The sequence below is a fragment of the Molothrus aeneus genome, chromosome 1 (genome assembly GCF_037042795.1).
Source record: "Molothrus aeneus isolate 106 chromosome 1, BPBGC_Maene_1.0, whole genome shotgun sequence".
Classification (NCBI taxonomy): domain Eukaryota; kingdom Metazoa; phylum Chordata; class Aves; order Passeriformes; family Icteridae; genus Molothrus; species Molothrus aeneus.
Genome location: NC_089646.1, coordinates 24,535,351 through 24,679,529, shown reverse-complemented (window position 1 = coordinate 24,679,529; position 144,179 = coordinate 24,535,351). Strand labels below are relative to the sequence as shown.

General features: G+C 39.6%; 4 protein-coding genes across 6 annotated transcripts; 2 read left to right on the top strand and 2 right to left on the bottom strand.

Annotated features, from left to right (window-relative positions):
- The first annotated feature begins 31,584 nt into the window (after positions 1–31,584).
- On the top strand, positions 31,585–36,908 carry BET1 (Bet1 golgi vesicular membrane trafficking protein). The gene is made up of 4 exons (XM_066553429.1): positions 31,585–31,758; positions 33,013–33,128; positions 35,053–35,109; positions 35,652–36,908. Exons 1-4 carry the CDS (start codon positions 31,740–31,742, stop codon positions 35,805–35,807), a joined length of 348 nt encoding a protein of 115 aa, XP_066409526.1. The 5' UTR covers positions 31,585–31,739; the 3' UTR covers positions 35,808–36,908.
- Positions 36,909–37,072: 164 nt separating this feature from the next.
- Positions 37,073–112,567, bottom strand: LOC136558744 (probable acyl-CoA dehydrogenase 6). Its single transcript, XM_066553418.1, has 9 exons — positions 112,445–112,567; positions 100,305–100,425; positions 66,695–66,824; positions 62,737–62,843; positions 56,427–56,594; positions 51,077–51,250; positions 45,040–45,201; positions 44,766–44,916; positions 37,073–37,850 (listed from the first exon to the last, which is right to left on the bottom strand). Exons 1-9 carry the CDS (start codon positions 112,565–112,567, stop codon positions 37,760–37,762), a joined length of 1,227 nt encoding a protein of 408 aa, XP_066409515.1. The 3' UTR covers positions 37,073–37,759.
- Positions 112,568–112,698: 131 nt separating this feature from the next.
- Positions 112,699–116,338, bottom strand: LOC136565314 (guanine nucleotide-binding protein G(I)/G(S)/G(O) subunit gamma-11). 2 transcript variants are annotated; one of them, XM_066563954.1, is made up of 3 exons: positions 116,221–116,338; positions 115,990–116,093; positions 112,699–113,137 (listed from the first exon to the last, which is right to left on the bottom strand). In XM_066563954.1, the coding sequence occupies exons 2-3, from the start codon at positions 116,083–116,085 to the stop codon at positions 113,012–113,014; spliced, it is 222 nt and encodes a 73-aa protein (XP_066420051.1). In that variant the 5' UTR covers positions 116,086–116,093; positions 116,221–116,338; the 3' UTR covers positions 112,699–113,011. The 2 variants fall into 2 exon arrangements, with proteins under 2 accessions (XP_066420051.1, XP_066419971.1); XM_066563874.1 differs by lacking the exon at positions 116,221–116,338 and having other exon boundaries at positions 115,990–116,203.
- A 3,198-nt stretch (positions 116,339–119,536) lies between these two features.
- TFPI2 (tissue factor pathway inhibitor 2) lies at positions 119,537–126,126 on the top strand. 2 transcript variants are annotated; one of them, XM_066563760.1, is made up of 5 exons: positions 119,537–119,802; positions 119,892–120,071; positions 120,555–120,734; positions 121,896–122,069; positions 124,528–126,126. In XM_066563760.1, the coding sequence occupies exons 1-5, from the start codon at positions 119,727–119,729 to the stop codon at positions 124,626–124,628; spliced, it is 711 nt and encodes a 236-aa protein (XP_066419857.1). In that variant the 5' UTR covers positions 119,537–119,726; the 3' UTR covers positions 124,629–126,126. The 2 variants fall into 2 exon arrangements, with proteins under 2 accessions (XP_066419857.1, XP_066419781.1); XM_066563684.1 differs by having other exon boundaries at positions 119,543–119,802; positions 124,525–126,126.
- The last annotated feature ends 18,053 nt before the right edge of the window (positions 126,127–144,179 follow it).

The window sequence follows — 144,179 nt, the reverse complement described above, 5'->3', positions numbered from 1 at the left end:
CCATGTGCCTTCCCCTTCTCTACAGCCATGCACACTCACATTATTTGTTGAGTAGACATCCTCAGCTCCATCTGAGTTCTCATAAACATCCAAATTTTCTCCCTGGGAGGTATTCAAAATACTTTGATTAATAATAATAAAAAAAAAATTCATAATAAAAAGAACCCCAAAGACAGGGTGGAAATTCTGATCTCAGTGTCTCATGAAGCAGAGAAAACCCTTAAATGGTTCTAAGAGCTGTTAAAAATGTTAAAATCAAAATAGACAAGGAGGTTCTTTCAGCTGTAAGAACAAACCCATGACTACTATGCAGTTCTGCACATTGAAAATATCAAAGACTCTACAGCCTGAAAAAGGGATGTCTTCCAAACATCTGAGCTGAATAAACTTTTATTCAAAGAATTCCTGCTGAAGAATGTCAGTGAATAATATGCAATTTACCTTGTTATATTGTATAGGTTTTTCTTTGCAAAAACTGCCATTTAAGATGACTGTGAATGTCATTCTGGCAATTTCCTGTTCTGTCCTCTAATGTATCTTGCTCTTTAATAGCCCAATTTTTTTAAAGTTAATTTTACATTTAATAATCAGTCTAATGTTAATATATTCCCGTAGCAATGCTGCAGCCATTATTGCAAAGTATATTTTAAAAAGAAAACCTATTTCCTAAATACATAATGATCTACCACCTTTTAAATGATTTATATTATTAGGCAGGCTTTGCCCTTATGATTTGTTTTACTCACCATGCTTTGCTTCCACTGCAACTTCTCAAGCAGTTGCCAGAGTTTTGTGAAAAGGTAAAACAAAAGTTTTTATTCCAAATCCCTACTGGTGAGGGATTTCTAACATTTTGTGCCTTGTAACTCTCAAAGCGGAAAGTTCTGGCAGTGTTTCTTTTTCCATGTCTCTTTTTTTGAGAATTGTACTGTGACTTTGTCTTACAGTACAAAGAGTATGAGGAAGTTAGGAATTCCAAACTCACTCCACACACCAGTTTTCATCCTGATCCAATTAAGTTACTGCTTAAAATTCAGCATATTTTTAAGCATTATTGCTGTACTGGGATGAATTTGACTATTCCCTCTGTACACCTGTGTAATACTTCACACACTTTTTAGGCCTTTTCGATTATTTTTTTTAATCTTCTCTCAGATAAAAGACAGTGGAAGTTTTCTCATAATGCCATAGAATCTTTTCTTTAAAGACAGTGAGAAAGAAGATTTAGTCACAAACATCTTGGTTCCTAAGTTAAAAGGTAATTAAAGAAACTATGTTGCTTGTTTTAAAGATTTCTTTTAGGAAAATTTTTTACTTTTCAAAAGTAGAATTTACTTCCAAGTTCTGACTTCAGCTCAGCCATTTAGCATGCAATTATTAATTACCTGCCTTATCACTTGAGCACTAGGTTATGCTTCCTTAGCTAGTTTTAAAAGCAGCAATTCTCAAAGTCATAATTCTTTCATATTCTATATTTATTTTGAATTGATGTCTATAAGTAGAGCTTGCTGCTCTGATTCTTTATCATTATTGGACCTGCTCCCAGACACCTGAATAGAGTCAGCTGTAACTTTGGCTTGCTGTCAGTCTTAAAAAAAAAGATGATTAACATTTATAAACTGAGGTATTAGTGAGATGCTGATGTTGAAAAATGCAAATATAGAGCATAATTAAAGTACATCCAAGTACAGTGGCTTTCAAATGCATGAATGTTCCTTGCTTCTAGCAGAAATTTGTGGGGTTATTTGCCACAATTAGCACTCAGTAACAGCAAAGTAGCACAGTGTACTCTGAGAGCTGATGTAAGGTCAGGAGTGACCCCATTGAAGCTGAAGAAAGCAAGGATTACACAATGTCCCTTTGAAGAAGGAGCAGGGTAAGATTCCATACACTCAGACTCTCGTATTTCTAAGTCACTTATGAGCAAATTGTAAGTCCCCATTCCTACTAGAAAGCCCAGTAGAAAAGGGTAAGTGGTTTGTTAGTCCAAGGCAACCCAGTTCAAGAATCATTACTGACTAATCCATTCATTAAAAGAAGTTTTCAGAGCACCTAGAAAAAGGTAGGTAGGTCACTTTTTAAAAGTGACAGTGTCAGGGGTTGTACACCTATCATAACAGAAAGCAATGATAATAGCTGCTGGTCTTTATTGCTGGCTATTTCTGTTTCCCAAGAGATTTTAGAAAAGCTAAAGACACTGATAATGCCTCCACTCCTCTGTGCATTAGGAAAAGAGGAGGGCTGGCTGGAATAAACAAGTCTGAGATTTCAGAAGAAAAAACAAGAGTTTTTCATCAGAAAGACTGTTGCAAACTCTCATTACAGAGTGAGGCTTGGAAAGATTAATTGCAGCCATTCAAAATGACAGTGACCTCCCTTTCCTGGAGACTGCTTTCAGTTTCCTCCCATATAGCCAAGAACACTTTCAGCCTTGGCAGTCTTGTTCAAATCCTCTTGGGCTGCCACTTCAGACCTTTTGCTTTGGGGAAGGGCTGTCTGGAATGCTAAGACTGGCTCTACACCGCATAGCAGCCTGCCCCCTGAACCCTCCCTGGGCTCCTGGGGAAAGTAAAAGGAAACATCATAATGCTGCAGAATATGCATAATTCAATAGAAAATAATTTAATTGGAATGTTCTTAATCAGCTTTAATTACAAATCCCTAGAGTAAATTACAACACAACGATAGAGCTAATTTTATTAAACCCTTGGTATTTCTGGGTGAAATGTACTATTACAAGGCTACACTAATTGAAGCTTAGGCAAAAGATCCTGGAACCACTACAGAAACATCCAGAGGAATATGTAATTCTTCTGTATGAAATGGGGTTTTAACCAGATTCTCACCTAATCCTGTGTTGGCTTTTACTACTGTACGAAAGCCACCTGTGAAAATAGAGGACAGTGACTTGTGAGATGTAATAGGAAGCCAAGTACTCTTCAAAGCAGATGGAATTCAACCCTTCTCTGAGATCTGGCCCAGTAGGAAGAGCAGATCTGTATTCTCTCTTTATCTCCAGTCATGTCCCCAGTTAGCCTTCACATTTCTTCTGCTTATAGAGGCCCCATGGTTTTGAAGAAATGCTAATTTTGTTCACTCTTCATAATTGCTTTGCTCCTGAGGAGCTTCATTCACAGTGATCTCCTGCTGCAGCATGCCCAGCAGTGAAACTTGAGCACATACTTTGCCATTTAGGACTCTTTTATTGCAGTGTGTCTCTGTGTGCACCTGTGCAGTAAAAATAGGCAAATAGGACCTGGTGATGCTTTAAAAAGCAGATATGGAAAGAGAAATGGGCACAAATTTCCACAGCATCAGATTCTGTAGATTTGCTCCTCACATTGTTATCCCTAGGTCTTCAGCTCAAACCAGTTGCTCTCTGCCCTTTTCACCCTACCTGTGGGCAATCAGCAATACTACTTTTGCAGAAAGAGGCATCTCTCAGTTTCCGTGAAAAGTATCCTAGGAAACAGCAGGATATCTCCCAGGGCATGAAAACTACCTTTTTTTATGTATTGGAAGTGGAGCCACAGTAATAGTGGTAAACATAGGAATCATTGGAAAGGCAGAATTCAGTTTATGCTGGAAAATGGAAAGAAAACTGATAAATTGGACTCTTCCAGTAAGTATTGTCAGAAAACTAACAATTGCAGCACATAAATGTGGAAATGAGATTTAACTGAATAGCCCCATGTTCTATGGAGGTGCTCAGCACCACATCTCCTTGCCAGATGTTCCAAACAAAACCCAAATCTTCAGCTAAAATAAGCATTTGAATGTAGAAAGACCAGGCATAAAGGAAAGTAGGAAACCCAGAACAAGTACAAAACCAGTTTATTGGCTGTCCAGAGGGAAAGAGCTTTTTTTTTCATATTGAATTGGGTTGGCTTCCTGCTGCTAGGTTAGGGGGTCATGCCTACTACGGAGAGATAGGGAACTAAACAGTAGATGCAATGCATGCTTTAAGTCTAGTTCTTCTAGACCTGCCTGAAGGCAGCCCTCTGTTCTCATTTTCAGTCTTTGGCTGCAGGTTTGTTTAGCCTCTGGGGAACAAAGAGATTGCATTAAATATAATTAAATGAAGTATAGCAGAGTCAGTACTGCAGCAAGGTCCTGATCCAGAGCTAATGAGAAACTAACTAAATTAAACCAAATAAGTTTGGAAACAATACTCATAATACAATTATTGCATTTTAAATATGAAAGGGAAAACTGCACCATGGGGAAGGGGTTATAGCAATGGTAGTGAATGCAATAAGATTTCAGGCAATGGCACCTGCTAAACTGTTGGATCTCGGATAACTGTTCACAACACCCATATTTGCAATACCACCACAAGGCAATATTTCACAAGATAGGCCAAGATCCAAAGGGGGACTGTTTTCAGGCAGCCTGTACACATGGAGAAAACATACATAGGTGTTTTGTTAATAAGAGAAAGAAGATGAAAGCATGATGTGGTCTCCTCATGTCATGTATCAGCATGGGCTGCTCCCTCTGTGGACCTGGTGACATCTCAGCTTTAAGAATGATAAATCTAGAATTTTTCTCCATCGCCCAGTGCTTTGTTAATGAGATTCTCTCTTTAACCATTTTCAGATAGAACAGACATAAAATTCTAATCAGCTGTACACTAAACCAAGTCAGTCTGTGTTATTGACCTTGATTTTACTTTACAGATAAGTTGCATGTGTTTTGTTCCAGCATTGAAGGGGTGGTGAAAGCATCATCTGTCAGCTACTGGAAAAGTCAAAACTTTGCTATATAAAGACCAGACTAAGACAGTTTGTGGTGCTATTAACAGCAAGGAAAAATCACACACTACCTTCAGTTTCCACTAAAAACTAGATTTTTCTCCTCAGCTGAACTTTAAATAAAAGCTGATGTCACACTTCACAAAGGCCTAAGTGGGAGGTTTTTCTTGCAGTTGAGATTATCAGTAGTAGAATTATGTTTTAAATGAAACTAAGTGCTGGAGGACAAAGATAAAAACCCAGAAAACCAGCCCAGTTATGCCCTATACATTATCATATAGTGCAAGTTTTGATGTCAAGGAAAACAATTCAATTCCAGCAGAGACATAATTCTAAATTCCACAGTGCTCAAATTATATCCACAGCAGATGTATCTCTGGCCAAAATATTAGAAGATTCATTGCAGTCTGCCTCCACCCACTCTCCAGCTAGATGTTTCTTTTGCAAAATGAAACAAAGACTGTAACATGGCAGAAGGAAATTATATTCCAGTGGGGAAGTTGTTACAGGTTTGTTTGGGATAGTTCAACTCAATGAACATCCAAGGAAATTAAGTGTCTAACATTCAAGATACATTTGACCACCGTACAAACTTATTTTGCTGCAGTTTATGTAACTACTTTTTAAACTACTGAACTGAACTTTTCTGAAAAGTGTTTTCTTGTTTTCTGTCAGAAGGGGGGCTCATTTCAAGACTTTCTCCACTGACATAAATCCCCCTTTTCTGCCTACATAGTCAACACTATTAACTTTTTCTTGTTCTGCTTGGAGGTTAGGAGTCAAGGAAATGAAATCAAACACAGGAACAATTCATTTTACTAGGATGCAAGATATGAAGTGCCAGTCTCCGGTATTCAAATGGTACTGGTGTGATGCATTAAAGCAAAGTTTTTGGGAGAGAGAGAGGAATTCTAGCCTCAAGTCCTCATGCACTTTCAAGCAGAAAATTCAGAGAGCAGTCCCCAGGTTTCTGGCATGCCTGGACACAAAGTGGGCTGCTGAGAATCCAGCAGCAGGCTCCTGGCTCACTCTGCCACCTCCAGACCTTCCAGCATATACATTTCTCTGATGTTCACATTCCAGCTGTGCACTGATTCGGGCCTGCTAGAACAATTTAGGACTTGATCTTGAATTGTTAAAAGCAAATGTTTTCCATTGGACAGAGGTTTCATTGGGCAGCAATGAAACATTAATATAAAAGTTAAAAATGATCCTTAGAACTTCGTGTGCTGTTAACTTCACTTGAGGCTGACTAACCTCAGGGGCAAATACAAACATCACTTAGGAAGCATGTTTAAAAGAAGTCACAATAACAAGTTAAATGCAGTGTCTAAAATATGAACAAGTTCAATTCAGATGTTTCTCTCCATTAAATCCATGCTATTTCAGCTTTCCAGTTAGCTACTTTTATATCTTGGCACCACAGAAAGGCCTGTATTTTTGTATTCCCTAGAGCTGCACAAAATCTGGATGGATAGAGCAAATGCTATGTGGTTCAAAATTACAAACTCATGCTTCCTAAGATAAATAGTATGAGACCACTGCAGGAATATAATCATTCACTTCTCTATGATTTATTGTAAGCTGTCAAAAATAGCATCTCAAAGCACAGAAGACTTATGCTTACTTCAAGTCTTCATACAAAAAATCATCTACCAAGTTTACTGGTAGGTTTCTTACTATTGTGAATGGACAAAAATTGCATTTCAGGGATCCTAGCATTTAGAATCATTAGACTAATTAGGCAACGGAAGAACCTGTCCTGTCAAAGACAGAAAAGTATCTGGAAGTTATCTTGTTTCAGAGCCAACAGGAGCTCCTTTCAGTGTTCCTCCTCTCTCCCATCCCAGGTAACATCAGACACTCCTCAGTGTCAGGGCCCCGGAACTAACTTTCCAAGAACCTCCTGAATAGCCCAGAAATCGGTTTACTTACCTAGGACTAATTCAAGTCACCAACATCCTTCAGCTACAGAATTAAATCTGTGTCTCCTACAAATGCCAAGTTGTTGGTGGTTACAAGTAGTAGGTTTTTGATCAAGCTTCTTAGAGGCTATATAAAGGGGGAAAAACTCTAATGTAATGATTACTACACTTTGAAACCTGATGTTGAGAGATTCCTAATTAAAATATAGCTGTTAATTACCTTTAAAGGCATTACATAATCATTTGATGCAGCGGTTCTTTAAGATAAATACTCTTGAAAATATTTCCAAGAATGTAAAGATTAACTGCTCCTGTTAAACACATCCAACATGCATATCACCAGGAGGGTGTAAAATAAAAAGCATTGTAAGATTTTTTTTATTCTGAGGCAGTTCACTCTGTTGGCTGTACAATGAAGCACCTGGGAAGGTGAAACATTGAAATAGAACCAGGTTCATAGGCCTGCATTATTTTTCTCTGTAGATGTCTTCTGGAAGGGAATGGTTTCTGCAGTGAGAACAGCTGTCCCTGTCTTGGAGAAGCACACCTTGGAATGCTCTAACACATGACAGAAGACAGCTTCCACATGTCTTTGTACTAACTAATTTCCCTCCAAATTCAGTTTTCCTAGAATAAGGCAGTGGAAGAGGCCAGAACAATTTCATACAGCTGAGGTTCTCTTTTATACTTTATTGCAGCGCAAAACAGCTCAATGTACTGGCACCAAGCCACAGTCCACATTCAAATTAAAGAGAATTTCTCTGCAAAACAAAAGTATCCCTTTTATGCTTTTATGCTACTAATTTCCATCAGCTCAACTTCTACAGAAACATTGCAACTCAAGATTGATGTGGAAGCATTAAAACTCAAGTACAGTTTCTGCAGTTTCTGCACATGTTTTGTAATGTTTTCTTCTTAGAGAATCTTATACTGAATCACAGGAAATGTTGTGAGAACAGAGCAATACACCACCATAAGGCACACTGGGCCCAGAGCTTTCTTAGAAACCTTACAAGCACAGGACTTAACACATGAAGAAAGGCAGAAATGTCACTAAGATGAGATAGAGGCAAGGAGAGGGAGATAGATCTGTATAGGCAACTATCAACAGAGACAACTGAACACTTTCAGGGCCTATCTGGCTTGGTTGAGTCTAAAGTTAGACAATTCATTAATCCGTAATAGTTTAATGTGAGATTAATTTGAGATTAGTTTTCCAACTACAGCAGACTTTCCTTTAAGGACAGGGGAGTTCATGACTCATCACAGAACCACAGGATCAGGGAATGGGTAAGGTTGGAAGTGACCACAGTGGGTATATGGCTCAATCTCTCTGCTCTAGCAGGGTCATGCTAGAACACAAGGCACAGGATTGTGTACAGATGGTTCTTGAATATCTCCAGTGAGGGAGACTCCACAATATTCCTGGACAACCTATTCCAGTGCGTGGTCACCTGTGCAGTAAAGTTCTTCCTCACATTCAGGTGGAACTTCCTGTGCATTAGTTTCTGCCTGTTGCCTCTTGTCCTCTTGCCTGGAACCAGAGAACAGAAAAGAAGAGCCTGGCCCATCCTCTTGACACCCTCCCTTCCAATACTGATAGACATGGATGAGGTCTCAGCTGTCTCTTGTCGAGGCTGAACAGACTCAGTTCCCTCAGCCTTTCCTCATAAAAGAAAGGCTCCTGTCCCTTAATCATCTTTGCTGCGCAATTACCCCCAGCAGCTCGATGTCCCCTTTCTACTGAGGAGCCCAGAACTGGACACAGCACTCCAGGTGTGGCCACGCTAGGGCTGAGTAGGGGGCAGGGATCACCTTCCTTGACCTGTTGTCAATGCTGTTCCTAGTGAACAACAGGATACCATTGGCCTCCTTGGCCACGAGGGTGCTGCTGGATCATGGACAGCTTCTTGTTCACCAGGACTCCCAGGCGCTTCTCCACAGAAGTACAACAATGTAACTCAGGTAATTATGCTCTTTGACTGAAGTAGATTTGGCCTATTATGAAAGAAGAGGTTTAAAAGCATGGGAGTTAGCAGCTACCGCTCACCATCAGATGTTTCCTTTATGCAACAGGAGAATCACCTGTTCCTTTAAGGTATGGTAGGCACCATACCTGCCCACTCCCCACTTTTCCCCTGCTCTGTATGTGTTATGACTTATTTGAGGGCTTGTTACTTTACTTGATTTCATTTGAAACTATGTGTTGAGAAGCACTAAAATTAATAAAGTTTTTTCTTCAAATGAGAGAACTTCACTACAGATCAACTTTGGATCAGTTTCATGACTAAGAGCATGTACTTTATTGGGTGCAAGGGCTGCATTCCATGGACTAGTCTTATTCCAGAGCATCTAGGCAGTCCATGTGTAATGGAATGCTACAGTAAGAGCTCCTCAAGCAAAATATGCATTGAAGCTCTCAATGGTCACAAGCAATAGTAGGCGGGAGAAGAGCATTTTTTAAAGTAGGACGACAATATAGCTCAGATCCAGGAGGGTAATACTGTCCTAAGTGGAGACAGAAGGTTTTTACAGGGACTCCCCAGTGCTTTGTAAAATCTGCGCCTCTGATTCTTCCTTTTGCCTTTCCTCTACTTCCTAATAAAAACTGAAAAAAACTTCTTTAGAAAAGCTGCTACAGAAAGTATTGAAAAATGGGAACTTCATTATCAAAACCAGGCAAATTGAATCAGACAGGCAAAAGTTGCAGAGAGTACCAAGAACTCAATAACATGAGCTGAATCAATCTCTTCCCATGAGCTGAGAGAAGAGCGAGGAAAGGCCCTTTGCAGAGGTTACACAAATATGCTTCTACACAAAAAGCATCTTACTCATGTAAGATGCGTGGTTTGGTAGATAACAAGACATTACCATACATAATTATCACTTGCATGCTCAAGTGCCTATTTCTTTAGGCAGTCATTACACACACAGAAATAATTTGCCTACATGCAACTGAAATCCAGTTATCTTTGCTCTTATTTGTGGAGCATTTAAGATATTTAATTGCCTAAATTTCTGTGAGGAATCCTAAACAAACATTCACTATTTTGTAAGAAGCATAAGATTAAAATACCAATTTTGTTTTGAATGATTTCCCTTAAGACTTTGAATGGCTTATAATTTCTAAGATGCCTCAGCTGATACATGTCAGAAAGCATTAAAAAAACACAAAACAAACAAAATAACAACCCCTTCCCCCTGATTCTGTCACCTGTAGCACATAACTGAAGGGATGAAGGATCATGACATTATTAACTGACCAGGAAATTACTACAAGAGCATGGAGTGGTAATTCACAAGCAGGAATGACTTTAAACTGAGAGAAGGTAGATTTAGAAAAGCAATTACTAAGAAATTCTTCACACTGAGGGTGGTATGATCATGGAACAAGTTGTCCAGGGAAGTTTTGGATCCTAAATTGCTGGAAGTATTCAAGGATATTTCGATGGGGCTTTGAGCGACCTGGTCTAATGAAATGTGAAATGCTCACCATTCTATGACAATTAAGAAAAAAACTTCTCCAATATGTGAGAAGTAGAGTATATGGAATTTTGGACTACAGCTGTCTAATTAATATGTTCTGTTGAGTTCTGCACAATAGTGCTCCAGTATAAAAACTACATCAGTTAGTCTTTAAATTTGGCCTCACAGCTATTTTGTGGTTCTACAGTGCAGCTAGGAAGAAAACAGCTATTTAAATTAAAGAAAGAGTTGAGCCAGTAAAGCAAGGCAAGTTAGACATCTTTTTAGTCACTAGCAGAGTGACACTCAATACTCTTCTAGTTCCTGATGGGATCAAAACTTCCACATGAGTACTCACTGCACTTGCACAAGGTCCACAGCTCATGCTGCTCTTAGCCACCTGACAATGGAAATTGGTATTTTTGTTTAGAGTAGCTAAAGAACATATTTTGCTCCTTAAGTGGCCTCTGCTAGCCTTGCTTACAACATTAGTATCTATATAAAGCAGTTCTAGAATTAGAAATACTGTAATGACTTTCATGGGCAATGAGCACCTAAGGTTTAAGAATTTGATGAGGAAACAGAGCACTGCTATCTGCTCACAGGTCTGGAGTATCTTTTCTTTATGGGGTATTAATTTTGCTGCATGATTGCACTGATCAGCTCTGTTTCTCATCCCCTTTTTGTCTTTTGATTGATCTATTAGATCTTGAGTATTTTTAAACTGTTTTGGAGAATCAAGTTTTGTGACTACCAAGACCTTCTCTTTAAGTCCCATACTTTGCAACCAATAGAACACATATTTAAATAATGTTGACTGAAAAAAGTAATTTTACCATAAAATGGTGCTTACTGATGCAAAGTAAGCCATCAGTGATTCTGCACTATGGGCCTGTCTTGCCCAGATGCTGAGCACCTTAATCTGTTAGCCATGCTTTCAGTGCCTTGCATATAAAAACCAAAATAGACCAGGTGTTTCTGCTCTAAATAGACACTAACAGCTTTTTTAGCCATCAATGAACCTCAAGGGTGCTTTATCCTGATGTTATTGGATTTTTCTCAATTGGCAGTAAAATTGAGGACTTTCTGGTGAAATAGACTTGAGCCATTTTTTTGAAAACTTATGGAAACAGACAGCCACAGGGGACTGTTTCCCAGAGACATTATAATTGTTTATCTTAAACAGTTCTGAGGAAACCATTAATCGCAGTAGCTTTTTTTCCACTGCTGGCTACAGTGTGATCAGGAACTCTGCAAACAGTCAGTTAAAACTGCCTTGCCAAAATATGTTTTGACATTTGAATTGCTTCATTGCTTGAACTTCTCTCTTCTTTGTCTCACAGGTGATAGAATGAGCCTGAGAGTGATCTCTGGGAAAGTGCAGAGCTGTTCCGATGAAACAGCTGCTGAGAGCACAATCAACCTAATACTTTCAGTCAAGGTTGAATTTGTTACAGAGTGGTGAGCACAATGAAAAAGCATTTCTTCATATAGGTTTCAAGCAAGGCACCTTTAGAAAGCTAGAAAAGCCAGATGATGACTTGCAGGAAGCCATGCTTCAGCATAGAAGAGGGAAGCACTGAAAAAAACCACACTGTATCAGAGCCCATGCTGATAAACAAGCAAGAAGGGATTACTCAAGTAGAGGGTTGTCTACAAGAGTGTTAGTGAGTAGTAGCTAAGTACAAGATGATGAAGTTGTGTTCTCAGAGGAGCCTGTAGGAAGTCTTCAATTTGGATTTGTAATTTCTGATACTGACTGCACTGAATTGGGAATTGCAGCTGTAACTGTGTTAACTGTAAAGCTCTTCATGGTGAGACTTTTCCATACTTGACAGATCACCAAATATTATGAAATTTTGTATCTTTTGAAGTAGGAACTCTTAAATTACAGTTTTCCATTGATGTGCGCTGAGAAGAAATTACAGCAGAAGAAACAGCAAAATTGTTTACACAAAGAGTTAAGTACTACTAAAAATTACTATGGAGATGCAAAACATTACTTCTTTCATATGAGCTCAGTAGGCCATACATAGCATTCTTCAGAAAAATTAAAACATTCCATTTATCAGCTCTGCAAGGTCAGCAACACACCATACTGTCCAATACTGGCACAAACCCTACAACTAATTTGGCACAAACCCTACAACAACCCTACAATTAATTTTCAGCACAGTACATAAATGAGCTGATCTGAGTACAAGCTGATTTCAAATATTCTAATCTGAACATTAACTGCTGTGATCCTCTGGATTTGAAGATAACATAGTGGTGTTTTGTTATGAACTCTGTAGCAAAAGAACACACATGGTCTTTCAACATGTAGAACACACTCCAACACACTTGAGATCTTAAAAAAAGCAACCTATTTATTTCCAACTCTTAAGTATTTTTAAAATGAAAACTGCACCCATTAAAGCTGATGCACTTTGCTAAAAGTATTTAATTCTAGTAAAATAATAAAACATTGAAAGAGATGTTTTAAGGTCATCAAATATATAATTTCTCACATTTCTGTAAACCAGAATTCAGCTATTTTATGTTTCAAACAGTTGTTTCTTCTGTAAGTCAGACTCTAATTACAACTTACTTAGGAAAAATGGAAAAAGGTCAAGCATTACATAAGGCAACAGTTTTTTGACCCCCAATTCATTTTTTTTCCTGCCTCTCACTTCTGGAAACCCTTATGCATCTCTGCCTCCAAAATGAGAAAAGGAATAAAAAAAAGCAAATTTCCCTCTTTAAGAGGAGGTGTGTTCTTCTTCCTTAAATGTCACCATGGAAATGCTTACCCTTCAGCAGTCTGTATCCAGGGGTGCCTTAAGAACCATTTTCTAGTTGCACCAGTGGCTCTGCTGCTCTAACTTATCCCTTCCTCTATCCAGGTTCCTGGTCAATACAAGCTTCTGCCACAACTCCTGGATTTCCTATGGCCTTAATTTACCTTTGATTTAGTTCCTTCTGGCTTACAAAGTATCCAGGACTTTATAATTACTCTCAGGTTTAAGAAGAGCCAGTCTACATGTTTTCTAGCTGATGGCTGGCAGGGTAAGCACAAAGCAGATGTTGAAGGAGAAGATGATAGAGGACAGTGAAAACCTGAAGTATACCAGGAATACCAAGTCAAAGAAAGGCCACATTTATTGCTCTGCCTTGACTGACAACAGAGGAAATAACTTTCCCCTTGAGTTCTCCCCAGAATAACTCATCAGCTTCTTGCTCTGCTAATGTGTTTATAGACACTACATAGAGCTGAGTCAGCCATGGTCCCACTGCTAATCTTGAGGATTACTCATGGGTTTTCAAATCAGCAACAGAAGATTCTCTTATGTATCATGAACTTTTCCTTCACACATTAAGCAATTAACAATCATATAATTAGGCCCCAAACCACAGTGGGTTCACAGTCATTGTTGATTAGAGCAAATGAAATCAGATTTTTTCTTTGCTTGCTGAGGGCATGTATGTCTCATTGCAGGCACACCTCTGCATGCCTGAATTATTATGGGGTGAACAATTCTAAGCCACGTTTTATTTTTTATTAGTATCTAGTTGAGGTTAACAAAGGAAGATTTTCAGCTAAAAAGAACAGAGAAAGACTTTATGAAAAAGCAGCAAACAGAATGTCCTAAATTAAGCCTCATTAGCAAGCTTCAGTTGAACTCTTCACCCTATATTCAGTTTTCATCTTTACTGTTTTTACTGGAATCTTAAGACATGAAAGCATAAAAAGTAACATTTTTCAGTTTTATTAGAGAATGCACAAATTGTGCTTAAGCAGTCCAGAAAAAATATCTGGTTTGAGGGTAGTTTTTTCCCCTGAATCATAGATTATTCAGCTTATTTGGTAAAGGATGGGAACTCTCTGCTTCTGAATTTTATTCTGTTTTTTCCCTGTGACATTTTAAATGGGCCTGAACAAGTGATTTGTACATTATGTGCCTTAACCTACTGCAGCCATAGAACTTGTACCAAATACTGTCAGTAATATTCCACCAGCACACTCCTTGGACATACTGCAGACATTAATCAGGTTATAAAGCTGGAAACCACTCTTCAGTTCAGGCTACACCAGAACATCATGAACACTGAAAGTGTGAGTCCAGATTTTGTATGATTTTTGTTTACAACTGACTCTAGAGTCAAAATTGACATCAGCTAGTTATCAGCTGAATCTAGTCCAGACTGCAAGTTGTGAAATTTGGCAACAATTAATTTGTTCAATATTCCATGCTGTTTTCTGCTAATAGAGAGGGAACAGTACACCCAGGAGGGAAAAAAATATAGAAAGAAAACCAAAATAAAACAGGGTTAAGGCTTCACCTTCAGCCCTGGAAACTCCCACCCGCAACCAGGTGTCTCAGTTTTAGACCCTGGGAAACAGTCAGGAGACAAACCACTTCTCACACCTTCCTGTGGCAAAAGAAGAGCAATAACACAGTCCCCAGGTAACCACAGCATTGCTGTGATCACCCAACAGGGAAGGCTGGAAGGGACCCCAGCATGAGTTTGGTAACACAGTAACTTAGCACTTCTAGACTTACACAATGTTACTTCTTGCAAGTTCTTCAAGCCTTGAGTTTTTCCTCTCTAGAGCAACTGTTCCAAGCGAACGCAGAACCATGTGGCTCTTCCCATGGATTTAATTTACCTGCTGTTAGCTCCTGATGACTTGCTGATAGCCCCACCTTGCAAATCATAAGCACATTGATGAGAAAGTAAATAAGCTCAGTAATCACAAACATGAACCATAATACTCCAAGGAAAAGCACAGGCTATTTTATGGATTCATAAAACATACACATAGACAAAATCCCAAACTCCCAAAAGCTGGACTTTATTGGTTTATTGTTTTTCCTTTTATTTTAATAACCATATTTTAATGGTTTCTCATTTGAATTAAGTAACAACAGGTTTTTTTTCTTTAAGAGTAAAAATCATCTCCCATTACCATCTGGTATTTCTACATTTTAAATCTACAGGAGGATGTTTCTATAATAGTACTAGCCATTTAGAGTCAGTCACATGACAGAAAACAAAAGCACTATCTCTCTAAGGTTTTCCAATGCCTCTCTGTTTCTGAAAATATGACATCTCTTTTTGAGAGTGAAGGCTCCCCATATGGGAGAGATTTTTATAAACACACATTTTTTTAAACATAGTTACATGAAGAATGATTTTTAATAGCTATTTTCACATTTTTCTTCACAAGTGTCATCCCTTTAGAACTTCCCTTACCCAAAGGTACAAACATTTATCAGAGAAAAAACCTTCTGATTCAGACTTGGCTTAAAATTTATTATATGCCCACAGGTGTTCAAGGTGTTCAAGATCATAATATAGAGAGCTGTCAAATTTGATTATTTGGTTAGCAGGAAGTGGAAAAAAGTGGCAGATTCAACCAAATTAGTAAATGTATTCTCCTTCAGTGGCTGACAGAAATATGCATTGTTTTTGTGGAGTATATTTCTGACTTTATGAGAAGATACAGTGCTCTTGATCCTACTTAGGATATTTTTTTTCGTTCAAAAAATATTTTCATTTCATTTTTGAGGTATTGTTATGTATTTTCTTCAAAGCATCCTTTTTTTTTTTAATGAACTCTCAAGCCTTGAGACATTCAAAACAGCCAATTTTTTATCACAGTGAGTTGCTGGTATATACCCCAAATTGGAATGAAAACTATGTACAAGGGGACTTCTACATCCAGAGGGTTTCTTCTGTGTGACTAAGGTTTCACCCTTCCAGCAACTCACTTTTTCATAACTGAAATCTGCTGTCCTCATAATGATTACTCCCTATGTTTGACTCAGCTTACTAAAAGTCAGAATACCAAAAATGATACCTATAGTCCATGAGCAAAAACTTTTTGTCAATATGAACAAGAATTGCTAAGAAAAAAGTGGGAGGAAGGAACCTTTTTGTGTGCTCATATATTAGCTAATATTTTCAAACTACTGAAGAAGCAACAGTATTTTAGTAAAAAAACCCAACACTTATTGGTAAACATGTCCAGAAATCATTCCAAGGATAAAAGCACACAAAGGCAGGGGAAAAAAAGTAATTGCATTAGATTTGCTGTGAAACTTATGAGTTTCATATGAGATAAAGTATTCCATATAGCAATCAAAAGAAGTAGCCACATCAGGGTATTGATTGGCTGCTAGTCACCGGAAGTCTTATGTATCTGATCTTTAAATTGAAAAATCCTGAGGAGGTCAGCCTTGTCCAAGCAGAAATGCTTCTGAGTCTGAGTAGAAAAACTTACAAGTCTAGGGGGGCTTAGGAGTTTAAATGTGTGCATTACGAGACAGAAGCTGTGGAGAGGTTCTTGAAATTGCAGCTTGAGATTTGAAAGCTAAATATTGGCTAAATCCCTCTTTCAGATACACACTTTTTTTAATATATCCCTTATTAAACTCATGTTTTTTTATTTTCCACCACAATGCAGAAATACCAGACTTTCTTGCATTATTCACACAATGGGAAGAAAATTATTAGAGAAATTAGACTAAATTTTACACTAAATTAGACTAAAATGATTAGACTGCAAGATGTTTCAGACACAGCTGCAACCTGCCCTAAGTAAGGACTGAAGATGAATCAATTCACCCCAGAACAGCTCCAGCCTTCCAAGCACCTGCAGGCTCAGACACTCCCTTCGATGTGTGATGGTGCATAAGCAATCCTGTAAATGTGCAGTAAACTTGATGGTCACTCTGAACAGACATTTAACCCTCTACAAAATATTTGGAGACCTCAAAAGTAATGAATCCTAGATAAATAAGGTATAATTTACATTTATAGTTAATAAAAGCAGTGGTCTTTCTGACAAAATATTTATAAACACTTACTTACATACTCATATATGAAATACATATGTCCTTCTACATTCTTCATATGTTCTGAGATTGTTTCAGCACAGACTAATTGCCCTTAAATGTGGAAGTCTGATACCATGAAGCAATACTGCAACAGTTCTGTAAACCACAGAAGAGAGATTTGCAGCCTGGGCCCTCAGCAGATACAAATAATAAATCAGCTATGATTTCTGAATTTACTGGACAAATACTGAACAGTCACTGAAAAGCCACACAATGTAAATGAACACAAACCCCCAATATTTAGTGGACTCTAACAACATATCTATGCATATCTCTGATATATAAAATGGTGAGATATTAAATATTAACAGAGAAAACAATGTATTTCCTTTTTATCTAGTAGCAGTAAAAAAATCTTTATTCAGCATAGATGAGAAGATTAACTTTTTCACTCCTCTAAGGTAGTACAATCTATGTTTATAATTACTTCTGTCTGTAGTTTCTTAGGAATCTGTAGAACACTTGTACTTCCACATTCTTTCAACTGTCCATAGGTAAATACATCACCTCTGAGGTGCTCATTTTCATAAATAATTATTGTTGTCTTTTCCTTATGGAATACTGACCAGAAAGAGATTTTTCATGGTTTTTGTTAATGCTCTTTTAGTCATTCATAAAACTCCTTCAGAATATTATTAATAGAATTCAAATATTCCTTATGCAAGTACAAGTTTGGGGCTTTTTCCTCATTTTAAATGTATTTGTCAAAATAAATTATAGCCCTTAATTTTTCATAAGCCACCTGACAACAGCCCCAGCAACTCTTTTCCCTGGCTGGACATACCACCGTGCATATGTTGGTTTGCAGACTGCTTGAATGTATAGGTCACAGCTATGGGAATACAAGCAACCCTTTTGTTTCTGAGCACAGGAAGTGCTCCCAGAGCCTCCTCTGTGGTTCCTGTGCAGTCACTGTTGCACCCTCACTGCTGCTGCAGGGTCCAGCATTGCCTTCTCCTGCTTTGTGTGAGTCATTCTGCAGCACTTAGCTGTCACTTCTGATTGTGTGTGAGAGCTCAAGAGATTACACTTGTGCAAATCCAAAGACCAGTATACTCATAACTAACTGAGAGCATAGCCCTTAATAAGTTAAATTTGATGGTGAGTGCTGACACAACTACAGGATATTCCACCTCACTCCCTGATCTTTGGACTGGGGGGTACTGCACCAGTTCTGCCAGTTTATTTCATAGGAGGCATGTGAAAAAATGTGATTGTAAGTTTTCAGCAAGATTTTTACTTCTAACACTTCCACTGACCATGTGGATCTTTGTGAGTTAGCAGATGGCAATAAAACAATTGTTTATGGGAGATGTAACAGACACACCCCTGCTAGGATACTATACACACAGTATAAAAGGCTAAATCTGTTAAATGAAAGAAAAGGTGCTCTAATTCTGTGCTAAGAAACAAACAGCCTAACAGCTTGTCTTCCCCTCTCCATGTGCCATTATTAAATGACAAACTCAACTGGCATAGTTTATGAAAAGCAACAAATAAACTACATACAAAAGAACTGTATATTAAGGGCTATTTATTTCTTCACATTGAAGAAATCCTCTGCCCTACAATCAGTGTTATTTCTTGATGCTATCAGAAATTGCTGCTAAATAAGTTTTTGATTGCTGTATTTGTCTGGTGTAATAGATGTGTGCAAGCTTTCTATTTGTTGCCAGATTGACTAATACATACTCAGTATTAAGAAAGCTGTTTGGTATCTCAGATTAAGTGTTTTCTAAAAAATAGATAAAGCATCCAGCAGAAACCAGGTGATAAGTGGAGCATTTGAAATGAAGCAGTGAATTCTGTCAGCAAACTGCTGTGTGTTTGATAAAAAGGCTGGACTGGAAATACAATTGAAAACTCAAATAAAAAATAGAACTGCTTATGAAATTCCTCAGTAGATTTCCCCCAGTGAAACATATGAAACACAGCAGGAGGCAAATATTCAACTTCAGACATAACTGCACCATTCCAGTGTGTTCATTTGAGATTCCAGGGATCTCAGCCCAGACTCTCAGGTAAGCCCTCTGTACAGCAGTGTAATCACTGTGTATTTCACAGCTCTCAAGTAGGCAAAAGTGTCTTGAGGCTTTCTCAAAAATGCTAAGCCTGCTTTCAGAGTGCTTGTAAGAGTCATTAAGAGGCATAAGATAATCAATACATTATCCCCATCCTTGAAGACATTCAAAACCCTTCTGGACATTGTCCTGGCAGTTTTCTGGCTGTGAGTCTGTTTGAGCATGGGGTTGGACCAGTTCACCTCCAGAGGTCCCTTCCAATTTTTGATACTCAGGCAAATTTAACATTACAAATAGTTTGTAGTAATTGATGCAATATCTCGGCTTATCTGGAAACTTTTCTTATTGAAGATAAGGAATGCATCAACATGACATTTTAACAGTGAACTGATAACTTCTTTAAAATGCTCACAAAAAAGTTAGAAGATAAATATTTTATGAACTAATAACTATTAAGCAGCACTGGCCTAACAAGTCTACTGTAATTGCCAACTTCTAAACTAGCTATGGTTTGCTATTTTTATGTACCTTGACAGAAACTATAACTCATTTAACGAAGTTCTCAGCTTTTCTGAATAAATAGTTTAAAAGAATGAGTAAATCCTTCAAGAAAGCATCTAGGAAAGAGTCCTCTATTCCTCACAGAAGAGAAATGTGTCTGCTGGAATTGAGGACAGTGAATCTTTTCATCTATGCTATTACATATGTACAAGCTAAAACCTAACACCTGAATTTGCTTCACATCAGACATCTTTCTGATCCTCTTTTGGATCTTCTTTCGGATCTTCTTTCAGCTATTTTTTAGTTTCAGGATCAAAATTCTGTGCTCTTTAAGGTCTTAATACCTTTTGGATAAGAAATTCTACCCAAGCTGTATAAACACAGTCTAAATAAAAACTGTTTAAGGAGCAGCAATTGCAGATTTTACTGAGTTAAACCTACTGAAAGACATTGAGTAATAACATCTCACATGACAGTATGTGAGAAATTAATAATCAATGACTAAAGCAAATTCAGAGCAGATGCTCTTGAGAAGCCTTTAATAAAATGGATAAAATAGCAAATTTTAGCAAATATTCAGGAGTTCTGAAGGAAGGAAAAAATTTACATTTCTTTTTGCCAGTCTACCAGCTTTCAAATAATTCAAAGTGAAAGGCTTCAAGGATTTTTATATTTCTTTCCAAATCTTTGTAAGAACCAGCTACCACTAAGGAGCATGAAACATTAATGGTATTAATTTTAAATCTATTTCCATTTGTAGTAGGGTTTTTCCAATCATTGAGGATATATTTAAAAGTATGATTCTTTTTACATGAGAGGAAATGCTCTGAGAATGAAAAAAAAACTTTACAAGAAAAGAGGGTGAGCAGAAGAGATGTCCTCCATCCTTGGCACTCCTGAAAATGTTAGTGAGGTCTCCTTTCCTGCCTCTGGTGGAACTCAGCTGATTCTCTGAGTCATGCTTTTCAATGCTTCCCAAAACCACTGAGTTATTTCTTGTACTTCCAATCCTGTACACTGTGGTTCAGGTTAATTTGCATAAACCATTTCCATTTTTGGGACATATTTATAAAGTCATTTACATAGCTGACAACTGCATTTCAGTGAAAGATTCAGAGTGTGGCTTCTGATCTCCTGCTAATTGAGGTTAGAAAGCCATCACTGATGTAAAAATAATAATGATACCCTGCAACTCAGTACAAACCTACTAATAATTCAGCTGTGGAAAGAAAATAATCTTCTCAAATCCATTAAATGTCATTTAAAATCCTCGTTAGTATTCCATTAAATAAAATCTTAACTGTTGGTGTGTTATGGTCCCCTAGAAAGAAGTTTAATTGTTTTGCTGATGGTTCACAGTATGTGTAAACAGTTTTATTTGACTTCAAGGTAATATTCTCCAGAGTCTTAAGAAAAAAAAAGAGCTCTTAAATAATTGAAGGCAGTGAGTTGGACTATTTTAAAAGCCTTGGCTAGAACTGATTACTATCAAAGCTCATAAGAGATGCCTGAAAACCAGTTTTGTACAAACCGGTTCATCAAAGAACATCAAAGTTAAGATGTAAAAACTCATCTAATTAAACTCTTAACAAAAGTCACCCCTAAAGGAACATACTCTCATTTTCAGCTGCCTACAATATTCACATCCTTTACATGTGAGTGTCCAGCAAGATTCAACATCTTATGAGAATTCTGCTGGGTAGGGAGAGTTGAATATCTCAGCTCCCTCAGAACATCTCCTACACAGCATAACTTCCTTGCTTTTGTATTTTTACTAACCATGCACAAGGCTTTAATTTCTACCCCTCCACATATTTTCTCCTAGTCTAAGGAGGTCTCGTTCCCCTCTTCCCCATCAGTTCTCCAGGAGAGGAGTCTTATCCCAGGAGTCCCCTGGTGACACTGCATTCTGTCCCTGAATCCATTTGAACACGAGCCCTAGGTAATTGCTGTCGTATTTGAACAGACTTCTGGCCTTATTGTGTTGAATTCCCACAAGTGTCCTGCAGACACCTGACCAGTGAATAAGACCCGAATAACACACTAGTGGAGGGAAAGGTGTTTTGCAAGTTCTTAAGCTTTATAACAACAAAACCAAAACAGAAGAGAAATATTTCATTGCCTTCATTGCTCACAGGAAAGCTTGGAGTAGACTACACACCAGGCAGTTCCTGAGGTCCCTCTCTTGCCCCTTCCTTCTCTCTCTGTTCCTTGGGATCAGCACCAAGGCTCCTGCCTGACATGGCCCAAAGTAGACACAACAGGTTTGCTCATCCCAGCACCCTCACCATGGACGCCTGAGCAGCTGATGCTCAATCTGAAACAGCAGAGAAATGTGCAGCTCTTCTGTCTTCAGTTCTCCTCCTGTAGAAACCGCTGCACCTGTCAGCACATCAGGGTGCAGGGATCCCTCTGAATGCTGCTGGCTGCTTCCCTCCCTGCTGGTAGTGCCATAAGGGAGAGATTAATTTCTTCTTTGTGACAATCACTAGGTGGGCAATGCAGGGAAGATCAGAAAAAAGCTTTGAAAAAATAAATTCATAGTATACAATAGAACAAATCTGCTTATTTTTAACTGTCTTCATCTAAATTTTCAGAAATCCTTATGAATTTGTTAAAGGGTGATTGATATCAAATATTTCTTTATAATTTCTAAAATGACCTTTTGCTCCATAAATTATGTGATTCCTGAGAATAGATTCTTATTACCAGTAAGTGCACACACAGAATTTGTATCTATTCCATAATAAAACATGACCTTATAGAGTCTCACAGAAAAGCTTTTTGTATATGGCTGTTTGGTGATGTGTGTGAACATGATTTTGCAAACTTCTGTTTTTTAATGTTGTTGCACTATAATTTCCAGTTTTATGAAAAAGACACATTCTGTGTCTTTTTCATTAAACTGGAAATTACAGTGCAACATTAAAACAGATCATATAGCTTCTTTTATCAAATGTACATTATTTCTAGCAAAAAAAATTCTACTTTATTACAAAGACATATAAAATATATATTTTATATACTGTTATATTCATGTATTTCTATTCAGCTTGCACTTCTATATGTTTTTCCTTCAAATGGCTTCCTTGTTGCTAAAATGAGGCATAAATTTAATGCTCACAGTAGGATAAAATACTCCAGGGATCACAAGAGTTATAAGGCATCTAGGAGAGCTGTCGTGCCTTTCTATAAAACATACAAGATGAACCATATCATCTTACTCTATTGTAATGCAAAAAGGGGTCATTCCTCTCCCACTGACTCTGAGGAATGAATTATGTCTCCCTATGTAATCTCCATGATAGATCAGGTAATTGTTTCTGCTGCAACACAAATAATGGACATTATTCTCTTACTGACAATGAATAACACTTTTTTCTTTCCTAAGCCCCATTTCAAGACATTAGAGCGTATTAGTAAAAATGATTAAATAAACCTCTTAACATTGTTGGCAAGAAATTAATATTCTACTGACAGGGAAAAAGAGGAACAGGGATGTTTTTGGCTCCATCCCAGAATTTATTTTTCAAACTTAGAATCCAATCATCCTCCCTCTCCATCCTGCATATCACTTTCTAGGAACATTTTCTGAGCTGTCACTTGCACTTTGTGCTGCAAGAGAAATGAGGAAATACTGCCCCTTTCCCAGAAGCAGCATGGGAGCACACACTGAGTCTCACTTCTCATGTACCACCATGTTAGGAGGCACAAATGTAGAATTAGAGCCAGACCTGCTCTCCTGGCAGGTCACCAAGATTTTCTTGGAGACTTGGCCCAGGATATCTTGTGTTTCCTGTGATTAATGAAGAGCATGAATCACATCCGAGAGAGGTGCATTCTGTGCCATGTGCACACGCACGGTGCCTTGCACACACATGACACACACTGCATATGTCACACTTACATCAAACTGCACACCAGCACTGGCTCCAGTCCTCCAGTCTGACATCTGGGACAGGATGAGATGGCCTGTATGTGCCAAGCAAATGCTAGGCACGAGAACCCAGTGCCTCAGACCTGTCTTTTTTGCTATCTAGTTTTGCTGTTTTTTCCAGGTTTCTTTCTGTTACTAATTTCGTAGGAACTGTAGTCTCTGGAAAAGGCCTGAAGCAATTTGGACAATGCATTTGGACAATGTTCTCAGGCATGTGGTGCAATTCTTGGGAATCCTTGTCCTTGTAGGACCTGACCCTTTTAACACAAGATATTCTGTAATTTATAGACAGTCAGTCACATTGTAGTTGGTCATGATTTGTCAAGATACAGAAAACTGCATCTTGTAAAACATGATTGTGGGGCCAGAATCATCCCTACTTTTGCTGTGGTCTGTGATCTATGCTGACCTGCAAAAGAGGAATGTGGTCTAAAGTTTATACTGCTGACACCAGTGAGCAGGAAGCCATCAGAAGAACTTTTGAAGCCAGATCCATGACCATGTATCCTGTCAGGAAATAGGGATTCTAACGGGGTTAGATTCAAATATACTTCATTTAGTAATTCCTAAAGCATAGCTTTTACACATACATGGAATACAAAACTTAGAAGACAGTCATATTGAATAACAACTTTTATTTTAATGAGTGAGGTTATCCTAGTAATCTCCTTTAAAGAAAAATTATCTTTATAACTAAAGATTCATGAGTATGAAATTCAGATATGCTGTCTACATTTTCTTTTACACCAGTGGAGTATATAGACATTCAACATCGCTCTAGTAAACTAACATTTGTATTTTAACTCTGGGAATTTCCAACCGAAGTACAAAATTAGCATTTGGAGTCAACTCAGAAACATCACTCTGAGTGGAATTTGTTATGTCTAGTGTCCTCTCCATCCTTCCTGAACCCTTCCAGGAAAATATATTCTCTAGAAACCACCAGCCTGATTCCTTCCCCTGATTCAGAATTTCAGGGAAGAGATTTAGATAAGAGGGTCCAGTGAAATAGTTCGATTCTAGGTAAAAGGATTTAAAAATACCAAGCCATATTTACTCGGCTATGAAGAAATACAGATTACTCAAGGATTTTCTGAGCAGCAGGGATATCAAATGGTGTTGACTAGGATTGACAAACTGAATAAGGTCTCCTTAGCAAAGCATAAAAGGGAAGGAAAAAGTATTTAAGAGTTGAGCTTAATTTGTCACATGTCAAACAGCAGGGAATGGAGTTCCAGCAGGACAAGGCCAGCACTGAGAGTAAAAGACAAAAGAGCAGTCCAGCAGACTTTGAGCTGTAAGCCAGGACCCAATCCATAACAAAGCACCAGCTGATGGACCTTGAACCAAGGAGCAACCCACCACTGGATTTCCTGGTCCACCAGCAAAGCACCAGCTGATGGAACAGAAGCCATTCACAATAGGATGCAGGTTTTGTGCACTTGAACTGGCAGTAAATGGGGTAGAAACCTTTTACCCTATATCCAGACCTTTTGCCTAACATGGTCCCTAAAGTGACAGAGGGTAGCAGTTATTGTCCAAGTACGGGTTTCTGAGTACTGGTGTCAATGTAGATGGTTTGCATGTTATGGCATAGATGTGCATAATATAATTTAATTTGAACTCATAAAAAAATGTCCTTTTTGATCACACTTTTGACAAGTGACAATGACTTTTCAAGTTATTTTCAAGTAAATACTGTTGGTGAATGGTCTGCAGGAGATGGACTCTTTCTTCATGGGTGTAGCATAAAATATAACGTAAGTTTGATTTTAGCTACATTTACAGAAAACTCTGAAGGGAACCTATGACTTTTCATTCTAAAACATAGTGATTCTTTCTGCACTATAATTACTTCAGTCTTTGACCCCATGCCATAAAAAATGATGCTTTTTTTTTTAGTTTCATTAGAAGTTGTGTTTCATTAGATACTGTGTTCAGATTTTCAGTAAGTTAAAATAGCTTTTTTTTTTTTTTAGTTTTATTAGAAGTTGTGTTTCATTAGAAGTTGTGTTTCATTAGATATTGTGTTCAGATTTTCAGTAAGTTAAACTAGCTTTTTCTTAGAAGTGCATTGACGCATCTTTGTGGAGAAAAATGTTACACTTTCTTCCAGTTTGCTACACTGCATCAAGCAAACAATACAGAAATTAAATATGTATTCTTGTGGCCCAGAGTAGTGCAATGCAGAAACACACAAGAAAACTCAGAATGAGCCATCATGGGACAGGAAGTCACATCGTCCCATTAGCACTGTGCTCTGTCCAGGTAATTAACCCAGCTGCTGCAGTCCATGCAGCAGTCTAAGAAAATGATCTTTATAAAGGTGCTTTAATTGGGCAATTTGCTTATAATGGTCTTTCTGAAAAACAGGTGGCTTGCAAGGGCTTTTGCAGATTTATGTTCAGGCACTAGCTTCTCTAATTAATCATCAAATAAATTGGTTTGTGCATGCTTTGTTGACTCATAAGAAGACTAAAGAGAGTTCTCTTAGGGAGGAAGTACATAATGGTTTGTTTTTTCCTTCTTAAGTAATTCTTCAGTGGTCAAGCACAAAGGTAGAACAAAGCTAGCTCCAATATCCAGGAATCTTTATTCACGTTCTAAGTTCTGCCTTGCTGGACAAACAAACAAGCATGATGTCTGCTCCATTTGTCTTGAAAAATATCCTGCAGGAAAATGCTCTGCAAGTCTGCAAAAGAGCACACCCTTCACTGAAACTCATCTGCTCAAAGTCTCTGTTTTTATTGAATTCTCTGTTTTAACTGGTGAAAGTCTTTCCCACATATTTGAAAGGTCAAAATAAACATAACACAAATCATCAAATTATTATTTAATTGCATCTTGTGGAGGATTGGGACTGTGTACTCAATTCATTTTTTCTACTGAAATGAAAAATTACTTTCACTTCCACTTTTTATTTTAAATGTATTAGTCCCCCTCTTTAGACATTACAGTTATTAATGCTCAGGCTTCTGCCATGGCTCTGAATTCTTATCACTCACTCAGCTGATATTATTACCCAGTCAAAGCTGACATCAGAAATGGTACCTTAATATTAGAGAAAGAAATCATGACTGGAATTATTCATAGATTACACAGCATACACTACTTGGGAGATAAATAATCAGTAGAGGTGTTTTTATAATAAAAATTTATAGCCTGATCCAAAGTCAATACAAAAATTCTCCATGACTTCAGTAAATTTTGATTCTAGCCTTACGTAACGAAATTTAGGAGGGAGACAGCAGCTGTGTCCATAACCTCTCTTCTTTATTTTGATGTAATTTAACAGCACTGACAAGAAATTAATAAAAATACATCAGAGATTTCTGGGTGTGTTCCCTGTAGAATCAAACAGGAGCCAGAGCAGTTTACGATACTAAAAACCAACTGAAGGAGAAAATAAGAATAATCACGGTACTTTGCAACTAGGTAATAATTAAATTATATGCTGTATGAGGTAATATAAAGCTCAATTCTTGCCTAATACAAATTATATCAAAGTGAGAAGAAAGATGCCTTCACTGCTAACAAATTTTAAAAGTGTTGTAAAGGTGAAAAATACCATATTTTCTCACTAGACACTTTCTGCTGATGCAACTACAGATATTGTTTCTCTTTCCCCCAGGTGGTTCTTTGCTGCTGATATGTGTCTGAAAAACCAAGCTTCCTGAGGGACCTCTACTATGACTGTAAAATGGAGATGGTACTGAAATCAGGAACAAGAAAATTGTGTGGAAAGAGTTCCATCACTTCTTTATATAAATACAAACTGGAAATTTTGCCCCAAGCATATTTACTGAGTTGAAAAATGTTATAATAGGTTTATGTGATTTTTCAACCTGTAATCATACTCATATGCAAAGTTATGAGATAGGAAGTCTTTATAGCTACAAAGTGTTAATGATCATTTGACCTTGTGTATGGAAAGGCTTAGGATGGCTAGGCAGGGATAAATACAATTACATATATTCAAGGAAGCTCCTCCGATTCCCAGGAACATGGTTTTATAAAAGATTACAAGAGTTTTCGGAATATTTACAAGGTAGATATCTTCTTGATTATCTTCTAAAGACAAAAAAGGCTGTTTGGGCAGATACTTGATAACTGTCTTATTAAGATAACATCATAAAAAAATTATTAGAATACAAAATGAGATTAAATGAGTCCAAACCTTATTCCAGAGGGAAGGTGCCAACTATGATGGATTTTTTTTTAAGACCAGAAACAGCCATTGTTCTCTTTGGCAGTATTGAATAAAGTTTTGAATCATCATGATGGATGACACCAACAGGTTTGTTGGTACTTGCAGTGATTTACATATGGTTTCATGATTAAAGAATTTGTGACCACTGGATGTACTGTTCCTCTGGTGACTTGGATGGTTAATTCTTTGCTTGACAATCTGGGTGGCAATGAGCATCAGACTCCTTCAGCCATTTAAAGTCTTACAGAAGGTGTGGTTTTACGCAGTTTTTGGTTTTCTTGACAGCATTATTTGGAGAATACAACCAGGAAGAACAAGGCTCGTGACATACTAAGCTCACTATCAGTTTTGTCAGCTTTACAACATGGGAGCAAAGTCCTGAATGATTTGACTGGTTTGTTGGAACAGAAGCATTTTCAGAGTTCTCTTTTGCCTAATAGTCTTAGAACAAACTAGGATATTAATTGACAAGGATACTGATGAATGATGCTGACATTACTCCTTTTTGAAAATACTGAGGTTAACTAAAATAGTATTTTGTTTTGTGCTGCTTCTTTGTAAATAATGTTTTAGTTTCATTTAGAAATGTCAGCTGTTACTTAATTGCACAATGGATCAAGATTTAACTAGCAAGTGTTTTTTTTAATAATTGAAGATAACTGCTTAACAAAACGTTGATTGAAATATTTGATACTAAACATTATATTGTGTGGCATCTGCTTTTCAACTTGCTAATGATGCCTGTGACTAGTCAGGCTGTTTTCACAATCCATAATTGTTGAAAGTAGCAAGTTAATAATGAAGACTTTAAAAACCTGTTTTTAAACATGTAAAATCACTGAAATTCTTGTTATTTATTTAATAATTTGATTAAAGTCATGTCATTATTATATCATGCTAGTAAAAGCCATGGGCTTTCAGCTGTGTATTGGAAGACTGATTTTAGAGCACGTTTGAATCAGATTCCCTGTGGTTTTGGGACTTTTTCCTTTTTATTGCTTTTGCAGTGGAGTCATGGAGTAATCCACTAATATAATCTAATATAATCTGTAGGCTGTTTGCTATATAAATGTATTCATCTAGTTTAATTTGAGTCAGTAAAGAGAACCAGTAGAAGTCAGTAAAGAGTCAGTAAAGTCAGCAAAAATTGTAGCAGTGACAGGACAGCTGGTAGGACATGTGGAATGCTTCTCCTACAAAAGACATAATTTTAGGTTTTTTAAAAAGTAAATAGTTCACTAATATTTTGGGGAAAGGAGGCTGACATACACATCGCCTCAGCAGGGTCTCTGACAATGACACACCTGCAGCAGGCTACTGTTAAAAGATTGTAAAAGCATTGACAAGATAGGTAAGCTGTGGGCTTTATTTAATTTTTTTAAGGTGATTTTTCTTCCTGTATATTGTCCCTGGCAAACCAAACATTGATGAGTCACTCATTTCAAACCACTTGCTGACTACTCACTCAGGCTTCCTGGCAGGAAGACCTGCAGATGCCACGGAACAGCTGCAGCCACAGCTGCCGGCTGCCCATGCACAGCTGGGTTGCAAGGCTGAGGAGCCTAGGGCATGTCTCCATGCAGGGAGCTGCCAGGGAGAAAGGCAGCAGCAGTACAGTTAATAAGCAGTACAGTTTTGACAGAAAAACTGTATTTATGTCACAGATGTGTTCTGTGAAATCATTAACATGAATACAAGCTGTTCCATGGAAATTCAACATAAACATATTAATGACATCCAGTTGACCTCTGTGTGCAGCCTCTGCTGCAGAATGTAATCCTGATTTCCTTATTGTAATGGCAGATCTACAGAATGAACTAACTTTCCTATGAGGTACTTCCAGTGTATGAAAAACCATAAATTCAGTATGACTAAAATAGATTTGAAACATTAATCATGTCACTATCACTTTCATGCTTTGCTGTAAGAAACTGTAGAATAAATGTGGTATTTGTAAATTGCATATAGACTCAAGATGTTATTTAACAACATCACAAGGAGATTATATGACTTTACACTATGAGTTCTCAACACATTACATGTGGTTAATTGGGAATTTATTTTGCAGAAAATGTAAGTGAAAATGAAAAATGAGTCCCTTAATATGAATAACTACGGTCCTTGTCAAGAGATATACATTTTACCTAGTTATGTATAAACCCATGTTTACTGAAAAATGGAAGATGAGTCATATGGGAAAGAAAAAGGTGACATATAATATGCAAATACTGTAAAGACAAATATTTTCATACAGCAACGTCACCAAATGCAATAATTTTCTTGGATTGTGTATGAAGACAAAAATGTAAATAAAATTAAACCTAACAAAGAGAGAGAGTGTCAGGCCAGCTGTTACAGAAAGACATTTCCTACTGCCTCTTAAACCTTCAGTTTTAACTCTCTGATTACTTGTTGTATAGACTGTCACACTAGCCCTTCTTCAAAAATTCTGATGATGAGTACATTGCTCCTAACAGAGACCTAGTTCAAATCTGAAGCACTCAGGAAGAAGGTTTTCTCAGAATCTGTTAATTTTCTGTATATTTTCAACATCTAGATTTTGCTGCTCTAAGCATGAAATCCTTTAAGAGACCTCTTTGCCCCAGCAAGGTAAAAAATGGGCCTGTCTGTGAACTTCAGATGGTTTTACCTCAAAGGTCTCCATCTTTGAGCTTCAATCTGGTAATAGCACTTTTCCCATCTTTGAGACAACTGATGCATTTCCCTGAACTGCTGTAAATCAAGTCTCAGGTTATCAATAATTTGTAGCTAGCAAATTCCTGTAAGAATTGCTGAGCTCCAGACAGAATCCCATGGAGATTAACTTCACAGTGAGCACTACAGGGGACAGCTTTGCAGCTCATTTCTTCTCCTTGGCCTTCTCTTCTGTTTTAGATGAGCAAATGATGCTGTACTTGAAATTTTGGATAAACTGCTTAAATTATCAATAATTAAATAAATAGTCATTTTCTGCATTAACTAACTTTACTCTTTGCAATGTTCTTTGAGACACAGGTGTCCAGAGGTGACAGAGAAGGAAATAAATAGGCTTCTCAACATCTGTCCAGAATTTGGACAGATATGAGACTAAGGTCTCAAATGCACTTCCACAAAGGGAGAGAAAAGATACGCTGCAAGTATTTGTGGGTTTATTCACTGGAGACTTGGGGTGTCTTACAGCAATTACACAGGAGGTCAGCAGGATGCCATGGGCCTTCATATTGACCAGAACTATTTTACTCTTCCTTCTACAACTCTGCCTACCTGGGTGAAGGCTCCTGGTGTAGTGCAAGATCCCTGAAAAAGGAGCTGTGCTCTGTGTTTAAATACTTTGTACAATGCAAGTAGGTGCTGGTCCAGTACTGAGGGTCCCAGTTCATACCAGAAGACAAACACCAGAGCAATTAATGAAAAGGCAGCCTGTTGTAGCTGGAAAGGCAGTTCAGCTTCTTTAGTCCAGTGGACACCATCCCTAAAATAGCAAATTCTGAATGGACTCAGTGGTGTTTTCTTTACATTGGAGTACTGATAAATCCTTCTGGTATCATCCTGGCAAATAAATTCAATTCAGTGAGTCACATCCTTCATATAAGCAGAAAAAACCCATATGTGCTAAAGCATTGCAAGGGGTTAATGAATGAAGGAGAAATTATCTTTGAAAACAAAATTTAAATCACATTCAATAATAATTTTATCTTCAAGTTTCCTGTCTAAGTTTCTGTATGCTTTTAAATAAACAGTAGAGGGGGGAAAAAAGCAGTTAAAAGCTCCTGTCAGCACTTAATTTTAATTTTCTTGGCATTCTGTTGCGGTCCTAGACCAGGACTACCGCCCCCAGCAGCCCCCGCGCGGCCCCGTCGCGCCCCGGGCGCGCTCCCAGCGGGCCGCGCGCGCAGCGCTGTCGTGGCGCTCGCGGTTGAAGGGTCCGCGGCCGCCGCGCCAAAGCCGCCGCGTCCCTGCGGCGCTCCGGCCTCCTCCTCATCCTCCTCTTCCTCCTCCCGCTCCTCATCCCGCTCCTCCCGCGGCAGCTTAGGGCAGAGCCATGAGGCGCGCGGGGCTGGGTAAGCGCTGCGGCGGGGCCGGGCCGGGCTTCGACACGGGCAGGGCCCGGCCCCTGTCAGGGCTGGGGGCGCAGGAGGCGTGAGGGGAGCTGTGCCCGGGATGCAGGGTGGTGGCAGGGCTCGGGAGCTTGGCGGGGAAAGGCCGTCAGCCCTGCCTCTGCCTCTCCTTCTGGCCCAGCTGGATTTACCGAGCAGCGACAAGTTTGTGTTTGTCATAGGATTTGGTTTGGAAGTGACTTCAGAGACCATCTAGGTCCACTCTCCATGCCGTGCCACCTTCTTCTAGACCAGGTTGCTCAGAGGCCCATCGAACCTGGCTTTGAACAAACACTTCCAGGGATGGGGGGCCATCCACAACTTCTTTGGGCAGCCTGTTCCAGTGCCTCACCACCCTCGCAGTAAAGCATTCTTTTCTAATACTGCATTTAAACGTATTGTCTTTCAATTTAAACCCATTTCCCTTCTCCTGTCACTACATGCTCTTGTAAATAGTATTGCCCCATTTAGTTGTGCTGTTATTCAGTTATTCTAATACCATGTTAGTTTGAGCCGTGTTCCCATGAATAGGCAAATTTGTTGCTCTTCTGTCAACTCCTTCCCAAATTCAGAAATTGTTCATTTGGGGTTTTTTTAAGTGCTTCTCTGTTTTCCTGCCATGTTTAGGGAGTAAAAAACCAAGAATCCCCACTGTTATAAATTTATTACAGATATAATCTGGTGCAAATTGAGAAATCCTTGCAGAGTTCCTGCTGAGTGTGTTGAGCAGCTTAGGCCTCATTTTTCAGCCATCAGTCATGTTGATGACTAGAAGGAAACTTTGAACTCCCACGTCACCTTCTACAACCACGTGGGTGCTGTGACGGCTCCCTAAAGCTTAGGAGATGTTCACACCTCTGAAGTGTATGACTGAGTCCTGGGGCTTCCTCCTAGAAAGTATTTGGGGCTAAACCAGGTGTGTCTGACACTACCCTAGATTTACTCCTACGCTTCAGATTTGTATTGTGCAGTAGTATTTTCATGAAATCAAACTAGTCTTGGGAACACTTCTTAGTGAATCAAGAGAGGTGTTAGGAAGTGTATCATTAAGAAGTGGGCATTTGATAGTGCTTAGGTGTTCAGTCCTTTCCTTTGTCAGACTGACAGCTCCCTCTCAGAGCCGAGGCCACCCAGCTGTGTGCTGTTTCTGGGAGAGGGGATGGATGTTTATGCAAGGAGTTCTGAAGGAAGCTTGCCTACTGACTGTTGTGTTTGCAGGTGATGGAGCACCTGCAGGGAGCTATGGCTATACCAACAGTGGCTACAGCGTTTATGAAGAGGAGAACGACAGGTTAACAGAAAGTCTGCGTTCAAAAGTCAGTGCCATTAAATCGGTACGTATTTAACCGCAGTGGTGTCGCCACAGTCAGGAAATTCAGGTATATCAGTCAGGGAAGCAGCAGACTTTGTTTAAAACAGAAATTTAAAACTGTGGTGTGTTAACCTGGCTGGATGTCAGGTGCCTGCCAAAGCCTGCTCTGTCCTCCTGAGGTGGATGGACAAGGGAGGAAGAAGCACAATGAAAGGTTCATGCATCAACATAAGGGCAGGGAGAGATCACTCACCAACTACCATAATGAGCAAAACAGACTCGACTTGGGGAAATGGATTTATTGACAATCAAATCAGTAGAGTAGTGAGAAATAAAAGACTTGAAATGGCTTGGCACTACCTTTCCCTTTTTCCTGGGTTCAGTTTCACGCCCAATTTTCTCTGCTTCTTAACTCTCAGTGGTACAGGGGAACAGAGAATGGGAGTTGCAGTAAAAAAATATGTAATGTGAAAACAGCTCTTAGAAATAGCATGCCAATATCCTTTGAAGGAGAAGTTTGGTGTTCTGATGATTCTGATTCCTTTCAGAGATTGAGGACTTCTTTCAAACAAGTCTAACTGAAAGACAGCTCTGAGATTAAAGTTGTGTAGATTTCTTGTTCCTAAAAGCTTTAAGTTTTATAAACCACATTCCAGTGAATTTTTTTGGCCTGAACTCACTCGAAGTTTTACTTTAATGCTGTTGCTTAAAATCGGTTTAGTCTCAAAAGAGAAATTAAACAGGTTTAGAATAAGAATTTGGAGCAAGTTAAGGGGTAAAAAAAAAAAAGCTTTGACCTTTGTTATCAAATTTCATTTCTTGTCTCCTGCTGTGATATGTTACATTTCAAAATCCATGTATGTCAAAATAGCAGTTCATGGTTCCCCAAGGAGATCTTTCTGTAGTTCTGTCTTTAAGTGCAATGGGATAATCTTGGCATGTGGAATAGCCTTCACATAATCCAAGAAGCCTCATGTAAAATCAGTTTCACTCTTGATTGAAATGCATCAGTACGAGATAATGAGATTCAAGTTTTGACATGTGAAAACAAATGGGTTTTGGCAAATCCAAAGCATGGGGGCCTGGAGTGCATTTCCCTCCACCCCAGGAGTTGAGCAGGTTGTTCAAGGCCAGTGTGCTGATAACAGAGTCAGGCTAAGCCAATAACAGTCAGGCTCAGTGTCAATTCTCCCCTGTTTACCTCCAGAGCTGCTTTAAGCCAAGGCTCTTCTAGCTGGCTCCCACCTTTGTGCTGTTGCAGCTCCCGCTGTGCCTGGTCTCCTTCCTCCCTGATTCCAACCCTAACCTCACTTCACTTTCTGGCTTGAGCTGGGACCTGTCTGCCCAGGCTGTTGCTGGCCCTGATCACTGTCTCAGGACTGGCTCTAGTGCAGCTTTCCTCCTTCTGTTCTGTAACATAAAGCAGAGAAGGGCTACACAAGTTCACTGAAGAAAGTCCTCCTGTTTATAGCACAGCAGCTTGTCAAAAGAGATGTGTTTGCAGGTTACACATGTCAGCTCCAGCAACACTAGGAGTCGAACCAATGCTCATGGTTCTCTCTGCTGTGTGCCAGCAGTTTTAACAGTTGTTCCAGGAATGGGTAATTGCTACTTCAGACTTGACTAGATCTTGAGGTTGTAAATTCTATCCAATAATACAAGTAAGACGTTCTCTGGAAAAGGGGAAGAGGAGCATTGAGTACTTCCAGTGACTCTTTAGACTCATCTAGTCAGATGGAAAATCTTTTATTTCCCTAAGGGTCATTGATAGAATACTGTGTATGTTATTTTGGTTTTTGAAAATACCAGGTATTGCTTTCAGTGGGGAAAGTGCTAGTCATGTCATGTATTTTTGACTGGGTTCTGTAATCTGTGTATTAACTTATATTAAATATGATTCTTCATATTTAATACTTTCTGGTTTTTGTTTTGTTTTGTTTTTATAGCTTTCCATTGAAATTGGAACGGAAGTTAAAAACCAGAATAAAATGTTATCGGAAATGGTGAGTATTGAATAACTACCTTTCTTTAAATATGGGTCAGGATTAGAAGTTAATAATGTAAAGCATCCTGTCTTTTAGTATGAACATTGGTATTAAAATTTTGACAGCTTATTGTTGACTGTAACATGTGACTGATTTGTCAGCAGTATCAGTATTTCTGTTCAAAAAGATAAGATATGCAAATGCATTACTCCTAAGGCACAACCTAGATCTTTATGCTTTGGATATGAGTATAGGTTTTTAATCAGGAAATGTCAAGTACCATTAAAATGACACTTCTATATTTAATTGTATTCAAGAATAGAAGAAGGAAGCAAAAACAAGAGAGTCAGAAATGCCTTTTTGCTTTCACTTTGCTTTGGCTTGGGGTAATAATAGAACTGGATAAATGGGTGATAGTTTTTGCCTCTAAAATAATTTTAGTTTTGGAAACTTTGAAAAAACAGGGAAAACTATACTGAGTGAGCTGTAAGGGTATTTCTCTCTCAGAGTTACATGTTTTTTTCTCTTTTTTTGCTCGGTTGTTTCTTTTTTAAATGTAGGAGAATGATTTTGACTCTACGGGTGGACTTCTAGGTGCAACTATGGGCAGACTGAGAACACTCTCCAGAGGAAGCCAGACAAAGCTATTATGCTACATGATGCTCTTTTCATTATTTGTTTTTTTTGTGATATACTGGATTATTAAACTGAGGTGATGCATGTTATTACCTCTGGTTTACATTGTGTAATTTCAACTGTAGTCTTAGTTAAAGAAGACATTGATTTAAAGTGGCACATTTTGTGGATAAAACAGTGAAATTGTTGTAAATTGCATTAACAATTAATGCGAAGTTATATATAGTTTTCTTAATGTATCAGAGTTTTTCCATCATCCCCTGTTTTGGGGGGATTATTTGTAAATATGCAGAAACAACTAGCATAGCGGGATGGATTTTTTAGGGGAAAATAGTTTTTAGAATTGATTGAAAAAATTCAAAGAACAGTGGTTATTTGAAAATGAAGTAATTGCAGAATTTCAAGGCTTTCTTTTTCATTCTGCTTTTCATTCTGGGCCATGCTCTAAATTAGAGCTCCGGTTTCAGGCATATAGTCATTTCAGTTGCAAGAGCACAAAGAATATGTTGATCTTTCTAAATAGATCTTACCTGTGGAGTTTTAAAGGCTGGCCTGAAGCTAGCAAATGTAATAGTGGTATTCCCAAAAATTACATTTGTATTTAGGTCTGATAATGTGCAAGTAACTTTAACTGCGTGTTTTGGCAAGAAGTTACTTAAAATTGGATTTTTTATTTTTTAATTTAAATGTGACAGATCATGTTTACACATCTACTCTTTGAAGCAAATGCCTTTCATCATTGGGACCAACCAATATGGACACAGTACAAATGTTTTCTTTATATTTAAAGTATTTAAAACTGAAATGATTCAATTGAATCACTTGAAATTTTACCATTAGTATGTTTACTTTCCAATTAGTGATAGTCCCTAAATCTACAGTGCATGATGTCTGAAATACAATGGCAGATATTTTGAATTTTATATTAAAGTAGATTATGATGCATTTGTTGGCGGTGCAGTCACATTAGGGTTCGAGAACTTAGTTTTGGCTCACCAAGTAGTTTCTAATCATTGAGGCTATTACGTTGCTGAGTTTAACATTCAAAAAAATGGAAGTTTGCTAGATATTGAAATTGTATCTACAATTTTTGAAAAACTTTTTTAGAAATACTGTATGATGTGTTACCATTAATAACCAACAATGAACTTACAAATAAAGTGTCCTGTAGTATTATCCTAGCTAGTGTTGTTTATATACATTTTTTTCTACTGTAGAGTACCAGTGTATTTTTTTGAAATGGTGCTGTATTTAAGGAGCAATTTTTATTTTTTAATCAATAATACAGGCTGCCTCTTCCAGCTTAAATGGCTGTTTTAGGAAGACTTTCAGTAATTATGCACAGTTTTCATATTAATGTGTTTATTTTAATATTTTTCTTAATAATTATGCATACAACATGGTACATTGCTGCTGAAGTTCAGCCTCTGCAAGCTTCAGATACACTTAAACAGTTGTTTGTAGAATTCTGCAAATAAAAATGTAACGCTACTCCCATCACCAAAAGTCCATGAGAGTGGAGTACAAATTGATAGGGATTTGGCAAAGATGACAGAGCTCATTTTAATGATTGCTTGCTAAAAGTGAAAGATAGGGAGGAAAGGCACTGTTCTTGGGTTTCATTATGGAAGGGAATAATTTGTGCCATGATTGTTCATCTTGAAAGCAAAGCTTTACTGAAGTGAGATTAAGCTACATAGCTTCCATTCATATGGAAGTTCTGTTGTGTAATTATCAGCTTAGATGCTGTGAAGTGTAGATAAAGCTTGATTAAAGAACATATTTTTTTCTGTGTGCTTAGCAAGGGTCATTGGAAAACTTAGGTCACCAACTGAAAAAACAGAATGCAGGAGGCTGCAAGCTTTCAGAGTGCTTCATATCAACAAGAATTTGACATTGGAAAGCACAAAGTGGCAATGGTGAAAGTCTTTGATGTGCTTTCTGATGGCAAAATTACTGATCTGTACCCATTCAGCATGCAGCACAAGTCATGCTTTTGCTTTCTTCATTTTCAAGGAAGAGTGCCGATGCGTCACTTTCTTGGAAGTATGTCCATGTATTTGCATATGATGGAAAGCATGGTTTCATCTGAGCCACCTCCTATTGACATCAATCTCAAGTCCCTGCAGAAATACAAAGAGTAGATTTAAACATTTGCATGCTGTTCTGATGGTGCTGTGCTGGACAGCTTGCCCAGAATTACTTACACATTGGATACAAATGCCACATGCCTGCAGAACACCTGATCCACTGGCTCCTGGGCAGGTGGGCTGTGATGCTGCCCACAACACCCCTGCTGGGCCTGTCCCAAACCTGTAGGTGCCTAAGCCTGCAGTTGAACTGTAGGAGGGGAAGGAGCTTTTCCAGGGACAGCAGCAAAAAGCATTGCAGCACTTAAATTTGCTTAACTGTGGTGAAAGAGTCAACCAGTACATGTGGTATTGGAGAATTGCACAGAAAGGGTATAATTTCCGTTCAAGGTTTTTAACCAATCCAGGTTTCCTAATGCCTATGTAAGATCTGGTAAAAGCCTCATTAGTATTATATAGTACTTTAATGTTACATAGTATAATATTACAAGTAGTTCTGTATAGTATTCTAGTGTAGTTTTATATAGAGCTTTTGTGCTTTAAAAATTAATACTTCAGGAATATTTACTCTTTATTTGATATTTCTAATCACACTCATTTAAAACCTGCCATAACCATCCCAAGTCAACCCTAACAGTATTGCCTAAGTTCCCTGTGCTAGCCAGAGTGCTCACTACTGCAGCCTCAAGCAATTTTACTCACAAATATTTTACCTCAGGGGAGAAGGAAACCCACCACCAATAAAACTACCAGAACAATTCTAAACTATCTCTGCTTAGTAACCTGAAGATTCCCCACCTTCCTATGGGCCTTGCTGAAGGCAGCAGACCTGGAACAGTGGTAGGTTGCTTGTTCTTAGTGCTGCGGTGCTGTCTGCTTTGTCAAGCTGCAGAAAGCCCCTGCCAATGCTCAGCATTTGGCATCTTCACTGTAGCAACAGCGAGTAACTAATCCTTAGAATGCTGTGATGTCAATAGAAATCCTGTCTCTGCAGCAGGAATGCTGGACACATGGGGCTTGTTTATATGAAATTTTAAATAGTGGTAAAATCTGGCTTTGGTGGTGTGTGTGACAGACAAGTCAGGCTGTCACGTATAAAGACACGTCTCAAAAAACCAGAACACCTTTCATATGTTTTGTGCTTGTGTGTATCTTTACAAATTTGCCAATAATTATATTTTTGTCTCTGTGGGTGAGATAAGGAATATTTCTTACAGAATCTACAGCCAGGAGACTAATGCTGATCTCTCCTCTGGGGAGACAGGACAGAAGGTTTCCCCCTAATTTAAGCGGATTAAGATGACAAAAGACACAAATGATTTTAATCCAGCAGCCCTCTTCTGGGAAAGAAACTTGCTTTCATCATAAGAAGCTGAAACCATGGGATTAACTATCTTGCCAGAAACTCTGTAAGGAAGCTGGGAAAGAGCACATAGTGAAGTCAGCTTCTGTATCAGTTATTTAATGTATGCTTATGGCTTGATAGTTTATCTTATACCAAGAATGCATTATTAATACAGCACATAAGTATTTCAATATATATAAATATTGGAATTTGATTGCTTTTGTAAGGGACACTGTTAGGCTACTGCTGTAAAGGCTTTTGATCTGGCACAATAACATTTTGCTTTTGATTTCTGCATCACTGTCTTGTTGCCACATGACAGAGCAGCACATCCTAAACTACCTTCAGCCCTCCTGAGGTGAGCATCAGCCTGGGGTGGCTTCCCCCTGACCAAGGACCATGAGGAACCGGCCTGCAGCACACCAGGCAGTTTTAAAGGTGTCATTTTGAGGGACCAAACCTCTAGCTACTTGTTGAATGTAATTGAATGCTGTTTTCTTTAGAGAGTGGGAGTTAACCTGAGGAAGGAGAGAATCCAACTATTGTGTTCTATCCCTCTAAAATATTCCCTGTGAAATGTTCCCTTACATTCAGGAAATCCCATGTGTCTCACTGTAGATTATAAGACTTCACTCAACCAAATCAAGAGAGATAAATGGTAAAAATTAATCTATGTTTTAATGAATAAAAGCAAAAAAATCTTCAATGTCAATTTAAAAAAACAGCACTTAAGAGGGAGGGTGAGGCACCATTCCCACCCATCAAACTCAATCCAGGTGATTAATAACTTATAGTTAGGTAGCAACAGGAAAAAAAAAAAAAGCCCTCCACATTGTCAAACCATGTTTCCCATCTCCATAGAGGCCATGTAATACAGCCTTCAGAAATGTGTCAAGCACTGCTTGAAGGAGAAAAAACAAGCTCCCTTTAATCTTGGACTACCCTAATTTGAAGGTTATGAGATAACAAAGTTGTTCTAATGATTAGGAACCCTGTAATTTACAGCCTGAAAATGTATTTCTGAATAGTGTAATCCAAAATAGTCTGCAGTTTAACATTCCTCTGTTGGCTGGTACTGACCCCTCGGCAACCTGAGTGACATTTGGACCCTGTTTTGCACAAGCTAAGCCATGTCTACTACCCTGCTGCTAAAACTTTTGGTCCCAGTTTTCCTGAAAATCAGGGCCAGTCCTAATCCCAGTCTGAGCTCTCCCTTGTTTGCAATTTCCCCAGCCATAAAGCAGGGACATGTACCCATTCACATCACAAGCAAACTTTTAGATCTTGTAATGTGCTATATGCAGCTCATGGTACACTAAATCTGTCTGTAGCTTCAAGCTGGTAAAATGTGATCATGCTTGCAGTTGTGCCTTCCAGTACCATTTATTACCTACAGCTGAGAAGCTGAGCCTGCCGTGGGAGCTGCTCTACACTACATTTTCCTCTGGGAAACCATATGGAATTGGATTGAAGCTGTTTCTGTTCCCAAACAAGCTGAGAGGAGCCTGCTGCACTATCTATGATGCAGGTGTCTTCATGAAACTTCAAATTTCCTGTCAAAATAAACTAAGAAATTTTTTTTCCCTTTTCTGGCAGTGATCAGCGCCAGTCAGACAGGGGGAAGAAAGTGAGTTTTGGTGATTTAAGCCCTGGGTTCCCCTAACAGCCTGGCATTAAGGCAGCAGTCCCTCAGAGATGCTGCTCTCTGCTTCCCTGGTTAGAAGGCCATTGGTAAAAAACCTTACCAAGGTTTGCATGGTTCAGAGTATCACTGCTTCCCTGGCCATTTATACACTGCTTCTTTTCAGCACAAACTGCACTTGATTACAAAACCTTTACCCTTTTTTTCTCATAACTCACTATTTCAGGTTTTAACTATTTTAAGGTTTTACTACTGGCAAGAATTTTCTCCAAAAAAGTTACTGATGAACCCTCAAGCCTAATATTTTGTGACTTCTTCCATATTCAGACTCAGCTAGATTACCTATAGGCTGTCCAAATTAAGCAGAATCTGAAGGAGGCTTTGTTCTAGAGAGAAGAATTTGAACTGGTGCCACTCAGTGCAGCAGGCCTCTGACCAGGCTGGCACAGCCCACAGCCATGCCTGCCAGTTCCCATGACCCTGTTCCTTCCCCCTCAGGGACATTCTGAAGGCCAAGAGTAGGGAATGGGCATCACCTTGGCCTGCTCTGAGCATAAAGTAGAGAGTTGAGCACAGCTCTGCTTTAAAGTCATCACTGTGAAGTTACCTGCCTTGATTTGCTATCTTAAAGGTAAACGTCATGTGCTTCATCTCCTAAATTCCTTCTCAAGGTACTCATAAAAGTCAAAGAAAGTGGTAGACAGGCATCTGTCTCAAAGCCTCTGCTGAAAAAGGTGGAAACTGCAGATTTTGTTTCACAGATGACAGCAATTTGTATTAAGTTTTGTCTCAGCAGTTAGGTACAAATATCAAAGCGAATTGTCAGCAGAAATGGATACGTTTCATTTTGTTTGGTACAACTATAAATTACTATAATGAAAAAAGCTGATTAAAACCCCCAATTGTCTGGACTCACTCAAGTTTAGACATGTTTTATAAAGAATGAAAGACCAGAAACAACAAAATAAAAAATGAAACTGAATGAACTATTTGAACTAACTTTTGAAATATGGGAAGGAAAAAAAATTAGATGGAAATACATTACTTACTCAAAAAATCCACTTAAAATTATACAGAAGTTTGGTTTTTAGCTATCCTCAATTACAAATAGACCTTTATATGGCAATAACTACATGACAGTTGAGGAGTAAAATGAAAATGTGTTTCTTCTGCAGCTATGCATCTGCAATGCTACTTACACTTCTATTTCACATGAGTGGTCAATATTTTTCACTACTGTTTTCTTGAGTCTTTTACAACATAGCAAGTAAAGAAATGATAGCATTTTCCCCATCACAGCCCATAGGAGAAAAACTTTTGAGAACTGGAAGCAGTTAGACATGATGTTTAGCAGTTAATAACAATCTGAATTTAAAATAAACCCAACAAATCAAACTGTTTTAAGAAGACCACATAAGTTTTTCCTATAACAATTGAAGCGCACATAACTACTATTAAAATACAGGGATCACTACCTGAAATTTTTTAAAACTCAGGAAGTCTGAAAAATTGCAATAAACTTAATTCAAAAAGCTTTCTTTCCTTAGTCTCTCATAACCTTGTGAGGTTTTTCATATAAATGATGGCATTGTTCAAGAATAGATTTTTGCCAAGTCACGATGTCTTTAAGGCCTTTCAGACAGAGGAGAGAAAAATAAACAAGCATGTCTCCAGGCTAGTGCTTTCTTTCTCCAGAATCCTGCTACTAGGGTACAGGTTGGAAAGTCTATTCTTTATGGGTTTTATATTGTCTTGTATTTTTCTATGAAACTTTTTGATATTTGAGTTCTAAGCTTTTCATTTTTTTTTACCTGTTCTTCTTATTAGAATCTGTACAAGTGAGACATTTACATATCTAAAATCAACCCAGTATAGACACCTACATGGTGAAGCAGTTCTCTTCATGCTTTCTAGAGAATAGGAATGAAGATATGCCAGTTGTTCTACAAAGTTTAAAATGTTACTGATTAAATGACAGATATCAATAAAATAAGTTGGCAGTTTTGTGCTGTTTCTGTTTATGATCTTTAACTGACCCTAATAACTAAAATTCAGAGACTTCATTCACTAACTATGCATTGTACTGTATGTTCTTTGAGGAGTGAGTAACAGCGAGAAGTGTTGAAGATTGACCTACATCTCTTTGGGAACTTCATAAAGATTATGCTACAAAAATGTTTGAACATTAGGACTAGATGTCCTGCTGTGCGATGATACTGCTGCTACTGGACAAACATCACAGTGACGTGAATGGTTACTCAGACTGCTGTAGTAGAAAGAAGGGCTTTAGGGAAGTTGCTGCTTTGCTTATTGTTACAGATTAACAAGATTCTATCTTGAACATGTAATTGTTTATTTAGGTAAAACTCTCCTTGTCCCTTCCTGGACCTTTGGTTACTCAATGGTGGAATTTTACTGATTCATAGAAAATTTCAGAGTATAAATATCACACTGTCTTTAGCCTCATTTATTTATAAGAGTATTTGTTTTAGAGGTAGAAAGACACATTTCTCTAGCCAGCTGACTGCGTACACCAACAGGAAACCTGGATTTCTTCTAAGGAAAAATGTGACTGTGCTGTTATACTTGGAAATCACTCTGGAATCCACACAGAAAAGCCCTGCTCACAGTTAGCACTATACTGGGCTAGGAAATCTTAAACAAAACTATGTAAAAGCACATACACATTAATCTGTCCAGACTACATAATTTATAGTAAGTGCTGTAAGGACAGGGATTCATTTTATTCAGATTGCCTACTGCAGTAGTTCTTAACATCTCTATCGCCAATGACCATTACTTGTTGAAATAAGGCTGTGACAAAAATAACTAAGGAAAACCATCATATTGACAGCTGGCTTAAAACCACCATCATAAAGCAGTCTGTACCTTTGTAAGAAAATTTCAGGAGTCCACTTGTAAAAAATATTGAGGATCTGTTGACTTACTACAATGACATTATTGTTCATAAAATATTAAAAATAGAAAAAGTAACTCAACCCACCTAAAAAGAAACAAGCTTTTTGCAGATTCTCCCAAGTGTTCTGCTCTCACTTTACACAGACACATTTACCAAAACTTTCAACTAACTGAACCACTGATTTGTCTAACTTTGGATTAGGTATTGTCTATGTAAAGGCTGAACAGAAAGCTGTTACTGCAAGTGAATCTAAGGTCAATTTTGGTCCTTCTACAGAATATAAGACACTGCGGCCAGATACAAAAAAACCCTGTTTCCTTTAGGAGAATTTTGTTCTAAGTAGATAGAGACTAAAATCTGAAGGGACATCAATTAATGTGCAAAAAGGCCTCTGGACCATTTTAATGATCTAACAACTTTCTGGAAGCAATTACATCTCTTGTATGTCTCACATGGTATCTAGTGTGACTAAAAGGGTGGAGACTGCTATCACAACAGGCTCCTGCAGAAGCCAAGTGGGGAACTCCAGTTTCACACATATCCGGGGAAAAAGATAAAGCTGATTTTCATTCATTTTAGAAGAAAGTTTCTGGTTTTATTTCTGTTCTTGTAATCAAGATTACAATCAAACTAAAAGCAAAGAGAAAAAAGTCACTGATTGGTAGTTCCCAATTTTCCCACCTTTTTTTCTACTCTGTGACAGATACCAGAGGACCGTCAGGCAAAATACTGAGTTTTCCTCTTTCATTTTACATTTAAACTAACCTGTGGGCGGTTCAAACTCACAACTTTAATGCACAAATCTTGCAAAGCCAAGATTTGCCAACAGAATAGTTAAGTTCTGACACCTGTCTACTCAAAGTTAATGGCACTGGGTGTCCTTGCATCCACAACCCACTTCAGTGACATGCTATGAAGTAGAACAAGACCATTCACACTGGTGAGATGCTGCTGCTCTTTTCAAGTAGGTGATTGTTTAACAGGACATTTAAGAGGCTAAATTTCAGTTAAAGCGACTTCGTATTTTCATCACTCTCTTACCTGTAAAGCCTGCTCACGAGAACTTCACTGGTGAATCCCATTCCTCCCCAAAACTGGAGACAGCTATCAGTCACTTCACGGGTCAGACGACCTACCTTTAGCTTAGCCATGGAGGCAAATTTTGTCACATCGTTGCCTTCTACATAGAGAGCTAGTAAAAAAAGAAGACATGAAAAGTCATTCACTCTGGAAGTCACCTCCCCATGTTCCTTTAGCCTGACAACGTTCTTTGCACGAAGAGAAGCACATCTGGGAAGCAGATGTGGGAGCTCACCCACGGTGCGGTACAGCAGCGAGCGCAGGAGCTCCACTTCGGCTGCCAGCTCGGCCAGGCGGAAGTGCACGGTTTGGTTGTGCAGGACAGGCCGGCCAAACACCTTCCGCTGCCGTGTGTAGTCAATAGTTTCTTGTATAACAGTTTCCAGTGGTGTCAGGGCTGGAAGAAACAAAGCTCAGAACAAGGCATCATTTTAGCCAGATTTGTTTACCTTCTTGTTGAAAGAGAAGGTTTTTGCACATTGTATAACCAACACATTAGGTTTTTTAAAGGAAATTGTTCTGTATTCTCAGTTTGTGGTGAAGCTTTAATTCTGAGAAGAGTCTGGTACTTCCTTGTACCTTGAAGACATCTATCTTACTTGAGCCCTAAACTGCCAAAACCTGGAAGAGAAGGAAGAGAAGTGGGTAGGAAAGAGGGAGAGTCGTAAAAAGCAGTACCAACATGATGAGGTAAACTTTATGAAGGCAGACAGTGTAGTGTGCTTGGTGAGGAAGACTTTAGAAATGTAAATTGAAGGAAGCCTTCAGGGAAAAGACAGAAACCTATTCTGAGATCAAGGAACACAAATAGACTGCTTATTACATCTGTGTTCTGTGATCCCAGCATAGAGAAAAAAAAATTCATACCCACTTAAAAAAAAACCATTAAATAATTCTCCTGATGGAAACAGCATGAAAATAGGGTACTGCTGTAAAACAGGTGAGAGAGGCAGCAGACGATGCTTTAAAGCAGAGCTAGTTTGCTGCTGCTTTTTGTGCCATCTCATTTTAAACAAGAAAAAAAGGGAAAAGTTTCTCTTCCAAGGCAAACCAGCCTTGAAGTGAATGACTAAGCTATCAGTCCCTTGCAGTGTAGCTGGGATAACAGCAGATACAGAATGTGTGGAGAATTTTGTTTGGCAAATATGGACTCATGTTACTATGACAAGCAGCAGGGCATGATTTCACAAAACTATCTGTATGAGAAGGGTCACATTTTCTCTTTTCAAAATATGCATATCCACATCCATTTGCATCTAAACCACAAAACTCTGAATGTGAAATGCAAAATAAACCCAAGCCTTGGACTAGTATGAAATCCCTTTTTCTACCTGTGAGTTACTCACATGATCGTCCCTTGCAGGAGCCTGGTGTGGTTCCATATACCTTTTCGCTTTGTTTTCAAGATCTCTGCTATTTAAATTTCATCTCTGTACTGCTGTCCTGTGTAGACTCTGCATCCCACCAATTCTCCCTGCCATGATCATTCATCATCACTTCCACAGAGCACCATTTTCCATGTCTCCACATTCCATAGGGTGATCAGCTTTTCTCATTACCTAAATATTTTCCCCTCCTTTATCATACAACTAACTGCAATGCTTATTTTTCAGAAGAGCATATACAGTAATGTCTTCATTTCTTCTGTGTTAACGCACTATGTTGTCACCCACATGCTGGCTTTCTGGACAGGAAAATAAATTTCTGTTTTCAGGAACATCTCTTGAATAGAAATACTGTCATTTCAAAGGACAATATCACACAACAGTGTAGCATGTATAACACCAACAGCTTTTTTACTTGTACGTCTATGGTCTCCAGCTTGAGAAATGTAAGGAAAGAGCAAGGAATATCCAGGCACCACTTGTCCCTTTCCCTCCGACTGAAATCTGGGAAGAATACAGTGCAGTCTGAGCTGCTGGATGGGAAACTAAACTGTACATGCCAGTGCTAGGAGAGCAGAAAGGAGGTGGAAGAGATAAAGACAAGGCATTCATCTTGTGTTGGTCTGTCAGTGCACGGCTTGTGTGGTTCCCAGCACCCAGCACCAGGGAAAGAGAGATAGGAAACAGCAAAGAGGAGGCAGGAGCAAGATCAGGTGGGAAGAAATATGACAGAAACTGTTCAGGTCCTGCTTGCTAAAGGTCTAAAGATCATGAAGGCACTTTGTCAAACTCTGCTCAGGTTGTCACCACACATCATGGCTCAGACTGGGGTTCTGGGAAAACCGCTCCTATAGTGTCCACCTCTCCAATTCACTGCCTCCTTCCTGCCCCTGCTGATCCATTCTCCTGTTTCCTTCGCAACCATTACTGCCCTTCTTATTTCAGGAACTGTCATTTGCAAAATCTAAGGACTGTCCTGGGCTGCTTCACAAGAGGCCATCAGGTCAAGGGTTGTGATTGTCTCCCTCTACTCTGCTCTCCTGAGACTCCATCTGTAGTACTGGATCCAGCTCTGGAGCCCATGATACAAAACAGCCATTGATCTGTTGGAGCAGGTCCAGAGAAGGGTCCTGTAAAAGATTAAAAGGCTAGAGCACCTCTCCCATGAGGACAGGCTAAGAGTGTTGGGGTTGTTCAGCATGGAGCAGTGCAGGCTCTGGGGAGGCCTTATTGCAGCCTTTTGATATATAAAGAGAGCTTATAATAAAGATGGGAGCAGAGTTTTTACCATTACCTGTAGTATCAGAACAAGGGGGACTGGTTTTAAATTGAAAGAATGTAGATTTAGATTGAACAAAAGGAAGAATGTTTTGGAACTGGAACTACATGATCTTTAGGGTCCCTTCCAACCCAAACCATTCTGTCATTTTACAATTCTAAGAAATGTCTTATGAGAGTGGTGAGACCCTGGAACAAGTTGCCCAGAGAAGTTCTGGGTGCCCCAAGACATATCCATTCCCTGGACCTTTTCAAGGCCAGGATGGATGGGCTTTGAGCAACCTGGTTTAGTGAAAGTTCTCTCTGCCCATGGGGTTGGACGTGATGAACTTTAAAGGTCCCTTCCCAAACCATTCTGTGATGCTGATGACAGGAACTCAGAGCTCTGAGCACAGCTCTAACATGGCAAAGCCTGGCTGTGTAGCAAACAGCACCCAAATGCAGCACACCATGAATACCATGACAGCCAACAGCCATGTTCAACACAATAACAGCACACAACACTTTCCCAGTCATACGAATTCAGAGAAATGCCATTCATAATAGGGAACCCCCCTCTTTTTCTGTGTATTTGTTTCCTTTTCTTATACAGTGTTCCCCACATCCTCAGACAAACTTAGCCCCGTGGGTTTCAACTGACAGCACATGCAGGAAATGTCACTAGGGCAGCCTAAGGAATGCGTGGCCTATCACACAGCTGAGAATTGTGAAAGCACTTGAAGTTTGCCAATTCAGAATAATCTTTTCCTCGTATCTCCATCCAACTTATATAATTCCATTTAAAATTTCTGCTCACTGTAAAGACACTTTGTCTTTTGCTGTGTTTCCTCTCAAAAGAAAATGAAATTAATATGTTTTTCCTAGGTTGTTACTGATCATTCTCTAATGAAATGTACAGTGAGCTGTAAGCTGAGCAATCTGATTCTTAAGGATGTGTGTTGCCCATGCAAAAGGATCTGTCATCTTGCTTACTGGCCATGACTCAATGGTGCTCATAAAACTGAAGTTGCAGGAGCAAATAGAATTCATTAGAAAAGTGCCATTCTGCTCTCACATGCATGCTGAACTCCCTCTTTGTCTCTGAGTTAAGCAATTCACAGGACAACTATTTGCTTTTTTTGCCATAGCAACATTCTTTTCCTGTAATCAGTGCAACAGGCCCTTAAAACGGACAGTGTTTACCAAGTGTCACAACATGGGAGACCTGTGGCACCTTTTTTCTTTCAGTGAAGCAAGAAACACAGTGACTTTGACCAATGCCTTTGAGGATATGTCACTCAGAAGAAGAAACCACACCTGGGATCAAATTTTGCAATTCCAGGAAGCTAGTTTTCCATTTGTATTTTAAACCTGTTTGACTGAAAATAGATTTTAAAAGAAAGAACCAAGTGAAGAAAGACACTGGCCACAAAGAAGATAATTAATAAACAAAAAGAAGTCTAGAGCATGTGATACTTGAAACTAAAAATACATAAACCCCTCACCAAACAAAGAGAAACAGAACAAAGAACCCGAAACACAACAAAATAACACCCAGAAAGGAAAAACAGACAAGTCAGCAGCCTTTTCCAAGTTAAAGGAAGCAGTAACAGTGAGGATCCCAGGACTGGTCCCTAAAGCATTTAAAAGCAGACTGATGATTTTCAATGTCACAGTCACGAACTGGGAAGGAACAGAAATGTCCTACTGAGGGGCAGAAGTGACCAGAATTAAACATGCAGACCTAAGGCACTTAAAGGCACTTAAATAGTTTCACACATCTGAGCCTTCACCTGAGCAGTCATGGTTGAACATATGTGAAACTATTTTCAGGATGGGAAGTTAACATCTCTAGATGCTGTGATACAACCAACTGCACCCATTGAGTATTGGGCTCCCTTCTGAACACCGGTTACACTTTTTCTTGTTTACCACAATTGGTGATCTCTGAAGTTTGCAGCTTGGCCCAAACCATGGGTCTTGTCCCTGCTGCCAATGCTTTTATGTATTTTATATCAGGTAGTTGAAAAAAACCAAACCCAAGGGGTCCAGCAAGGTTTACACAGTAGCCACTGCAGAAAGCAGTTCCCTCTCCTTGGTGAGCTCCCAGACTCTTCCTCCCTGCTGGCCCCTGCCTGGTCATAGCAGGCAAGGAGAGAGGCCCTTCCCAGGCTGCTCATCCAGGGCAAGGGTTCACCTGCTCCTGCTGCCTTGTTTTGGACAAAAAAAGGAACTGAAACCTGGTGTTCCAGTTCCTGGCAGAGCACAGTGACAGCCAGGCAGTTGTGCAAGACTGGACAGTACCAAGCTGCCCGCGGTTTTAGCAGGAGTGATCTAACCTGCCAGGCTTTGTTCATTGATGCTGTCAGTGCACGTCACTTTTGCCTGGGGCATGACTAATGCTGCCAGCTACTCTGGCTATTCTGCTGCCTGGGGAGTCTCACTGCAGTCCAGAGCTTCTCATGGTTTGTTTAATTTAGACTTTGAACTGAGCATAGAAATGCACAATGCACATCCTTGCAGTCTGTATACACCTCAATTAAGGCAGAAGCAGTGCTAGGATCACAACTCCTGCTTGCCTGACTCTGCAGTGACATCCTCGGCAAGTGTAACATCCTGTCCTTTGCTAAAACTACTCTCACATGTACTATTTATCTCAGGCTGAACTAAGAACTTTGTCTCAATAAATGAGTTTTTTTAAAGGCATTTGAACTCCAAAATATTTGGTCTGTGATGAACCCAAAATAGTGAGTGCTTTTTTTATTTGTTCACTGAATCAAAACACCATTTCTTAGAATGCTTAATTCCCCAGCCACACACAGACAGTGACAGACAGAGAATGCACAGGAGCATGAATACAGTGACATTATTTAGACAACCCTGGAATCTAAAGAGGACCAATCTTCTCACAGTGAACCACGTTCTATTTAACTTGAAGAACCAAGGAGTTCTTCAAGTAAAATAGAAGAGGGGTAGGGAGGGGTAGGGTAAAATTTGCAGGCTGAAAGTAGACAATCCAGACTTGGATCTGGTTTCCTGGAATATCCAGAATCCATATAACCCAAATACATAGATTTGAGTACAGCCTGAGTTCTGAGTAACATAAACTCTGTGACAATATAACTTCAGGGAAAGGAATGTACCACTTATGTCTAAAGTGTACAGAGGTAAAACAGATTTGCAAAACAAAGCTCTGACATCCTGCAAGAGCCACTTAACTTTACACAGCCAGTAAGTTAGCTTTCTAAAATCCATGATCAGCATCATAACGCACTGTACTACAGGAAAAGTCACCATCCTTCTATTTCATGCTGATATTTTGATAGCCTTTGCCCTATATTTGTAATAGACATAGCGTGATGCCATAATTTCTTTGCAGAGTAGCAACAACAAAAAGAAACAAGGCAAAAAAAAAAAGTCTGCAATGGCTCACAAAATATATTCTGCTTCAGGTTTTTGTACAGAAAAAGGAATTTTTCTACAGAAAGGGAATGTCATCTGTATCCAGGCTATGATGGATTTCAAAAACAGATACTAAAAGATCATTGCAACTTACAAGAAAAGAAAAGTGCTGTTAGTCATGCAAAGAGTGACCCCTGTGTCCCTGCAGAAGCACAAATGATGACTTACCACTGGCTACTCCCCACAGCCGCTCTTCTTGGAATTGCAACATCTGGTATGTAAAACCGTTTCCTTCCTCACCAATGAGGTTCTTGCAGGGCACCCTTACATCTTCAAAAAAGATCTGAGCTGTGTCCGATGACCTCATGCCCAGTTTGTCTATCTTTTTAGCAACATGAATGCCTGAAGAGAAAGTGTATGAGAAAGACCACAAAAAATAGAAGCACTATGAACAAATACAATTCTTTTCAGAGAGAAAAGTCTGCAGATGTGAATGTATATTCCAAGACAACAGTGCAACCTACCCTCAGGAAAAACATAACAGTATTCTGGAGCGAAATGGCCCAGATCCTATTTTAAAAGTTTTCCCATTTTATTATACGAGCAAATCAGAAACTTTAAATGTAAAAGTCCCACTTTTCATTATATCCCCAAATAATAAATATTTACTAGTCGTAATAATCTTACTCCACACAGGTCCTCAAACAATGCAATTTTATTTGTTTATGTTGGATTTTTATCTAGCATTACAATAAAATGCCGAAATTCAATTTGGCAATATTTGCTGAGTACCTGCACTGCTATGAAACAATACCCAAATATTCAGTAAGGACAAAAAGAGAGCTACATTTTAAGCTGCAGCTAGGAGTATTTCTCTTCCTGGAAATCCTCTTCCTTCCCTCTCTTCTTCATTTATCCTCCCCTTCCTAGCCTATGCTGATTTTTTCTGGTACAGTGATCACTCTCAGTTTTCATGTGTATATTTTTGTGAGGAGGGTTTGGTTCCCCACAGACCTCTCTACACAGCACTGACTCTGACCCCACGTGCATTGGTCTGCTGAAGATGAACCTGGTTTATTCAGGTCTGGCCACATGAGGGTTCAGCTACCTCCTCACCCTGGGCAGGACTCCTTTATGTTGTTTGTTTTTTCATCGCTACAAGTTCTTCCCTGCTGTTGTTCAGATGCAAACATGGCTCACCCCTGTGCCACGAGAGTTTAACAGGCACCCACTGTTTTCCCCTGGCATTTCTCCTGTGTTCAGCTTTTATCTCCCTGTTGATCTGGAGCTAATTCAAATATTCTGGGTGAAAGTCAAGAATGTTTCAAAAGCAAAAGGAGGACAACAACATGGCATAAGGATTTGTGCATAACACGTTAATTACATCTGACAAGTCTGTAGTTGTAGCAAAACAGTCCTCCAACTCAGCATATGTATCTTTGCCAGAAAACCAAAGCTTTTTACTACTCATGTCCATGTTATTCCAACCAGCTTTGTGATGAGAAGGTATTCTGTTGTTATTTTCCTCTTTATTCGTTTTCAATCCTCTACTGCTCTGTGGCATGGCTCAGTAGAACCTGGTTGGTCACCACAGAGATTGTTCTGGTTCCTCTGTACTTGTTCATATCTTGCTATTCTTCACAGCTTTCAGAAAACATCTCTTTCTGAACTAATACAGACATCTCACCCTTTACTCACAGGAGGCCTTCAGACATATGAAAATTACTTTGGTTTTGTAGGCAGAAGAAGTTGGCAGTCATTTCCTTCAAAGTTACTCTCTCTGGCTGCGCTAAATAAGGTTATGGAAATTTTCATTTCTTCACTGAGATGAAATACTGAGATTATTTACAAATGCCAAGACTTCTCTGAGAACAATGTTCACACAGACTTCCACAAGTTCCACTCAAGATTTTTTCTCCACCAACCAAGCTGTAAACAGATTATGTATTAGGAAGACTTGCTTTGATACATGATCAATGCAGGAGTAAAATCAGGACAGCTGTATAAAAATTCTTGACTTTTGAACTGAAAATTATCCAGTAATTTGTACTCAGTCAGCCAAAAATTAATTTGTGGTTTGTTTCCATATTAAAAACATAGCTAAATAACCACACACTGAGCAATTTAGAAGCCCAGATGAAATCAGGAACATTGTTTCCCATTGGAATACTGCTATTTGGTTTCTTTGAGAGTTGCAGAGATCATGTATGGTATAAAGCCAACTGGTTTTATGTAATCACTGCTCCTCAGCCATACGAAGATGCACTTACTGCTCTTGTTAGTGGGTGGTTTAAAAGGACTCTTCTCAAGAAAGCAAAACTGCTGCCAGTTCATTATTACATTGCTAAATTAATCCCGTTGTTTACTTCCCAGATCCACATACAGCAAATACCACTGAAGAAAGCTCTTACAGGCTTGGTTAGTGAGCTAAATGTGTGATGATTTCTATCTGTAATTTTTCCAGATTGGGTTGTGGTTCAATTTTCCTGGGTCCAGCAGCATCCCCCTTTGTCATGCCCTACCAGTTTCACTTGCTCTTAATTCATGGTTCTCACCCACAAGGAGATCAAGCTGCATCAGTCTCATGAGATGCCCCTTTTGAGGCTATGCTTTACATTGTGGAAGACAATCGAACATAATCATCTCTTTGGCCACTATGGGGGCATCAAAATCTCCCTTTATGTAATTATCTTCCTTCTCTTCCTAAGGGGTACTACAAATGAGAAATTACCAGCAGCAGTAGAAATTACTGGCCCAGGTAAGTCCTGGAGTTCATCTGTATTAAATAAATTACATGCAATAACTCACAAATCTGAACTTAACAAGGCCAAGCACATGACTTACTAGAATCACCGTAACAGAGCCATTTAAGCTACTTGTACCAGTATCACTGAGATGGATTGCTATTTCTCTGCCTGGGCAGTTCTTCCCAAGCATCTTTGATTTTTCATTTTCTCCCATTCCTCCAGCCTTTTTACAATCTCTTTTATTTCCTGTATTCTATCTTGAGAAACAGCAGTTGCTCTCTCCTGACACCATTTAGTGCCATTACAAATGGAAACAGACACATTTTAAATTGCAATCCAAGAAACACACTCTTTCTCTTTTCATGGTTGCTCTTCTCCTTATTAACTCCTCCTTGCGATCTCCCCTAGAGCTATCTGAGGACTCAGAGGACAAACCAGAGGACAAAACAGTTACCATATCAGGGCTGCAAGCCATTTGTCTATATACCTTACACACAGACATTTGGCAACTTGCTAGATTCTCTTTCATTATATGAAAAATTCAGCTGCTTTTTAAAGACATTGCTATTGTATGAGGAGTATTCACCTAATTTGGATATCTCTTGTGGATCCATCGTGCTGTTATCCAAACTTCCTTTATGAGAAATGTATTCAGCAATGTCTGTCAAATCTAGACCATGATTTGCTTCAGCCCAGATTAGAAGAAATTTTAGATTAAAATTAGAAGAAGCAAATCCAATTTGTCTAGCCAATAAACTATCAATTGTTGAGGTTAATAATTCAGTTTGAATTTTCTTCTATCTCTTTTTCTTCCCACCACACTATATAAATACAAAAAACCTTAGATTTTTAGCAAAAATACACTGCAGATCCTTCCTTACCCAGCCATATAGGCTGGTGCCTGCAGAGGTGAGTCAGACATAGCACATTTGCTCTCCATTGCAGTTGTTTTTGAGCTTTGACACACATACATCCCCAGACGTTTGAGAGTGCATCATTCGGTGATGTCCTCCAGACACTTCCCGTACAGCCTTGGTCTTCTGCCCTCCACGGAGCACAATCTTTAGCAGACAGACATCCTTAGGATGTATCAAACCAGATGGAGTTTCCTGAAAAATCTCACTTCTGATATGACTCACCCACAGAGCACAATCAACAGCCTTAATACTTCATTTCAAAAGGTCACCAGTCTTGGTACTGTGACCCCTTTGGAGATAAATATGTGTATCATCACAGAAGAATTAGAACACATGCATTTTGAGGAGCACAAATTTTGTTCCTAGGAAGACTTCTACACTTCTGCAGATCAGAATAAGGTGTCTCAAACAATTTCTGTGCTCTAAATCTATTTAATGCAGGTAAAGAAGGTCTGTGTGTAGGCTGTGAGATCTAACATCTCCCCCCTCCTAGAGCTATGACAACTAGTGTCTTTTTGGAATAAGCCAAGTAGCCAAAAAGCTCTAAGTCAATTTCTATGTATTTTATCTGCCACCAACTGTGGGTCAGTTGCTTTGTTGTTTTAGGAAGATTGATCTCAGAGAAGAAGTACTGCATTTGCATTCTGACCCGTCCATGAAAAATCACAAGAAGGACTTCACTCATTTGTCAGCAGATGGCTGAATAGTGAATTTACCTGGAAATTCAGAGCAATTCTGGCTGTAAGTTACATGTTTGCTCATTGCTTCTCAATAATGTTCACAACTAGTGAAGCAGCTCAGGTCTGTCTTCCATGAGCTCCCATTCAAAGCCTGTCTTGCATGAGCAGAGGTAGTAGAAGCTCACAGTTCACTCAGAACCTGCTTGATTCCCAAGGCAACTCACTTGCTTGACTTACTCCATGCTTAAATTCATTTAAAAGACATTCCCTTAAGAAGCTCTCATCATGCTCTTTTGCAACACTGAAGACCTGGGTTTTGTTCTCAGTCTAATCCATTAAGTGAACATAGATTCATTCCCTTCACTGTTATGGTGTGTTCCTACATGTGAAATACCAATAATGGCATATACTTTGTGTGTAAAATACTCTGAATTGAATGAACAAAAGAGTATAAATATCTTTTATATAAATATATTAATAGACATTATTCTAGATTTAATAACTATTAAATTGTATTAAACTGGTTTTTTGCATAAAATAAACATTAAAAATTAAGTATTAAATATACTATATATTATATAGTGCATAAATTAATATGTTGCATATTTGAAAATATTAAAATGAGTTAAACGGTTTAAAAACTTTTGAAGAGGTGTCAAAACTGCAAAAGATCCCCACCAGCACAATCTTAACTGCATCCTGTCTGGATGATGATCTCTGTGCATATAGCACTCATCCATTCTGTGAGGTCTGCAGATTACTCAGGAACAGACACTGTGAGGATGTACCACTGAAACTGGTAGACTTAGCTTGGGAAGTATTTATTCCATGTCTTCGGCTGAATTGCTTGTCTTGTTCAAAACCAAGTTGCTATTTCCAGGATATTTGAATCTTTCACTCCAGCCCACATTTAATTCTTAGACTATTTTTTAAATTTAACTGATAATAGTGTCCTGGTGAAGGGATCCCTTTGCACAGCACAGCCATGAAACACCCTGAATATGCCTTCAACTCTCTTCAGCAAGCCCACCAGGCTTGAGAGGTATTTCCCAAGTTTGAAATCTCTAAACTCTTTATCCTTTTATTTTCATACGGATATGAATAATTTCCATGAAAATTTATCTGAACAACTTCTCTAGATGTATTTTTGGTTGAACACCTTTCCTTCTTGTATTAGGCATACAAAGAACACCAATAAAATCAAATGAGAAGTCAAAGAGTTCTGTGTTATTACCAGGTAGATTCATTGGCAGACATATGAGAGATTTATTTTGATGGGGAGGTCCTTCGCTGGTGTTTGCCAGGAGGCACATCCAGTCTGCCTGGCTCCCGGATGTAATCCACATCTTACCACCATTTATGACATATTCATCGCCCTTTCTCACGGCCGTTGTCTTGATATCTATTTCAAAACACAGGAAATTAAGGGTTATTCTTGTGAAGGAGGGGTATACCGGTCCAGGTATGACTGGTCATTCCCTTGCCCTCAAGACAGAAAACTATTTGGTTCTCCCTCTTACTCCCTTGTCCTATAACTCTTCCAGGCCATAAAGCAAAGCAGTCTAGAAAACTCTTGGAAGGCAAGCCAGGAAACAGGACTAGTTCTCCCACCTTCCTTTAGGTGGAGTCTTCATCCCAGTGGATGAGAGCAGAAAACTTCCTAAGTAAATGTGGGGGTCAAAAACTTGGGGGAGAAGCATTTATTTCACTGTGAGGTGATCTGTTAGAGTTTCTCTTACTGTGTGCCTTAGTCCTGAGGAGGCCATTTATTCCAGAGTCATGACTTAAACAAACACAAACCTCCATATCTGTTAATGCATAAACAAAAATCAACATGCATTTCCTGCATGCTCTTGGTCACAGTGCTGCAATACCTTCAAAGCTGGTAAGCTACTGAAGGCCAAGTCTGAATGCAATGAGTGTGTGGACATGAAGGAGTTCTAAATACCTGCTATTTATACACCCTGGCAAAAAACAATCTTATTTTCATCTGCAAATGGTTCACATCATGCTGCAAACAGCCCTAGCTGCAACAGCCAGCCAGAGAGAATAATTAGTTATTATTTATCCTCCAGCAGAGTTTCCAAAGGGCTCCCTTCTTTTCCCTGAAACTGAACTTTGACAAGAGCCCCAGTTGATGAAGACTCTCCAATAGATATCCAGCTGTAAGTAGGGGATGGGATAAGAGAACCCAGCCACACTCCTAATAGCACCTGTGAATCTAACAAGACTATGAAATTCATGAGACCATCCACTGAAGAGGGATCATAGACTTGGAGGGTAGGAGTCAAACACCAAGTGGAATGGGCAGGCATCTTTAAGTCATCTGGTTACACTTTCATACACAATCACCTCAGTCTGCACATGCACATTCTTCCCTGGGGATCTAAACATAAACCAAAAGCAAATCCAAGTATCTGATCTACATTTAGGAGGTAAACTGGGACTGAGGTCAGCATGGCTGAAAATTTGTCTTGTTAAGGAAGGCACTGGAGAAAAATGATGGGAGAAAATCATATAAGGTAGAAAATAAGGAAGTATGGGATTTAGCTATGGCTAAAGGAACGTAAGCGAGGGAAAGAGATGGTAATCATGTGGATAAAACCAGCAGAAACAGAGGAATTTATCCAATAAAAATACTGTGGCAAATCTATCCAAAGGGCTCAGTATGAAATCTGTATAATAATGAATGCCAAGAAGCTTAAGTAATCTAAAGTACTGGCACTTATAATACACGGACACAGACATTGGACACTCACATACATGGAGACTAAATAATAATGGAAGGACACACAACAGCTGGAATAAGAAATATGACTGTACAGAAATGGTGTGACAAGGATGGGAGCATACACAGTGATTTACATCACACATCCCTTTGTTGTGGAACAGCTACTGGAGAGATTAGATAGAAGTCCCATAGAAGGCCTGCAAAGGAACAATGAGCACTGTGATGTTACCACAAATGTAAATAGTTCTTGTAGGCATGGCGTCACAGGGGCCTAACCACCCAAATACAGATTAAAGAACAAATGCCTTACTAATGAGAATGTTCAAGTACTACAGATTCAATTGTTCACAGTTTGCTTCAAACACTTGAGAAACAACAATTTCAAATGATCTTGTGAATAATCAATTCTCTTTAATTAGAGATGATTAAGAAAGATGATCAAATCAATACATAAGTTTTATGTTTAAAATATAGCAGGCTTTGAAAACCTACTTAACAATTTACTATGGTCAAGTGGACTCAGGAATATAGCTATGAAGATAATTTGGAATATTTGACTAATTATTTTTCCTGACAGAGCCTATCTCTGGGAAAAGGCTACTTCAGTGGGTGCTCCATAGCTGATTTTTGTAGGCACACACCACTGACTCTCACAACTTCTTACACAGCATTCTCTGAGGAGCCCTTCTAGGAAAGAGCACAAGGCATCACCAGAGATGAATGACACAGGTGGTGCCATAAAAGCAATGAGGGCTGGTCACATCACTGTTCAAATCACACTTACTCAAGCCTCAATTTTCTTCTGTACTGCACTTGAGTCCAGCCATGCACTTAAATAGATCTGACTAAAGGTAAGGTTGGCTTCAACTTTTAAGGTCAGGATACTTCAAAAAAAGAAATATTTCACAGGAGATTACAGACAGATTCAAATATGGTTGACAAAGCAAAACACCTACAAGAAAGGCTGAAATTAGTGAAAACAGAGGTTGTTTGTTTTGGCAATCCGCACAGCCTCAAAATACATTTGGAAATAAAAAATTCAATTTACCCATGGTATCTTATTTAAACCCAACCTGATTTATTATGAAATAGGATTTTCTAGAGAAAAATCCTATTGGACCCAAGCAAGTGAAATTAACACTACTAGGTAACTATGAGTTAAAATTTGAAAATATAAGAATTAGGACAAAAGTGGAAATGTGCATACGGAACTTGGCAAAGCAGAAATTGCATCAGGTTACATTAAAAGAAGTTCTGATGTGCAGGGAGAGTACTAGTTAAGCCCCTCCCTGGATATCAGCCTCTGGACAAAACCTACTGAATTAATGATCTTTAAAAGGACAGGAATACCCTACTTAAATTTGTCTGTGACACAAACTTGGGAGACATCACCAACACAACTGAAGTATGGCCCAGCAAGAAAGGAATGATCTTGAGTTTTCAAATTCAACATGGTAAGTACAACTACTCAGACACAAAGTAGTAAAAGTGATTGCTAAATCCTGAAGTGTTTCAATAGCAAACTGGTAATGAGGATGATCCACAGTTAATCACAGGATTCACAAGTCTGCAAGCTGTTGTGTAACATCATGTATTGGAGAGTAATACTTCTGCCAGGGTTGGAAATGTATTTGTGCCACTACAGACACCATGCAGAAGTCTGGGGTTTTATGCTCAGAAAAGACAACCTCAATCCAGAAAAGCAGAAAGGCTGGATTCAACTGATGTTGTAATTTAATGTGTTTTTATTTTGCACGTTATAGTTTGATTTGTTGTTTGGTAGTTTTTTGGGCTTTTCCCCCTTGTTTTTGGAGTGACACAGACTTGTTTTTGTTATTCAATTGAGCCAGGTGTCGGTTTATCTCTTTGCTACTTAGCTACTTTTCTGCCAAGTTTCAAACCCTTTCCTCCCACATCCAGTTGTTAACCCCTCCTGTCCCAAGCAGTTTTCTTCCCTTGTATCCCTTGCCCTTGTGTTCCACCCCCAGTTCTCCTGATTAGCTGAACATTGTATCCACACTTGAGACCTGCCCCCACTTTATAAGCTGTTGTTTGCCCCCAGCTCATTGCCTGGGCCCTGAGACTCAGGGAGTGTAACATCAAATAAAGGAACCCAGTGCCACCCCAGGCCCGTGCTGCTGCTGTGCCTTTTTGTTCCACGTTGCGCCTCCACTGGTACCTGGGATCCTGCAGAGCCCCAAAAGGGGGATTGTCACCCCCCCCACTGTCACCATCTAGCTGGAACAAGCAACAAACTAAGACAAAATGGAGAGGATATTTATGTTGAAGAGGTAGACATGAACAGTGTTGCTAGCTGCAGATACCCGAACATAATCTAAAGATAGAGGATGTGTATGCGAAAAGCTTTTTTCCATTATGTAGTCTTATATATACGCACAGACTACACTCTATAAATTGTGGAATCAGAGTGAGATAGAATGTGACAAAATCATTCAAACTGACACAAATGTTTATGCTTTGTAGTACCAGAATCCTGAAATTAAAGACACTTTTTGTACCATCTGTACTGTTCTGGTTTTCTTCTCAAGCCATCTCTGTGCTCTCTTTGGTGCACATGGGTGACCATGTGACTACTATGGACAACATAAAATAACTACACACTTGAAAGCAGACAGGTGTTCCTTCAAATTGACATGAATTTTGTATTAGACTAATATACACGGTCCTTTTCGTTTTGTTGAATTCTGAATAAATTAGTTTGAGGCACATTTCAGTTCTCATGTAAACATTGTCTTTGTTTTCTGTGTTCATATCACCTTCAGTAACTTTGGAACTGCAGGAAAAAATGTGAGAGATACCTTACTCTGTGTCATTCTTCTGGTTAAAATATATTGGCTCACATGGCAGAAGCACATCCCTGACTTTCACATGTGAACAGCTGCCATGTCCCTTCACTTCTCTTAGGGACACAAACATCCCAATAGCATGAGCAACAAAAGGAAGCACCAAGTGTAGTTTCACACACCTCAGTCTGCTTTACAGCTGGGTCATCTGGAGATGGTGCAACTCAGAACACAATCTATTGTTGCTCATACCTAAATTGTCCATTTAATTGCCCTTCAGAAGCACTGTAAACTGGATTTGGCATTTATGTCAGGGATCAAATCTTCCAGGACAGGGGAAAAAGTATTTTAATTTCATCGTGCAGTGTATCTCCCAGCTGCAGCATAGATTCAGTAGATAATCCTTTTTGATTCCAAATTGGTTTTTAACTGCATTCATCTAAGTGTATCATACCACTTTAACTAGATGATAAACAAGATGCTGTTCAAGGAATATTTATGTTACTTATTATCTGGAACACTGCATCAAAAAAATTAAATTCCTATTTAGAATTTTCGGATGATCATCTAATTAAACTAGAGAGGTGTTTATTAAAATAAATGATGTTATATTTCTTATATTAGAAAAATTCAATTTTATAATTACTTTAATATATAAATTATTAAGTGCTATTATAAGATTTATTATTTAAATCCTAATAATATTTAAATTATAATAAGCAATAATGCAGTTTAAATAATATTGAAATTTAACATTTTAAATTTATTATTTATAGTTATTAAGTATTCTTAATAAGTAATATTTAATAAACATGTCTACTAAAGTTATGGAATTCTTCTTATGAATAAATTCAATTAACCCAGAACGGAAAACAGCAATAAAATATGCAGGAAGATTTAGTGCCATTATTTCATTATCCACATTAACATTCTTTAAATCTACCTGCTGCAACCCTGCTTGAGCACTGGATGTTTACCTATTTGCCTTGAAAAAACAACAGGAGTTTGCTCATGGAGATGGATATAGGATTCCTCGGATAAAAAATGTCTGTCATACATTGGCAAGCTTGTCTGCAGGAAGATGTCTCAGTAATTTGTAAGAACACAATATGGTCAACTTGGCCATGCTCTGTCCAACAACTAAACCTCTAAAAGTGGTCACTTATCATTCCCTTTTCCGTGAAGTCCATGATTCATCATCAGAGGAGATATATTTTCTTTTTCTACTCTATCTGTTTTGATTTCATTTTTCAAATTTTTTACTGCCTCAGGCACTTCAGAATAATAGTTTAATTTGTCCTGGTTTCTAAACATATTCTTCGACTAAACCAAAAAAAAAAAAAAGTTGCATGTAAAGTAACTAAATCATAAAGATAATACATTTGACATTGCAAATTCTTCATTAGCTCTAAATAAAGCAATCACCAATTAAGAGATATTTTTGCTTCACAAGAATGACAGAAAGGGGGCTGAGGTGAAGTAAGGATGAACAAGGGGAAATCATTCTGAAAGTGATGCTGTCATTTTCAGATCAGAGAGGCTCTGTAGTTTTCCCCCATTCAGTGGAGAGGTCTTTGTCAAGGCAGCCCCAGTTCTAGTCCAGCTGAACAGGTTCTGTACCCTGTCAGGACATCTAGAGTTGCATGACTGAACATGGCTGTGCAGCTGATGAGGTGCTGGAGTGCTCCTGCCAGCTGTGAGCCTGGGCAGAGCAGAACACTAGAAGAAAACTAGGGCCAGCATAAAAGCTGCATTAATCTGTTGTGCTCAGCCTATACAGGGTTACTCCATTGATTCACCTGACAAATATGTTAAAATTGATTGCTTTTGGATGCATGAGAAGGATGCGTTGTATTCCTGGAATGTTACTTTTTGCCCTCACCACACCAGACTTTCCTTCCTTTTGTTTCTTAGAAAGGATGGGGGCAAAGTGAAGGGTCAGGAAAAACAGATTATTTCCATTAAAACATCAGGCTGTCTAAAACTGACGGTTTGCTAGGTTCACTTACTTGCAACATCTGACCCAGCTCCAGCTTCACTGATTCCCAAGCAAGCCACAAAATCACCAGCTATAGTTGGTATGAGGAACTGTTTTTTCAACTCCTCAGAACCAAACCTGCAACAATATAACAAAAACATACAATATTAATACCCTATGAAGGTAAATTTTATTCAGAAGTTAGTTACAAATTTTTTTCTACCCACGCATTGATCAATTAATACCCTCCAAAGCTGTGATTCAGAGTCTTCACCAGAAGTGCAGTCATAATAATTTCAAAGAAGTTTTAAAAAGCATTCAGGCATCTTACTCCCACAGAAACATGTGGTCTAGATGGCCAAAATTCATCTTCATGACTGTTGCTTTAAAAGTTCCAGATCTAAATAAACATAACCCCTGAGGATTCCTCTCAATGCTCCTGCACTACTCTACAACCACCAGGATGGAGGACCTGGTCTGTTTTCTTGCACCATCTCTTTGCCAGGTTTTAGTAGTGACTGAAAACTTTTGACATGTGATGGCCACCATCTGCAAAGACCTGTATTTCAATTATTTATATTTCACATCTACATTTAAATCACTCAGTAAAATCCATTAATGCTTCTTTCAGCTGTTCTTTTATCTCCACATAAATAAAAGGGGAAACAGCAAACTCTGGATGGTATTTTAACACAAAAATTTCACTTGGCTGTATTTAAATTCAGTTAAGAGGCACACACTGTTTTTCTGCTGTTTAGAAGACTGTATCCATTCAAGATATGCTACATCTCATTTCATGCTTGATTTGTCCTAATTAAGATTCACTGACTTCTTCTTGCAGTGTGAATGGTGAGTTCATGGTCCAGTTCTCAGACCTTTCTTGTGTGACTGAAAAATTCCTTGGGTCATGAAATGTCCTATGTGTCCAGGAATCCATAAATCCAAGCTCCTCCTCAGCCTCCTCTTTGTTGTGAGGCTTCTCAGCTCATCATTGCCACTCGCCTCCTAAAGCTCACTGGGGCCTCCTTCCAAAACATTGTCCCAGTTTTTCCAAAGGAATGGTGCCATTCATTCAAGCTAAGACTGTCACCCCCTCCAACCAACCCTGGTACAAAGGACATGGGACAGCCGGACAACAGACTGGGATCTGGCAGACACTTCCATTTGGGGCACACAAGGAGCTTAATTCCTAGTCCTGTCCCTGCTAAAAATCACAGCAGCAATCCCAAATAAATACAAGAAGCAAGTTTGGAGTTCCTTCCTCTATTATACTGGAACTACGTGCCCATGTCTGTTAGGCAGCAAACTTTGTTTTTCAATTTTCCATGGGGCCTGATCAAGTATGATTTAGATTTAGATTTACCCATAGCTTCATCAGTCAAAAAAAACCCCAAACAGCCCAACCATCAACATGGAAAATCAGATTATGAGAGCAGATTGTGGTGATTTTTGGCAATGCTTTCTAATGCTTGAAACTTTGCTAACCTTTAGCATTTCAACCGAGGATTTTCACAGCAAGACTTTGCTTAGAATAATATTTTTGGTTTAATGTCTTTCTTTGTTTTGAGTTCCAGAAAACAGCTGAATTCTTTCCAAAAATGTGGTTATAGAAGATGTTATTTTGTAATCAAAAAAAAAATAGTTGGGCAACACTATATTCAGAAGATGGTGGGTCTCTATGCCTTGCAGGAGACAGCTAGCTTCTTGCTCAGCTGCTAGCTTTTGTGTTAAAAAATATGCCGCTTTTGTAAAATTCTACCCATCTTAAATTTGCTTACTATTTGCCTATGAACAACAGGGAAAAAAAAAGTAAAGTTCATTTCCTACTGCTGAGATAAGCAGCTCTACACTGATTTGATATGACTACAGATGTGACACCCTACAGGCATGTCTACAAGCTCAGGGAATGCCTATCATTCACTGCCTCAGCTAGGAGCTGCTTTCTCCACTCTATTTGTGGGCAAGAAGGGCAGCATTATATCTGAATGCATTTGAAAGACCTGGCAGAAAGTTATGTTCCAAACCATCAAAGGTCAGATCACTGCAGTATTTTCTATTTAGTTCTTAAATTTAGAAAGATTCCTGTATTATATATCTATATCCTGTAGAAAGATTTAGAAATTCCTGTAATTCCCAGAATCCCCTGCTTCACTTAGGGGATTCTGGGAATTACAGGAATCACATTCATGGAGTTAGTTTGTAGGCACTTAATATGTGCTGGATGAATGCTTAACAAAGTCCAAGGTTACGAAAGCCAAGAAAGAGCTACAGAGGCTTTTTTAGGGGTTGATGGTTGATTCCCACATCGTTGTTCGATTTGTGCAACAACGCATAGCCAAGATGCAAAATCTGACTTATCTCTACAAACGTGTTTAGGATCCCCACAGTATACAGATACTTCTAGAGAAACCATCCAGGGCATTGGTGCCATTTGAATCCATGACCCAGGACAAGCAGTTGGTCTTCCCACTACACAGCATGAGGTAAAGAGGCACACAGGCAAAATTTCCTGTAGCGACCAGCTTTCTCTTTTCATTACCAAGTTTCACTTTTACATGTGTGTGGGGGACATTGTACTGTATAAATAGCCAGTGCAATTGTCTCAGCAGTGGGGGAAAAATTCAATAATGCAGATACAAACTCAATTAAAAATTTCATCAAGTTAACAATTTCACTGTTATTTTCCAAGAACTTCCACTTTAGGATTTCACTAGCACAAATATGCATAATTTCACAGTTTTACTACAGCAGAACAGAGTAACAGAAGACCAAAAAACTGCAATGGAACAAAATCCCATTTTCTTTTACCCATAGATTTTCTTTAAACCCCTGAATAAAAGGCTGTCATGGGGTCAAGGTAGTACTGTCTGAAGTCTTTTAAAATACTATTCTTATACTCAGTTGGACTATAGCTAAGCCACTGTTGCAAGAGACGTACTGAACTCCATGCATTTAGCAAGCTTTTGTTGCATTACACAAAGGAGAAGAAAACTTTAAGAAAAATCTGTAGTAGATGAGACCTTCAAAGTCACACATACAGCAGGATAAGCAAATGTCAAGGGAATAGAGCTTATATTTCAGACTATTCAGTAGATTTACAGGCATTTCCATTCAGAATGGGGAAAAAAGTCAACAACCTCCTAAAAATTACCAAAAAATCCCTAAAATATTCTTCTGAGTAAAACATCCCTTCTTGTACATCTGTTTAGAGCAGAGAAATTTCTGATTTCAACATAATTATTAGAATTTAATTCCCACCCTCATCTTCCAGAATTTTAGGTGTATCCATATTCCAGGGACAAACTGCTAGATCAGCCAGTTGCCCCACTCTAGTTTTAAGAACTGCTGTTCTGACACAAAATATCTGCAAAACTCCTACATGAAGAAGTTGTTAACTTTTTTTGAGGGAGGAAAAAACACTACAAATCAGATAAAGAAAATGCAGGAGCCTAAATGATAGTAAGTGAATAAAATGGGAACACTGTTGAGGAGAAAAAGAAAAGTGATTAATTGTCCAGAATGGGCATATTTAGGGACCATGATATATGTGCTACAACTTTAGGACTGATACCTTGCAAAGATGCAAAAAGAACAAGTAAATTATAAAGCAGAATTAGACTGATCCTAATAATTACAACTAAATGCATTCTTAGTATGACTGCACTGGGATATAAGATGAACAATGAACAAATTGGATTCTGGAATTAAATTTTTTAATTGGTTGTGGTACCAATATTTCATGTTTGTAAACATATCATCTACTACTCAACAAGGTTTATGTTTTAACATATAATCAATATAACTCTAGCATTAAAAAAAAAAGAGAAAGTATTTTCTCCCCTAAAGCAAACTGAGAGAAGTAGAGAGTAGCTTCTTTCCTCAGGCATTACTGAGTAGCAACTAGGCAGTAAATCTACACAGTATTGGTGGTTTTTTTTTCTACTCATGACAATTGGGTTTTAGGCTAAACCAAACTTTCTGAAAATTACCTTGTAAGGGCAGGGGTAGCCATGCCAGTTTGCACTCCAATGGCCATGGGAATACCTCCACAACGGATATTTCCCAGCTCTTCTGCCACTGCAATATTATAGGAGAAGTCCAAACCCATGCCGCCATATTCTGAGGAAAAAACAAATCTGTGATTCTCATATTCTAGACTGGCATAAGTAACAAGAAAAACAGCAAAAAAAGATGTTGTTACTGCAAGGATTTGCCAACTGCCATTTAACTGCTAATTTTTAAGTATTTCATAATTACCAGCTTCCCTTTCACAAAAGCAATACCACATTATTCTCTACAATATTGAGAATTGAATTGAGCATGACACCTGCTCTAATTATCTATGTGCACATCAAGTCACCTCAGTATCCTAAGTAGCCTCATTACTTTTACTGGAAACAGCAGGAAGAAGTGACATGCTGTTGTAAATGATACCAGAAAGCAAAATTATTCTTCCCAACAGCAAGGTCATATGAAAAATCACACCACAAGGTAATAAGTGCTTCTATTTCCCCATGATAACACCTGACACCCGCTCTCATCACACAGTGCAATCCTCTTTCTCAGACACAGCAGCCAAGTCAGCATGGAGTGCGACCACACATAGATTGTGTTTCTATTCTAAATTACTGCTGTAGCTCAAAATTCATGTTAGACACAACTGCAGCACTGAATGCATTTATTCCACACCCTGCAGCCAGTCTGTGCAGTGATTAAAGCACTCTTGTTCACAGGGAGCTGACAAGCTGGGGTGCTGGCCTGGTGCCAGCACAGCCCATTGCTGCCCCTCTCCCCCCAGCATTCCAATCTGCAAATTCAATTAAAGAAGAAATTATTCTTCACCTCATTCCCATGCCCAGTGCTGATAAACCCACTACATAGTGAAGCACAGGAAAAGGCTACATTGCTATGAGGGATGAGGTAATTTTTAGCTGTGTTAAATAGCTTACAGTCCAAAGGAAACACGGTGAGAAAGTGAAGGTTAAGGTTACTACTTGACGTCAGTAGTTGACTGAGCAGCTTTGATTAGATAATGCTGCCTCTTTTTTTTTTTCTTTTAGCTCCTTTGAAGACCGGCTAAGAAAATTTCAAATAAATAGATACAAACCCTCACCCCTCACACACACAATAAGGGGCAGATGACCCTCACCTGTTTTCACTTGCTGACCTCAAACACTGAGCACACCCTTCACTGACCTGCTCTGAAGTTTACAAAAAACACCATTAAATAAAGGTCAAAACACCACAGTGCATATAAACATGGGGCTTTGCATGCTATCATCTGTTTCCTAAACCCACAAAATCTATCTGTATGCATCCTTTCTTTGCTGAAAGGAAAAACACAAGAGGAAAGGCTAAGCATAAAAAAACCCATTTCTCCTTAGGTCATACTGAATAGTTTAGACTGTCAGAATTAAAAAAAAAAAACAACAGACCACTAGTTCTCCAAACTTTTGCTTGAAAACAATGTTTCTTAAAAATACAAAATAATGTTCCTACTGGGATCTTAAGCAGTACAATGAAACATCAGCAATATGTAAATTAGTTTAACATAACAGATAATCTAATTTTCTTGCCTTTACACAGCCCCCAGCAATAAATAAATGCTCTGAGGAGCAGTAATGTATGTGCCTGTAAAGGCAAGACTATTTAAAGAAATCTGGCATGAGAGAGACTTTGCTAATCTGAAATGGATCTATAGCAGAATTATAATAGATAACCTCAGTTCTAGCACCTCATAAATTCTTTTCATTAGGTTTTTAAAATTTTATTTCAAATCAGTCAATGCTTTTATTGTCAGACTACTGTTATTACTGATTTTATCTTTAATTTTGTCTACCAGGCAGTTATATTCCCATCTTTCACTTAAATTTAACTGATCAAAACCTTAGTTTATTTTGATTTATCCAAAGTAACTTCCCAGAAGAAAAGCTATGCACAAAACTGACCCAACTTAGGCTACTTTATCCTACTATCCAGGTTAGAGACATTCTTTGTCCACACCACATATTGTATACTACCACATAACAGACTCTTCTTGCTCTCATTTGAGATAAATTACTAAGCAGTACACTTTAAAAACAAAATACTGCCAAGGCCAACTTTTAAAAGGATAAGAATGAAAGAATTTCTGACCAAAGGGAGTAAAGGAGCAGAAGGAAGCTTTGGGAGCTGAAGGTGGAGAGGGAAGTCCTGCTGGGTAAAGAGATTATAAAATCCCAAAATTTTGTAATCTGGGGATAGATAACACAAGAGACAACCACAGATGCAGGTAGGAAGGGCAGAAGCAAATGGTAAAACCATTAATCAGACCACACCTAAGCTTTCATCACTTCTGCTCCAGGAGCCAAGAAGTTAAAGTTTCATGGAGAAATGTGAATGATTTGATAAACAATGATAGGGAATGTCTTTTTGAGCCCCCCATACTTGATCAAGGTGGAGACTGATTTGTCAGGGCAGTCTGTGCCATTATTACCCTGGTAATCCAGGTAATTTAGGCAGTGGCTAACCACAGTTGTGTCCCATCTCTTTGGAGAACTGGCCCTCCACACTGAGCAAGGCTGCCAGTGGTGTCACACACAGCATTAGCAGGCAGGGCTGGCTACAAGCACCAAAGAAATTTCCTTTTTTCCTCAGTTCCTAGTGGCAGCCTGGTGCTCGCAGACCCATTGCCAGTGCTCCAGACAGAGATTTTGGGACTGGTCTGAGCACATTTCCCTCCATATCATGGGACTCAGCTCTCAGTCTGAGACAAAACCACCAAGCCATTCTTATTTCCATCTCCTTCAGTGATGATGGTAAATTTGTATGAAATTAATGTTCAATTTTTATTTGGAAGAGAACTTACTCTTTTTTGGAATAACGCTTATTTGCAAAAAAAGGCAATATGCTGGTGGTAGGTTTGTATTCGCCAGTCTCATCAACAAACACCACTTCCTGGAAGTATCCGTACTATGATGTAATGCTAATAGGTCAATTAAATTTTAATTCAGAAGAGCAAACACCATGCCTAACATAGGAGTGAAAAATTTTGGTGACATTTTTGATGAAAATCCATAGTGAAAGAAACCAAATCAATTCCAGGTTTGATCACTTTAGAAACATACAAACAAACACACACACACACACACACACACACACAATTTCAAAAAATAAACAGCAAAAAGCCCACACCAAAGAAACTCCACATCAAGAATAACAAACTATATTTAAATATTCACATGTAAAATATTTCTAGGGTAAATATTTTATTTTACTTTAAAATGAGATGAGGGACCTTTAGAGCATTGTTTGGCTACATTACCAATTTTAATTTGCAAGAAAATTAAAGTAACAAAGCACAAAGTAGATTAAACTAGGCAGAAAGTCTAATGCACTATTGCTTTTATAGCTGAAAATGGGTAGAAAGAGGCAACTCAGCTATGTTCAAATTGTTACAGTTTTGATGATAATAGCACAACTTCCAGCTGTTAAATGGCCTAATATAATATCTCATCCATTGTTGGATTTCAGGTTCTTTTACAAAGAAATTAAAATATAAGGCCCAAAGCAGAGAGCACAGAAACATACAAATAAATAAAGATTCTGCACTGCAGCCCATGGGCAGGACCCAAGCTGCAGGAAGGAAAAAGTGTGAGGAGGAAGGAAGATCAGAGAGGATGTGCTGTGGACTGACTACAACCTCCCATCCCCATCCTGCTGTGCTGCTTAGGGTGGGGAGTGAGGTGGATGAGTCAGGAAGGAAGAATGGAAGATGAACCTGGGAAGAGGATGGTGGAACATCTTGTTTTAATTTTCTGTTGCTTCTCACCACACACATCTACTTTAACTGGCAGGAAATAAAAATAATTTTCCCCCTGCCAAGTCTGCTTTTTACTGTGATGGTAACTGGTGTCCAGTCTCCCTGACTTTCCTCGACAGCCAGGCCTTGGTATTGTATTTTCTGCCCTGTCCTGTTGAAGAGGGGGAGTGAGTTAGTGGTTGGCTAAGATGAACCCACCACACCATGGTCAGTACATTAACCTATTCCTTTTAATTGGATCTCTGCTTTTCTACTAACCACCACCATCACATTATTTTACCATTCCCCAACCCACAAAAGCTCCTTATTTTATACACACCAGCAAATTTTCACGTCATGTTTGTAGATCCTGGCAGTGGAATAGGTGCCAAAAGAACACAGTGAATCTTAAAAAACATTGCTTTTAAAAGACACAAGTGTACATTCTACTAAATCTGACAATTTGGGGTATCAGGAGTTTTACATATGAATTTAGGGTAGACGGCACAAATGATGCCCAAAATGACAAATAAAAGAGCAAGACATGATCTCTAGTTGCAACAGGTCAAAATGAAAGCACTGGTGACAAAACCAGTTGGAAAAACAAAGGCACAGAAAGTCTATGAAAAAGAAGTCATAATGCCAAATGAGAAGCTTAAGTCTTTCATATTTTGTGAAGACCAGAGCATTTCTTTCCACTTGTTAAAGGTCCCTGTTCAAATATGACTGTTCCATGATGAGACAGGCTTGAAGTCTCTAGTCAAAAATTTGTAAGAGTTTTCAAGTGTCTCTATTTGGAATTTGCTTCTGAACCCCGTTTAGTAGTTGTTAATGGGAATGACAATATCTGTGGTGAAAACAGCCTGTAAGTGAATTGAAGCAAGGTGAAACAGGTGGTCCTCACAGCATTTTAAGAATTTCAGTGAGCCTGGATAAAGGGATGGTGATAACACAATGCAGCTGTATTCAGAACTCCATGTTAAATGCTTAAACCTATACAATTGGTCTTGTTTGTTTACATACTTTCCAAAGTTTCAATGATGTGTACCTACACCAAAGAAAATCACTCAGTATTATTTCTACTCTGGGCATCTACCTCAGTGCAAAAAAACCCCAAATATTTGCTCTCAAATTTGTCAAAGACAAAGCATGAATCGAATCCCAGTTTGGAGATAGGTCTGAGAGACTTCTATATTTGATATTAGGATGACAAAGCTAATTGCTAGTTTTCATCACAGCCTACAATTTTAAATCAACAGAAGCAAAATTTAAGTGCTCAAACCTTGTTCACTTGTCATAAATATGGTTCAAGAATTTCAACTCCAGAGAAGTACAAAGTGCCTTGAATCTACATAACTGCAAATGTCATCAGGCAGGGCAGTACAGAAATCCACATCATAAGTCTTTTCCTCTGCTTTATATTGAAGGGATTTAAAGAATTACCAAGGGTGTACTCTTTGTCTTGAGGGATTTCCCATAAATCCATTCTGAAAAGTTGAGACTGATGACGTGCAGAAAATGCCCCCTGCCTTCTTGGTTATTTGCATCTGGCTGGGTGTAGAGGAAAAAAACCTCTCATTAAGAGTAACAGAAAAGCAGTGAGTCCACTATAGTCTTGTTGAGATTAAGACATATGTATTATTAGGCTATTTTTTTCCCCCAGATCAATTCACAAAAAATCAAAACAAAACAACAAACTAAAAAAAACAACAAAGGAAAAACCTCCAGACACAAACAAACCATTGTAACAGATGCAAAGTTCCTTTTAACAGATTACCTTAGTAAGAGATATCAAACTCCCCCAGTTTGAATGAAATTTTGTCCCAAACCATGAAAAATTATAGTGCTTCATGATTTTATTTGGTTGATCCTAGAAAGATCACAGTCACCTTCAGCACTTGCTCTCTCACAGACACTACTTAATCCAAAAATTTCAAAACAGGTAAGGATTTATTCTGCTAACCAAACTTCTAGTATCACTCATGATCTAGTAGCCCTCAGAAAAGGAAAAATATGGACTGGCTTTTCATTACTTTTCAAGCACTCATGGCTGGCATCACAACTACAATCCCAAGAGCAATTAACAATGCAAAATATGTGTTCCTGCAAAACTCCTTCTGTACTCTGTATTATTCTGTGCTGTATTCTGTGTTCTGCTACACACATCATCACAGTTGCCACCACAGAAACTAAATTTACTAAGGCAAATAAAGTGATTGGGTCTGTGCAGGACTATTGTAGATTAAGACAGATCTACACTATAAAATAAAGGAGAAACTTTCACACAGTGTAAGGATAAAAACTCTCCTATAACACCACCACGAAATACCACAGAGGAACTTGGCAGTGCCTGCCACTGAGCAGATAAATACTGCTGCTGAGTAAAGATAAATGCACCACACAGACCTGGCCCCAGCTAGCATGGACACATTTTAAAAGGGTTCAAAGCTGTATAGGACACTAAAAAGCCAGAGTAGTATATTATGAATCACCAAGTTGCCAACACCTGCACTTGCTACCCTCTGATTTCTAAAACATCCCTCAAAAATTTGTAAGTTTTCTTCATTTTCTAAGTGGTTATGCAGAATCACCCAGTGACATTGAGTTAGTAATCACATTTGCATAAAACTTCAAACTCAGAAAATTATCAGCGCTCTTAAAAACAATATCACACAACCCCCCAAAAATGTGTACAAACAATGTTATGGGGGAGGAAAAGCTAAGCTGCACAGTACAATAGAATAAAATGTACACATGGCAACATAAGAAACATGATGTAAAAGATGTAGTAGCCAAAAAAAAAGAGGAAAAAGAAGATCCAAAGTGCACACAGCCACAGGAACCAGCTATTGCATCAGCTCGAAGCCAGAGAAAAACTTTAAGCAACCCCTGGTCACAGACTCCTCAGTTGTCTTTTGCCTGGAGTTTTAAATGGAGTTTATTTCCCACCCACTCAGGTCTGATCCAACATCTGTTCCAAAGAATTGGACTTGAATCAAAATAGCTTACAGCTTTTTCTTTAAGGTTAAAGAGCACAGATCTCAATTATTGTACATTTAAAAATGTCAAACTAAATGCCACAGCATAAAGAAAATGAAATAAACATCAAACACACAGGAAAATGAAGTCAAGAAATATAAAGGCTGACTATCACCCTTCCTGAGCTCCAGTGGAAAAGCCATGTTACTTCTCATGGGGATTCTCTTTGGGCAAGCTCATAAACAAATCATAGAATGCATTTCAAGGATATCACCTTTGCAACCTGTCTGCTGCTTGAGATCAGTCAACCAGCAACAGCTGCCAGCCTCCTTACGTACATCGAGCACACACGTTGCTACCAGCCTGCTCTAAGATTTGCTTGCAGATGCTCAAGTAAATTCTCTGAGTCAGGCATGTCCAGCAGTGAATGCTTGCTCTCTCCAGCTTGAAGGTGGGCACCCTTCTGATGATCAGACCACCACTGCAGCAAATCCTCCAACAACATGTGTGTCCACTGCAGTCCTCCTGACACAACCATAAGTCAGCCCTCAGAAGCACCAAAATCTGTCATCAGCATCTGTCAGCCCCATGTAAAATGTGCTCTTCCTCCCAAAAAAAGTCTGAACAGCTGTTCTTCTGTCTTAAACATAGTTGTTCACATTGAACAGGTAATAATTAGTCCCACACCTGTACAAGGATGAAGCAGGTACGTAACCTTTATGTGTTGCTGGTGCTTCTATTCAGGACTCATCCTCTCACATGGACTGCCACAAATTCCTACAAAAAGTTTATGCTACTCTGCATCATGGCAAATTTTCTTCCAGTAGGATCTTAAGTGTGAATGCACAAATAGATAGTATAAGGAACATACAGTAATGCACAGACATTCAACCATCCATAAGTCAACAGGGAAAGAAAATGGAAATTGACTTATCAATGGGTAACCAACAGAGATACCCCAAAGAACATACCCCAGTTTAAGCACAACAGAGAGAAGAGATGAGTAACAGGACTGAATACAAGTATGTAGATTTGTAAGGAATTTTTAAAAGCTGGATGAAAAGGAGTCACCGTACTCGGCTTTGTAGCTCTCTATAAACAAAAAAGCAGACTTACTGCATCATTTCTTTCAGGCATCCAATTACTTTCATTCCTTTAATGTATCAGTGAATATTAAAACCATCATTCTGTTTCTTCTGAGTTCCAAATAAATAAATAAATAAATAAATAAAATAAGAAGCAATACTAAGTGATTTAAGGATTACAGTTTTATTACATTTGCTACTTATTAAAATTTCTATGCTAACATTTAATACAAAGACTAAATATTTATCAGCTGAAAGCTATGTTTAATTTTCTTCCCTACAAGATCATTTATTCCAGTCCAAGATAATAAATAGCTTGTTGGAAATTCACATTTGTCTGATAGGAAAACTTTAGACACTTAATATGTCACACCCAAAGACATAAATTTTACTAGTTCACACTTCCCAAAAATTTCAATCTACAAATGGAATAATAAATTCAGAATTTTAATTTTGGGCAGTGGGGGAAGAAACTTAAAAAATGTTAATTTGCAATAACTTAAAAAAAAAAAAATCATAATGTGTGCACTGAATAATGAAATAAACTTTGGACATGCTCTGGAGCTAGCCTGGCCAGCACAGGGGTTTTAGTTCAGTAGCAGCAACTTGGAACAGGAGTGCACTGCAGGAGGTTTCCACAAGAATTCCTGATCAGCACAGACTTAAAGGACTAAATGAATTTCCATTAGAGTTTCCATTCATGGCTGACTTCTTAAGTCCTTGAGATGTTGGGTCAGACACCGAGAAAAAGGTAACATGCCATCCTAGAATGCCTGCCCACCTGCAGGTCAGCATAGTCCCAGCACAGCCACAGCCAACAGATTATTAAAGAGACATCCATCAAGAAATGCTGCAGCCAGAAGCATACCCTCTGTCATTAGATAATTTCCTTGTTTATAAATTCTCTTCAGCTGGCAACATCTGCATCTGCACGCTGACACAGCCTTCAGTGTGGGCAGGGCTGGGGCCACCACTCCCACTGCTCCTTGTCTCTGGCAGCTCCCAACCACTCACCCTGTGGGCATCCCATCCATCGTGCTGCTGGAGCACCTCCACAGGTTTCAATTCCCAAGTCCAGCAGAAACCAAAGGAGACCACCTCCTGTATTTGTGATTGTTGAGAAAGCTGACTGCTTTTGAAACTGCTTTCTGCTAGCAAAAGTAAAGCAATAAAAGAGTATTTCTAGCTCTGAGCAATGGATCGTGGTGAGCTCTTCAAGACAAAACCCAAATTTGCAGTTTTCCAGGAAAGGCAATGGGTTTGATCTCAAACAGGGAACAAAAGTTAAATAAAAATGAAACAATCTGAGTATTTTTATAACAGTAAATTGTATGCTTCTGTCAGGTGACCTTAGTATTTTTTTGAAAGGCACACAAAGGGAAGATCACAATAAAAACCATTTCTGGGGTAAAAATGAAAGTTGCTTTTGCAATGTCAGAACAATGCCTTTCCCTTCATTTTCTCCAATAAAGTCAATATTTCAGTAAAACTGATATGTTTCCATGCTTTATTCTTGATAATTTTAATGGAGAAAAAATTTCATTGATAACTTTTATTTGGTTTAAGGAATGTAGATAAATGTTTTAAACCATATTCTAGAGCTGCAAATATCTGGCTCAGTTCTCATTTTTGCCTAATTATTCTGTGCACATCCTTGTCTTAAAGACTTGTCAGCCAGACCATATAATGAAACAGATTATTCCTCTCTGTTTGTAGAAGAGCTGACACAACAGGATTCTGATCTGAACTGCTATCTCCAGTGTGAAATATGCTATCTACTATTTTTATTTATGCTGACATTGTAGGGTGTGCTTTGTATGTGTTACTGGCCAAAAGCGAAAGGATTTTCAGTATAGTGTGAGCATACAAAAAAAAAAATCCCCATTCAAGATTATTTTCTTCAAAAGAACCTTCTACTCAGAGTGTTGTATTATTTCTATAAGAATTTTATCACACAATGTTGTCTCCTCCAAGAAATTATTATTGATCAGGATTATATTTTTTCTTCTTATAGATTTAGTTCTGAAATCAGTAACAAATAAGCTTGCAAAGCAATGAAAAGCAGGTTGTTCCAAGAGAGACTAACAGCACCCTGCTGCAGACCAGATAAAATGATAATACAGTTTGCAATTAAAATCACATCAAACTGCCTATTACACAGTTACCAGTGTGACACACTGGGGCCCATAACATACCTAGAGATTAATCTAGGGCAAAAGGGAACAATGACATGGCTAAAAATATCTGTAGGACACTGAGATGAGTTCAGAGAACCAACAAAACCTCCTCCCCAGAATATCCCTGTCACCTGCCTTGATTCCCAATCCTACCTGAATTATAATTAATGATCCTAAGAACTCATGCACCCAGTAGTTAAGTGCCCTTTTACTATAGAGTTTAGCTGCAATTTTTTACTACAGAAATACAATATAGATTTAGCCATAGCAAATTAAAGTCTACAGTAAGGATGCATCTGCACCACTTGTTATTTAAACACTTAAGGCTAAACTCAGACCTCTCTCAGTTCTGAATATTTAGAGACCATTCAGGAAGCCAAGAAGGGTTCACTACTCATCTCAGTAATTTACGTTTTTATAAGTAGCTATACAACAAATTTTATTTCAAATTCTTGTTCTCAAAATATCACTCTAGTGTTACATAGCAATAAATGTGTATTTCACACTCAACATACTGAATATGTGGTCACATAGTAAATTTATGAAGGAATTAAATTTCATTGCTTTCTCCAAGAAATTCTGAAAGGCAAATTACATTAAATCATTAAATGTATTGTATTGTTATGGGATGTCCCTGAAATTGAATTTAAAATATTTATATTTTAAAATAAAAGAAGCAAAACAATTTTTATTGAGGAAAAAAACTCCACCTTCTTCATAGAAATTCAGAAATTATTCCAGGAGATATTTAAAAAATAATCTTAGAAGTATTGGCAAATACCTGAATTATTATCTTCATGGCTCAATCATCTAACCAATAACACACTTTCCTTTCAAATTAAAACAAACAAACAAACAAACAACAAATTAGGGAGGCTGGAGTCCCCTCCACCTTCCACTCTCAAGGACACAGATTTTCCAGAGTCATCATGCTTTTCCTATCTCTCCCACACATCTACATGTAGACAAAAAGTGGGAATGATGGGGGAGGGAAAAGTAGCCTTTTCATGCAGGAAAAAGCTTTTGTCAAAACCACATATTGCTACTAATTTTTTTAATTGGTCTTGTATGAAGGACTTTCCATTAGATCCATCTAATTGCAAAGAATTTTTAAAGCACTTGCAACCATCCATCAGACACCTGGTGTTTATACAGTGTTATGTGTTTCCAAGTGAGTAACTGAAACATCTGAAATAAAAAATAAAATACCATGCATTTATTGGCAACTAGTGTAAGAATTTCCAGAAACAAAACACACAATTAGAAAATTATTTTAATATATTAAGGCTCCTTGTCATATTTTTGAGTTACATAACTTTACATCTCGTAAGAGGCACTATTTTAGGAGGACACTCAATAGTCACAAACTATTTGCCCAATTTTCACTTGCATCCATCTATCACTGCAGGCTTCTGTGGCCACGAGACCCCAGTGGGCAGCATAGGCCTGTAAGAAAGGGAACTGAAGAGGATTTTATTACCATAGGCACCTTTTATCACAGTTAGCCATCTCCCTGTGTAGCCACTGTAAGTAAGATTGCTGACGAATCCTTTGTTTCATGTGGTCTCCTGGACATTTCTGTTCAGAGAGAGAAACATTTTCAACCACCTCCTAGTTACTCTTAAACAACATCTCCAAAGAGCTTGCTGATAAGCTTTCCAGTATTTCAGAGGCACCCTAAGGAGGATCTGAGCTAAATTAGTTTTCTCATTTATGGGCAACACATGACACAGGAGGTGGCTGAGACTGTGGGATCATTCTGATGACACACAAAGAGAGCCCACTGCTGCTGGACTCTTGGAGTTTCCCTGCAGCTGAGACACTGTGGGCTTTCCATGCTGCACAGCAGAAGCAGCAGATGTGCAGATGTCTGTCCTGGAATGCTTCTGGCTTAAAATGCACTTCCAGCACACATCTTGTATCTCAAAGTCATGTAAAAATACAGCACGATCAACATCTCTGAGTACCCTTAGTCTGGTGGAGACATCAAGCCCACACTGACTCAGACTGTCTCTGTAAACTGCCCAAGAGCCAGGACAGCTGTTCAAGGGTGCAAAGCAGCTTTTTCATCAGTGTTAGCATGGTCAAAGTGCAGAGTGAGATTCTGAAGAAACAAAGTGCTATATAAGCATCCGTAATGTGACCAATTCTGAAGCTTCTGCAATGTCTCAGACAAAACTATAATAAATGCATTACAATTTATAAGCTTCATGATCCTGAGCATACTGCACATCCTTTCAGTGGTGCATTATTATAATCCTTTTCCTCCTTAAGAACAATTTGCTAACTCATTATGATTAATCCAGTGCATAGCATCTCTCAGCATGAGGTAGGCCCAAACTGAGTGATTCTGGCAACAGCAAATTAATGTTGAGCAAAGCAGCAGTGACTGTGCCTCCTTTTTCCCAACTACATAATTGTACAGAACCATAAAGAATGAGAAAGACCACACCAAGGACATCATTTTATGCTCAACTCTCACCCTATGTTTAAAATAGTTGAGGAAAAGACAAATACATTGTTCATTGAATAGTGAACACTAAAAATTAGCAATAAGCTTTAAGACCATGCTATACATCGTTGAAACAATGAAAACTTACATGAAAAATTCCTCACTTGTAAAGTTGGAATTCTCTTTCCATTAAATAAGAAAACAAATCAAACCAACCAACCAAAAAACAACAACAACAACAACAACAAAGGGAGGGGGAAGTGAGATGAGTTTTTACATCTGGAAAAGATCACAGCATCTTCTAGGCTACAGCCTCATCACTTCAAGTCAGGTGACATAAAAAAAGTAAAACATGAATGAAAGCATATCTTCTATCTTGAAAATCTCCAACAGAAAAGCAAAGGAAAAGAATGAGCTCATTTATTTTACTCTCATTTATGCAAACATGGTATAACTGTAATGATTGAGCTTGTTTTCCTTACACTACCAAGCCCCAATAAAGAATTGCTTCTTGCTTGAAATCTCAAACTGTGGTTAATCCTGTTTTCTAAATTTTGGAGTAGCACTGATAAAGTATGAACTGAGAGCAATTAACTAAAGCAAGACACGAAAAATTCAGCAAATAAAAATTCGCCTAAATAGCATGCTAAAAGACAGACCTTAGCAATTACATTTTCAAACCAAACCATGTGACTAATCTCTGCATTTTACAGAGGCTTACATGAAAGACTAGACACATATTCCTGTTGCACAGATTTTTCTTATGTGTTAGAAGTATTGCCATGGAAAGAAATAGAAAATCCCACAAAAGAAACCCCAACCTTTTACCATTTTAAGGAAATTGCTGTTTGGAAGCTTTGCTGCTGCAGACTGAGGTCACCCACACTAATGTTTTACCACTGGGAAATGTCTTCCACTTGCAATTTAATTGCAATTCACTCTGTGAGATTTGGCTTGCTTCTGACTTTGTGTTGGAGTAGTTAGTGCTGTTGGAGTTCTGTTTAATCTTGCCAAGCAGTTGAGAAGATGTGTGCAGCCTGTCAGCTTCCAGAAAACTTTAGGCCAAAACTTTAAGCAAAAGAGAGGAACTAGCAAGTTTAACTGTGTTGGAACGAAGAGATTTAAGAAACTCACTCTTATTTGAAGATGAATATGCTTGAGTAATCAAGCAATAAATTTTGATATGATTTTTTGTTTGTTTTTCATCTCTTAGTGTATCCTTCCATGCCAGCTTTCCAGAGCTAAGATGCGTCTTCAGACAAATCCCATTCTCTGGTTTGTGTTTTCCATTCTAACCTGGGGTGAAACTGCTCCCTAATTTCTTCCTCAATGAAAAGTCTTTATCAGTGTAAATGCAGCTTTGGGCACTGTGCTTCACTCAGTCCTGTTTCTTATGCTAATGAAGATTTATCTTCTTTATCCCACATTGGGGATGTTTTTGGAATATCTTAGCAAGATGAATGGGCCTCATTGATCTGATTGTTTTATTGATTACAAACGCAGAAAAGGTGGAAGAACCCAAACCAAATTCATACAGATTTTACAGCAGGATCAGAAGACCTCTTTGTTTAGCCTGCCAGCACTGGAGAATGTGCTGCAACAAGGTTATATAAAAACTAATCATATTGGAATTTAATTATTCCAAATGTTTCCCTGTTGACTCAATTTTAATTTTTTTTAATCTGACCTCTAGCTAAGTTTCGCAACTGCTGTCAACAACAGCCACAGTGCTGTGCTCTGCCAATTGCTAAGCAAAAAGCCTTCAGCTCCCCACACTGCCTTGCTGCCTCCCCATGTCTTGACGGTCAGATTCCACTTAGAGATACAGGCATTACCTGCTATCAAGTCTTTCCTGCTAAGGAAGAGAGAGGCCAAACAGTTGTACTTCTTATCTTTCATTTATCCTTTCATCTACCTTCATTTTCTTATCTCCTTGCATAAGCACAGAAGCATTTTATACGTCTTCAAAATAAATGGCCAGTGAAGCAATACAGCCCTGGTATTGTACTATGAAATTTCTTTTAAAATGTCTTACTACTTACTGAAAAGATGAAAATTTTTCCCCTTAATGATGACAGCAGGATTTACAACACTAGTAAAAGACATGGAAGAGGATGGTGTGGAAGGACAAAGTCATTTAGAAATAGTGCATTGCCTACAATTCAGTATTGTGATGGTTTTGGTCCCTATGACAAAGTAGATGCTGCAAGATAACTAAAACAAGTATAAAAAGATAAAAAGTAAGTCTCTTGATACACAAGTTATGGGATTTTATCACAGCCTCAAAGAAGCCAAAGGAGAAAAAAAAGAAACCCTGAAGCTGAGAGCAGGATAATTAATTAACAAGGAACGCAACAGAGGAACAATTTCAGGGAAGCTCATGGAAAGGAAGGCGGACACCTGGGGGGAGTGATGCTTACCATTGCAAAAAACAAGGGAGAAAGAAATTTAAGAATAAAAGTATTTTGTTTAAAACCTTATTCAATGAAGCAAGGGGTGGAAGGAAATATGAACCCTCACAACCAATTTGGTATGTGCTTTAACTGGAGTTTCCTCCTGGAAAAAGCAAACAGTAAGAAAAAGCTTCTTTGGGGGCAGGTAGAGACTGGAGAAACAACCCAGCTCCACCACTCAGCTTTAACAGGCCAAGAGTTTTTATTGCCATCCCATAATCTTGTCTGGTATAAGAATAGCCCCACAGAAATGGGCATGTACAGGACAAACCTAACAACTGGGTGAGGTCTCATAGCTCTACAGAGACTGTAGCCCCAAACAGGTAAAGGCTTTGGACTTTCACCAGCTGGGACTCTCATTTTCCTTATCCCACAGTGAAGACTGGTTTGAAGATAACAGACTATCCCTAAGTGTGATAACCACTGCCCCATCTGCAAGCAGAAATCAGCAGGAGAGGGGTTTCTGACTCCTGGAGCAGCCACAGCTATCACACTGTGGTGCTGCCAGCAGCTCTGCTGTTATTCCAGCCTAAACATAATTTGTCTCTGGCTGCTGGCTTGCCCATCCCTCAGCCACACAATCACAACTGCCTGGAGCAACAGAAGAGTTATGAAATAACCAGTGCTTAAAAAGTGGCAGATTGTTTCAAATTATACTAGTACTACTGTACTTCACTGGTTATGCTATCTCCTTGCACAACACAGGGGTCCCCACTTTTAACTATTAGAAGGATACTTTTAAAAATCAATTTGTAAAATTTACACCAGCTCTTTAAGAATCCTAGTGGCATGAAAGTATGCTTCCACTTTAAAGCTCCCTTTTTTCTAATTCTAATGGCCACCATATACACTCTTTAATGAGTGTCACCAATCCCAACAGGGCTGTTTGAATAATATAAAACCAAACTAGATGTGTATGAAAAACACATGTCCCATGTGTTCTGTCTCATACCCAAACTCTATACAGAAGTTTCATATTTGTCTGTTTAATACTCTGTCTGGGTCTTTCACATGACAGAATAACAAAAGACATGAACAAAACCACACCAATTTTGGTGGTTTGTTCCCCAAAATTTGTTTTAGAAGTCCTTCCATGGCATACACTCTCTGACTTCAATGTGACTTAACAAGCTGTCTAGAGGGAGCAGCATGAAAACTGAAGACTGATGGTTTCCTTACTTATCTTTTTCTGTTTACAGTTGAGATTATTTTCTCATTAGCATGATAAATGACTTAACATTTTTCACTACTTTCAATGATGATATAAGCCAGGTTTATTTTACAAAGAAACAGAGCAAAATTTTTTTATAAAATAAATATATATGTGATTGAAGTGTGTTTAGCAAATACTTTGCAGTCAGAAGTTGTCTTTTTGCCTGTTTGCTAATAAACAACAAACTTATAAATGTGTTGAAATTGTTTAATAAACACTTTTTCTGAAAAAATGTATGGAGATTCTGAAGACAAGCTGCCTATTAGCAACCTGATTTTTTTTCATTATTCATACTCTTGCACTGTTCACTGAAAAGAGACTTATTTATATCTGTCTCATCTATAAAGATGCTCTTAATGATGATTAAAGATGTGAGGACATGAGAAAGCAAGCCAAGAACCTCTACAGAAGGTCCCAGAAGACCGAGTCCCAGCTGCATATCTTCTCCATGAATACAACTGGTATGTCTTCACCAGCAAGGTTTCCAACTTTTGGTGAGAAGTGATAATCTCAGCATTTCATTTACCGGCAGTTTTTCAGTCTATATTTCTCATTTTCTTCCACTGTCCTAAACAGGACCTCATTTCCTTGTTTATGCCAGACATTTACATTGTAATCACATGACTCTAATCACTCCATAGCTCAGCTAGAGAGCTCCTAAATTGTTCCTACAGATCAATCCTTTGAGCTTCCTAATTTCTTCCTTGACCTCATTAGTTTGCCAAAAACTTTCAGGCCAAGACATGCCCAGCTAATAGCTTCCATTCCAAATCTGTCCTCAATGTTAGTAAAATATGCACTTAATTTAGTTTTTGTCTTAAGAGCTGAAGATGAAAATTCCCTGAAATTCAGAAAAGATTGATTTCCTCTTTTTTGAGCTTTTTCTGGTAATTACAATGATGCAACACAAGTGGTAAACAGATGCAGAAAGAAAAGCAGCCTTGTAGCAAAGAGAAAGAAGGAAACAAATACTTAAAATAAAGAATGGGATCAAATTCTCCTCAAACATAAAGGATAACTGCAAAACTCTTACAGCAGAACATGGTTCAGTGCTACTTACTAAACTTAGGTCTTTCACTGTCAGAAGCAGTCCAGCACTAGAGTGAAGTTATTCCAACAGTCAAACAAAATGACCTCTCAAAAATGTCTTTCTGGCTGATTAACAGATGGGTAAAAAATAAATCAAGATCACAGACCAAATTAAACTAAATAAAATACATTACTTGTCTCTAGCAGCATAAAAAATATTTTTTTTCAGTAGTTTGCATTTGGGAAAAACAGAAGAATCATACAGGTGAGTGAGTTAACTAAGGTGAGTTAAATTAAAAACTGATCTAAGTTTATTTATTTATTTTTTTATTATTGCCACTAGACATGGCATGTGCCAGGAAAAGGGCTCTGTTGTTTCTACAGTTTTAAACAAATTAACCACAGCTTTCCTAGCCAATAATGCACACTGCACTAAGTCTAGATAACAGACTAAAAGACACCTTACTTAAGAATATTCTCAATTGCTACTTAGGATTTAGAGCAACCAAGTGCATGGAGATCCCAATTTTACCCCAAGTAAGTCATCTTACTGTCATCAGATATCAAGGGTGACAGAAACTGCAGGCACCCTCACTACTACAGACTCAAGTTGGTCAGTCTGCAGCTCCTCATGAATATTCTCATGAAAATAAGACACACTTCATCTCCTGTGTTGTTCAGGAGACAGCACTGCTTCTTTCATTCCCTCCTGCAATGGGAGGTTGGGAGACAAGCACGAAAGCAGACACAGTTTTGATGTCAGTGTGAAGAACAAACACTGAAAGTCCCAGCACACAACTGTGATTTAACAGCAGCTGAAGATCTCTGAAAATGCTGGGCACCTGCAGCAACTCATTTGGAGCCCCTATTGTGTTGCAAACACAGAGAAATAAATCTTGCTAGTATTTTCCTATTATTTACTGCAATATTTACTGCTGCACTGACTTTAATCAGGCAGAAGCAGGGTTCATGCTGCCATTTGAACAAATGATGGACAGAAAAATCTAATTCCCACTTGGCTGCATGGCCAGACCCCACAGCTGCACGGTGGTTTCTCAGACAGGCTCTGCTCTGCCACCCACACCTTTTCCTGCCTGGCAGGGTTGCAGGTCTATGGGAAAACAGCTGGGCAGGATTTGCACAGCACACTGCAGCAATGCTTCCATGCCTGCAAGTCCACTGCTAAAAGTCACATCCAAACACTCAGCAAGATGCAAAACAAAGTCTCAAATGAGAACCAAAGTACCAGCAGGAAAAATGGACAGCATTATTTTGGAAAATGTAAAAAAAAAAAAAAAAAAGGATGATTTTCCTTTTTTACTCTTCCAAGAGTGAGACCTAACCTTCAGTGTCTTTACTGAAGTAACAAAGAGACTCAGGTATATGCTCCTTATGACAACTTGAGACTGCTTAAGAAATGTTTATACAAAACCACAAGAGTAATGAAGCATGAGCAAGCTTCCTCACTTCAATCAAACTGGCAAGTTTACAAATCTCAGTAACACATTTCATGACACATTATTGCAAGATTACAGTAATGCCCATCTGCCCAGAAGCAGGAATGGAAAACTTAAGAGTTTGTAATGCTTCACTGAAATTTCACTTGCTGATTACCAAATGAGCATCTCCAACCAGCAGTATATCTACTTCAGGACATTGAACCTCTGAAAAACAAGACCTCCCCTACAGACTCCCATATCTGTAAATCCAGTCAGGAAAGAGCCTCAGAAAAATATGATGTTCCACAAGCAATACAATTATTTCACCATTTAAAATGATGGCAAAATAAAAATTGCTCATTAATTTAAAGACTGGAAAATGCATATGTCTGGATGACTCCCTCATATGGTTTAGTTTTAGATAGTCCTGAGAGGGGCAGGGATCTGAACCCTGTGATCTTGTGGGTCCCTTCTGACTCGAGACATTCTGTGACACTGTGATGTGTCATGATATGCATATGCACACACAAACATACATGTACCATAAGACACACACCTGGTATGCACATCTCTGCACCAGCAACATGTCTTGCCACTCTGACTCATGTTTCAGACATGCCTGAACACCACTGCTTGGGGCTGGCCTGGTTCTCCCTGCAGGACAAGCACAATATTGAGGTTGTTTTGCCACTCCCCTCTTCCCTCTTTTAAAGGACAAAAGGGGTACAGAGAAAGATTTGCAGAGATTTGCCTAAGTCTGTTCAGCCACACTTGAGATTCAGCCTTGACATAAAACTGCACCCGGTGTCTTCACCTATGATCTCCTACCATTCCTACATCTGCAGGTTTGGGTAATTAATAGTCAGGGAATTGGTCTAATTAGTTTCAAATTAAATATTTTCAAAATTCACTGAGAATTATTGAGTAAGCCATGCTAATTAAATATTGAAGGAAAAAGTGAAGCATCAGGAGAGGTGTCCCTGTGCTCTACTCTCAATGCACAAAGGATCTAAGGGCATTTACTAGAACTCATTAATTGGATCTGTGAGCTTCTGCTTGACCCCTGATTTTTCTTCAACATATTAAGGCTGTGTAAAATATGTATAAATGCAAGGCACAGCTTTGAAAATGGATTTATAAAGATTTTCTTAGAAAAAACAAACCAGTGAAGGCTTTGATAATATATCCAAAAGAAGAAAAAAACCCACTCAACAATAATAATGTACCATCTCAAAGCAATACAGAAATGCTTTATTACCAGCATCCAAAATGTATAGTAAAAAAGCACTCCTGCAAAAACAGTGTAGTCATTCTTCTCACAGATATCTGAATATATAAAACATTGCATTAGCCCACAAGTGTAGTGATGAAAAATGAATCAGGTGGGTTAACTGACAACAAACAGAGAAACAGTGAGGATAAATACCTCAGTGAAAGTGGAAGATGGAATGGAATTTTTTTCTATAAATATTTATGGCATCAGTGATGATCACTACTCTGCCTGGTGACCCAGCAAACAAAAAATAATTAGACTGTGGTGTTTTTTGCCATCATGTAGAGGGAAATCCTGTCTGAGCTCCAGGTGCTCTGCTCCCCCTGTTCTGTGCCCAGGCTTTGCACCACCAGCTCCCCATTCCAGGCTCTCGGGCTGCAGCCAGGAGAAAGGCTGGGGTGTGTGGGGTAACAGCTCTAAAAGCAGCTGCCCCAGCTGGGCCAAGGGAGTGGGCAGCTTCAGCTCACACCCCATTTCTTTTCTTGGTAGCACACATTCTTGTCTCTCTTCTCTCACCCTTTAAGGACTTTCTCAGACACTCAGGAACTGCTTATCTTTGGGACCTCAAATTAATCTGGCTGAGCTTCGTAATATCCGGAAGTATTAAAGGAAACTGAGCACTTAATAAAGTAAGTTTTTTTCAGAAATAAACTTTAACCACATCACAGCTTCATAAAAACAGCTTTCAGCTTTGCTTCCAAAGACCACTGCAACAGACCAGGTAGCACTGGTGTTATTTCATCACAGGTATCACTCTGCCCAAACTTTAAAAACTTAGAAAGAGGGCATGGTGACATCTGCCCATCCCCTGTGTGACATCTCCATGAATGGCTCAGGGAGCTTTCCTTTATTACAGAGAAGTTGCATTAGATGTCTCCTGCCCTTTAATCCAGGGTTTATTAAAGTTAGTGAGGATGCTGCCTTTAAAATCACAAGCAGAGATTGCCACCTGCCCATCATTCCCTTGCTGGGCATTGCAACAGTGCAATCATTCTGGGAGACTGGGGAGGTCTGCAGCAGACACACACCAGGACAGACTGACTGATCTGGTTATATGCTTCCAGGTAGCTTGAAGGCTTTAGTAGAAACCAGCGAGGAAAGATGTTCTAAGGAGGCAAACAAAGAGGAAGCATATTTATCACATAATTTCCTTTCTCTCACTACAATCTCAGTTTTCAAAACACTAAAATTGCAAGTATGTCCCCAATACTCATTGATGTTCAATAGAGCCAAAACCCAATAACTAGCACTCAGGCGTTTTATTGCAGAGGTTATTTAAAGAAAGGTGATATTTGACCTATAGCAGCTAAAAAGACACAGGCAAGCAACAGGGATGCTATATGCAATTATGCAAGTCTCAGCCAGCAGCCTGAGTGTTGAAAATACTGTTGCAAGAAGAAGATGTATGTTGACATACGGTTTTAACAGAGGATCAACTTAAAACCGATCTTGACTATAATCCCTCCAGTTTAACCCTTTGCAGATGACACACATCTCATACACCAAAAAGAAGAGCAATGTTTGATTGTGCTTTCAGCTCCACAAACATAGTGATTCAAAGCCTGTGTTGAACAGGGGTGTTTTCATCTGGCCCTGTGCTTTAGAATGACTTCATATCATTGAGATATTTTTCACTCTAAATTATGCCCTGCTTGGTGCAATTTTTTACTTATTAAAATTGCAGCTGACCATTAAAAATGCATTTGTGGCATTCCTCAGATTCTCCAGAGTCAGCTGAAATAAAACCACCCCTGCCAAGTGGTTTCACAGCATGATACCTAAGCAACATTATCTACTATGTTCTTAAAACATTCATCTTTTTTTCTGTAACTTACCACTCTCACAAGAAAAAAAACCCAAACAATCTTGACTCAAAAACATCACAGACAAGAGTGGGAAGGCTGATTGAAAGCTGAGCAGGGATGTTGGGAGATGCTGGAGGTAAACACTTCTCCACAAGGTTCATCTGTTGGGATCTTTCAAGTCTTGGACTACAGTAACTCCCTCAGGATTGTCCAAGAGCAAGCACAAACCATCATGATCAGAAATCTCCTGTCTCCCACACTCATCACAGCTACCTAGACTCCCAAATTTAGGGTTCATTTTCTGGCTCTGCTCCAGACTTTGCCATCTCTGCATTTCAGCTCCCAGCTGTGAAGCCTGGCTCCAGGTGGGCACCCACCATCCACCCAGCATCATGGACCTGGTTACACTGGTGGCCTCTAATATCCCAGAAGTGTAGCTCTTGGAGCAGGCTGGTGGTTTATTTGCTTTGGGGTTTTTTGTTGTTTTTTGGGGTTTTTAGGGTTTTTTGTGTTGGGTTTTTTTTTAATAAGTTGGCATAATTAGAGATAAAAAGAAAACATGTAAGAGCTTGTACCACTCCAAAGCCAGGGATAATTACAAAACACAAGTCTTACCTCATCACTGTCTATTTCATATTTTGCAACTTTAGCCATAGACAAATCAGTGGCCATGTTATGTTTTGATTTTTCTTCTTATTTGTTGCCTAATTTTCTTATTTCTTTTTAAACAATACCTCAAACAAATGACAATCCTTTTCTTTGCAAGCTTTTGTTTATATTTGTATGCCTGTGAAATTAACTGTGTAGAATCATAGAATGTTTTGGCTTGACCTTTAAATGTCATCTAGTTCAACCCCTCCTGTGCTGAGCATGGACTCCAACTAGATCAGACCTCTGTCTAACCTGACCTTGAATGTTCCACAGAAGGGACATCTATCACCTCTCTGAGCAACCTGCTCCAGAGCTTCAGCACCTTGATTGTAAAAGATGTTTTCCTTGCATCTAATCCAAATCTACCCTCTTCTAATTTAGAATAATTACTCAATATCTCTGCAGGCCTTGCTAAAGAGCTTGTCCCCACCTTTCTTATAAACTCCCTTAAGGTACTGAAAGACTGCAACAAGGTCTCTCTGGAGTCTTCTCTTATCCAGGCTGAACTACACCATCCCTCTCGGCCTTTCCCCATAGGAGAGGTGCTCTGTCCTTCTGATCATCTTTATGCCCCTCCTCTGGACTTGCTCCAACAGGCTCAGATCTTTCCTGTGCTGAGGACCCAGAGCTGGATGCAGCACTGCAGGTGGGGTCTCACAAGGGCAGAGGAGAGGGGGACAATCACCTCCCTTGACCTGCTGGCCAAACTGCTTTCTATGCAGGCCAGGATACTTTTGGCTTTTTGGGCTATGAGTGCACATTTGCCAGGTCATGTCCAGCTTTTCATCCACCAGTACCCTCAGCTGCAGTGTTGTTCTCTGCAAAACTACTCTCATATTTACAGCTTGTGGATATTTGAGACTCAGAGAACTCAGGTATTGTTCCATTTCACCTTTTCTGACCAAGCTCTGTTATGACCAGAAATTAATGATTTCAATTAATCCCTTTATTATTATTCAGCAGAACTTATATTTAAATTTCCTTTCCTCTTAAACTTACTTAATATGCTTCAACAACTACCTCTAAGGATACTTCCTTACAAGAAATTAAACTCCAAAGCTTTGTGATTGTTTTTTGAATGTTGTCAGTTCAAACTTAGTATTAAATTAAAAGCTGTTTCATAATGTTAAAAAGAATGTTCTGTATAATAATCTGCCTTCTGATGGTAATTTTGTATAATTAATGCCACCTTTCTGTGCAACATTTTGTGTTCTAAAGTTTATTCTGTACTCCCACGTGGAAAATTAGATCATTCAGCATGTGGAGGCATTTACAGAATACAGCTCACAACTACCCATTGAATAAATAAAATAGTGAAATGAAGGGAAAATTATGTTAAAATATCAGCTGTTTTTTTCTGTCAAGCACTACCAGTGTCTTCATTCAAATGACAGGAAAGAAGGTGATAGTAGATGATGGTGGTCTCTCTCACTGTGAGAGACCACCACCCTTCACATGTGCTGCTTCATCTCTCATCAGGACATGGAAAGTCTCTGCTGGAGGCTTTTTCCACCTTTCATTGCAGACAAGCTAATTACAGAGCTTGCTGGAGTGGTGGGAGAAGGGAGTGGGTTCAAGCCCCAGCTCTCCTGGCCATGTCCACGAACACACTCTCTATTCAGCTTCTCCTGACTAAATCCATCAGTGGAAGACTGTGCACACCACAAACACACATCTACCCAAATCCAGGCAAAATATTTTAAAGCCATGCTGGAGAGCCTATCCACAGAACTCAGCATGAATCCCAGACAGCTTGAAACTATGACAGAAGACCTGAGGATGCCTCCTGAATGCTCATCATGCAGGCACAAGCTACAACATAGAATGGGCCCCCCTCTCCACCTTCCACACTCTGCTGTGCATTTTTCCTTGCAGAAACCACACTATGCTATAGATCTAGATAGTGGTTGCTGCAAAGGTAAAAATTTCCTATAATCTCATCATTTTAGTTTTTTCATCAGATTGTTTCAAAGTCAGTTGTCTGAAACCTGGGAGCATTTAAAACATGCCAAACCTTTAGCAAGATCAGAGTTGGAAGATTTTTCTAATCCTCTGCATTTACATGTTTTATGTTTCAGATACCTAACTAAACTGCTTGAAAAATATCTATAGGGAAAGTCTAGTTCATTATCTTCTGCTGTTTTTCCAGTCTCCTAACAGAAAATGGATATTTTCCTTCCCTTCCCTAATTTAGCAGGCAGCACCAGAGAATCTGTGCAGTAGCCAGATTCTGATCCATCTCAAAGATGATACTCTGAAATCCCTGGAGCTGCTTATGGGTTACACAATACAGTGGCTTTACAGGCCAGCCCAATTCTTGCACAATCAGTTTGCAGAAGGATGTTCAGTGGGCACCTCCAAAACTCAGGATTCCTTCAGTTTTAAATGTACTATCCAGCAGAACTTAAAGCATCTTTCATGTGCATTGAAGATCTGCTGGTGACTTTAAACTGATGATGAAGCAAACTTTTCAAAGACCAAAATACTCATCCATCTTCTAGGAAAGAAGAAACTGGATTCTCTGTAGAAAGAAATAAATGCAAAAATGGAATAAAGTGAAATTAGTGTCTTGAAAATAGTTACAAAGTTCTACCGGAAGGAGGAAAACATTTCCTGTCAAAATGAGTTTTATGTAAAGAATTTTACTCCTGGTGTTTGTTTCCTCTTGTATTCTCCTCTTTCCACATCCTCCTCCGGGGCTACAGGATCTGATGACACACAGTTTCAACCTGGGCAGAGACAGAGGATGGGATTCCCAACATTGTGTTGGTGAGGACATGGGGTTAAAATGTAGGAAACTCCCTTTATTCTTGAGAGAATCAGGTTTATCTGGGCATCTCATTAGTGTGGAGCCAGGGAGTCCAGGTGAGACCTGTCCAAAGGTAAGAAGTGCATAATTGTTTCCTTTATAGGTCCAGCAGCCCACAGGTTTTACAGGAACAACCAGAAGGTACAGCTTACACAACCTTTCCTATGCAGAAGCATGTAAAAGAATAATACAATCCACAAAGAGGTCAGAGGATGCATCATGATCAGCTCAAATACTCCCTAGAATACAAAGATGCCAAAATCTCTTCTTAAATGCAGCACTGCTACAAGTATCAGAGGCTATAACTATTTTATTTTAATAATGCAGAACCTGACATGTGCAGAACATGAATTAGTGTAAGGCTTTAGAAACAGATAAATTTTACATGGTTTCCTTTTTGTTCTTCCAAACAACCCCAAGCACAGAGTCACTGTCCCCCCAGCAAAACTGTCCTCCCTCCATGGTGCAAAAGGACCTGGTTAAAACCAAAATAAAAAACAGCTTCAGTGTGATTTTTTTTTTTTAATCATGTGCCAAGTATGACATCAGCCTTGTGCACAGGAAGCATCTGGACACACTGGAAAGAATTTCCTGACCAGCTCTGAGTGACAAACTCAACTAACAGCTATTTTACACCAGCTACAGAAGAGCAAGTTGCTCCCATGCTATCGCTCTTGGGGAAAAAAAAAAAATAAAAGGGGGAGGGGATGAGAGGGGAAAGAGCCCCTCATTATTCTACCTAAAACAAGCAAACAATCGAAGACCAAAAAGCCAGTAAAATTTATTCAGAGGCCCTTTTCATTACTTTTTCGCAAAATATTTTTATTGCCTTCAGTCCTTTCAAAGTCAGTTAAAATAGAAGTAGCAAATAGAATTTGTTAGGGAAGTTACACAAGGACCTACCAGAATCCTCTCAAAAGGGAAAAAAAAACAAGAAGAAAGAGATGAGGCTTAGTGGGAAACACAAGTAGATAGAGGTGGCTGAAAGCAGTTGGTAAGATTTAAAAACTAAATATGTATAGTAGTAAAAAACATGTTCACAACCATTCCAACATACAAAGATGGAGAAAAGTACAAAAATTAACTTGGCAGTGCTGGGTTAATGGTTGGACTTGATGATCTAAGAGGTCTTTTCCAAACTTTATGGTTCTGTAACTAATTTAAGGCTTCCTTTCTTGGGCTGTGGACGGATCCTGAACAAGTCGAAATATGTATTGTGAATGTTTTTGCCAGGCTCAGGCTCCAGCACACGGAGCAGTGCTAGATGTGCTTTTCAGGGGGGAGTTGGTGAGGCCACTGAGTGCAAGAAGCTGTGAAATGGTGTATTCACCTGCTAAGTGAGCAGCTGATGATCAGAAATACAATTACTCTCCCTGTAGTAACTGTGGATGGTGCCACCATCTGTATATTTATTTAACATTCTCTGGATTCCTGTTAAACTTTGCTCCTTGTGATTTCCTGGAATAAGTTTCACTGGTTATACATAATGTAAAAAGGAAAAAAAAAAATTCCTTTCAGAAGGATTATTACTCACTGATCTTCTGCTCTATTGAGAGACCCCTGTTCTTGAATAATAAAGCAACGGTGAGAACAGTCCCATTCATTTCCTCTGACACACAGTATAGGAAGCACAAGAAATGCTGACTAAAGTCACCTTCAAAGAATTTTAAAGCATTCAATGGTGCCACAAAAAACTCAAACTCCTGTGATACACATTCATGGAAATTTTTCATTAATTCTACCTTTGTTCCCCCTTTCAGGTGTACAAGTGAAGCTGATTTGTAAATGGTTGAGGCTCTGGGCAAGTGCCCATTTTCTGCCAGTTCTCAGGCTCATGGGGAGAGCATGTACAGAGGTCGTGCTGTTCCAAAGGTCCCATGCAAGAAGTTCCTGCTCTCCTCCAGAGTCACGCCACGTTCCTGGCTCCTGCTGCCCAGCACTGAAGGTATCTCCCAGGGCAGGCAAGACCACAGAGCAGGTTTGTGGTCTTATGGAAAATTATAGCTACTGCACTAGAGATAACAGGAATCAGCAATTCTAGGCCACCCAGGAAAGGCACAAAGAGAAAAAAAACAGATATATTCTTCAGGAAATAAATTGTCCTGCAAGAAGTACTTTGTTTATCACAAATGGCCTCCCATGCCTCTGCTTAAGAAACAAAACAAAGGGAAAAAAACCAGAAAAAAACCCTGACACTGAGGTCTTATTCAAAACTTTTTCTGTAAAACAGAAAACTTAAATTAAATTTCAGTGTATGTACAACTCTGGTGATGGGAAGAACACTTTTCTTACCACTTTGTCTCTCACAGTTGGTCCACACTTCAAATGTGTACTGACATGTAAGCATAAGAGGTGCATTTATACTTTCAGAAAGCTTTTAAATTATGCCATTTATGTATATGACAGATGTCAAGAATCTTGAGGCTGGGAAAAGACAGTTATGTGTAAATTAGACATATTTGTAATATCCAGGTTGTTTCAGTATAACCTCATTCATTGGCCAACTTTGTCAAGAGACAGTCTTGCTATTTGATCTACAGAAGTAAAGAATAAGCAAGACGCCTCTAATAAAAACTTCCTGAACAATATGTCTTACTTGATAACGTCTCAATCCCAATATTCTTTTCAGGTGTTATATTATTTCATATTTCTTTAATATATTCAACTATTCTCTTTAGTGCACATTCTTCTCTTATTCACAACTATAAAATCAAGAACATCAGATTTTTATCAGATATATCTCTTTGAAAATCCCCAAGCCCAACAATTTCCTACAAAACTAGAGGGAAGTCAAGCACAACAGAGGACAGAGTTTTCTGCACAGCCCAGAGTAGAACAGGGACAGAACAGTAACAGCTGCTTGTAACACTCTCATCTCAGATTCTAGGTGCTCCAAGTCAGATTCAAGACACCACGTGGGTCTGACAGTTTGTGTAAAGCCTGTGATTCACAGAAGGGAATTTGGCATGGCAGGTCTGCTGTGAGAGAAATGTGGGTCAAAAGCTCAGGCATTAATTGCACATACATAACTGAGCATTTGCTACCAGTTAGATGCTTCTAACTTTCTCCAGGAAAGAGACATTTTAAATTGCCTTCTCGATATAATTTTGACATAACCTGTACACATACCAGATTTCAGAAACGCCTACGTCTGACCCCTAAGGCATTGTTATTAGCTCACCTGAACTGCATGAAATACTGCTGTGTTCTGCATTACAAGCCACAAGTGTGAGGATTTGCCTTATCTGAAACACAAAAGCAGAATCCCAGGAACTAATCTGATCCCTCTATCAACAACACATTTAAAGGAAGATTATCTCTTCTGCAAAGACTGAGTGTCCTTGAGTAAGTCAGTTCTCTGCTGGCCGCTACTGATAGCTGAACAAGCTATTCCCAGAGGTAACACTGCATTTCCCAACCAGCCATGAAGAAAAGAAACATAACCATTTCCCAAGTCAGGCTCACAGTTAAAGAAAAACCAAAGGTGAACTCAAGTGCTCATTTCTCTGTCTGATCAGAAATACCTGATGATCTCTGAAATGTAGCAAACTGTCCCCCCCTTACCATTTTCAACTGAATTTCATCATGCAAGATACCAAATGGGACTTGAATAGTCAGCATTTCACAACAGTGGAGAAAGGGAAAAAAAGTCTCAACTACACAAAACTCAGGTGTATCTACACATACAAAACTCTGTTTTCCTGAGATTTCAATCCAATCCACTGAATTAGAAGGTCCAATAAGCATCTGAAATTTCTTATCTGATCAAGGTCTCCAAACCCCTGCCACATATCACAATTCTTGTTATCAAATTGATTCAAATAAAGCAGTGACTGATTTGGTCTACTGCTTTTTGAAGGCCTATCAAAATTATTTCTTGATTGCAAAACAGGTATAGATTATAGCTGGTAAACACTTGAGAGTGTTGATTTATTGGTTCATTGGTGTCTGAAAGCACGGCCCAAGGCTTCTCTTGCAAACCTTTAGAGTGATACTACTATTTATTAATGATTATTGCACTCTTTTTTAAGTGGGAAAAAGATCACGCAGTTAATTCAGCTGACTATACTTAAATCTACTAAACCAAGAACAAGCACTGCAGCTGGTCCACTACTGCCATGCAGGAACAGTTTGGGGTAAATTAATTCACTTCTGACAAATATATCGCTCCTAATTCTATCTACAGAAGTACCTGAACACCTTCCATTGACTTTCTAAGTTACCACAGAATCCTGTTTCACCTGAACTACTAAATCCCTTTCTAGTTTTTGCTCCTCCCTGGTCCTTCTATGCTCATTCTGTGTAATAACAAGGCTTAGTATTACAGAAAACCCGTACATTTTTTCCAAGTGATTCTCCATGCCCAAACTCTCACAAGGTCTTATTTTTCCAGATAAATGTATACTTGCAAAGAAAACAACAGAATTAACCTTAGAGGACAGTACAGATCTATATTCCCTCCCCACATTCAACACAGAGACACTTGTAATAAACTGGCAGACAGAGACGCTTGTAATAAACTGGCAGACAATGGCAGACTTTCTGAAGGGAAGGTATCATTTTCCAATTGCAGTGCAATCATACACTTGAAACATTATTTTTATTAGATGCTTCTCTGTCTGAAGTGACAAGAAGGTAATGATTATTACTTTCTCCAGTCCCAAATCTGGCGTTTGTCCCAGCAGCAGAGGAAGGGGACCGATAGTGTAGAGCTACACTTTCCCATCCATGTGCAAATCCTACCACAGTTACTTAATTTTCCTGAAATATAGAAGAACATATTTTCTACATTCACTGCTAGGTGTCTGACAGTAATAAATGAAGGCTACTATTTGGACAAACTTGTCATAATTATTTCTAGATGCTAACGCATTCCACTAAATATTCTTACAGTACTGCCAGTGTAAACACTAATGAAACACCCAGAGCAGGCATCATTATCACTCATGTTTCACAGTGATGCCATGTGAATATGCAGGAGAGGAAACATTGCCCTCCCACAAACCCTTCTCTCCCATCCTTTACAGGATTCCTGTGCTTTTACATCAGCTGATAAAACAACTTTTAATCATCTGCATTGGCATACGTAGGCACACAGTACATTTTGAGCCTGCATTTTTGGCAATACATCCTAAAATTTAGCAACAGCCAAGGCTTTGATTCATAAGCCATAAGATCACAAATAACCACACAGATATTTTCCACTTTTAATCCAGTATCTCATCTAATCTGCACATAGAACAGTTCAAAGAATATGTCTTGCCCACTTCCCTTGGCAAAACAGACAATGGCAAACTACCAAGACTGGTTAAATATTTCTGCTGCCTGCCCTAATATTCTCTGCCCTTAGTTTTGGGACTGGCAGTAGCTCAGTAACTCAGAATTTTATCATTTAAGAAGAAATAGACAGTAAATATAAATGAAGAATAATAAGTATATAGGCATGTTGTTTTTTCCTTCTAAATCCTGAATGAAGTAAATTTATGCACATTTTGCATACAACAAAAAGACTCTTTATGCATAAATTATATTCACTTTTCACCGTGTATTTTACTAGAAGGAAGAATCTTGCAATGTAACAGAAAACAAACTCTTTCCTAAGGAAAACTAACATGTGCACTATTTTTGAGTCATGTCAAGAATACCAGAGCAGAGAAATTGTTCAAAGAGAAGACTCTTTCTCTGGCAGAGAACTGACCAGACAGTAAATTAAATCTACTGATGATCTTAAAAATTCTCCAATTATGGGTGCATGTCTGAGCTTTGCCCACAGTGTTTACATGACCTCCAATGAACATCCTGAACTACAGCCAATATTCACTAGAACCAACTACTGTGTAAACAACTGTGAAAAAAGATACAGGAAAAGCTTTTTCAAGTTTGTAGCCTGCAACTGCATACAGTGGGAATTGATAGAGCTTTTGCAACACAAATAGTGCCCCAAATCAGTTCTCCACACAGAGAAACTTTCCAGTGATAAAGGACACATGTAAGGCACGTTCTTTTAAAAACCTGCCTCCCATGAAGAAGCTCATTGTTCATAAAGGGAATGGTGTTTACACAGGAAAAAGTCTACTTTCAACAAATCTAAAATCCAACAGATGTTTCCTTCTATCTAAGCAAAACAAGTTTGTGACCCATTTCTGCCCAATCAGAAAGCTTCAAAATTATTTCTGCAGGAAAAAAAACCCTCCAAACTTGACAGAATGATCTTGGAAAACAAATTCAATAAAACTTGTATTTCAAAATAGCAAGTATTACTAAAGTGAATTAACTTTTTTAAAAAAAACAGCGCTCTTTAAAGAGAATGTCTTATGATCTGGATTTGAAGAGATACAACATGATAATTTTGGTTTGTGAAAGAGAAAGTAGGGCAGACTGTTAACTCACAAATGCTCTGCATTGCAATTGCTCTCCTCAAATCAATTTATCCTCCCTTCTTCTCCTGCAACAACCCTCCAAAGCTCCTGGCTGCTCTTGGTTTCTTCAAATTTCATAAGGCTTCTCTTCCTCTGCAAACAGCAACTAAATAACAGAAGTGGCTGAGCAGAGTATAAAAGTGGATCTTTTAATTCTATTTTACAGTATACACTAATCATATAGCAAGCCTAAGCACTGTGTAGAAGTGTAGAAGACAAAGAATTTCAGGCTTTGCCAAAGTTGTGCAGTTACATACACTGCGCTGTTACACACCTTACTTTGACTTACCATCAGGAGAAAGTTTCAGGACTTTCAAGATGTACCTGGTGGCATTGCACCATTACAGAGCAAAGCTGGATCTGGTGACGTCCTGTTGCACAACTGAATGCTGCAAAGACAACAGCTTCCAAGGAGTTGGTGCACGTTCTGTGCCCAACAATACTGAACTGAGATGGATCACAGGTTGCTGAGGATTTTATCGATTTTTTATACCTTTTATAAAATGTAGCTGCAGAGGTCAAATAAATTATATTAACAGCTAGATGCAAACATCAAAGCCAAAGTTAAAATGGTCTTAAACATGAGTATGACAAGTGTAATAAGTGCATGCAACCTTCTGTGCCACCTTTACCTCCACGAGTCCCTTCTTCACTTTTCACTGGATTTTACTCCAGTTATTTCTTGTCCAGATATTTTGTGAGTGTTACACAAAGTTCCTACCTCTGTATTGTTGTATGTGCAGCACCTTCAGCACTGAGGTTCCTTAACCCAGCTGAAGCCTCTGCATGCCCTGAGATGAATATAAGAAGGCAGAACTGAAATCTGCCGGCCATGCAATGCACCATTATTACACCCAACACGAATATCAGCAATGCAAAGGAGACCCACTGAGATGCAATTCAAATCTGCCTATCAATTATGGCAGAAAGTAGAAGCGGTTTTCTCTCTCCTCCAGTAATCCTATTTGTCCTTTAAATAGATCTTAAGCATAATCTTGAACTGTCAGCATTTCTGTAAAGAAATACCAGCTCAGACCTAATTGGATTTGTCAGACAATCACAGCCCAACATTTCTCTGAGATCTAACAGCTGAACAGCTGTGGGAAAACCTTCCACATTATAATATAAGAATCTGAGTTCATTTCAAGAGGGAATATTTCCTCTGAAATTAAGTGATAAAAAGACATAATTTGTTGCACAGAACCCTGTGCCTTAGCAATATCATGATGTGGTGTAGCATACCAAGATTATGTGAGCTACCCCATATAGAAAATTATCTGCAGTTAACTGTTAAACACTTTGGGCTGCTATGAATGTAGGAAAATGAGGGTAAAGAAAATCACCAAGAATTCTACATGTAACAGCAGCATTTGAAAAGAAAACAAGTATATATTATATCACATATTAAAAAAATAGATAGCAGAATATGTATCTTATCTGAAGAGCAGAAATACTTCCTATTCCTCTGGACTTTTTGGGTCGTTGACATATATAAACATACACACAAAAACCTGCTCTCTGTGTCATCAGCCTCCTGTTCTGTTCAGGCCTCTGTGGGCTGGAATAATGCATTTTAAAGACAATCTAGGGGATAATGGCCAGAAGGCCACACTATCCTCATCCTTTGAAGTGATGGAGAGGTTGCATGTTCAGGCAGTACAATAAGCCAAATCTTAAAATGCTTCCAATGCCTACAAATTGTGGTTTCTTTAATGAAGATCTGGATTATTTCATACATATCTGGATGCAGAAGAAAAGTTCTTATACAGATTTTATGTTGAAAATTGAAGTGATGTTCATTTCCCTAATTTTAAAATAATAGTTATACAGGTTTTAACGTTTGTATTTAGAAGAATATCAAAAAGTACGCAACAATGTTATTTTGTGTATTTGCAGAGTTGGTAACTCTGTATGTGACTGAGGAATATAAGCAAACTTTGCACTGAATTCCAACCCATGCTTTGACCTGGGGCAAAAGCGAATTAATCTTTTGAGTCTATCATTATTAATAGTCAGGAGTTACACACTCGCCTACCTGTTGGCTTATCCACACCAAGGAATCCAGCCTGTCCCAGGATTTTAAACACTTTATGTGCTGGGAACTGTCCTTCTTCTTCCCACTTATCCACAAAGGGATTAATCTCCTTGTCAATGATCTAGATTTGGAAAAAAAAAATTGTACGAGTTATAAACACAGGCATCCTGCACAAAAGCTTTTGACTACTTTCACCTAAAAACTGAAATTCAAGAAGAAAAGGAAAAAACAATATACTGAGAAAAGCCCATTAATTTTCTTACTTCCGGATGTATATTCCTATTTTCCATTCACCCACAACTATTACAACAGATGTATTCAAGCAAATGTAAGTAATTATTTTAACAATTACTACTAGAACAGGCCATCTGGGCAAATTTAAGCCACTCCAAGGTCTATGAAAATGGCTCTTTCCCTCATTATTTGTTACCTTTTCTAGAAGGTAGGGTTACAGTTTCTAGAAAGTGACAAGAAAGGAAATCTGGATTATTCTCAAAAGAACCTTGGCAAAAAAGGTTGATCTGTTCTTGATGACCATACACATTTCCAAGCAAGTCAAGTAGAAAAGATTAATTTCCTCTCTTTTTGCCTGAAACACTCTAGGAAGTTGGTGCTGTGTGGAGCATGTCTGTATTTAAACTTCCCCACAAGTCTGACACAACATGTACTGGAAAAGTATAACCTTCTTCCAGAATTGATAATATTCCAAATCTAGTCCCTGAGCAGCTCTTGTCTGTGCTACTGCTAGTGCTGCACACCTTCCAAAAGTCAGTGTCCTAAGCTGCCTGAATACAGTCCTTACACTGTTCAGGCTGCAGCATTCCCTTCCCTTCCCTTTGCAAGAAAAACACAACTGCAGTACAGCCACTACATTCAGCAACACTTTCAGGTTTCAGGGCACAAGAGCTGGACGTTTTGCTCCACAAAGTCCCAGATTTCCATGGCTATGGGAAAGGAGCAAAGTAGGCAGCCTGCAGGTGTGTTCTTGCTGCCTACCAGCTCATCATGAGGCAGCTGGATTGGCCCACCTTCACCCAGCTCTGCAGCCCAAACCAGGCCTTGGCACAGGCTGCTTCTGCCATGCAGCCAAGGGCACCACACACCTTGGTCAGCCTCATGAGGGGGTCCAAACTAAACACCAGTTCCCAATAGAAAGGTAATGCCTTTAACCTGGGACCATGATTTAACTACTATGCTGTTTCATGAAGAGAGAATTTGTTATTTCAAGAACTTACTCCTCTTAGTCTTTTTTCCCCACTAAATAAACAAGTCCTGTGGTGCTAACTATTTCTTAAGCTGGAAATAGAATCCTCTCCCTCCATGACTGCTGGATTCTTGAGACCCTGCAAAACTTTCTTCAAACCATGTATTTATTGCACATTCTTTGGAGAATTTCAGCCCATATATGGCTGCTTTCTGTCTTCCAGCTGGCCACAGAAATAAGCATACTTGAATGCTGGTAACAGGAAAATCACTTTTTCACTTCTCTCACCAAATTCTGAGAAATTTGTATACTGAATGTTCAACTCATTCAGTAATTATTATCTTTCTCCCACTGTTATATTGATTAACACAGGCCTAATGGTCAGTAGTAAAAAAATACTTGGCAGAACCCTGTCTAGGAGAGGTCACATTTCTCTTCTATATTACCATGTCCCATATGCTCAGACCCTAAGACACTGACACTCAATGTTGAAGGTGGTTACACCTTTTTGGCTGTTATAGCATCTGGCAATGCTCACTGGATAACACCCAGGGAAAGAGCATACAAAAAGTTATTCCAGTATTTTGATGGATCTTGGCAAAAATATGTGGTGAATATACTAACACAGAGTTTTGTTTGTTGTAGCTGGTACTGGGCCAAGTTTTTGTGTAGCCTACATACAAAGCTACCTTTGAAGTTAAGCAGATTCTCAATGACTAAGCCATGATTTCTGCAGGTTTGCTCCTGTGACTTTGAGCAAAACTCAAATTGCTTAACAGAACTGATTTATTACCAGGTGAGTTTGCCAAATTGAGTAAAACAAGGTCTTCCTGGCATGACACATTAAACCCCCAAAGACAACCTCATTGCATAAACCATAAATTGTGTATGGCCTTAATTTTTTTTTTTTAAACCACAGTCCAGATACTGATAGCCACAGTTTCTTCTTAGGTACTTGACCATTCACGGTGGTTTTGTGGGCACACCTTCCCTTGTACTACCTCATTAAAACATAAGCCAAATTCCTGAAGAACTACAGTACTCCTCAATTGGCTGGTGCTTCAGCACTCATTACTGGGTATTGTCATCTCTTCCTAGAAAAGCTAATTGAAACAAGGAGAGGTATTTTTAAAGGGTCGAGCCAGCAGTTACTGAATGATCACAAAATTAAACATTTGTTTAAAACCTTGCTGAAGACAGGTCAAATAATGCTTTGTACTTTAACCATCTGATTTGTCCCCTCCCTTGGCTTGATTTGTCCCCTCCCTTGGCTTTAGCTATTTCCTCACATTTGTGCCCTCAGAAAAATACTTTACACTTGAACTTCAGGCAAATATTATGTAGGGATCTTAACTTAAACCCTATAGTATCCATGCAGTGTTTGGCAATTGCACAGAAGCAAGCTTTCAGCAGTATGTGAGCATCTGGTCTGCTTATTTATATGTGCTTTATCATGAGAAACATGGAAATCATGGGTCCAGCATTTAGACTTCCATCACCAGGATACCAACTATAACAAGATCTAAAACTTCTAAAAGTAGAAATATTTAGCACAGCATACTACAGATGTCATCTGACAGATATTCCCAGTCACAAAATAAATCTTTCCACCTGATCTAGCTGTCCAAATCTCAATGGCATTTGGGATGTAAAGTTGATTAAGGAGCCATATAACCTTCCTACCTGCTGAAGTACCAGTATACCACAACAAAAACTGTTCTTTTCCTGACAGCAAGGGCACAGTAAGTCTCATGTGAACTGTATGTTTGAACAGTTTGTATGGAACTGGTGTTTTTCTCAGGCTGCTTCATCTGAACAATAAAGATGGGCTCTGGAGGCAGCCTTGGTTTAGCCTCAATCCCAGCATGAGCTCAGGCTGTTCTCTGGGAAGCCTCCAAAAATGCCCTCAGGGCTGTTATCAGCTGTGAATTATTAAAAACACTCTGGATACTTGCCAGAGTGGAAACGGATCAAGCCAATAAATTTACTTCATGTTGAATGATGGTAAGAAAAAATAAGTGTTTTCATTAGAAACTGTCTTGACAAAGTTTTGTGAAAACAGCATCTGTAGCTTCCTGCCCAGGTCTGGGGAAATGCCATGGCAGGGTTGGAGAGGGGACAGAGACATAAATTCAGATTTTTTTAGAAACAGGTAATTTTAGTTTTTCTTCAGAAAAGAGCAAGGAAAATCACTGCCACAGTTTTGACTATTTTCCACTGAAACTTAGTATGTTATTTAAATGAGAAAAGTAACAAAAATATATGATGCTGATGCAGTATTTTTGCTGATATTGTAGTTGTATCAACAACTACCCAGAAAAATTAGAAATGCCATTTAATTCTGAATTCTAAAATAAATGCATTCTACAACAGTAGAAACTGTACCTGAATTAATTTGGGTACTGAGAGTATGTACAGATGACTTTTACAGCAATTAAGATTATTTTTCATTATTCACCAGCATGTTCACCTCCTATCATGCAATTCAGAAATTAAAGACCACACCAGTTCTACACACAATACCTCTTCTAAGTACCCCTTGCAGTGTACAGTTTCAGCACACTATTAGCAAGATGATGAATTTTTGAAACAAAAAACTGAATTCTTAAAAAATTACACAAATTTTTACTACAGCTTCCTGTGAATTATACCTCAGCTGAGATTAGAGTAATTTATTAGAGAAGCAAGAGAAAAATGTCTAAGAAAAAGGTATTTTGGATTAAGAAGATCAAATGGAGTCTGTGGAGCCAGGATTAGATTAGATGTTAGGAAGAAATTCTTTACTCAGAGGGTAGTAAAACACTGGAACAGATTGCCCAGAGAAGCTGTGGATGCCTTGTCCCTGGAAGAGTTCAAGGTCAGGTTGAAAGGGGCCTTGAGAAAGGTGATCTGGTGTCCAACATCCCTGCCCAGAGCAGGGGGGCTGCAAATAGAAGATCTTTAAGGTCCTATCCAACCCAAACCATTCTTTGATTCTATGATTTTATGACATAACTATTCCATATTATGTTAGAAGCAGAATTTTTTCCCCTTTAAATCAAGTTACAGTAATTGAACTTAGCTCTATTGATATAATAAGCAAACATGACACAGTTAATAGGATCTTTAATGTAAAAAGCAAATAAATAAACAACAAACCACTAATGACAGTTCTCAAGTGGTTGTACCTAGACATTAGTGCAACAATGACTCAAACAAGAGGTAATAGACCAGAGATTTCTTTGCTTTCTATATCAGCAATAAATAAAGCAAATAATTAACAGCCTTCAAAACTACATTTTCCCTTCAGTTTTAATCAAAACCACAAGGAGTAATGACTGCACAGTGAGACAACTCAGCATTGTAGCAACACTGTACTGAGGTCAAGGTAGTACTTTAGAAAGATGCTAAGGCAAAAAAAAATAAAATAAACGCAAAGCTGAGGTAGGCAAACCCATGGGCCACACATTCGTGCTACCAGACCTGGACACCGAAACCCACCCCAGGAGTGCAAGGCAGCCAGGACCCCACTGGTGAGCTCCTGACTGGCCACATGTGCAGCCTGTGCAGCTCTTCTCAGCTGCTGCCCAGAAGACCTAGGGAAGGTTTTCCATGATGATATGGGGTTGAAATGAAAAAGTTCAATTTAAAAGTAGACATTCATTTCATGACCCTGTGAAAAACATGTGGAAAAATAGTCCCCATTTCAAAGAGCAGCTGCCAACTTCCCACATGTTGATCTCCATCTTGGTTCCCCCAAGGAATGCATCCCAGCACACCTGAATGAGTTTCTCAGAATATATTACTCATTTCTTCTCACTCCAGGGCTTGGAGTTCACAGCTCTCCTTGACTCTCTCAAGACTCTTCCAAAGTCCTAAATAAAGTTTGATGGACAATCCTTTCCCAGTAATACTCTTCAGAAAGGTAGGGAAAGGCCACAGGGAAGGAGACTGAGGTGTGGAAACATGTTCAGGACAGAACTGTGGGGGAATATAGGCATGTGAGAGAAGCAGGTCAGCTCCTTGTAGCTGCTCCCTACTAGAGAGGCTGTGGAGAGACAGCTTCTGCCATGGCAGCTCACTGATGAGAATGTCTATGGCACACAGTAGGCAAATCCATGTCCTGCATTTATGAAGTCTCTCCAGCACTGGCAGGATGGATGGCAGTGCTGTGCTTCCAGCCCCCATGACACATGCTAGGAGACCCTAGCAGAAGCCAGGAGCTGCCCACATGCCTGGATCACCCAGCATGGTGGTGGAGAGCCTGACCTGACAGGGTCAGCGCCGCAGCAGAAGAGGCAATCATTCAGTCTGCGATGACATCGGGTGCAGAAGCAGAGGCAGTATGTGACCTAAAACACCCCAACAGGCTAAAAATAACCCCATTAAACAAATATGATTTAACCACACAGCAGCCAGAAAATGTTCCCTCCAGTGCTAACCTTGCCTGCTCACACAAAGTTATTTAGCACATTTTCTTCTGGAAAGGAAAATCCTTCATTACAGGCTTGCCCGTGGTCTGCAGTAATCTAGAGAGCAAAGCGGCAGCCTACTGCTTCCTCTTTCAGGATGCACCTCCAGCACAGGGCAAAGGTCTTCAGGAAGTTTTGCAGGACTGTTTTCTGGGGATTGTTTTCTTTGTGGTTGGGTTATTTGGGGGGTTGTTTGGGGTGTTGGGTTGGTTTTTTTTTGTTGTTGTTGTTTTTGGGGATTTTTTAAAACTAACTGAAACGAGGGGGATAGCCCTGGATCTTCCTATGAAAACATGCGTTGTTATTATTTGTTAGGAGCTCACCTAGGAGATGTATGTAAAATATAACTCATTGCAAGGGGTCATGTCCAGATAGCAAATGTCCCAGATGCTGCTGAAACACTTCTCTGCCTCACAGACAAGTCTTTTCTTGCCCATAATATAGAAGATTTGGCATTTGGACACAATATGCATCTCTTACTCAATATTCCCAGCTGGTACCCAGCCAAATATGTCATGTGACACACCTGGGCAAATGATCAGCTACAAGAATTGTCAATGAAAAATTTGCCCTATTTGGCCATGGGACTTGAGGCTGGGCCTCAATGATGATATGGAAACTTTTGTAACCTGAGTTGTCATCAGACTGTTTCTGGAAACAAGCCAAGAAAACATTTTCCATGATGATATGGGGTTGAACTGAAAAATTTCACTTTAAAAGTAGACATCCATTTTGTGACACTCTGAAAAATGTGGCAGAAAAAAAGTCCTAGATGTAGAATTTCCTGATAATTAAAAAAAACCAAAAATGAATTAATTTTGACTAAAGTTTTTCAAACATTTGATTTCCCCAGCTTTTAATACATGGCATATGCAGAAGCCAATAGCTCTACTTGGTGCCTGCAGGACAAAGTGTAGCCCACACAGAGAAAAAAAACCTACTGGATGAAGAGGACGCTTCAAGCCAGCTGGAATATATCACTGAGAAGAAAAAAAAAAAAGGGTTTCTCCAATCCTGCTGCACAGAGCTGTGGCCAGAACTGACCTGCCAGAGAAGATTCCAATGGATTTTAAACCAATATTGAGTAGGCTTATATAAAGAAAAAACCCAGAAAATTTTCCTAATAGCTGGAAAATATAAGGCTTAAATGGGAAATACATGCAGTTAAAACTGATTAATTAGAGCACAACAATTCATTTTTGTACCTTCAATTAAGCTGTGCCACAGGCAACAAAGTAATCTGCAATCTGCTACTGCACTGGGTACCAAAGAATGCAGTGATCACCAAATACAGGAACGAACAGTTACTAAAGGAAATTTTCCCTTTCTCAGAGGGAAAAAAAATAGAGGAGGGAAAAACCCTATAATGTAAGAGCTGGCAGTTTCTCATTGCGTAACAAAGCACACCTGTCCTCATCTATTTTTACAAAATCTGATTTTCCATGGGAAAAAAGCACGCACTTTATAAGTATTCTGCAATTGTGCCTGGTCTATTCATTTGTCAGTATCTAGACATGTTTCTGTTTAAATCATTGTGTTTCTTCCTTTTCACTGCAACGCAGCTCCTTGCAATAAACCTAATAGGTAAAGCAAGGCTGATTACTGGTTCAGAAATTTGCATACTGATTATCTTTTGATCCCATATATCTGACTACAGTTTTTACTTCAGGAAACCAAAAAATCCAAACCCTGAATCAACTACAAAGTTTTTGCCAATACTTACTGAACTCTTAAAAAGCTAAAAGTTCACCAAGGAGTCCAGAAGCATGTCCTGCCCTCCACCCCATGCAGCTGCTTGCACATCTGGGGGCCCCATTGCTGAAGCAGAGAGGGCACACATCATCACCATGCTAAGAAAATGAAAGGTTCAGCCCCCTACCCTGGAGCTGAGCCCTGCCCAACCATTTCCTGAGGAATGAGAGGCTAGAAGGCAGCTCCAGCTGGGAAGGAACACACATGATCCCAGCCAACACCACCTCCTTATGTCATTTTTCCAAAGACAGTTGCAAAGACAAATCCCTCCTGTGCAGACCTGAGTGTCTTGGCAGTCCCTGCAGACTCGCAAATACACCCCTTTCAACTGCCCTATCCAAGAGTATGGCAGAAAAGGGAGGATCCCAAAATTTGTAAAAAACCAAGTGCTGAGGGCACAGCTATTCCTAGGATCTGAGGGCAGAGGCTTTTAAACCAGGGTAGTCCTACAAGACCAAAAATGTGTGCTGTGCCAATCTAGGCACTGATCTGGGACAAGCATTTTGGGTGACGGAGAGCTCTGGCCTCTGGAATTGTATCCAGGCTACTTGTATTGAGTTATGAAAGAGATACAGGACTGAGCAAGTGACCACAGAGATTTTCTTGCACCTGCAAATCATACTTTCCAGCACAGAGGTGCTGATTAGATAGAGTTTAATGTCCATCAGAGGCTGGCATGCTGGGGTTTGGGTCCTCCTTCTGAATCTACATCCCTGGAGGAACAAAACAAGTTCTCTCACTGCAGCCCACACCATCACATTTGAACTGTCAGACAAAACCAGTCTCAACCTCAGTTTTTTCCTCAGGCATAAAATGCTTATTAAGACAAAATTTTAGTTGTCATAAATGCATAACTGTATTGCCTAATCAAATGTGGCAATGATAAAGCAATATAATAGCTAGATCTGAGGCACAAAAATATCCACTAGGCATAGTTGTACTAAAAACTGTTCACTGAAAAGTCTAACTAGATACAGTGGAAATTTGTTCTAACTGATATGAGGCAGGAAAAAAAAATCCAGTGTTAGGACATAACAACTCAATCTCAATGTCAGCTCTACTCTGACACCAAGTAACAAATAGGAACACTGATTACAAAATTGCCTTAATTGCAGTTTTGCTACACACTGAAGCATTTGTACAGAGAGTGACATTTTTCTTATTATGAGAAAAAGCTTTTTACAGAACTTGCTTAAATAAACTGTACCTCATTTTTTTCCACTCCTGTTCTCCTACACTGATTTAAAAGCACTTCTTGGTAGGGCACTAGTAGGTGTACTTGATGGTCTCTCATATTATAGTGGTGTATCCCAGCTGCCTCTTCCAATAACAACAAAATTCAATGATGAAGATTTCCTCTCTGATAAATTGCTATCAAAAATTCTTGGTACCAGCAAGAGAATTAGCCCCTAAATGTTTGTGTGATGTTTCTGGCAGACATAAGATGAAAAAGACTACTGCAATACCCCAGAACTGGGAATACATTTTGCTTCCCTTAGACAGAAGGGCAGTCAGTGCAGAATCTGTGAGCCTTGCCAGTGTCACATCCAACTGTTTTCTTCCAGAAGCTTTTAACTGGGGTGTATGATAAATTAGGTTTTAAAATCGCAAGTGCCAGTCATGTAATTGTTCAGATTCAGCTGCATGTTTTCTCTCTTCCAACTTAGTGAGAAACTGGCATTTAAGTGATTCTTTCTAATACCAACAAGCTATTACTTCACCATCCTGTGGCAGGGGTTTATGATTTCTTACAGTGATAAATAAACTCCCTCCATCCAAGGTGCCCCAATGTTGTCACCCTTCATTATTTTGCAGGTAGTCAGAAAGAACCATATTATTTTGATGGAATATTTACAGAAATTTTACCAGAAAGTTATAGGAAATGTCAATATTAATTTCAGATCCTGCATGCTCTAATACAAAGAGACATTAACTGCTGCAAAAATATATTGATATATATTAATAAATAGAAACTCATGACATACAAGCCAAGAGTGGTAAACAATGAAGCAGTGTCCCTTGGGGGAGTCTCATTGTCATGGGGGGAAATTCTCATGCTACAGACATACAACACAGTGTAACTATACTCAGTCACCACTGGGCACAAAACTAAATGTCATTTTTACATTACATGCAGCTCTAGCAAAATGTATGCCAAATTTCACCATTTCCCAAAGTTTCTTCCTACTAATGTCAGAGAAAAAGACAAATAAGCAGCCCATATACATTCTGTATATATATGAATACTGTTAGACACACATACACAGAATAAGTTAAACTTTTTTCTTCAAACCAGCTGTAGTAATTACTGAAGCAAGCTGTAGGATACCAGTGTACTGCAAGCATTGTTCAACAAGTTAAGGAAAAGTTACGTTTTCAATTTCCAAGAGGAAGGGTGGTGACCTATAAAGCTGTAAAGGAAACCACTCACAGAATTACTTCAATACCCTTGCTAAAAACAGCCCCCTGGAATTATAAGAGTCTCTTCCTCATCCTGCTCAGAACAATTGGGAAATTATAGATCATTTAAAGTACGTTAATACACTAAAAAATAAAATTAATGCAAACAAACAAACAAAACCCCCAGTTCTCACTCATGGAATTGCACTGCTCATTTCTCTGATTTCTCTGGTGCTCGCATCTGGATTTGGCTACTGGAAAGGGTGCCTCAGTATATATAACAGGTATACTTAAAATGTGTTGCAGGTACTGAATGGTCATTCTCTCCCAAAGACTCTGGGGACACTTTTCAATTTATCCTAAAGTCACTAGAGAAAGGCTTAACTTAAGACAAAACAAACATTGATTGCTAGAAGCTTTGTGTGAACAACATCAGACTCGATTTGACATAAATAGTGATTTTTATTTTTTTCCAATATGATCAAAGCAAATCTAAAATAAGTGCTATATAAGCATTTTTTTAAACGCGGGGGAATGAAAAAAGCGGGTTTATATTGTCTACTGTGATTTATTCTACAATATATTCATCACAGGGCTTTATGTGATAAATGTAGCATCATATTCCCTCTTAGCCCATGATTTAATTATCTGCACTGAACCCAGCAAGGTAGAGCATACTGTTATCTGCTCTTCAGTAGGCATGGAGGGCATAAAAACAAGGGGAAAAGGAGGGGAAAGTTTTATTTTAAAAAAGCAGTGTGTCACACAACAGAGCAGCAAACACTGCACTAGCAGACACTAATATAGCTACTTCCCCTGTCCTCAATAAATACACATCTGCAAATACTTGAGATACAAAACAATGTGTGCCTTAACCTATCCATGACAAAACAACCAGATTACCTCCTTTACAACCTCTGGCCTTGTCCTCTGCGTTTCATGACATGAATTTTTTATTAATGCAGTTGTTGTCCCTGGGCAGGTAATGAAGAGCAGCATGCCAGGGAACAAGTTCATTAGGCAGATAGCTCTGCAGATACACAGATATATGAAGGTTCTCTCCAGACAGAATCAGCACAAATTTTACACAATGGTATTAACTACAAAATTCTACACTATTAATCCAGGTGAGGATTCATTTCCAGCTTCTGGTTCTCTCTGTATCATCTTATTTCTGCTTTGCAAAGAGTCCAGGAATGTAGAGTAATGAAACTAATTTACTAAGAAAGTGACAAATCATGGGTCTCTTTTCCTCCTTGCTTGGATTTCTTTTTTATAACACAGAAGATACATCCCCTTCTCCCAAAGCTCAATGATAACAGATCTCAGTGACAGAAAATCTGACCCAAACACTGGATTTGGGATATTTTAACATATCCCAAATATGTTAGGTGTGAAAGTTTAAAAAAATCTTACCTTCAGAAGAAACTCCACTATCTTTTGTCCACGGTGGACTGGAGGTGAAGTTTGGAAACAATTAAGTGTATTCAGGGAAACACAAGATTCTGCAAGTATTTTTTAAAAGCATCCATGAAAGATACGACAGCATAGCTCCAAACTCACATGAAAGTATCTGGCAATCCAGAGCATACTGTTTTTAAAAAACTACAGCAGAGCACTGCATGCCAGCTAGTTTGGAAACTTGCCTGCAATCCGAGATAAGTCCTTACATTCCCTTCACCTGAACCCATTGTACGTTCTTATGTGGTGGCCACAATAATGGTGTTTGGCCCTTGCAGCAGGTACTGAACTCCAGCACTTTTCTCAGCCTTTCATAGGTTAAAGGTGGATTTCTCTTTCCCACTGGTGCTTGGCCCTGCAGTGGGCACCACACCAGGGCTCCCTACAGCCGAACCTGCTGATTCTCTGGCTTCGGCAGGCGCCCTGAACCACGGAGTACCACGGAGATCTACAGGTGACACTGGCCTCACTGACATGGACTACACAGAGCTCGCCAGCACTACTGTTCTTGCAGGTTGCCATTTGGCACTCAATCTACATGCTACGTTACCAGAAGCGCTCCGTTTCTTCTTGATTTATGATTGAGTTTTGCAGGAGACTCCCATTATGCGTCGGTCGTGCGCCTCTAGAACGGGGACAGTGCCCGGTGGCCCTGCTCTGCAGCCCCGGGCAGGGCTCTGCCACCCGGCGGGTCACCCGCAGGCAAGGAACGCACGGTTCCGTTTCTGGCCTTGGCAGAGCGAAGTTTACTCATTTAAGCATACCCCGAGCCGTTCTCTCGGCTCGCTGCCCTCGCCCTGGTTCGTTCCCCGCACGGGGCGGCGAGGCCGGGTGTCCCGCGGTCTCGCCGCTGCCCGGTCGCCCCTCGGTACCTTCCGGAGGGCCTCCCGCAGGTCGCGGTGCTGCGGGGTGTCCCCGGCGTACCGCGGCCCCGAGCTGCGGCCCCGCAGCGCCCAGCCCAGGCGCCGAGCCCAGCGCCCGCCGCGCAGCGCCATGGCCGCCGCCAGTGCCGGGCAAAGGCCGGGAGAGGCGCCTGGGACAGCCAGCCCGGGGCGCCTGGCAGCCCCCGCCCCGCCCCTCCTCCCCCTCCTCTCGCCCCGGCAGCAAGTCACGGCAGCTCTCGGGGTACGGGCAGGTTTTCTTTAATGCCAACGAACAGCCATGAAGCGACCGACAAGCGGGTGGCGAGCGGGCCCCGCGCAGCGACAGAGGCCGGCCACGGCGGGGAGCGGGGCACAGCCGGCCCTGGCCAGCGGCCGGCGCGGGGCTCGGCAGCTTTCGCGAGGGTTTCTGTATTTTTGTAAGGAGAAATAGAAAATAAAAAGAAATCCGCTCCTGTGCTCGTTCGACACAGACCGGCGGCGGTGGGGACACGCTAGTCGCTCCCTAAGGGTACGGGAGGAATGTCTGCTCCAGGGGCAGGCGCGGGGCTCCTTCTCCTAAGCGATGACACAGCCTCCCTTCTCCTTGAAGGGGTTCTTGTCCTCGGGGACCCCCTTCACCAGCGGGTCCTCTCCCGACCGCTCCTCGATGTAGTTCTTGATCTCTTCGGAGCACTTGGACACCTCGAGGGAAAGGACAGAAAAGTGGCTGCGTTACGGCCGCGGGAAACGTTCATCAGTAGAGGAAACCCATGAATTTATATTCTCTCTCATTCACCTTCCCACCAAGCATAAAATACCTGGCCACAGAGCACTAAGCACGTGCACACTCAGCTTCCTTCCTCTCTTTTCACAGCCTGATATTGACAGAACAGGTGAGCGTCTCTGAGAATGTAAACGCCACTCCAAACAGCCGTTGCTGCATAGTTAAACTTGTGTTCATAATTAGCCAATCTAGTTTTATTAAGCTGCGGATCACACTCTCCCTCAGCACCAGCATGACTTATGGTCAATAGTTTCAGGGTCAGTTTCAGGGTCAGAAACTGAAATTCAGTTTCAAAGTATTGATGGCTTTATGTGTTTTTCACAAACAAAACATTCAGCAATGATTTTTCAGTGGTAATACCAATTCTTACTTTGCAGTTCTACTATAGCAATGATGCACCTTGAATGAGAGTCTAACTAGGAAAGACAATTTATTTACTGGTTACCTGGGGTTATTTCAAACAATGGTTAATAAAAGAGCCTATTGTGTTTTGAGACCATAACAGTTCCCATAGCATTCATACCAAACTAGCACTGATGTAGGCAAGCCTGAATAGAACCCACCTATGAAGAAGAAGGGTGTTTAGTTTCTGTTCACTGTCACGGGAGCCAATGCAGCACATGTGGTAGTGGTGTCTGTGGCTGAGAGTGCATAAGTGAAAGTCTGGGGCTCCTGAGGTTCCTTGTGCACACACATCTCTTGCTCTGTGTCAGCAGAAACTGTCCCTAGATGCTCAAATACCTGACATGCTTGAAGATAAGCACCTGCTCTGTCCCCACCTCCTCCCTTCCTACCCGCAGGCCCTGCAGTGGTACTGCTGTGCAGAGTCAGCAGCGGGAACCAGCTGTTGGCCAGGCCACTAGATGATTAGTATTTCTAATTTAAGGCCTCTTGCCTCCTCTGTTAATTATATTTTATTTCAAAGGTAAAACTATGACAAGAGAACCAATGAATTTACTTGCTGCATCACAAACAACAGAGCATGGCCTGTGCAAAATTAAGCTTTAAGCCATCAGAAAGAACAGAGTTAATTCCCAATTAAACAGTGCATAAAATAAGATCTAGCTGCCTTAGAGCAAAGAAGAAGCTGCACCTAGAAATCCCATTACACGTGTCTTGTTCTTCTGTGCCTTGCCGACTTTGTTCATTCAAACTGGAGCACCTAACACCATAGTACAGTTGCACGCCAAAGTACATGAAGGACCAGGGTTTTACTTCAGTCAGCACTGCCAGGATCACTTTCACTTAAAAGAAAAAAAGCCTGCTTAAACATACATTTAGAAATTTTTATTCATTCCAAAGGCCACTTCCTTTTTATTTTGTAAAGTTGTTAGTGGGGGTCAAGAAAATTTTGGCTGATGTTTTTCTTTTGGTACCAACAGTAATGTGGTTTCTGCATTTCCCAGTCCCTGTAACACCCATACAGGTACCAGGGGACCGTGGCAACTACAACACCAATTTCATTCTCACAGTGAAACTCCTGTTACAATGCACTGGTAGAATTAAGCATGCTTCACTACAGGAAAATTGAAAAATACCCATTTTCCTAAAGTGATCAGGGTTTTGGTTTATTCCAAAATGTAGACAAGTATTTGAAATTATTATTATTTCCAAAACTTTATATCCTGCAGAGTGTATTTCAGTTGTCTAAGAATCATCTCTGAGAGATGACATAGGTATCAACACTAGTTGGGTGTTGAGCCCTCAATACTGCTGGAGCTTTAGACTATACTGTAACATCTACAATCACTGATACCCAACTCACAGCTAAAACATAACTTCATCATTGGCATTTTTATTCTTGGGGTAAAACCTAGACCTTCAATGTAATCAACATGACTAATGCTACTGATTCCTACATACAAATGTATTTTTGGTCCTAACTTGAAGGGTTTATTTAGGTGTAATTTGCCTCTGCTGGCATGCAAAATTAAAAATAAAAATTTGTTTCATCATGGACCAAGATCAGTTCTGCACATCTTTCGTCTATAGAAAATGTACAAACCCATAAACCTTTAAGGGGAAAGTACTTGTGGGAAGGAACAATCAGTGTGAATGTCTACATGTCCATGGAACAAGGCTGGGTGGATCCCCGCTCGGCACGGGCGGTGCTTTGGCTCCTGCCCGGGCACTGCGCAGCACGGGAAGCGGGGCGGGGACGCGGGCAGCCGAGACCCGGCTAGGGGCCAGGCAGGGTGTAGTGCCGCGACAGGGCTCCCCTGGCTTCCCAGGGGAGGACCACCCCTCCCCTAGCACCAGCACGTCCCTGGGCGTTCTGCTACAGAACAGGGGAACAGCGCGACGTGCTCCTCCCTCGCCTGGCAAGGCGGTCTTGTGCCGGCCTTGGGCGCCAGGGACTCGAGGGGAGGGGAAGTTAAGGGGTGCCAAATCCACCGGGATTAAGTTAAGGGGTGCCAAATCCTGCCGCGGAGGGCCGCCCCGTGCCAGCCCCTCGGGGCGCTTTATCCCAGCGATGATGCACTCCTTCCCCCGGGCTCCACAGCCACTCCCGGCAAGGACCGGCGCTCCTACGCGGTGTGAGCAGCGCTGTGCCAACAGCGCCGTCTCCGGCCCCTGACCCAAAGTGGTGGCAGGACCGTCGGTGCAAACCGCGGCCGTCCCAAAACAGTCGGGGCTCTGCGGACGAGCGGCTCCCACAGCCCCGCCGCCCCTGCCGCGCCCGGCCCCGCTGCCCCGGGAGGAACGGGCTCGCTCCCCGCTCCACACCCAGCCCCGGGCAGCTCCGGGCTCCTTCTCCGCGCCCGCTCACCGGCTGCCTTTCCAGCTTCACTTCTTTCCGGAGTTGCTCCACTTCCATTTTCAGTTTGTCCTTCTCGCTCAGGTCCTCGATGTTGATGGCTGGCATCGTCTACACTACGAAGCGCGCAGGGAGTGAGGACAAAAGGTTACGTCTGGGCAGCGAGGGCGCCGGGGCCGGAGCCCCCGGGCGGTGGCGGGGCTGCGGGACGGCCGCCCCCGGCCCGCCCCCGGGCTCACTCACACGCTGCCGGCCGGGCTGCCCCGCTGCTCGGCGGCGGCCGCTTCCTCTCCAGCGCGCCCGCACCCTTTCCCCGCGCCGCTCCGGCCTTTAAACCTGCGCGCTAATCCCCCCTAACAGGATTAGAGCCCGGCCCGGCCCCGCTGCCGGGGCGTTGACACAGGCCCTGCCAGCGCAGGGAGGTCCGGCCATCCCAGCAGGAGCCGGGAGCTAGAAGACCCTCCTGTGCTGACCTTCCTGGCTTCACCCTCTGCAACTCCAGAACGGGGAAAGAGCAGCGAGGTCGGCTGGAGCTTTTGGCCCAGCAGTGAGATCTTTCTCCCCACCATCTTCCCCCCATGCACTTCTCGGCCATAGAAATGACTCATGCTTTGTGCCACCTGCATCCTTGAGCTCTGTGTTCTTCTCCCCCGCTGCTAAGGCAGAAGCAGGTGGTGTGCATGGGTACCTTCCTCAATACTTGTGCATTACCACTACAGATGAACTGGACTAAGTTAGAGAGGGGAAAAAACCGCTCCCATATAAAGTGCCTCAACAGGTGGCCAGCCCATCAATGCCAGACATTGCAACTTTTTGGTAGGTATGTCTGCAAAGCAGAATTGCAACACTACATAAAAGGGTTATTGTGCCTGGCTTGCACAAGGGTCTCCAAACACGTGGAGTTATGACAGGTGTTGGGATGGAGTACTCAGCATAAGGGAAGTGATGCATTCAGAAAATGCAAGAAAGAGTTAGGAAATTCTTCTCCTGTGGTTGCATATGGTTTTGAGGTCTAGATCCCAAATAGGTTTCTATGCTTTAAAAACCAAGGGGTCCCTCCATGCATGCTTGTACATCACCTAGCATCTCTCATCCGAGCAGCTGCTTTCCTACAAATGGCAATGGAAGCACAATTCAGGACCCCTGAGACTGAACACCGCTACAGGCCATTAAAATGGGCTTGCAGTCCTTCTGTTATCTGCCACTTCAAAGATCTTTATAGGCAGTTAGCCCTCCCACTTTCCTCCTCTTTTTTTTCCTGTTAAACACACTGCTTTCTCCAACCTCTTCCTACTCACCAGATTGTAAGCAGCTGTCAGCAGCATGTAAAATTTACATCTTCTCCAGCGCTGCTCCTATAGTGCCCTTGGGGTTTGTATTTGTTTTACTTCAGCCAGTTCACTAAAATCAGTTTCTCTTCCTCTCTTTATGGCTACTATCTTCCCCTCCCCAGCTGGTGGCATGCGCTTTCTACACACCCATGACCTACACTGACAGCTGCATTCCCAAACCCCACCAGCTGCTGGTCCTGGGCCAGTCAAAACAGGTGGAAGGAGGTGGCTGGCCAGTGCCTCAGAACAGCCTGGGCTGTAGGTGGGGGCAGAAACATTGTGGTGTGCAGAGGCAGAAAGCATGTGATGTGGTGGAGGCAGGTGTAGGGTGCAGGAGTGAGCTGAAGGTGGGCTCTGGCACACCACTGACATGGTTGGGGTGGGAAGAATTTGGTGTCCATAGCTCTGTAATGGAAAGCTTTCACTGACCTGTCTGCTGACGTGACTGGCTCTGCAGATGGCAGTCAGTAATGGACTTTCTACCACTCGCTGTGTTAACTTTTATTGTGGTTCATATATTTTTACAGATATTTACGTGATCTAAGTTAAAGCAAAGGAGAAGCTGAATAGCAGCATTGATAGATAGGTGCCTTTAAATCAGACTTTGATTTCTATATGTCTGTGCACAGAGGAAATTGAAAATATTGAAAATGGTGTTTGCATTACAGCATTCACTTTGCTGCTATTGTTTAAAGTGGTATTTAAATTTCTTTCTTTGCAATTCCAAAAAATGTCATGAAAACTAAAGGACATGACATTTAAAGAACATCATATTAAAACCACTTTAGTTTCCCAATATTAGAAAGGACAGCTTTCTTTTGGAAATAGAAAAAGTATGTGGGTTTTGGGTTTTTTTTGTTTGTTTTTTTGGTTCTTTTCTTCGGGAGGGACATAAGCTTTGATATAGCTGCTCTGCCTAATATGCTGAACAAAATCCCTAAAAATGAGGACACCCATTAGTAACCATTGTAGCTATAAGAATCTAAAGCATGGCAGATACGTCCCATCATGATGACTCAAGCTGCACCACGATTTATTTTCTTGTCAGTAAAGCACCCACTTATACTTTAACTGCTGAAGATTCTGAAAAAGGGAGCAGTTCTGAAAAAGGAGGGAAAGAGGTGCCATTCATCCCCTTTCATAAGTCATGTAGGTAGAGTAGGAATTAGACTTGCTCCTTTCTTGCCTTTATGAAAAATAAAACTATGTCAGGAAGCTAGGTTGTAGTCCTCCATGACATAAGTAAAGCACAGAAGCCATGGAGAGAAAGTCAGTTCAAGTAATCAGGGTGCCCTGAAGTGCCTCCTGCTTACAGCCCATACAGACTGTCTTCTTTCCTGCAGGCCACAGATTTCCAGGGCCCTGTATTGCAACTCATCCAGGGCAGTGCCTGCCTGCAGGACTATGGATCAATGTCGCTGTAAAGGGAGCAGAGAACAATAGGAGATCAGATTAGTTTGTCGTTATCTATGGAGAGGACGCCTAATTTGCAGCCACTCTTTTATCTCTCTTACTACATTCAATCTGGGGTAAACACTAATTAATGCAATGTGTCTAATAGATTAGAGAGGGAAAGTATGCTGTTTGCTGCTCACCCCCTCCTCCCACAGATCATGCCTCATTGCCTGGTGGGGTTACAATCTGTAGAATAAACCAGGTCATGATATTTCCTGAAGTTCATCCCTCTTTACACGGCCAGAGTTGTTATCCCTTCGGCCCCTCGAGTTTCCCCAGAGTCCAAGCCTCATTTTCTCAAGTTCATCAGCGTTTTATACTACGGAGGTAAACTAATGCCGCGCGTCTGTCTCGGCGGCACTCTCTAAGCAGCCTCTACTCGATCCGGCTGGATCGGGACCTGCAGCAGGACCAGCGTTTGATTTTCGGAGTCCCACCGTCCTACCCGGAGCCTCCGAATAGGGAGCGGCCTCGGGGGGTGGGAAAGGCGAGGATGACGAGGGGAGGACGCTCAATGATGAGAGAGGGGGGCTTTCGCTGAGTGACCTGTCCCGGATTTCGCCGTGATTTACAGGAAACGCTCTTTGAGCATCATCCCGTAACGTGAGCGGGGCGGGGGGTGGCCCCCAGCCAGCTCGCCGCAGCCCCGGGGCGGAGGCCCCTGGGCTATGGGCGGTGCAGCTCTCCGGGGAGGCAGCCCCGGCGGCGCCCCCCGCGCGGCCCCCGCTGCTCCCCCGGCGGAGCGGGGCGGGGCGGGGGCTGCCCGCGCCCCCGGATCCCGCATCGCGCAGCCTTCCGCGCCCCGGTGGCGGCCGGGTCAGCGGCGACCTCCCGCCCCGCTGAATCAGAACTTCCCCTCCCACCACCTGCGCAAGGAGGCGGCCCGGGGAAGCCGCCTCGGTGCATATAAAGCGCTGCCGTCGGAGGGGAAGCGCCGCTCGCTGCCGGGACCCCGCTGCTGCCATGGCCGCCGGCTGCTGCCTGCCGCTGTCCGCGCTGCTGCTGGCCTGCGCCGCGCTGGCCCAGCGCCCCCTCACAGGTAGGAACGGGCCCTCGGTGGGACCCCGCGGGGCCGAGGCCGCTTCCCTGGCGCGGTGGCCTCAGCCCCGGGGGCTGGTGTCTCCGCAGAGAAGCAGCGCGCCTGCCTGCTGCCCCCCGACGAAGGGCCCTGCCGCGCCCTGGTGCCGCGCTGGTACTACGACCGGCACACGCAGAGCTGCCAGGAGTTCACCTACGGGGGATGCTACGGCAACGCCAACAACTTCCTCACCTTCGACGACTGCGAGAAGAGCTGCTGGACTATCAAGAGTGAGTCCCGGGACCGGCAGTGCCCCAGAGGGCCCCGGGGTGGCAGGGGCTGGAGGGGACACACCGGGGAGGCTGCTTGGCTTTGCGGGACGCTTTGCGCCTACCCGATATATCATAGAGTCTTAGAATCATAGAGTTATTTAGGTTGGAAAAGATCTTTAAGATGATCGAGTCCAACTGATGACCCTCCTGCTTGTTGCAGCTTCTTGCTGATGGCAGTTTTGGGCAGAAAATACAGAGTCAGTTGACCCAGAGATGACGTGTGGAATTTATCTATTAGGATTTTTAATGTGATTTAATATTGCACTTACTCGCTAATTAATGCATTGGATTCCTCCAGAAAAAAAGCAAGTGGGACAAACTGGGACTTGCCTGCAACTGAAGTAATACAGTTTTACCTGCACTACCATCTTGTTCTGTATGCAAAGCATAAAGGGCTGGCTTTACAGAGGATGAATTGTTTTTTATTTTTTTTTTCTGCAGAAGTGCCCAAATTATGCCGGATGGAGGCTGATGGAGGACCTTGCAGGAGCTATCTAAGAAGATACGCCTTTAACTTGAGCTCGATGAGGTGTGAGGAATTCATCTATGGTGGCTGTTATGGAAATGGCAACAACTTCAGAGATTTGCAGTCTTGTGTGGACCACTGTCTGCCAGAAAAAAGTAATGGTTGTTCCAAATTTTTAATAAAATAGATGGTTTGAAAGTAATATGAAGATGATACTTCATTTTATATTTTCCTTTGAATACCCATACAGTGGTATTTTTGAAGACTTTTATATTGTCGACTTTAATTTTAATATGTTGTCTTAGCTGTTACTGGAAGAACAAAAATGCTGAGATCTTAAATACACCCAGAGCTATACCAAATCAATTTCTTGACTTCTAGAGAGCTGTACAGATGTATCTGAAGAGAAATAATAAGGTTGAAGATCTGTGTTGAGGACAATGTGTCAGAGAGTGTTGCAGTCACATTCAGGGAAGTGTAATGTAAAGCAGAAGCGCCTTTTTAAAATTCAGGCCTGGGAGATGGTGGTAGGCGGCTCAGGTTTTTGGCACTCAACAGCTCAGCTTCTCATAAAAGTGAGATGCCTGATGTGGTTCTTCTCTGTCTCTCCATTTGAGGTTTAAATAAGATTGGTGGCAGTTATGAGCAGGTAACTATAACTAAGTTTTGATGTGAACACCAGATTAATATCTAGTTCAAGATAGGCTCTTTGAAGATCTGCCAGAATGTGTAAAAGCATTTATTTGTAGCTGATGACAGATTATCAGTATTTTCTTAGGTGAAAGCTGAATTATTTCTGTTGTACATACAATGAGATGATAAAGGGGGTACAGCAGAAAAAATAAAATTTTGTTGAGGCAAAAAGAAACATGCTCTTGAGGAAAGTTGTTGGATTTGTACTTTTTGCTGCGAGCAGAATTTGCTGGGAAAATCATAGCAAAGTTGTGCCCTTTTTTTTTCTCTGTAGAGGTTGTTCCACTAAAATTATTGCTATATTCCTATATATACAGAAGAAGATTACATAAAAATCTTCGCTGTCATATGTATAACATCACAAATGGGGATAGCTGATGAATTTCACTTATGTGATCTAATCCTGTTTTCTAGGATGGTCTGTTGCTTTCTCAAATTCACAGCTCCCAGGAATTAGATGTAGAAAGTCTCTGAAGTCATTGGTAATAGTGTCAATTCAAGGGGGAAAAGTGCTGTTTAGACACAAAATTTATTTCAGGATCAATTTTAAGAAGCCACCTACAGTGATTACATTTATGTAATTTTTCTCGCTCTCTCTCTTCTTTTTTTCCTTTGTTCCCAAGCTGGCCCGTTGCTATGCTATAACCCAAAGGATGAAGGATTGTGTTCCTCTTCTGTGCCTCGCTATTACTATGACACCAAGACTAAATCATGTAAAGAGTTCAGATATACTGGCTGTGGTGGAAATGCCAACAACTTTGTCACTGAAAAGGATTGCTACAATGTCTGCAGAAATGGTGAGGGTTTTTTGGTTTTGGGGTTTTTTGTTTCTTGTTTTTGTTTGGTTTTCATATGTTGTCAGTCACAAGCATTTAAAGCAATCCATATAACAGTATTGAATGTTCATAGTGTTCTTTTACTCACCTTGGCCAGCTACAGGGGTATGCTTTTTGCATTTTGGACTCTTATGTTTTTAAGGACAGGGAAAATTGAAAGGCAATGCTAAATCCTTCTGGCAAGATCAGTGTGATGTGAGGTGGTTACACCATATTTGAATGAAGTGTAGAGGAGGGCACACAAAAAGACTAAGCCTACTTCCTAGAGCCTACAAGGAATCAGTCTTTAAACTGTTCAGTATCTCCACGACCACAAACTAAGATATCCTTTTATTCTGGATAGTTTTAAATAGGATTAAATTCTGTTGTGAACTCAATTTACTTTTTTCTTTTGCATTTTCAGAAGTTACCATCCTTCCTCAATTCCCTGTTGCCTACTCACATTTCTTATTCCCATTACTAAAGATTCTGCCTCATCAGTTGTGCTGTGTCAGCTGTTTCTCAGGCCGTGGGGGGAAAAGCTTGGAATGATAATAGATTTTCCTAATGCTTTTATTGAAACCAGCTAGTGGCTGTGCTTGTAAATAGAAACAGTTGTGCTTTTATTTGCAGTCATATTGCAGCTATTGCAAGTTTTTAATACTCTAATTTAATTAATTTGATAGGAAAATAAATGAGAGAAATAGAGAATTGTATGTTGTTGCCCAGAACACTTAGGAAGCAGACATAGTGCAGTATTTTAAAAATAGATACTAATGGGAAAAATATTTAAGGCTGTATTAAGCATGTACATTGCCTTTGGGAAAAAGAAAAAGGAAAAACTAAAAAGCAGCTCTGTTTTAAGCATAATAAGCACAAGACCTGAGTACCTCAGTATGGAAGTTGTATAGTCAGAAGCCTTATGCTGGGACATGATTCTTCAGTTCTGGGCTGGAAATCCAGGTCTAGGCCAAGGATTGTACCTTGAGCACAGTCCTCAGAAATAAAAATATTTCCTGCCAGTTAGTCATTACAGTAATATTTCTGTGGATGACAAGTCTGAGTGTGTCTCTGCCATTGTATTATGAGAGAGTCTCTAATAGTATGTTAAGTTTATCTGAGATGCTTGTGATTATCTAATTTGCATCCATTGCTACCTGTGAAGTGGTTGGGCCAGGCTCCAGTGTGGAGAGTTCAGAGAGAGGAGGAAGGAAACTGCTTCTTCAGCATCTTGCCTCCACACTGTCCCTGCCCACACCCAGCAAGATCAAGATTCACCTGGGGATTCTCGATTCTCTCTTCCTCACGTTTTTGTTTTTTTTTTTTTCTTTTGTGTGTGTGTAAGAAAAGGTAAGGAGATGCTGTCTGTCTTGTAACTAGAGCACCAGATAGCCATATGCAAAGTACCAGTTACAAGCTTTTTCATCAACTCTGGGATTTTGCAGTTCAGTAAGGCTTGGTACAGCTGAAGACCAAAGTTAAGGGCATAATTAGAGCTGATTAATGTTGTGCTATGCATGTTCCTTTCTAGAGCTTGGGAGTGCACAGCAACATTAAGCAAATAATTCAGGCAACTTAAGCCTCTCCTGCTCCTCCTCTCCTGCTTCCATTATTTCCTTCTCAGCAGCTTTCATGTTACCTCTTGGAGTCTCAGGTTGAATTCAGTTGACCTTCCCTCTGCAAATATACCACTTTGTTTGTTAAATTGATCTATAGCGTTTTGAGTGAAAAGGTTTGTGATTAATTTCATCTTTAAAGTTTATATTGGAAAAGAAAGCAAATGCCTTGGGATGACAGCAAAATAATTGGGAATTGGCCACAGTGGCTCTGGGTGCTGGTAAATAGGTAGCATAAAGACAAAGATTTTTAGTCAAGATTGCTGAATACTTGTTTTCTGAATCGCAATTCATGCAGCCTTTAGAAGCACGTCTGATGTTAGCTCTGACTGTCATAGGCCACTCTGCAGCTTCTGTGAGTTTTGTGCAGAAACTCAAATAATTTTCTCTTTACATCTCCCACAAGCACTGGCTGTATTTTAACCTTTGTCCCACTGTTTGGAGAAATGTAAGAATAGATTGGGTTTTTTTGTTTGTGTGTGGTTTTTTTGGTTTGGTTGTTGGGTTTTTGGTTTTTTTGTTTGTTTTTTTTTAATAGAGGGCAGTGTATTTAGTTCCATTCTGCTGTCACTGCAGGACACTTGGATAAGGCTTTGATGCCTGCTCAGGAAAAGAGCAGCAAAGTAGGATTCCAGTGCCAAAGGTGAACACACTGGTGACCTTACAGTGTGAGAATAGAGAATGCAGAACACATGTTACAGTTTCTGCTATGTTTGTTATTATTGAACAGTGAACAGTGTAACATGAACCAAACTTAAACAATAACAAGTAGTAACAGTTTTGTCCTTCAGTTTCCCTAACTGCTTCCTTTGTTTTGTTAGCAGGAAATCAGAAACCAGGTATCAACAAGCCAACAAATTTATCCCGCAGAAAAATAGTGAGAAAACTGAAGAAAAAATCTCAGATGTATAACCTGAAGTCTTAAAGCTGATGTGCACTTGGATGTTTGATACACTTTTTGTTGATTCCACTTTCTTCTTTTGTAAGATATTTTTCACAAAGTTTTATACTGACATAGTTCTGTCTTTCAGAGCTGCTTTTTATGCAATTTACTTTTTTATAAGAAACTGCATTTAATAGAATAACGAACCTAAGTTTGGTTCTTCTGCTGTGTTGTCTTTGCAATAATATTTTGGAAAGACTTGTTTAAATTTCCATGTTTTTATGGGGGAAATGTTACTACTGCCTTGGGAGAATATTTCAGCTGTTGCAAATCGGTTAAAATTTGAAAAATCAAATGTCTGTTATTATAACTAAGGAGAGTCCAACACTGAAAATCTACCATGGAGTTTTAAAATTTTTTTTGCATCCTCTGCTTGCTGAAGAAGAGGAACTTTTCACAAGTGTGTTCAGAGGTTTATTGCCCTGCCATTTACATAGTTTGGCCCTATCATTTAAATAGATGGTCATTTACAGTCAATGTTCATAGTAAAGGCTTTCAGAAGTCTTCATAACAGTACAAGAAGTATAAATTTAAAGTGCAGCTTATCCCACAGGAGAGAATTTGGAATAGAGATGCCTTGATAAACACTCTGACAAAGGCAATGAATAAGCTAGTTGAGCATTAAAATTAAAGTGTAGCCATTACTTCTTCATGACATTTGAAATTTTGGCTAAGTTACTCCAGATCCTCATATGGCATTAATCAGCATAGTTTTACTGATTTTAATGGAGCTATGCTGTTTACATCTGCAGAGCATTTTGATATTTGTGATAATGCAGTAGCTGTTGAAGCAGAGCAGCAGAAGTTTCTGCAAATTTCATCTACAAAAGGGTAATCCTTCTTTTGAGGCACTTTTATATTTCTTATGGTAGGTTATGCCTATGGTGATACTTTTGCACATTCTTTTATATTTTGTATTTTCATAATGTCTGAATTTCAGTTAATTTCACCGTCAATATTTTCTAAATAAAAATTAATAAGTAATGTTAATAAAATGTTTTTTGTGGAAAAAAAGCTTGTTCTGTCATTATCCTGAATGAGTTGTATAGACCAGTATATGTAATGGAACCTATAATTTGTTAATTATGACTCTAACAGAGTTTAGTTGTCTCTTCAATCATTTCCTTACACTGAGGTCTTTATTTGAAGAAAGCCAATAAATTGCATGGATGTTAATCATCCTCAGCAGTTTTGTAGCTCAGCTGGTTTTCTCGAAAGAGGTGCTCTCAAAGGAGTCCTTAGTTTAGCTTATTGTCTGCTGCTGCTCTCTTGTTTGATGTTGCACTATCTGAATAGCTTTTGTGTGGGTAACAAGCTATTTGTTTGAAATTACACTGGCTTTCAGTTTGAATAATTCAGGTGTGTGCTTTAAACCTATTTCAGAGAGGGAACATGATGGGCAAACTAGTCAAGATCTGATTTTCTTACTGATGTTTCTCTCACTGCCAGATTTTCAATTAAAACAGTTGTCTGTGCTTGCCATTGTCTTTCTGTCACTCCATTTCTGGTCTCAAAGCCCCTTTTTATTTTAATCATCCCGTGCTTAGTGCAGGTGAATGAGGACACTGTGGCAGACAATGGTAAGTAACTTGTGACACAGTTTTGAGTCTCATGCCAAGCCTCTTGGTAGCCAGGGCACAGTATCTGTGGACATTGCCCATATCCCTTCCTGTTGGCTGTGAACTTTGGCTGTGCTGTTTAGAGCAGCAGCCCAGAGTGTCCTCTGAATATCTTTTTGTACATAACGCAAACATTTAGGGCTGCATTCGTTTCATGTTCAGACCATGGCTTATAAAAACATAAGCCTGTTTAGGAAGTTGAAGTTCAATTTAAACACAGTTTGTAACTGTAAAGGATGGCTGTCTTTTAACAGAAACACCGTGGGGTATATAATAGATACAATCTTTGGAATAATGTTTGAGAAATTTCTGTTACTCCTTATCTCTCTGTGTCTTTGACTTTCATAGGAGTATCTTTGGGTGGGATACAAAAATGAACCTAGAATTTAAAGGGAGCCCCAAATCTGAGAGCAGCTCCACTCTTGTTTTTGGTCCAGAACTGGGTGCCTTGAGTAATGCAATACCCTGCTCATGTCCTGGAAAGGATCCAGGAATTTGGCACTCATCTGTTCATGCCAACTCAGGGGCTCAGCAAGAGCTGTCTTGATGGAGCCAGGATGCTGCAGTGACTACTGCAGCATCCTGTGCAATGCAGCTGCTCCATGGGCACTTTCTTTACTTGCATAAAAATATAATTTAAAGCCTTAGGGCTTGCTGCTAAAGTACATAGTGAAATATCACAGGCTTGGGTGTTAATCCCTTATCTACCTGGTATCACACAGAAATTTAACATAAACCATGTTTTTCACAGGGTTTCATAGTGAGCAGGTTGCAGAGTATTCTGGAGGAGGTGGGGCAGGGAAAGGAAGTGCTCATGGTAGATTTTTTCAGTTCCTTATTGAAGCTATTACATAAATTGTACCATATTTCCAGGTAAATGCCTTCATCTTGAGATTTTTTGTTTTGTTTTGTTTTAGCTATAAAAAATTTCAGCTGTCACTGTGCTGCTCTGCTTTGTGCTCTTAGGTTACTCTTACATCCCTTCAGCCTACTGTGACTTTGACTGATCTAAACACTTGCCATCTAAAGCCCTTTATATGATTCATTACTTACTTCCTTTTTCAGTTTGCTGATGAAACAACACTGGCCCAAGGTTGGGCCAGCTGTTAGTGTTTTGCCACGTTGAAAATTAATGCAGCCCATACCATCCTGCAAATTAACTTTTATTATAGTAGCCAGTGTCCAGCATCTGGTGTTGTGTGTCACAGTGCAAATTTCTACAGCAGGGGAGGGAAGCAGTGATTATAATCAGTTGGGTTTGCATAGGCAAGCTGCCATTGAAACTCCTGACTACTGATTTGCCCGGGACAGTCATACCTGCCACTGGAAAGTAGTTGCTGGAATAAGCAGATTTTAATAAACTGCATTGCAACATCCATGCTCTTTAACTTTCATTGTGACCCATAATTCCAGATCATTTCTTAGTGATATCTTGCAAAGAACTGTATAAAAATTACAAAAATGAAAATCTGCACTGATTCTTCATCATGTGACGGTACTCAAGGTCTTCCTTTGTAAATTATTTCCAGAGTAGGAGATTATGTTTCAATGGAACTTTAAATGTCAAAAAGAGAAAAGAAAAAAAGTCCACGTGGAAGCACATAATATTTTTTATTGATAAGCTACATGATGGCAAGCACATATAATTTTAACAGTGATTTGCCACAATAAATGGCTTTCTCAAATTCCATACTTTAGTAGTGAAGTGACAATGAGTTCAGCTTGTATGCCTGGAGTCAGGTTTCTGATAACCAAAAGCATTCCTGTTTCTCTGTCACTTCTCATCAGCTGAGGAGGTAGAAACTGTGGAACTTTTTTTTTTTTTAGAAAGAAGCATTTTTTAGAAACAATGGGCCATGTTAAAAAAAAAAAAAAAAAATCCCTAAACTTGTGTCCCCAGTCAGAGGGGAGAGATTTTATCCTGAAGCTTGCAGTCAGCTGTATGGCTGAGGGCAGCTGTTCTGACCCAGACGGGGACAAGAATTCTGTTCTACTAGAGAAACATAGTCCAGCTATGATTGTGTGAATCTGGAAAAACCATGCTGTGGATGTGCCAGAATTGTTATGCATTTACAGCAGTGTTGTTGAAAGCAAAATCTGCCTCTTTTTCTTTCTAGTTAGAAAGACTATCACAATAATTTGCACAGAAATACATGCTTCTGTTGAAGTAAGCTTCATTTTTCAGTGTCTGGTGGTCCTGTACAGTAATGTCTGTTATCTGATAAATTACTTAATTGCTGAGGAGAAGGGGTGTTAATTATAGAATATACAGCCTAATGAACAGCAGTGATATTTAAAAAGCAAGAAGCATAAAAGCATTAGCCACTGGTGTGATTGGGAGCTGTGATTTCCAAATAAATGCCAGAGAAATGAGTGTTCCTAGCTCGTGTGTGAACTATTTATAGAAGAGAGATAGTTCAGGCAAGTTAAAGGCTAATCTATGAACTGTAGAGCATTGTATCTATTATGTGGGAATAAAAGAAGTCACTTTTAATGAAGGTTCCCTTTATACTGGCAGCTGACCATAATTTAGGATTAATATGGACAAAACTGGTGCTCTTCCAGACAAATCACGTTAGGTGCTTATCTGCTGTTGAGTGAAAGGTTTTAAATGCAATTGCTACTCAAAACACATCACATTGTCTGACTTGGTGGGGCTAAACTTCAAGCTGGTGAGCATATAGGAATCTTAAGCCTTATTATTTCCTAGGCCAGATCCCCATGAAAAGCCTTAATATGTTAACTACAGGTCAAATACTTTACTATATCTGCCAGCTGAGTTACGATGGTTTTGCCCAGTGAGCTTTTTTGGAGGTAGAGCACTACTAAGGAAGTTTGCAGCAGCTTTTCTAAGATGGCACTGCCTGTTTATATTAAGGCTTAGAGTGAAATGCAGTAATAAAACTCAGAGTGTCTAATAAATGCATATGAAAACTATTGTCTATGAGAATTTTTTTCCTCTGCGTAGGAAGCAAGATAAAGAGGTTAGATTATACTAATAAAAGCTATTTAAAAAATCAAGAGAGTAGAGGGTGAAAAATATACCACACAACCAAATCAGAAGGAAGTTTTCCATCATTACAGTAATTTTCAACAGGGAGAATCTTGATTTTCACTGATGTTGAAAAAGAACACTTTATAGAAATGCCTCCTTCCAGTAGAAAGCACAACTCTCAAGTCTTTCCCCCCCTCCCCCCCTTTTTTTTTGTTTCTCTAAAAGTGGGAGGGAAGTCTAATGAGAAAAAAGTGATGACAAATGGTATTTACTGCTCTTTCACGGATGCAGGCTGCTGCACTGGAGCATAAGGAGCCTGTACAATTTCCACTGTTCCAGCCAGAGGGACTCTACCACGATTTCAACAACAGCTGGAGTGAATCCAAAGACTTCAATAACATCCTTTTAAGTGCAGAAACATGATCTTGCACAGAGCAGCATTCCCCTGCAGCAGCACATGCATCTGCTTTACCTGAGATCTACTTCACCAGTGTCCATCAGTGGGTGTAAGCAAATGAACAAAGGCTAAACAAGAAGTTTCCAAACTTCATTTCAGTGCCCAGAGAGTTGCTGGATCTGGTGGGGCAACTAACTCATTGCTTTACTCCAATATGTCTTTAAATAGGATTAGAACTAAAACTGCTATGAAGCCTATTTTACAAAAACACCAGGAAATATCTGTTTTAATATTTAAGCTGTTTCCTTGATTAGGTTTCTAAGGATTTGTTCCTTCCACCTTTGTCAAGACTTCTTTTAAAATCTAAAACAATATTTAGATAATTAGAGATCAGTTTATATTGAAGGAGGAATTTAGTATGGTTTAAATTCATCATTTAGTTTGGATACTCTTCTTTCCAATAGATTACATATTAGTAGACAATTAAGTGCCCCTTTGGTACTGGCAATTAAAATGTGTTCCTTGACTGCTTTCATAAGAGCAGTTTTGCATCCTTCTAGTGTGAATTAACCTAAGCAATAGTCAAACAAAACTGTACAGTATGAATCACATAAGTTCTAATAAAATAAGTTTAATAAAAAGTAAATGGGTCACTGAAGTAGTACTCACCTCCTTTTTGTTTTCCAATTTTCTATTTTTTATTTAATATGAGACTGAAAAAATATTACAGACTGTACTCTGCAGTAATGCAGATGGAAAGCTGCTCTTGAACTCCATATACACAGTAAAAAAGCTCTTTGTAAAACCATTGCAATAGAGCTGACAGAGAATTATCCAACTCTCCATTGCCTCATTTTTGTACAGATATCTGCAGTTTTTCTATCCCAAACACACAGAAATATATGCCTTTAAGTATGACAGTAAGCACTTAGTAGCATTGAAGTTTGAGAGCTTTTTTTTTTCTTATTTTTGAGAAATCTGATTTCTCAAAATAGCTTTCTGATTTCATCCCATAAAGTGTTAGGGAGGAGCATGCTGAGTCTCCACTGCAGAGGGGGAGGCTTCAGATCTCAGAACCTCAAAATGGCCTCAAACTATTTATTGCTGGAACCCTCAGCTCTGTGAAGAAGCCACTGACAAGCAGTTTAAATGGCTTTCTGGAGAGAAAAGAGGTAGGACATACCTTAAGCACTTGAGAAAGGTAAATCAGAGGAAAATAAAATAGTCCCAGCTCTTGCATGCTCCCTCCAAATCACAAGAGACATTTTTATAAGTTGTACAGCAATGATCATTCCTTGGCTAAGGAATCCTGGGCTGGAAGGAGGAGGGGAGAGCTTTTTTGACTCATTGCACTTCCTTCTGCTCTGCCCTCTGAGCAGCCTCTGCCTGCACCATGTTCTTGAAAGACCCAGTGACCACAGGACCTGACCACGTTCTCTGTGCTTATCAGCCAGGTGGTCTGAGCTCTTTTCACTCCAAATTTCCCTATGAGTGTGAGTGACTCTCCCAAGTGAAGAGTAACACAATGCTGGAAATGCATTGAAATAAGTTTTCTGAGGACATCACAGAAAAACTAAGGATACAACTGAGTCCATCAACACTTCTGGACATACAGGTCACTTAGGATTGCTATTACCTGGGGAAATCCCTATTCCCAGCGCAAGTCACAGCCTGTGCTAGAAGTATGACTTTGATTTGGGGAGGACATCTGTCCCAGTGCTGTGCAGAGCTAGGGGAGCTCACTGCCAGGTACCTGAGCTGAGAGGCACAGAGCAAGAGGAGCAGGGTCTGAGCCAGGACACAGCCCTGGCTGCATCCCTCAGAATAGGGATGGAGAAGTGGCTATGGGGAGATGGAGAGCAGGCGTGAACAGGGGGCTCCCACCACATGATCCAGCCTGCTGAAATCCTGAGGCTGGTGACAGAGTCCTTCTTCCCTGCCCCTTCTGGCAAATCCATCCTCCTGTGTGTTCTGTACAGTATGGTCTGTGGTAAAACCTGGATATTTTATTCCAAGGAGCAATATTGATTTATATTCTTTGAGCGCTACATTGTAAACTTGTTGGTCATGTGGTCATATTGCAGCACTATCACACATCAGCTAATGTACAAAAAGCAAAAGAAATTTAAAAAATTGCTGTCTGGACTCTCAGGTGGGAGCATAGGGTATAAATACAGTTTTGAAATGCATCACTGTACTCGGCAACAGCCTAAAAGGTAGTGGTTTTCACCAGACATTTTCAGTCAGACAACTGAAAACATAAAATAATGACAATTTTTTTCCCCAGCTGATGCAATAAATCTCAGCAGCAGTGAGAGCTCCATAAAACATGCTAAAGCATGAATTTGAGACTTTTGGAACAGGTGGATGATGGTGACAGTTTTCTCTATTTTATTGCTTTCAAACAAAGCAGATGTGAAAAGAAATTGCAATGCATAACTAAATCCACACCTCGCAATGTTATGGATTATTGGTAGCATTCATTCACTATGGTTTGATAACGTCTCCTTCAGACACTTTTATAGTCATGCTCTGATACATAATTAGGACTCAGTATTCCTGTGTGATATTTCTGCTAAATTTCCTTGTAACTGTTAGTCAATATTCAAGAAAAATGCTTATTTTACTAATCAACAGGTATGGGACTCTGCCTTGACTCAGTGCATGACTTTATGGAGTATGTTTGGGGTGTACAATGTCTCCTTTACTAGTAACACAGATTTTGCAGTCTGTGCTTTGGTCTCTTACATTTCTTCAGCTTTAGTAATGAAGAAGAAGGAGAAGGAGGTTGTTGGTGAAGGAACTGCACAGTCCTGTATCTGCACAGTGTTTGTATAGCTGAAGGTGAAAAACAGAAGGGATCAGGAAACAAAGACTGCATTTGCAAAGGTTTGATTTGTGTGATTTTAATAAGTGCGTAGCTTTCTAACCCCTACTGATAGAGTTCCCAAGAATTTCCCAGGAAATATAAGTGTCTAGGGCACCTTATCTCTGTCGTTGGATATTTATATCTATCTTTATTTATTAAGGTAAATACCTTTGAAAATCTGGCTCCACCTTTCATTTTCAAAGTGGTTGAAGACCAGGTGGTTCATAGTTCATGCTGAGTGTCCTGCTTAGAATCACACAACTTGGTATTGCTCTTCCTTTTCTTGTGTGCCAAGGGCCAGGATCTCACCATGCAGTGCTCAGTGGGTTGGATCAGCATGAAAATGATGTGCATAATTCTACCCATTAGGTGGGCAGTTGTTTGGAATGGAAAAGCTGAAAAACAGGAAAATAAGTGAAAAGTGCACATATAAATGCCTGACTTGGTAAATTGGCCAGAAATGAGTGGCCAGAAATGGTCAGAGGCTGAGCCAGATCCCAGTCTCTGCTGCCTTCTGCTTTTGAATGTGAATTTTGAAATATTAGGAGTTGCCATAATTTAATTGATTTGAAAAAATAAAAAATATAAATTCCATAAATGCTGCAGTATGAGAAAGCATCAAAATGTGAACCACTCCTGTTTCCAGATTTGCAAACCAGAAACCCGTCTGACATTTTGTGCAATCAAAACCACACCCTTTTCCATTCAGCTTTGATTTCTTAACAAGAAAGCTCCCAGATCATTCCTTCTTTCCACTATCTACAGTTTCAGATAACCTAAATGAAAACTGACTTTGCCATAGTGATTAAAATATTCATTTTTTAACACAGCAATCATTATTACATTTCTGGTTTTTGTGGTTTTGAGTTCTGAAGTGAATCATACATGGAAAAAAATAAAACACTTTATATTAAATCAGCCTCAGAATGCCAAGAAAAAACATCTACCGCACCCTGTGATTAATTCATTAATCCATCTTTCAAAACAAGCAATCTAATTAGCTTGCAAACAAGAACATGACGCACACGTGGCTCTTCAAACAGTGTTGACATACCGAATAGTTTGGATTCCTGCAATACACAGCCTTCACCTTGCTACTTCCAGTTCCAGTAAGACCCAAGACCAGAATATTTTTGATATCCAAGTTTACTTGATGCACAGTATGGAATGAACTTGTGGTCTGAGGCTAGGACACAAAGAGCTGATTTTTTGAAGGAAGTTGAAATTTCAAGTGCATCTTAATGGCAGACCTGAAATGAACAGAATTGACTAAAAAATATGCAGATGTTCAAAGTTCTGAGCACTATTGTTGGGCCTCTTCATGAGATCTAAAACTCAACTGGATAGCTCATGCCATAGATATGTATTTGCATACATGAAAGAGAAGGAGAATTGATGAAGGCAGACTGTGAAGATTGCAAGGACAGATAGGTCTGCCAGCTCAGTTAAGGGAGTAGTACCACATCAAGAGGCTTTACTGTGCTGTATAAAGTAAGGGTGATGGTTTCAGGGGGGAAGGTGGGACTGAAGCTCAATTTCATATGTACCTCTCATCCACTTAAAAGGCAATCCAGAAAACCTGCTGAATAAAACCATTACTGTTCTCTTCATAATTAGACAATTACATTAAAATATTTCTGTAAGATCAGCCAGGATAAACAGGCTGGTTTTAATCTCTTATTTTTTGTCCTTAGGTAGTGGTTATCTTTACTTTCTCTGTGCTTATGTCTGACTCTGCTACTATGTCACTAAATCTCAGAAATGGGACTGAGATGAGCACGTGGTAACCCTCAAGGTCTCTGCCATTTCACCCACAAGGTCAGTCCTTTCAGCTAATGGAGGTACTGTGCCACTGAATTAGTCCCTATCATCATCCAACACAACTTCTTGTACTGACTTCTAACATTTGACCTTTTGATAACATTTTTGGCATAGACTGCAATATAACTGGAAATATGTATATATTTTTTTGGTGTTCAACACAAAAGAGAGAATTAAGTTGCTAGATATGTTGCTCAAGTTTTTGTTTATTTTGGAAATCTGTAAGGAACACAATCAGTTTCTGAGACTTAAATTCTCTCATTGTCTGCTGAAAAAACAGGACAGCTATAATCCTACAGCAAAGATGAGGAGGATGAATGATCTATCACATTTACCTATGTTTGACAATATGTCTTCTGTGAGACCTCATGTTTGGTTAGTGGCTGGGATGGGTGAGGAGTAATGTGGGAAAATACACATACACCTTCTGTGTTGTGAAATGGTTCTTGCGTTGGTTCCCTGCACCAGCCGTGAATCAGAAAGCTCTGATGGGGTGGCCTTGTAGCAGACTGTGGGAAAGGCCAGAGATTTGGGTTCATGTGGAGTAGTCAGTCATGCTAGTAAAACAGCAGGGAAGTTCACGAATGCATTGATGGTTGAGAATGACCAACATATGAGTAAACGGTGAACTGATGGATTTTTTCTACAGAGGCTACACAGTAAGCAACTGTGCATTGGTTTGGGAGCAATCAGAGCACTCAATATGTGTGAAATTCAGACCTGGTAAGCAGTGCTGCTTCTTATAACCCCAATTTTCTGTCTTTTGGGTAATCTCCAAGTTTCAAATATTTTCTTTTACTGCTGGCCTGGAACAAAAATAAAAGCATAAATACCAGGTTTTAACGAAATATTGTTTTTATAAGATTGAATTTCCTCTCAAATGTCTCATTTTTAGTAAAAGATCAAGAGTAATCAAGTCTAACCAAAACATCCTTCATGTAAAGAAGCAAAATGCTTTGTTCCTTTCTTTGTAGGGCAAAATGCTTTGCCCTATAAAATGTGTGGAGTAGTATGTTCTCACTAAACAGCCAGTCTCATACAGACTGATATTTCTTAACACAAAGAAATTTCTTTTGTAATGCTTTGACAAATCCAAGTCAGAGATTTCATATATACCTTGCACGTATATAATTTCCATATCAATGAGAAGTTTTGGAAACCTGGTAGATGAAAAGTTGATTTGTTTATTTGACTGAGAAGTCACAAAGAAATGCAGAAAAACCCCAGTGTTACATCTTTTGAAGAACGGCAAGGCCTGGGAGTCCTTTCAGGATGCTTGTAGTCCACCATGCACCATGAACATTTATCAGAGGTGCTTAATCTACAGAGATGTGCCCTTTATCTGTGGCACTGGGGCTAAAGCTGAGTGGATAAGTGAACATGAAGTGTTCACATAAAGTGTTTCAGCTTCTGAAGATGCCCAAGTCCCTGCAGAGCCACATCATCCATCTCTGTGTTGAAACCCCAGGGCTTTCAGCCTGGAGATACCATCCCAGCCTTGCATGAAAGCACCAAGGCTGCTGCTGGCCTGCATGACTTTAAAAAGATTGTGAAGCTGCGTTTTCTTGACACTGCACATAAGCTAGAAAATAAGCAGGAAAACTGGGGGCATCTCAGCACCCAGCACATGGCTAAGCCTCAAGGCACAGTCTCCCACGTCATAAGTTGTCGGTTCTACTCACCATGCCCTGTGAACAACAGAGCTTTCATGATCACATTTCACAAAGTTAGTGGAAATTGCTTGCAAGTTGGATCATAAAGGACCCAACTGATCTGCCTAAAAAAGAACAGAAGGACTGGGATAGCAGGCAAACTTCAGTTTGGGTAATTCTGGTACCTAAGGTCAAGAAAAGCAGCTCTCAAAAAGGCAGCTGGTTTTAGCATTAATAGAGTCATGTACAGCCAGACCACAGCAGGAGTAAACCAAGGCTGGGCCATCTGCGAAAAGAAAGATGGACATACTTTTAGTCTGGTTAGCCAAATATTTTATATATCAATGCAAATTTCTTTTATATTTTGTTTTCTTCTTACATACAACTTTTCTGTTCCACATTTAATATTTGGATTCTTTCTCTTTAAACATAAAGGTTTGAAATCTAGTATGATGGAAAGCAAAGTCATGGCAGCAATATTCAACATAGGCAGACACTGGGGGGATTCTTCTCATGCATTGAGCCATTCCTGTATCTCAAAACTCTTTCAAAAAATTAAATCTCACCAACTCTTTTACAAGCTACATGAACATCCATGCTATTTTCCAAAGTTAAATCTGATCAGCAGTTTTTCTTGCTACACATTACTGTTCTTTTATACTTAGATGAACAGCTTATTTGATGTTTTGTAAAAGCCCTGGTCCCTAAAATTTGTCATCTAAAAGACAGATGTATAGAGCACAAATTATACTGAGGAATGTAGGAGTGTATGCATTAATTCCCTTGTATTCATTTTTCTAATCACATAAAGTGGTTCTAGAAAGCTAAATGTGTGTAATTGGCTATTCCTGCTAAGTCTTAATCTTTTAGGATGAAACATTTATTTTTTCAAACTCAGGTTTATTATCATACTGTAGTCTGAAAGAAGCTATTGTCTCCCATTTTGTTTACTACATAAAATACTGTCTAGTTAGAGGTATTTGGAAGAAACACACATGTTTCCTTTACTTCTAAAATCAAATTTTCCTCTAAAGTTAAAACATTACAGAGTGTTTGCAGTTAGCTGTTATTATGTATGCACTACTGGTTTTATAGCCCACTGTTTTATGATGTTCTGTAAAACTAACCCAGAAGTATCCCACATATTCTTATTAGCCAAAATTCTAACTTTCCAATCTTTTTTGAGGCAATACTCGTACTGAAGTTCTTGGAATGCCATAGAATTTGTGTTTCAAACATTCTTAGTTAATTTGATATTTTCATTTGTTTCATCAGTTTTAATTTCAGAGATGCCCTGTTGCAACCAAATATGATGACAGCATCTCTCAGAAAATTGTACTAGCTTTGCTTCACTAGTTTGCTTCCCTAAAATTTTGCTTTGCATTCTTGTACCCCTTGTAACTCAGCTCTTTTTTACTGCCTTTTACTATTGATAGAGAGTACTTTATATATCTTCTCACATGTTTGGAAAAAAAAATGAAAACCAGTTAGCAATGACAATTAAACAGGAAATGTTCTTAAAAAAATAACACCCAGGAAAAAATTATAAAGTAACTCTTTTGTTACCATAACAAGGATTTCTTTCCAAGTTCAAAAAGTCCTTTGAATTGTCCTGAGGACTGTCCATTTTCTTTATTTTTTCCCTCAAAAAGGTATAATGTACAGTCTCAAGAAACACAACATTTCTGTCTGTAAAATCATTATTGCCTGGAATTGTTTTCGAGGAAACCTTTTCATGGCTCAGAAGGGGGATAAACTCACTTTAGACAATTGATGTTTGTCAGATTTGCCAGCCCCTGCTGTCACAGTGGTGTGAAGCTCAGCCCTTGTGGTACCATTTCTTTCACAGGGGTTTGGCAGCAGACAGGGCTGAGCAAGTGATCACCTTATGTGTTATTAGAAACAAGGTTTGGATCATGCTGTGCTGGATTTGGACCGAGAAATCATGTGGCATTGCAGGACAACTACACAATCTGAATTTCCACTATAGAGCAGACATTACCCTGTCCCCTATATAATTCCTCTTTTTATTCCAATTTGGTTCCAGGCCACACAGAGCTGACATACCCCACAATGAAGTGAGATTCCTTTCAGTACTTACTGGAAAACAGAATGGGAAATTATACTCAATAAGTTTGACTAAGAAGTTTTTAAAAATACAAAATATAACTTAATTTGAAAAGCAATAAAAAAGTAGATTTATATCACTGCTCATTACAATCAGAGATGATCCTTCATAAATGCTGAACTGCTTCAAAGTACAAATTGCCTCATCTTTCAGGAAAGCCAGTTTTCTGTGAGACCCAACCTGCACATTATAACACAGCAAGCACCTCCTGTTCCCAAGCTAGACACATACTGTGTGTGTTGTGCCTCTCTATCAGCCTGCAAGGACTTGGAAACCTTCCAGAGTGCTGGGCTGGGCTGTATTCTTCCTTTCCAGAACAGGAACTCTGAAATGTGCTGTTTCCCACCTGGACAAGCACTGGCCTCAGCTGCTGCAGTATCCCCGCTCCCGACTCTGCTTTGCATTCTCCAAAACCTGGTGGGGAGATCCCTTCACTACAACACCCACAGCTCCCTGCCTGCACACAGGCATGTATGCCATGGTGACCAAAGCCCAAATTCACTGGGTCCTGAAAAACAGCAGCTTGAAAATGGGGATCAAAAAGGCAATATTCTAATTAGATCAAGGCAGAAATCTTTCCTCTTCTTTTTCTAGCCTGTTAGAAATACCAAGAAGTTTGTCTTCAGAGCTCCCAGAGCCTTTGAGGTTATTTTTGTCCAGACAAATTAAGTCCCTCTTTCAAGTGATAGATATTTGTCTTATATGCAGGTAATCTGAGAAATAAATGTTTCATGACCATGAAAATATACCAAGAGCCTTGAGCATGACCTGTTAATGCCATATAGCAAGTGACTAATTTTGCCCATCATTTAGCAAGGTTCAGCATTGTTAGGCTGTAATGCATGCACCCAACAAGGCTTTGTTGCTCAAAAATCCCAGCTCAGTGTCTGTGACAGCTCACATCTGCTGCTGTCACAATATTGCTGTGAAAAGGTCCTTACCAGCTACAAATTAGCACTGGTCTGATGAATGGGCCACCTGAAAACCTGCCCCATGTCCTTAGTGAAATAGTAGTAGTGACCCCTTTTTTAGCAAATTTTCTGATTTCCTTGCTGTATGTTACATAGGAGCTGCTTTTCTGCTGATGAGGAAATTAGTGACTCAGTGGCTTAAAGTGCAAGGAACTATTTTGAACCATTTTCTTTTGAATTGGATAAATACCTGCACTATGAGTTGAGTTTCTGCCCGAATGTTTTCCTAGACATAAGCTACATTTTCTTTGTTTCATGAACCATTGACTTTCTGAGTAACTACACTGAGTATCTCGAGGAATCCCCCAAAGATGGATAGGTAACAGGATGTTTCCTTGCTACCTCTTCACTTCAACCTCTTGAATGCTTGTCTTGAATGAAGTAAAAGGAAAGAGAATGAAATGTTTCATTAGAGTAAGCTAAATTTTTAAATCTAGTTTTATCTGTAAATATCCTGAAGATATTCTGCCAAGTGTGTGCCTATTCAATGAAAAGTCTCTGCCTAGCTAGAGTCACTAATAGAATGAGAGGATAGGAAGAATTTCAGATTAGAAAGGAACAGTGATTATTGGGAAGACATGAGAGAAAAGACACTGCTCTGGCTAATGCCATTTCACCACGAGAACTGTGAACATGACATTTGCTTAGAGGTATTAGCTGCATCTCTGTGCATGCTACTTCAATCTCCTTTTTGTCTGTAGCATTTAGCCCCAGATCTCATTGTTTTACTGAACAGATAAACATTTATAAGGATACTATAATATTATCTGTAACTGATAGAAAACATTATTTCAAGCTGTAAAAAGGCCACATAAAAGATTAAGACAAAAATGAAATATTTCTGGCTGAAGGGCCTTGTGACAGGCTGACATACATAATCCTGTGGGAGTCTTGCCTTTCAATGTCACCATCAGATTTCTTCTCCCCAGGGGAAAGAATCTGGGAACATTTAGAAGCTGATTTCAATAGCTTCTAGAGAGATGGCAAAAACACATTATGGCTATGGGCCAAGCAAGTGCTGGAGCACTCTTGGTTGCTGCTGTTGTGGGAGTCTACATGTCCCAGCCTCCTGCCAGGAGCAGGGTGCCAATACCATGATGTGTGCTTGTCTGGGTGCCAGCAGGAGCTTAGAAGTGTACAGGAAAGATTCAGCTATGTTCAAAATCCTCATTGCTAGCTGAAGATGATTCACCAAAAGAAAAAATAAATTCATGCATACTTATTCAGCCTCATCACCGTTGAAATGCAGAAACCCATAACCTCCAATGCCATTCTTGAGGCCCCTAAATTGTACTTGGGGAAGACAAACAAGTAGCATCTATCACAGCTAACAGTTAAGGTAGCCGGTAAAAAGCAGTCTTCAAGTGGGCCAATGGGACACAATTCAGTCTTAGAGAGTACTGGCCTGTCATTCTGCAAGGAATCCCCCACTAGGTTCTTCCTTTCAGGGAAGTGTGTGCTAAATAATATTGTTCCTACTCTTTTAGCCATAAGCTCAATGGTTACCACCCTTGCATAGATGTGAAGACCCAGAGTTCTTTCTTCTAAGATATTATAAACCCACACATTCCTCTTAAACACTCTAGGCTCACAATACAGCCTATCTCTTCCGATCTTTCTTGTTGAAATTATTCAATAATTCAGTATTCATTGAAAGAAAAAGATGTTATTAAACATAACTATCCCAATGGAATACAAAAAAATAAAGAGAGAGCTGGATTCCAGAAACTTGAAGTAGGGAACATTTTGTACGAAAAATTAAAGTATTTAGCATCTGAATTTCTGCTTTTTCAAAAGAAAAGAAACCAGCTTTACAGTCAGATTCCAGCATCTGATTAATCACCCATCTCCCATAGCCCCTTTGTGTGCAAGGCTTCCTCATTTATGTGCTCTAAGAATGCCAATGTCTAGATTATTATGAGACATGAAAGAATGACAACTTAGTAAATCTCACCAGGGTGGTTATGAGAGAGATGTTTGTTTACTTCTGACCATGTTTGAAAAATCTTTATTTGCTTAGGACTTTGGAGGAAAAAATGTAGGTATCTACAGAACTTAGAATCTCCTAGGTTAGCTGGAGATCTGAGGACCAAAATTTTGAATGCAGAAAGTTGTGGAGCACAAATGAACAAAATATTTTGAATGTGCCCTTTAATTTTGCTCTTCATAACAATTCCCTGGGCTGGTTCTCCAGTGTTATTCCTCTGGAACCAGTACTGTTACACCAGCATGCTCTGCTGGTGGGGTAGGTCACAGCTGCTTCAGTTGTGCTTTAGCACCAGACTCTTTCCAGCACCACCCTCTTTTCAACATTCTCAGGATTTGATTCCATACTGCTAGTCAAATAAAATAATTCCTGAAATTTCCTGTGAAACAAAGTACAGTTACAGATCTAGGACTAAATTACAGAAATTAAATGTTCACCATTCCAGATGAATTACTTCACCCCAAATATTTCACACGTATTTCTAAGTAACTGTGTGTTCCCTCCAGAGAACTGACTTCATCTTTCAGATGCAATAAATCCCATAGGTTAAATAATTTCAGCTGCAAAACAATCTTAGTTTATCTGCTCTTACTGGGCGTTGCATAATGCAGAGAAGTAGCCAAAGTAATTCAGCCAAAAGATCTGTTTTCACAGCAATACATCCAGAGCAATTGCTAGATCGATTCCATGGAAAGAAAGGTGTCATTTTGTGTTGTGGTTTTAATTACCTTGCCCTGCCACAGCACCTTTAGGCTGAATCTCTGTCAGCTGTGAGAAATAGGGGAGGTTTAAATGAATCCAGAGGACTAGGTTATGAGTCCAGACCACTTTGTGGAGATAATTATTTTAACTGTTGAAAAAAAAAATTCTATATAAAATTTTCTTGATTTTGTGGGCTAAAAGAACCTGGTTGCATTTAAAATTCTGCTTTCTCAGTGATTTCTTGCTTGTACTTAAGTCTGAGCTGTATTCCCTGAACAATCAGGCAGATAAATTGTAAAATACCAAAGAAAAGAATTCTGGCAAATGAAATACTGCCATGATAAGTTAATTCCCAAGTAAGTTGATAAAGATAGCACAAATAATGTCCTATTTTTTTCACAAATGACTTCTTAAAAATAAAATTTAGTAAAACAGTGAATGTATTTATTGATTCAGAAATCAGGTCATGGACAAAATGGTGTTCTTACTGGAGTCAGAGGATGAATATAATCTACCCAAACTGATTCTAGGGTTTCCCTTCATTTTTCTCTGCTTCTTGAAAAGTTGATCACTTCACCTACCCAAGTAGGCTCCAGGTATCCTCTTGTAAACAAAATCAATTTTCATGTTAAAATTATTAACTGAACACATAATGAATAAAATCTCCAGTGGTGATTGATCTACAATAAACACTGATTGATTCCTATTGATTGATAGTAACTATGTGTAAAATGGTCAGCATTTGATAGACAAAAAGTGGTTCAGTGCTTATCTCAGAAGATGAGGAATGTCAGAAACTGAAATATCTTGCTAGAGGCTTTTTTGCACCTCCAAACCCTTCTCTGTTTTGCTCCATGCTTCAAGCCCCACAAGTTGCCTGAAACAGTGTGTGTACAGGACTGTACAGAGTCATTGCTGTGTGTACTATTATGGACTGCCCTGGAGGTGTGAAGGAAATAATTTTCTTTACCCTTTATTCTTTGTTTTATAGACATTTATGCTATTATGTTTTTACTTAGTTGGGTCATCTGTTAAAGGCTGAGGACAAAGAAATAGAAGAGGAAATGGCTTAAATTCTTGGCTTGTGTTTACCAACTGGTCAGGCTTTAACAGCTAATGAGAGTTAACCTGTGGATTCAAACTTTTTGTGAAGTTTTCTCCTTCAAGAAGTTTGCACTCAGCCACTAATAGACTTGTGCATGTAGAAAACCTTTCTCATATCATCTTTTCTTACAGGAAAAAGACAGTTTGAGTACTGCATCCTCAGGTACACAAAGAGGGCAGAAAAAAAAGAGGAAAAAAGGCTAAAAAAGATTCTGTTTTTACCTAAAGCTTCCTCTAAATCAAGAGGAACTTCTCATTTGCTGGACAAGAAATGTCTAAGCACCCACTTCTAGCTCTGGGTCTCAAGGAAATAAGCGGTAATCCACACCAAACCAGACCAAACTCTGTAAATACTCAGCATTGTACCTCACCTGGAACCCATAATACTTTTGTCAAATATCAGTGGCATTCATTTCCTGTCATTATTACTGCTGGATAGGTGGGAAACCACACCCTCCAAGAGTCATAGCTGCGAGCCAGGGTAGCACATTTGTCCTCTAAGGAGTCTGGTCTCATAACTAAGCACAGCTACCTTTTGATGTCACTCCTACATTTGTTTCCACAGCAGTGCTGCCCTTCTATCACACTTAATTTTCTTTTAGATTTCTTTTTTAATGTCATCTTGATAGCCATTGCAAAAATGCAAATATAAATCGTTGGATTTCACAGTTCAGGCTGGACTATGAGGAGCCAGATATTTTGCCTAATGAGTTCATGCCCAGTACTTTAAGACTCTGATGTCCTTGAAGGAAGGCCTTCTGTACCAGCTGGAATTTTATTTTGACAAAATCAGACAGAACAATGAGGGGTTTTACTTCAGCAATTACATCTATGCAGATCCCAAGTGGTTTATTGTGTGACTTAGTTTTTCAGGTATCTTTTTTTTCCCTTTGTTTGCACAGTGCCTCCGACAGCAGTGCCCTGCTCTGGTGAGAGCTCCCAGGCACTCCAGAGTGTTGGCAAAAAAGCAAACCAGTCATAGAAATGTTGAATATCAAATTAATTCCTATTTGGTAGCACACAGGAATGCATTCTTGGGCAGTTCTTTCTTATGCTTACTATGTCTGAGATCACTTTTCTACTTCATTTTTATAGGTCTCCCAAAAACATGTTTCTAGCAAACATGTGGAGGAGGTGTTGTTTTTTGATATCCTAACAGTTTAAGGAATTAATTAGAGGAAAATAGTAATATGAAATTGAAGCGCTTTTCAAAAGAGAAAGAGCAGGTTAAAATACTTGTTTCTTCTATAAAACTAAATAAACTTCATGGCCATTATCGAAATAATAG

Bases quoted from the DNA above. Each gene is read 5' to 3' on its own strand.
- BET1 (XM_066553429.1), top strand. The intron at 33,129-35,052 runs GTACGTATTTAA...TTGTTTTTATAG, and splicing joins AAGTCAGTGCCATTAAATCG to CTTTCCATTGAAATTGGAAC. The intron at 35,110-35,651 runs GTGAGTATTGAA...TTTTAAATGTAG, and splicing joins ATAAAATGTTATCGGAAATG to GAGAATGATTTTGACTCTAC.
- LOC136558744 (XM_066553418.1), bottom strand. From the start codon at position 112,567: ATGGCGCTGCGCGGCGGGCGCTGGGCTCGGCGCCTGGGCTGGGCGCTG. The intron at 66,825-100,304 runs GTAGGCGAGTGT...TTTTTTCCTCAG, and splicing joins TGGTGTGGATAAGCCAACAG to AATATGGCGGCATGGGTTTG. The intron at 62,844-66,694 runs GTAATTTTCAGA...ATATTGTTGCAG, and splicing joins GCTACCCCTGCCCTTACAAG to GTTTGGTTCTGAGGAGTTGA.
- LOC136565314 (XM_066563954.1), bottom strand. From the start codon at position 116,085: ATGCCAGCCATCAACATCGAGGACCTGAGCGAGAAGGACAAACTGAAA. The intron at 113,138-115,989 runs GTGAGCGGGCGC...CTTTCCCTCGAG, and splicing joins TGAAGCTGGAAAGGCAGCCG to GTGTCCAAGTGCTCCGAAGA.
- TFPI2 (XM_066563684.1), top strand. From the start codon at position 119,727: ATGGCCGCCGGCTGCTGCCTGCCGCTGTCCGCGCTGCTGCTGGCCTGC. The intron at 120,072-120,554 runs GTGAGTCCCGGG...TTTTTTCTGCAG, and splicing joins GAGCTGCTGGACTATCAAGA to AAGTGCCCAAATTATGCCGG. The intron at 122,070-124,524 runs GTGAGGGTTTTT...TTGTTTTGTTAG, and splicing joins CTACAATGTCTGCAGAAATG to CAGGAAATCAGAAACCAGGT.